General features: G+C 37.0%; 2 protein-coding genes and 1 pseudogene across 6 annotated transcripts; 2 read left to right on the plus strand and 1 right to left on the minus strand.

Moving 5' to 3' along the window:
- Window positions 1–3,973: 3,973 nt before the first annotated feature.
- On the plus strand, window positions 3,974–92,693 carry INTU (inturned planar cell polarity protein). 5 transcript variants are annotated; one of them, XM_004747942.3, is made up of 16 exons: window positions 3,974–4,224; window positions 25,783–26,321; window positions 36,273–36,358; window positions 46,390–46,593; window positions 51,231–51,349; window positions 57,203–57,292; window positions 63,521–63,598; window positions 67,144–67,333; window positions 68,862–68,915; window positions 75,126–75,188; window positions 76,050–76,271; window positions 76,897–77,379; window positions 79,083–79,180; window positions 82,153–82,342; window positions 86,253–86,410; window positions 90,850–92,693. In XM_004747942.3, exons 1-16 carry the CDS (start codon window positions 4,082–4,084, stop codon window positions 90,854–90,856), a joined length of 2,724 nt encoding a protein of 907 aa, XP_004747999.1. In that variant the 5' UTR covers window positions 3,974–4,081; the 3' UTR covers window positions 90,857–92,693. The 5 variants fall into 5 exon arrangements, with proteins under 5 accessions (XP_004747999.1, XP_004747996.1, XP_004747995.1 ...); XM_004747939.3 differs by lacking the exon at window positions 90,850–92,693 and adding an exon at window positions 89,362–90,659 and having other exon boundaries at window positions 67,192–67,333; XM_004747938.3 differs by lacking the exon at window positions 90,850–92,693 and adding an exon at window positions 89,362–90,659 and having other exon boundaries at window positions 3,975–4,224.
- Window positions 56,137–56,261, minus strand: LOC123387896 (annotated as a pseudogene).
- A 2,745-nt stretch (window positions 92,694–95,438) lies between the features above and the next one.
- Window positions 95,439–121,022, plus strand: SLC25A31 (solute carrier family 25 member 31). Its single transcript, XM_004747937.3, has 6 exons — window positions 95,439–95,822; window positions 104,268–104,395; window positions 110,313–110,430; window positions 113,262–113,416; window positions 114,873–114,998; window positions 119,462–121,022. The coding sequence occupies exons 1-6, from the start codon at window positions 95,579–95,581 to the stop codon at window positions 119,660–119,662; spliced, it is 972 nt and encodes a 323-aa protein (XP_004747994.1). The 5' UTR covers window positions 95,439–95,578; the 3' UTR covers window positions 119,663–121,022.
- Window positions 121,023–121,896: the final 874 nt, after the last annotated feature.

Here is a 121,896-nt window from a genome sequence, read left to right on the forward strand (position 1 = left end):
TAAAGCATTTTTTTTTAAAGATTTTATTTATTTATTTGACAGAGAGAGATCACAAGCAGGCAGAGAGGCAGGCAGAGAGAGAGGAAGGGAAGCAGGCCCCCTGCTGAGCAGAGAGCCCCATGCGGGACTTGATTCCAGGACCCCGAGATCATGACCCAAGCCGAAGGCAGTGGCTTAACCCACTGAGACACCCAGGCACCCCGCTAAAGCATTTTTTTAAAGTTTATTTACTTAAGTAATCTCTACACCTAATGTGGGGTTTGAACCAGAACTGAGATAAAAAATTACATGCTCTTCCAACTGAGCCAGCCAGGCATCCCAAACATTTTTTATTTTGGAATGAAATCTTAAGTAATTTTTAACATTTGAGATTGTGGTGAGAATAATATGTATGTGTTGACCAACATAGCTCTTATAGTGGTTCCAGCTTTTTTCTCATAATGTTTCTCTGATTTTATTTATTTATTTTTTTAAAGATTTTATTTATTTATTTGACAGACAGAGATCACAAGTAGGCAGAGAGGCAGGCAGAGAGAGAGAGAGGAAGGGAAGCAGACTCCCTGCTGAGCAGAGAGCCCTATGCAGGGCTTGATCCCAGTACCCTGAGACCATGACCGGAGTCAAAAACAGAGGCTTAACCCACTGAGCCACCCAGGCGCCCCTGTTTCTCTGATTTTAAAAGTAATACATTTTTTTGGACCTCATTGCTGATGGAAATACTTGTTTCCCTTCCTTCCTGGATCCTATCTCTTCAAAGTTCTAATACCATTACATCCTTCATCATTTTCAGCCAGCAAGGTTGCCTTCTACTTATCTGAGAATATAAACACCATCACGTAAAGGATATTTCAGCTCCCTGACTAACCCTGACAAGTCAGCATCCATACCTGCACCCTCCTTAAGGAACCAGTTTGTGTATGTGTGTGTGTGTGTGTGTGTGTGTGTGTGTGTATTCCACCTCTGCTCCTTACCGATGCAGGAGTCGATCCCAGGATCCTGGGATCATGACCTGAGTTGAAGGTAGCTGCTTAACCAACTGAGCTACCCAGGAGTCCCTAGGAACCAGTTTTAAGAAAGACATGTCAGCAAGGTCATATCCCTCCATCTGTACCTCAGATGCTATTTTCTCCTGCTACCTCAAGAACCTCCTCTGTCCCATTATCCCTTTATGAACTGGTCCCCTGTTTCCCAATCTGAGTGATGTAGAGACCTCTTTTGAGGAAAAACTGTTGTGGATTTCCAGGAATGACCTAAACTTTTTTAAAATTATAATTTTAAATAAATAAGTATAAGCTCTGTGCTCTAGCTCTTACAAAGATAAAAAGTTCTATAAATTAATTCAAAGCAAACTGTAAAACAATATTCAATAGCTGGTATACAACTCTGAAAAAACACATTTAGAAATCATACAACAGGGGCTCCTGGGTGGCTCAGAGGGTTAAGCTTCTGCCTTTGGCTCTGGTCATGGTCTCAGGGTCCTGGGATGGAGCCCTGCATAGAGCTCTCTGCTCGGCGGGGAGCCTGCTTCCCTCTCTCTCTCTGCCTGCTGCTCTGCCTACTTGTGATCTCTCTCTGTGCCAAATAAATAAATAAAATCTTAAAACAAAAAAAGAAATTATACAACAAAAAAACTTTTAGGATATTGAAATGTACATAGTTTAATGTAACAAATGAAACTAAACCGCATCTTGAAAGTTTAAATACTTTTAGCCTGCTACTGCTTAGGTTCTTTTCTGTTCTTTTCCTTTTTAAGAGTTTATTTATTTATTCAAGAGAGGGAGCAAGAGTGAAGGGGGAGGGTCAGAGGGAGAGAGAGAAGCAGGCTCCTTGCTGAGCAGGAAGCCTAACTGGGGGCTGGATCCGAGGACCCAGGGATTATGACCTGAGCCAAAGGCAGAGATTTAGCAGACTGATCCAACCACTGGCCCCCACCACTCAGGTTTTTTTTTAATTCTCCATGCATATAACCACTTTGTGCCATGGGAAGCACTCATTTCCCACTACTCTTTTCTTTTTGGATTGTAACACTCCATAATAACAGAAGTTTAGACTTCCTCTGTGGCCCTCCACACCCCAGTCTATCTTCCCTTGGGTATTCCTTGGAACTCTGCAATTATCATGATACTTACCACTGTGTATTATAAATTGCCTATTTGTCTTTCAGTATCTACCATCTATCTGTCCATGTAGTTTAACTTGAATCTCGAGCACCCATCCATTGAGATCATGAAATATTTTATCCTTTTTTTACTTGCTATTGTAAGAGTGGGTTAGCATAAGAACGGCCATCCTGAAAGCCGGGAAGCCATTTTACTGAGCGTCCCTAACCGGCCAACCACTGCGTAGGTGACTTGAGATAAGAGAAACTAGCTAAAACCTAAAACACAACTTAATCATATACCACCAGGGCGCCACAGGGACCAGATGTTAATAAAAAACAAATAGTTAACTTGCAGAGATCACAATCCTGCAAGACAGGAGTCTCCCTTGGTTTACGAATGTCCTAGTGATTTACAACAAAGAAGCTGTCTTCTCAAGAGCCCAATTTCCAGGGACAAATGGTTCAGTTCCTTGAGGCCTGATGTTGCCCTCCCCACCATAAAACTGAAGGAGGCTGAGGTGGAGGGAAATGTAAATAAAGTTAAATTTCTTCTAAACCTAAATCTCACTTAACCGCCAGGGTGACACCGGGGTGGCAAAAAGTTAAACAAAGTTAAAACTCTCAAAGTGGGGCGCAAGATATGTATGAAAAATAGCCTTGAAAATGCTATATAAACCCCTGGCTGTGAGTGCTCTGGGTCCTTGTTGAAACCCGCTGCATGGGGCAGATACTTGGACCCCAGCTAGCTGGAAATAAACCTCCCTGTGTGACTTGCATTATCAAGAGTGTTCTCTAATTGAAGGGTGGTCGATTCCGTACCCTAACACTATAACATGACTATTTCCCCATGCATTACTCCTTGAAAACGTTTACTATTCTCATATTCATATTCCATACATATTATTTAGTTTTCGCCTGCTGTTGAACACTTAGATTGCTTTCAACTTTACACTTCCACAAATTTTATAAATTTTTTGCATCCTTTATTTTCTTAGAATAGATCTGCAATAGTTGAATTACTGAGTCCTGAGGGGGAAATATAATCTAGTAATGACTTAGGTTCAATTTTTGTTTGACTTTGTTGCCTTCTAGCCAGTTGACGATTAAGATGAATAACCCAAGCTTCAGTTTCTTTAGTATAAGATATTTACTTCATAATAATACTTAGCATAGTAGACGAATAGAACAAGTAACTTGAGAATATTACTGATTCTCAATAAATGCTATTATTTTGTACTTAGAGAAAATACTTGGAGGTATTCGTAAATTACCGATAAAATTTGTCAATTTACACTTCCAACTCAGTGATGAGAAGAAATTGTAAGTTTGCGTTACAGAATGAACATGCAGTTGATTTCACAACACTGCCACCCATTTGAAGCACTTCATGGCATCTGCCGGGAAAACTAAAAATACGTTTGCAATTGGGAAACAAAATGAAAACCGAGGAGACAATGGAGCGTATTTACATTAGCACCTCTTTGAGGGCGTTGTTTAAAAGCTTTCCTTCCTAGTCCAGGAGGCAGAGGCCCTGAGGAAGGGTAAAGAGGAGTTTCCTTCACCTCAAGGAAACCCCAGGCTATGTGCCTCTAAGGCTTTGGGCAGCCGTTCCGCGTAGAAACACAGGGCAAAGTGCAAACTGGAAGAAAAGGGAAAGACAGTGGGTCTTCTCTGTTAACAAATTCTGCGGCTCCAAAAGAGTGCATTTAGGAGAGTCTAAGCGGTGAAATTTTTACTACTTAATTCCTCCAACTGAGACGCCCTCCTGGACATTTCACCTCATTGGCTTCTTTCAGTAGTTCTCGCGCTCTCGGGTAAAGCTTCCTCGTCTCCCTGGCAACCCAAACCGCCACCAATTGCAGCCAAGCGTTGGCGGTCACGTGGCGTCTCCTCTTTCCCAGTGGAGACAACATGGCGGATACAGCGAGCTGTACTTTCGACATTTGAATTACGCGACTTGCCGCTATTGCATTCCTGATTATGGCGTTTCCGGTTTCGTGTGCCTCGCCTCATAGCCCCGATGAGCTCCCTGGAGACCCGTCTTCACAAGAAGATGAGGATTGCGATTATGAAGATCGGGTCAGCTACTCGGGTTCATACTCCTCAGAGAGTAGCGATTATGAGTAAGAGTCTTGAAGAGGGGCAGTTAAATCCATCCGTTCAATCCAGAGAGTGTACACGTGGGCTGGGGGGACTGCCAGAATGTTGGCGTGGTTGGGATTGAGGAGAGTTCTATAATCAATGGGATTTACTTGAGCCACGTTCCACTTCTGCGGTATTGTGAGCCGCAATGACGTGCCATTCTTCGCTCGTGTGGGCTTTTTATGATGGTCAGGTGAGGAGGTTTTCCTCTTTGTGGCGGGTTCTGTAGTATGTAAGGGTATACCTGTGAGGATGTTCCCAACATTCTTTGAGCTTGTCGCCGTGCCTTCTCTGCTGTTACGGTCTTTGTGATTTTAGTGGAAGGATACCCTACACGTTTTTTCTTGTTTTAAAAATGGGTAGGTATAGAAAAAAAAATTCACCCTTCCTCTTCACCTTCAAGAACAACTTCTCAGCATTTGGGGGGTATTTCTGCTCTATTTCCCTATACATTTTCACGGTTTTCTTGTTTTCTACTTAGTATGATACGTAATTTTTTTTTTTTAAAAAGATTGTTATTTATCTATTTGTCAGAGAGAGCACAAGCAGGGGGAGCGGTAGACAGAGGAGGCAGAGGGAGAAGCAGACTTCCCTTGAGGAAGGAGCCTGATGTGGGACTGGATTCCAGGACCACTGGGTTCATGACCAAGAGTTGAGGGCAGATGCTTAACCTGCTGAGCCACCCAGGCATCCCAATAATGTGATTTTTAAAATATAGAATATCTAAGTGTTATTTTCCACTTTTTAATCCATAATAATATCGAAAAGGTTATTTTGATCCATAGGACCCAATGCTATTTCAATTTTGCAGGAATCTATTTCTTACTACTATGAATTAAGACCTTTTTTGAAAAGTAAATTAGTCCTAGTTTGAAAGCTATGGATAACAGTGAGAAGGTGTAGGTGCCAAACCCTGGACCAATCCCTTAACAGACTCCCATGCATAGTCAGTTTTAGGATGACATTTTAAGTGTATTATTTAGGAATAATGATTGCAAGTATTTAATGTGTATTTAGGAGTAAAAATTACTTGGCAATTATTTCCACCTTTGGGTATGTAAAAAGGATTTACCATTATCTTTTTTAAAGATAAGGGTAAGGGAAAACTAATGACTGCTTAATATACTCTAGAGGCTCAATAAAGACAGATTACATTCTTGAGGAGACTGTCAAGTATTTTGTGTAATCTTCTGGGGTCATTTAAAAAGTAGTTAAAAAATGATGGTTATCAAGTGAGGCACTGGATGAAGGATGGGTTACAGGAAACCTGATTTGGTCTTGCTGTGGAAGTCATGGATCTTGTGAGACTAGAGCTCCTGGTTTCTCTGCATCTTAGAAACACACTTTTAGCTTAGAGAGAATCTGTAATTCATCCATAGTCACACAACTGAGTGTTTCAGCATAGAAATTTAGGAGGCCTGATTGCAAATGGAACGAAGGCAAATGAACTAGCCCTGTTTCCTAGGAAATGAGCAATCTGATGACCCTGTGTTAGGAAAACTTGTTAACTCAAAACATTCTGTGATTCAAAATACATGTAAATATGGATTTTATATATAAATACATAAACATTTGTATATATATATTGTGTGTATATATATATGTATATATTTTTTAAAGGGCATTAAGTTTTCCTCATTAGTTATTCACTCGTTACTCCAGATGTTCCAGTGTCTTTATCCTCCTAATAATAAAAGTACAGTAAATCAGGGCGCCCGAGTGGCTCAGTAGTTTAAAGCCTCTGCCTTCGGCTCAGGTCATGATTCCAGGGTCTTGGGATCGAGCCCCACATCAGGCTCTCTGCTCAGCAGGGAGCCTGCTTCCCCTTCTCTCTCTCTCTCTTCCTACCTCTCTGCCTACTCGTGATCTCTGTCAAAAAAAAAAAAAAAAAAAACTTTAAAAAGTACAGTAAACCTCTGTTGCAAAATGTTCAGGTGATCTATATTTTCAAGTCCTGTCAAGATTCAGATTTAATGTTTATCGCTTCTTCATGTGTAGGACATGAGAATTGATTTGCTGATCTGACCAGGTAGGTTTCTGGTCTGTTCTTACTTCTCTAACCTGCAGAGTCACCACTGTAGAAGTAGTCTTCCCAGTTTGGACATTACTTTTTTTTTTTTTTTTTAAGATTTTATGTATTTATTTAAAGGGGGCATGTGAGTGGGGTTAGGGAGGGGCAGAGGGAGAGGGAAAATTTCAAGCACACTCTGCCCTCCGAGTGAAACTTGACATGGAATCTCACGACCCTGAGATCATGACCTGAGTCAAAACCAGCCGTGGGACACTTAACCAGCTGAGCCACCCAGGCAGGCACCTCTGAACCAGATCACTTCTTTTTTTTTTTTTTTTTAAAGATTTTATTTATTTATTAATAAATGAGAGAGAGAGAGAGCGATCACAAATAGGCAGAGGGAGAGGGGGAAGCAGGCTCCCTGCCGAGCAGAGAGCCCAACTCGGGGCCGATCCCAGGACCTGGGACCATGACCCCAGCCAAAGGCAGAGGCTTAACCCACTGAGCCACCCAGGTGCCCCAGACCAGATCACTTCTTAATCAAATACACAGGGACATGTGAACATGTGAACATAATTTTTCTCATCAAAGCTAAGAGATAGGCATTGTCCATGTTGTTGCCCATATGTAGTTCATTCTTTTTTAACTTCTGAATAGGATTCCACTATATGACAATACCACAGGTTATTCTTTTCTTGGGTTTTAACATAAGGATGTTTTACTTGAAGAATCAAAATATTTTGAAGTCGTGATGCCATATACCGTATTAACATCCCATTTAGGATAATTCCCTTTTTCTTCTGCTCTGATCCCTGACTTCTTTTTCCTTTTAATTTAATTTCTCTTTTATCAAATTACATATATTAGAAATTCAAACAGTGTATGTCTAAGTTTTTTATGAGAATGGCAATTCTTTGCTACCCTTTCTGCTTCCAACTCAGGATGTTTGAAGATAATTCATTATCTTCCCTGTTTCTCCCCTGGTGTTGCCCATCTTACCTACTGACATCACTCTCTCCTTGCTCATGTCTTCAGATCTAGTAAGTCTGCAGTCTTGTTGACTTCCTTTTTTGATATCCACCCATCCTCCCCCCACCCCACCCCAGAGGCACTGCCTGACTTAAAGCACTGGCCTCTCCCAGGTAAGAGTGGAGTAGCCTTCTAACTGATCTGGATGCCTCTTCTTTCATCTCCAGCCTTTTTTCTATACAGCTGCCAGAATTTGCTTTCTAGAACACAGTTCTGAATCATTTTTCTCTTAGAGAACTGACTACAAAAAATATATTGTGGCAGTTTGGATCAAAAATAGAATTAGGGGCACCTGGGTGGCTCAGTGGGTTAAGCTGCTGCCTTCGGCTCAGGTCATGATCTCAGGGTCCTGGGATCGAGTCCCGCATCGGGCTCTCTGCTCAGCAGGGAGCCTGCTTCCCTCTCTCTCTCTCTCTCTCTCTCTGCCTGCCTCTCTGTCTACTGTGATCTCTCTCTGTCAAATAAATAAATAAAATCTTTAAAAAAAAATAGAATTAAACACATACTTGAAGCTAAATAAAATGAAGCAAATATGCATATGCTTAACTAGGTCATCCCCGTGATCCTGAAGAGAAGGCTGAGATTTAAGGAACAGCTAATATGTCAGGCTTGGTCACTGATGGTTGTATTGCAAAGAATTTAGCCACTTCAATTACAGTGGAATTTCTTGTTGCCTGAATGTAGTCATCCTGTGCAAGGTAATGAATATTCGATTAAGGGTAAGGGTCAGAAAACCTGTGTTCTCTGCCACTAACCATATGGCCTTACATGGGTCACATGACTTCTATAAGGATCAGTTTTCACGTGTTAAAATGGGAATGAGAATATTTACTTAACTTTGAATTTTGTTGACTGTGAGAAGGTTTGTTAAATCCTAGGAAAGGGAAGTTTGTGAACTGTTGATGGTAAGGAATTGACAAGAGGCAAGGAGGAGTTGATGGTAGAGGTGACATTTTTGATTTGAAAGAAGGTTAATCCAAGCTGAGTTTTATTTCCTCATATTTCCCCCAGCTTTATGGAGTATAATTGTCAACTAAAAATTGTATGTATTTAGGGACGTCTGGGTGGCTCAGTTGGTTAAGCAGCTGCCTTCGACTCAGGTCATGATCCCAGCGTCCTGGGATCGAGTCCCACATCAGGCTCCTTGCTTGGCAGGGAGCCTGCTTCTCCCTCTGCCTCTGCCTGCCATTCTGTCTGCCTGTGCTCGCTCGCTCTCCCTCTCTCTCTCTGATAAATAAATAAAATCTTAAAAAAAAATTGTATGTATTTAAGGTGTACAATGTAGTGATTTGATAGGATTCTATCAAATAGAGGATTCTCTAAGAGGAATGCGGATGCCCTTTACAAGTGTATTTTGCTTGCCTAAAAGTGTTAACATTTTAATTTCTTCAAATTTTCCCTGGTCTTGAGGGGTTCAGAATCAGAAGAATTCTTGGTTATAAATTATCATTTTATGAGATGACTCTTATAACAAGTTTTCTCATCTTTGTCAGAGGTTTCACAACTTCTTCCATATATTCAGGAGGGAGAACACTTCATATTTTAAGGGGCAGAGTGGTTAAAGAGAAAACTGTAGGCTGAATGTGCAAGCATTTCTATGAAATCTTTGTTAGATGGCCAAATAAAGACACGCTTTTCTTTTTTCTTAATTCAAAATTATTTTCTCCGAAAAATTTGAAATATGCACAAAAGAAGAAAGAAAGCCCTTATATACTTCTCACCAAAGATGTGGTTTTCTTTACATGAAAACTATCTTCCTGGTATTGAATGAGAAGCTTTACGGGCCTTCATTTATTCTGACTTTTATTTTAAAATTTGAAGTAATAAGATAATTGTGTTAGGGCAGTGAAACTACTCTGTGTAATACTATAATGGTGGATGATGCATGTCATTATGCATTTACCTAAGCCTATAAAATGTACACCACCAAGAGTGAACTGTAATGTAAACTATGGATTTGGGGTGGTTATAATATATGACTATAGGTTTGTCCATTGTAACAAATGTATCATTCAGGTGGGAGATATAGATAATGGAAGAGGTTATGCATGTGAGAGGAAGGAGTATGTTGGAAATCTCTGTACCTTCAGCTCAACTTTTCTTTGAACCTAAAATTGTTCCAAAAAAAAAAAAAAAAAAAGGTAGTATAATTTTTCTATAGTACTCAAAAGCTCAGTGGCCGCCAAAATAAATTCCAGATTATTAGGGGTTTCAGATCTGTCCCTAGACTCTCTGATCTCATCTTTGATGATCTTCCTTCTTTAAAGCCTTTTTTGTTCCCACTTGTCTTACCTCGGACTGTTATTTAAAAAATAATATAGGGTGCCTGGGTGGCTAAGTCAATTAAGCATCTGACACTTGATTTCTGCTCAGGTCATGATCTCAGGGTCATAGGATCAAGCCCCACATCAGGCTCTGCACTAGGTAAGGAGCATGGTTAAGATTCTCTCTCTCGGGGCACCTGGGTGGCTCAGTGGGTTAAAGCCTCTGCCTTTGACTCAGGTCATGGTCCCAGAGTCCTGGGATCAAGCCCCGCATTGGGCTCTCTGCTTGGCAAGGAGCTTGCTTCCCTCTCTCTTTGCCTGCCTCTCTACCTACATGTGATCTTTGTCTGTCAAATAAATAAATAAAATCTTAAGAAAAAAAAAAGAAAAAAAAGATTCTCTCTCTCCCTCTCCACCCCCACCCCTGATCCCGCTCACATACACACTCTCTCTCTCTCAAAAAAATAAATTAAATTAAATTTAAGAAAATAGCATAGACTGAGTAGCTTATAAACAACAGAGATTTTTTTCTCACAATTCTGAAGGCTGGTTGTTCAAGATCACTGTACCAGCATGGTCAGGTTCTGTTGACACCCTTCCCCCAAGTTATGGATTGCTGACTTCTCTTTGTATCCTCACATGGCAGAAAGCAGAGAGAACAAGCAAGCTTTTTCATGACCCTTATGAGGATGCTAATCCCATTCACCAGGGCTCCATCCTCATGGCCTCATCTAATCCTAATTGCTTCCCAAAGGTCCCACCTCCTAATAGCATCACATTGAGTGATAGGGTTTCAACATATGCATTTTGGGGAGACACATTCAGTTCCTAACATTACTACTTGGAAATATACACTCACGCTCATACCTCTTGTGTACTTTCACACCTACACTTGTATGTCCTTTGTTCTCTCTGAAACATCCTTTCTTGCTATCTTATCAAAATCATTCAATGTCCCACTTATGTGCTACCTTCTCCTATAGACTTTTTTGATACTTCTTACACTTAATTTCCCTAAACTTGGCTCTCCTGTAGCAGTTTTGGTTCTTCACTTTCGGGCCTTGCATTTTAGCTAGGTGATGAACCCTCTGTCCATCTTACATCTTTAAAAGCACAAAAATGCCCTATCACAAAATGTTTTGCTGGTCTGTGATTTCAGTTTTTCCAGGGTCAGATCTTACGCTCAACTCAGTGATTTGTAAGCATGCTCCATTTAACTGAAGGGTGTGGATGTAGGGAATGTGGTCCTGGGAATGGGGTCATTATTAGCTTAGTTCCAATGGAGATGTGTTCCTGATGTAAAAATTTATTTCATGCTGAGAGTACACAGTAGTTTACTGGCTGATCCGTTCCTTTTCTCTAACATGCTTCACATTTGTTCCAGTGGTAACTCTGGCTGGGCTAGAAAGACCACCAGCCCATCCCAGGTTCCCCACCCCTCAAGCTGCCATAACATCTAGCACAGATTTTAACTATTAAAACTATGGCTTTCTTCTAGAAAACAATCGAAAGACTTCAAGGATAAAAATTAGATATTGCTGGTAGAGCACAGAAAAACGTTAGATCAGCGCTGAACAAACATCAGATAGACTCGATATTTAGTTGTTATGTTTTTATTGTGTGTGGGTTTTCTCTGTCCCTAGAATTGTCCTGCTGTACATATTAGGACCATGTAACTATGTGTTTTGGCCACTTTGGTACTTTTGCCCACTAACAAGGAAAACAAAGTATACTGTAACAGGTTTGGAGTAGTAGCAAAAGCCTGTTTTCCTTAAGGAAATGAACCAGTAGCTCTGGCTATTCATAACTTTTCTTGTGGTAGCCAAGAAAATCCTAATACCATTTCAGTTGATAAAAAATGTTGACAATGTAAATAATGACCTAAGGGATTCAATAATTTAGAAGAAAAAAAATAGTATCAGTGTAGAATTCTTTTTTTTTAAGATTTTATTAGGGGCTCTTGGGTGGCTCAGTCATTAAGGATCCTGGGATCAAGCCCTGCATCAGGCTCCCTGCTCAGCGGGAAGCCTGCTTCTCCCTCTCCCCCTGCTTCTATTCCCTCTCTTGTGGTGTTTCTGTCAAATAAATAAATACAAATCTTTTAAAAGATTTATTCATTTATTTATTAGAGAGAGAGAGCGCTCACAAGCAGGGGAGTGGGAGAGGGAGAAGCAGGCTCCCCACTGAGCACGGGTTCCCATACAGGGTCAATCCCAGGACCCTGGATCATGACCTGAGCCTAAGCAGATGTTTAACCGACTGAACTACCCAGGTACCCTTCAACATAGGATTCTTGAATATGAATTGAGAAATTTATTAGCATTATCTGAAGTTCATTTTCTTTAATATAGTTATATTACCCTATATGTAAGTGAACTTGGTTATTTGTAAATTAGCAAATCTTTCTTTTGGGAAGAAGGACTCTGCTCATGTTTACTACATCAGAGCCTTGAAAACCACTTAAAGTGTCCTCAAACTTTGCAAGCAGACAATGAATATACAATTATTTCTGTTCAGAGAAAGTGGAATAAACAAAATAATCTCATTGCAAGACATTTACACAATGACAAGTTTGCAATTTGTACCATAGGATCTCAGAAAAGAGATTAAAGAACACTTATAAAAATGTGAATTAAATCTGCTTGAGTTGATTTCCTTTTTAAAAACAAACATTTTCTTGTGGAATAAGTTTAGATCTTACAGAGGAATTGCAAACATAGTACAGAATGTTCCTGTATGTCCTTCACCCAATTTCCCCTGATGTTAACATCTTACACAACTACGATATGTTTGCCAGAACTAAGAAATTAGTACATTAGTACATTAGTACAGTACTTTTAAATAACTCTACACTTTATTTGAATTTTACCATTATCTACTTATGTCCTTTTTCTTTTCTAGGATCTAATCCAGGGTATCATAATGCATTTAGTCATTAAGTCTCCCTAGTTTCCTGTGGTCTGTGACAGTTTTTTAGTTGTTTCTTGTTTTTCATAACCTGGATCACTTGGTTAAGGTAAAGTCTGCAAGGTTTCTTCACTGTGAAGTTACTATTTATCTCTTTCCATATTCTGTTGTTTGGGAGCACATCACTGAATCCAGTTCACATTAAAGGGGAGGAAGGGTTAAGCTCCATCTCTTGGAGTAGGACGTATCAACATACAATATTTATTTAATTTTGTTATTAATAATAGTTGCACTGAAAGGTTGTTTTTTTCCTAATTGTTGTCTTTAATACACCCTCTTCTAGTAGAACTAGTTTGAGAATACAGTCTTTACAACTTTCTCAAACTTTCTAACACATTAATCAGTTATGCTCTTATTGCTTATCCAAACAGGAATTAATCATCTGGAGTAGGAGTTAGGAATCTTCCAGGAATAATGAACTATGGGAGCAATACAGGCTACATCTGCTTCACTTCTTTTGCCAGTAGTACTTAGCCTGGAACCTAGCAAATAGAGGTCATTAAAGACATCTTCGTTTATTGCCAGGAGTTGGAAGAATACAGAAGTATGAGTGCTATATCCAATAAAGTTAGAAGTTACTCTACATTTTTAACTCTTTTGGGCAAGAGGAAAGGAACTGACATTTGACACTTATACCATGTCTAGCAGATTTTTTAATTTACTATTGATAACAGCCATGTGAAGTAGCTATAACCTATTTTCTAGAAGAGAAAAACTAAAGCTTAGAAAAGTAAAAATGTCAATAGAACAGAATTTGAACCCAAGTCTTTGTGACTTCTCAGTTCATTTTTTTTAACTATATATGTTTCCTTCTTTCATGAGTCTTATACATTCATTTCTCTGTCTTTATTCCTGTTCCTCTTATCTCCCTTTTAATTTCTTCTTCCTCTTAAAGTGAAGCATCTTTTAAATTTAGAGGTGATGAAAATGGATCTTATTCATTGCTAGTGGAAATGTGAATTGGTGTAGTCTTTGGGTAAAAATGTATATGTACGAGGCACCTGGGTGGCTCAGTGGGTTAAGCCTCTGCCTTGGGCTCAGGTCATTGGGTTCTCTGCTCAGCAGGGAGCCTGCTTCCCCACCCCCCACCGCCTGCTTGTGATCTCTCTGTCAAATAAAAAAATATATATATGTACATACATACATATAAGGATGGTTACTGTATCATTGTCCATAAGGGTAAAACAAATATGGAACACAAAGATAGATTTTTAAGGAGGTGAATGACCAAATGTGCTACATCCTTGATAGGAACCATTAATACAGCCATTGGGATTTCTAAATTGTGATAAATGACAAAGGTTTGTGTATATATACGTATGTAGGTACACTTTTGAAAGATGATTCCACATTATATATAATAGAATATGTAATAATTCTAGTTTTTCAAAAACAATGACAGCATAATCCTATATATGATTTTAGGATTTTAAGAACATGAATATTTAACATTTATGTCAGTGAAAAGTAGGAGGGGAAGACAACATGTATTATAGTTCTGTTTCCATTTATATAAAATGAGCCTGTGCATGTGTTTGCATAAAAGGATGCGTGAAGGGCGCCTTGGTGGCTCAGTGGGTTAAGCCGCTGCCTTCGGCTCAGGTCATGTTCTCAGGGTCCTGGGATCGAGGCCCGAGTCGGGCTCTCTGCTCAGCGGGGAGCCTGCTTCCTCCTCTCTCTGCCTGCCTCTCTGCCTGCTTGTGATCTCTGTCTATCAAATAAATAAATAAAAATCTTTAAAAATTAAAAAAAAAAAAAAAGGATGCGTGAAAGTATAGTCACCAACCAGGAATCTAGTCGACAGTAATTCCTTCTGTGTCATCATCTCATGTAATCAGTCTCAAATTCCAGTGATTTTCAAGCATTTCTTAAATGTTTTTCTTACTTTCCATGTTTTCTGCCATTGCTTTAGATACCATCTTTGCCTGGTAGCTAAACATCCCATAGCCAGACTCTTGACTTGAATCTTGCCTCACTCAAATCCTTCCAATTTCTTGTTAAAGTAGATCTATCCAGAGATATCTGACACATAAAAATTTCTTTTTTTTTTTAATTTTTTATTTTTTATAAACATATATTTTTATCCCCAGGGGTACAGGTCTGTGAATCACCAGGTTTACACACTTCACAGCACTCACCAAAGCACATACCCTCCCCAATGTCCATAATCCGACCCCCAGCAACCCTCAGTTTGTTTTGTGAGATTAAGAGTCACTTATGGTTTGTCTCCCTCCCAATCCCATCTTGTTTCATTGATTCTTCTCCTACCCACTTAAGCCCCCATGTTGCATCACCACTTCCTCATATCAGGGAGATCATATGATAGTTGTCTTTCTCTGCTTGACTTATTTCGCTAAGCATGATATGCTCTAGTTCCATCCATGTTGTCGCAAATGGCAAGATTTCATTTCTTTTGATGGCTGCATAGTATTCCATTGTGTATATATACCACATCTTGATCCATTCATCTGTTGATGGACATCTAGGTTCTTTCCATAGTTTGGCTATTGTGGACATTGCTGCTATAAACATTCGGGTGCACGTGCCCCTTTGGATCACTACGTTTGTATCTTTAGGGTAAATACCCAATAGTGCAATTGCTGGGTCATAGGGCAGTTCTATTTTCAACATTTTGAGGAACCTCCATGCTGTTTTCCAGAGTGGCTGCACCAGCTTGCATTCCCACCAACAGTGTAGGAGGGTTCCCCTTTCTCCGCATCCTTGCCAGCATCTGTCATTTCCTGACTTGTTTATTTTAGCCATTCTGACTGGTGTGAGGTGATATCTCATTGTGGTTTTGATTTGTATTTCCCTGATGCCGAGTGATATGGAGCACTTTTTCATGGAATTGCATTAAATGTGTAAATTGCTTTAGGTAGCATAGACATTTTCACAATATTTATTCTTCCAATCCAGGAGCATGGAACATTTTTCCATTTCTTTGTGTCTTCCTCAATTTCTTTCATGAGTACTTTATAGTTTTCTGAGTATAGATTCTGTGCCTCTTTGGTTAGGTTTATTCCTAGGTATCTTATGGTTTGGGGTGAAATTGTAAATGGGATTGACTCCTTAATTTCTCTTTCTTCTGTTTTGCTGTTGGTGTAGAGAAATGCAACTGATTTCTGTGCATTGATTTTATATCCTGACACTTTACTGAATTCCTGTATAAGTTCTAGCAGTTTTGGAGTGGAGTCTTTTGGGTTTTCCACATAATAGTATCATATCATCTGCGAAGAGTGATAATTTGACTTCTTCTTTGCCAATTTGGATGCCTTTAATTTCCTTTTGTTGTCTGATTGCTGAGGCTAGGACCTTTAGTACTATGTTGAATAGCAGTGGTGATAATGGACATCCCTGCCGTGTTCCTGACCTTAGTGGAAAAGCTTTCAGTTTTTCTCCATTGAGAATGATATTTGCGGTGGGTTTTTCATAGATGGCTTTGATGATATTGAGGTATGTGCCCTCTATCCCTACACTTTTAAGAGTTTTGATCAGGAAGGGATGCTGTACTTTGTCAAATGCCTTTTCAGCATCTATTGAGAGTATCATATGGTTCTTGTTCTTTCTTTTATTGATGTGTTGTATCACATTGACTGATTTGCGGATGTTGAACCAACCTTGCAGCCCTGGAATAAATCCCACTTGGTCGTGGTGAATAATCCTTTTAATGTACTGTTGGATCCTATTGGCTAGTATTTTGTTGAGTATTTTCGCATCTGTGTTCATCAAGGATATTGGTCTATATCTCTCTTTTTTGATGGGATCCTTGTCTGGTTTGGGATCAAGGTGATGCTGGCCTCATAAAATGAGTTTGGAAGTTTTCCTTCCATTTCTATTTTTTGGAACAGTTTCAGGAGAATAGGAATTAGTTCTTCTTTAAATGTTTGGTAGAATTCCCCTGGGAAGCCGTCTGGCCCTGGACTTTTGTTTGTTTGGAGATTTTTGATGACTATTTCAATCTCCTTACTGGTTATGGGTCTGTTCAGGCTTTCTACTTCTTCCTTTTCCTCTCAGGACTGCCTTTGTTGTGTCCCACAGATTTTGAACCGTTGTATTTTCATTATCATTTGTTTCCATGATTTTTTTCAATTCTTCTTTAATTTCCCGGTTGACCCATTCATTCTTTAGAAGGATGCTATTTAGTCTCCATGTATTTGGGTTCTTTCCAAACTTCCTCTTGTGGTTGAGTTCTAGCTTCAGAGCATTGTGGTCTGAAAATATGCAGAGAATGATCCCAATCTTTTGATACCGGTTGAGTCCTGATTTAGGACCGAGGATGTGATCTATTCTGGAGAATGTTCCATGTGCACTAGAGAAGAATGTGTATTCTGTTGCTTTGGGATGAAATGTTCTGAATATATCTGTGATGTCCATCTGGTCCAGTGTGTCGTATAAGGCCTTTATTTCCTTGCTGATCTTTTGCTGGGATGATCTGTCCATTTCAGTGAGGGGAGTGTTAAAGTCCCCTACTATTATTGTATTATTGTTGATGTGTTTCTTTGATTTTGTTATTAATTGGTTTATATAGTTGGCTGCTCACACGTTGGGGGCATAGATATTTAAAATTGTTAAATCTTCTAGTTGGACAGACGCTTTGAGTATGATATAGTGTCCTTCCTCATCTTTTATTATAGTCTTTGGCTTAAAATCTAATTGATCTGATATAAGGATTGCCACTCCTGCTTTCTTCTGATGTCCATTAGCATGGTAAATTCTTCTCCACCCCCTCACTTTAAATCTGGAGGTGTCTTCGAGCTTAAAATGAGTATCTTGGAGGCAACATATAGATGGGTTTTGCTTTTTTATCCATTCTGATACCCTGTGTCTTTTGACAGGGGCATTTAGCCCATTAACATTCAGGGTAACTATTGAGAGATATGAATTTAGTGCCATTGTATTGCCTGTAAGGTGACTGTTACTGTATATGGTCTCTGTTCCTTTCTGATCTACCACTTGTAGGCTCTCTCTTTGCTTAGAGGACCCCTTTCAATATTTCCTGTAGAGCTGGTTTGATGTTTGCAAATTCTTTCAGTTTTTGTTTGTCCTGGAAGCTTTTAATCTCTCCTTCTATTTTCAATGATAGCCTAGCTGGATCTAGAATTCTTGGCTGCATGTTTTTCTCATTTAGTTCTCTGAAAATATCATGCCAGCTCTTTCTGGCCTGCCAGGTCTCTGTGGATAAGTCAGCTGCCAATCTAATATTTTTACCATTGTATGTTACAGACTTCTTTTCCCGGTCTGCTTTCAGGATTTTCTCTTTGTCACTGAGACTTGTAAATTTTACTATTAGGTGACGGGGTGTGGGCCTATTCTTATTGATTTTGAGGGGCGTTCTCTGAACCTCCTGAATTTTGATGCTCGTTCCCTTTGCCATATTGGGGAAATTCTCCCCAATAATTCTCTCCAGTATACCTTCTGCTCCCCTCTCACTTTCTTCTTCTTCTGGAATCCCAATTATTCTAATGTTGTTTCGTCTTATGGTGTCACTTATCTCTCGAATTCTCCCCTCGTGGTCCAGTAGCTGTTTGTCCCTCTTTTGCTCAGCTTCTTTATTCTCTGTCATTTGGTCTTCTACATCACTAATTCTTTCTTCTGCCTCATTTATCCTAGCAGAGAGAGCCTCCATTTTTGATTGCACCTCATTAATAGCTTTTTTGATTTCAACTTGGTTAGATTTTAGTTCTTTTATTTCTCCAGAAAGGGCTTTTATATCTCTCGAGAGGGTTTCTCTCATATCTTCCATGCCTTTTTCGAGCCCGGCTAGAACCTTGAAAATTGTCATTCTGAACTCTAGATCTGACATATTACCAATGTCTGTATTGATTAGGTCCCTAGCCTTTGGTACTGCCTCTTGTTCTTTTTTTTGTGTTGAATTTTTCCGTCTTGTCATTTTGTCCAGATAAGAGTATATGAAGGAGCAAGGAAAATACTAAAAGGATGGCAACAACCCCAGGAAAATATGCTTTAACCAAATCAGAAGAGATCCCAAATCGTGAGGGGGGAGAAAGGGGATAAAAAGAGGTTCAAAAAGGAAGAAAGAAAAGAAAAGAATTAAAAAAAAGAAAACAAATAAGAAAAATATAAAAAAGAAAAAATATATATATTGGATAAACTAGTTAAAAAACGTTAAAAAAGAAAAAGGTAAAAGTTAAAAAAAATTTTACCAGAAGGCGAGAAAAAAAAATAAAAGAAAAAGAAAAAAATCAAATTAACTGCAAGACTAAAAAAAATCACACGAAAAAAGCCATGAGTTCCGTGCTTGGCTTTCTCCTCCTCTGGAATTCTGCTGCTCTCCTTGGTATTGAAACCGCACTCCTTGGTAGGTGAACTTGGTCTCAGCTCAATTTCTTGTTCATCTTCTGGGGGAGGGGCCTGTTGTAGTGATTCTCAAGTGTCTTTGCCCCAGGCGGAATTGCACCGCCCTTACCGGGGGCTGGGCTGAGTACTCCGCTCCGGTTTGCTTTCAAGAGCTTTTGTTCTCTGAGCGCTTTCCGTAGAGTTCCGGAGGATGGGAATACAAATGGCAGCCTCCTGGTCTCTGGCCCGGAGGAGCCGAGAGCTCAGGGCCCCACTCCTCAGTGCGCCCTCAGAGAACAGTGCCCAGTTACTCCCGTCTGCCTGACCTCCGGCCGCGCTCCGAGCTCACGGAGCCTGCGACCGGTTCAAGGTAACCCCGAGCTGTGAGCTTACTGTCGGCTCTGTCTCTGTAGCCGGCTTTCCCGTTCCAATACTCGCAAGCTCTGCGACACTCAGACACCCCGGATCCTTCTGTGACCCTGGGGGACCCGAGGCCACGCTCACCCCGCGTGGGCTTCACCCCAGTTTAGCCTCTGGAGCGATGCCCCTCAGCGGAACAGACTTTTAAAAGTCCTGATTTTGTGCACGGTTGCTCCGCCGCTTGCCCGGAGCCGGCCCCTCCCCCCGGGGTCTATCTTCCCGTTGCTTTGGATTCACTTCTCCGCTGGTCCTACCTTTCAGAAAGTGGTTGTTTTTCTGTTTCCAGAATTGCTGTTCTTGTCTTCAATCTGCCGATGGATTTTCAGGTGTTTGCAATCTTTAGATAAGCTATCTAGCTGATCTCTGGCTAGCTGAAGCAGTCTCAGCCTGCTACTTCTCCGCCATCTTGACCCCCAAGTCCACATAAAAATTTCTATCTAATACTCTTCATTACTGGGGCGCCTGGGTGGCTCAGTCGTTAAGCGTCTGCCTTTGGCTTGGGTTGTGATCCCAGGGTCCTGGGATCAAGCCTCAAATCAGGCTCCCTGCTCAGTGGGGAGCCTGCTTCTCCCTCTCCCACTTCCCTGCTTGTGTTCCCTCTCTCGCTATCTTTGTCAGATAAATAGATAAGTCTTTAAAATTCTTCATTACTTATACCATCAAATCCAAACCTCTTGCCAAAAGGCCTTGTAAAATTAGGACTTGAGTACTTTTCCTCTATGCCCCACTTTTGGTGACCATAGACTATCTTTGTTTTGTTTTATTTACAATTTTATTAAAATTCCAGTTTATTAAAATACAATAATATTAGTTTCAGGAAAATAATTTTGTGATTCATTACTTACATACCACACCCAGTGCACATCACAACAAATGCCCTCCTTAATGCCCATCACCTATTTAGCCCCTCCCCACCCACTCCACCCCCAACATGTCTGTCTGTTCTCTGTAATTAAGAGTCTGTTTTTGGGGCACCAGGGCGGCTCAGTTGGTTATACGTCTCCCTTCAGCTCAGGTCATGATCTCGGGGTCCTGGGATCAAGCCCCACATTGTGCTCCCTGCTCAGCGGGGAGCCTGCTTCTACTTCTGCTCCCCCCTCTTGTGCTCTCTTTCTGTGTCAAGTAAATAAATAAAATTTTAAAAAAGAGTCCGTTTTATGGTTTGTCTCTCTTTCTCCCCCCAACATTCATCTGTTTGTTTCTTAAATCACACCTACGAATGAAATCACATGGCATTTGTCTTTCTCTGACTGACTTATTTCCCTTAGCACAATACTCTCTAGCTCCATCCACAAGACTCTCTAGCTCCATCCACAAGACTCTCTAGCTCCATCCACATCACTCTCTAGCTCCATCCACATCATTGTAAATGGCAAGATTTCATTCTTTTTTATGGCTGAATAATATTCGTGTGTGTGTGTGTGTGTGACCTCTTTATCCATTCATCAGTTGATGAATACTTGGCTGCTTCCATATTTTGGCTATAATTGATAATGCTGCTGTAAACATCAGGGTGCATTATCCCTTCGAATCAGTGTTTTTGTATCCTTTATACCTAAAGGATATACCTGCAATTGGATTATATGGTAGTTCTATTTTTTTTTTTAAGATTTTATTTATTTATTTGACAGAGCGATCACAAGTAGGCAGAGAGGCAGGCACAGAGAGAGAGGGAGGAAACAGGCTCCCCACTGAGCAGAGGGCCCAATTTGGGGCTTGATCCCAGGACCCTGGGATCATGACCTGAGCCGAAGGCAGAGGCTTTAAACCACTGAGCCATCCAGGCGCCCCAGTAGTTTTATTTTTAAATTTTTGAGGGACCTCCATACTTTTTCTATAGTGGCTACCCCAGTTTGCATTCCAACCAGCAGTATAAGAGGGTTCTCCTTTCTCCACATCACCAACATCTGTTGTTTCCTGTGTTAATTTTAGCCACTCTGACAGTTGTGAGGTGGTATCTCATGTGGTTTGGATTTGTATTTCTCTGATGATGAGTGATGTTGAGTGATGTTGAGCATCTTTTTATATGTCTGTTGGCCATCTGTATGTCTTATTTGGGAAAATGTCTGGTCTTGTCTTCTGCCCATTTCTCAACTGGATTATTAGTTTTTGGGTGTTGAATTTGATAAGTTCTTTAAGATTTTGGGTACTAATCCTTTATTAGATGTGTCATTTAAAAATATATTCTCCCGGGGCGCCTGGGTGGCTCAGTGGGTTAAAGCCTCTGCCTTCAGCTCGGGTCATGATCTTAGGGTCCTGGGATCGAGCCCCTTATCGGGCTCTCTGCTCAGCGGGGGCCTGCTTACTCCTGTCTCTCTGCCTGCCTCTATGCCTACTTGTGACCTGTCTATCAAATAAATAAATAAAATCTTTTAAAATATATATATGTATATTTTTTCTCCCATTCTGAAGGTTGTCTTTTAGCTTTATTGATGGTTTTCTTTGCTGTAAAGAATCCTTTTATTTTGACCTTGTCCCAATAGTTCATTTTTGCTTTTATTTCCCTTGCCTCAGAAGACCTATCTAGAAAAAAATATCTACAGCCAACGTCAGAGAAGTTACTGCCTGTGTTCTAGGATTTTTAAGATTTCAGATCTGATTTAGGTCTTTCATCCATTAGGTCTTTCATCCATTTTGAATTTATTTTTAAGTGTGGTGTAAGAAAGTGGTTTAGTTTCTTTCTTCTGCTCATAGCTGTCCAGTTTTCCCATCACCATTTGTTGAAGAGACTGTCTTTTTTCCATTGGATATTCTTTCCTGCTTTGTTGAAGATAAGTTGACCTTATAGTTGTGAGTCCATTTCTGGGTTTTCTGCTCTTTCCATTGATCTGTGTGTCTATTTTTCCACCAGTACCATACTGTCTGGATCACTATCGCTTTGCAATATAACTCAAAGTCTGGAATTGTGATGTCACCAGCTTTGCCTTTCTTTTTCAAGATTGCTCTGGCTATTTGGGGTCTTTTGTGGTTTCATACAATTTTAGGATTGATTGTTCTAGCTCTGTGAAAAATGCTGGTCGTATTTTGATTGGGATTGCATTAAATGTGTAGATTGCTTTGGGTAGCATGGACATTTTAACAATATCTGTTTTTCCATCCATGAGCATGGAATGTTTTTCCATTTCTTTGTGTCATCTTTAATTTCTTTCATCATTGTTTATTGGTTTTCAGAGTATAGATCTTTTACCTCTGTGGTTAGGTTTATTCCTAATTATCTTTGGTTTTTGGTATAATTGTAAATGGGATCAATTCCTTAATTTCTTCTGCTGCTGCTTCATTATTGGTGTAGAAAATTCAACAGATTTCTGTAGGTTGATCTTTGTATCCTGTAACCTTACTGAATTTGTATATCAGTTGTAGCAATATTTTGGTGGAGTCTTCAGGGTTTTCTACATAGAGTAATATGTTGTCTGCAAATGGTGTTAAGTTTCACTTCTTTGCCAATTGCCTTTTATTTCTTTTTATGTCTGATTGCTGAGGCTAGGACATCCATACTGTGTTAAATAACAGTGGTGGGAGTAGACTCCCCTGTCTTGTTCCTGACCTTAGAAGAAAAACTCTGTTTTCCTCCTAAAGGATAATATTAGCTGTGGGTTTTTCATATATGGCCTGTATGATGTTGAGGTTTGTTCTTTCTTTAGTTGTTCACATAGGCCAGATGGTTTTAGTTGTCCACATCGTCATAGAGACAGTCCCTCAAGGCCTCTGCTTATGCTGTTGTTTCGGCTTGGAATTGTCTTTTCTTCTTCCCCTTAAGCCCCCCATATCCCATCACCAACCACTTACTCTCTTAAAACTTACTTCTGTGTATCCTCTACCAGAAATTTCCCTGCCCTCGCTCTCAATCCCAGGCTAAACTAGGGGACCTCTTTTGCATACAGTGTGTATTGTTGTGAATTGTTTCTCACTTTCTCTTCCCCATTAGACAAGGGAAGGTATAATTCTAGTACCTTCCAAGGACCTGGCACTGTTCATTTGCTCCATGATTGAATATCCTGTGTCCTCCTCTTACCTGCAGAGATCTTCCGTCATAGCCAAAAGATGTTTTCTCTTTTAGATTTTAGAGATTAAGATGAAACATCTTCATGTTTAGCATAGGAGAAAAAGTATTTCTTTTTTTTTTTTTAAAGATTTTATTTATTTATTTGACAGACAAGAGATCACAAGTAGACAGAGCAGCAGGCAGAGAGAGAGGAGTAAGCAGGCTCCCTGCTGAGCAGAGAGCCCGATGTGGGGCTCTATCCCAGGCTCATGACCTGAGCCGAAGGCAGAGGCTTTAACCCACTGAGCCACCCAGGTGCCCCAGAAAAAGTATTTCTTTGGGGTCACATTTCTAATACAAGTAAAGAGATTATAAAGCAAATAGTTTCATTCATTGTTTACATTGATACTTATCTTTGTAAGTAGTTGTGTATAATCATGATATATACATTGTGACATTTTAAACTATGATACATAATTATCTAAATTTTTTATGATTGGAGGCAGTTACTTAGATTCTTCAGAGTAGAATTACAGAGTTTTGTTTTTTTTTTTTAAGATTTTATTTATTTATTTGACAGAGAGAAATCACAAGTAGACAGAGAGGCAGGCAGAGAGAGAGAGAGGGAAGCAGGCTCCCTGCTGAGCAGAGAGCCCGATGCGGGACTCAATCCCAGGACCCTGAGATCATGACCTGAGCCGAAGGCAGTGGCTTAACCCACTGAGCCACCCAGAGGCCCCCAGAGTTATTAAATACTGATTTCTGTGGGTACAGATGAGTATGGTTGCAACATCTGATAAAGGGTTAATACCTGTTGCTTAATGGTTCTAAAATGATGCCCCACTTTGGGACCCAACAAGTGCCAAAGAAATACTAGTTTTGATATTTGGGGCTAGGTATGCCTTTTTTAACTATTAATATATTGTTGAAAATTCTGTGTTAATTGCCAATGACAGATGAGATTGGTGGTTAATTTCAGAGTTGAGTAATAAAATGGTGCATTTTTTTTTTATAATTAACTTTCACAGTTTTTGGAGAGACAGATGCCTTTTTTTTTTTTTTTTTTTTTGAGATGGCGAGAGAGAGAGAGAGAGAGAGAGAGAACGAGCGTTTGTGCTCATGAGGTGGAGGGGATGGACAGAGGAGGGAGAGGGGAAGAGAGAATTTAAGCAGGCTCTAAGCCTGGTGCAGAGCCAGCACCAGCACAGAGCCCGACATGGGGCTGGATCTCATGACCCTGAGATCATGACCTGAGCCAAATTTATGCATCAGACGCTTAACTGACTGAGTCATCCAAGCACCCCTAGAGAGACAGTTGACTTTTAAGTTAAAAGAGCCAGAGTTGCTAATAAACACTGTAGAAAACAGAATTGTCTTCTATTTCATGGAATGATTAGAACACAAATTATACCCTTTTACATAAGAATACTGCAGTTGATGTTTCTGACTCTCTCAACATATTTTCTCCACTGTAACCAGTTTTGCTTTAAAAAAATAACAGTTTGAAAGGTACAGCATTCGTAACATTAAATAGGGAGGGTAAGGGTAGAGTTTTTGATAGGTTTGTTACCTTAAGATGGGCATGTTTTTTTTTAATGCTGTTTCAGTCCTTTTAATAGCAGAACTTTTATTTTTTTCAATGGCCTATTTCCCAGTTAAAAGTTTTTTTTAAAACAATCACATGATGAATTATGTAATATGCGGTTTATTTTTCTTACTATAATTATTCATAAAAAGAAGTTTTATGGAAATTATAAGTTATAGAAGCAATCATTATTAACTGTGATTATAAACTAGCTGTTTTAAATGAAGATTTTAGTTTACGGTAAGGTGAATGTTTCTCTTTTGAAAAGTTATTGTATAAACAAATCTTACTAATAATGGTAGGCTTTAGCTTTCATTTTAACGTGACAGCCATGCTGAATAGTTTTATGCAAATAGGTTGTTTGATGTCCAGTTTCCAAATGGCTTATGTCTGGATATAATTGCACAATCAACTATTAATGTGAATTATTGTCCAATGAAATTGTCTGAAGTCAGCAATAACCTTACAGGTGCTGAATTAAAATTTAAAAAAAAAAACAGCTACCCTTAGATTCTAGAAGAAGGCTATCTTCTTTTTTATTTGTTTTCTTTTCTATCACTATACTTTTTTAACCCTCTCCTCCAACTCCATTTCTTGAAGACTCTTTAAAAGTGTCCTAGGGGCGCCTGGGTGGCTCAGTGGGTTAGGCCGCTGCCTTCGGCTCAGGTCATGATCTCAGGGTCCTGGGATTGAGTCCCGCATCGGGCTCTCTGCTCAGCAGGGAGCCTGCTTCCCTCTCTCTCTCTCTGCCTGCCTCTCCGACTACTTGTGATTTCTCTCTGTCAAATAAATAAATAAAATCTTTAAAAAAAAAAAAGTGTCCTAGAAAATAATGTTGATGCTTATAATAAATCAGAAATAGTAAGGAAACTTGAACAAGAACTTCCACCTCCTCCCACTTCTCTACACACCTGGTGCCTGAAAGACATAACTATTTTTCTTTTGTTTGGCTCCTATTCAGAGTATCTTTTCTATTTTTCACAGTGATGTTGAACCTGAATGGCTGGACAGTGTGCAGAAAAATGGAGAATTATTTTATTTGGAATTGAGTGAGGGTGAAGAAGAAAGCCTCCTTCCTGAGACTCCTACTGTGAATCATGTCAGATTCAGTGAAAATGAGATTATAATTGAAGAGGATGATTACAAAGAAGGAAAAAAGTATGAACCTAAACTCAAGCGGTTTACCAAAATTTTAAAAAGTAAAAGTCTTTTACCCAAGCGCCACAGTAAAAAAAGTAGTAATGGCAATGAGCCAGTGTCCATTCTAAAGCATCAGTCTAACCAGAAAACAGGAGTTGTTGTCCAACAGCGGTACAAGGATGTGACTATTTATGTAAACCCCAAAAAGTTAACTGTGACCAAAGCCAAAGAGCAACTTAAGCTTCTGGAAGTCCTGGTTGGGATTATCCATCAGACCAAGTGGAGCTGGAAAAAAAGTGGAAAACAGAGCAGTGGAGAAAGGCTTGTGGTCCATGGCCTGCTGCCAGGAGGCTCTGCTATGAAGAGTGGTCAGATATTAATTGGTAAGTGTTGCTGGTAAACATCATTTCTTGTTTGCAGAGATTCATGATTAGTGATGCCTTCTGAGATGTGATCAAAACAGAATTATATCCAAAGTCTCAACAGATTAAGGACTGCATGATGGTATTTGGGACAGTAGCGACATTGTTAGGCATGGTGTACTACAAGGCATAACGCTCTTAGACTAAGTACTTTAGGGATTGAATATGTGTGTGCCTCATTTAGGTCAAGGAATAGCTTAACTAATTGTTGAGTTTTGAATTATATCATTTTATTTCATCTTGCTTATATTTGCTGACAAGAAAAAGAAAATCAGTTAATTTTACAGTGATAATATCGATTTGAATGACGTATATCCAATAGCGTGATATAAAAATATGTAATTTATGAACAAAAATATTTTTACATTTGTGTTTGTACTTGAGTACACTAAGTTCTTGAGAGTGGTTTTTAAACTGTTTTGTTTGGCATATTTAGCAACATTGATGTTATACATAAATTTCATTTTAAGGGTGGTTGTCATAAAATATCTTACCAATTTAAAGGTTAAAAAATGCATCTGAAAGTTATTCTGAATATATGTTAAGTTGAGCATTTTGTATTGCTGATACATTTTCAGCTGTTGGATATAATGCTTGAGTTACTAGTAATTTTATTACAAAGGTAAAAGCTATGTCAAATGTGAGAATATATTATTAATGAAACTTAAAATCAATGAACAAATCTAAAAGCTGACAGTCTTTTAAGTTGACTCAGCCTATAAGATTTAGATATAGGAACTTTTTTTTTAAACATTTTATTTATTTGACAGAGATCACAAGTAGGCAGACAGGCAGGCCGAGGTAGAGAGGAAGGGAAGCAGGCTCCCCACTGAGCAGAGAGCCTGATTTGGGGCTCGATCCCAGGACCCTGGGATCATGACCTGAGCCAAAGGCAGAGACTTTAACCCATTGAGCCACCCAGGCACCCCTAGATATAGGAACATTTATAGCTACCTTAGAAACATTTAAAAATATTTCTTTAAGTCTAAATTGTATTTGTTTGTTCATTGATTCCACAAAACTTTTGAGTGTCTGCTGTCAGGAATACAAATATTATTCTAAGGATCCATTTACTCCTCCTAAGAGGCTCATACTGCAGTGCAAGAGGTGGGTCAGAAATAGGCAGTTTCACATAGTGTGATTAGTGTCGTGATAGGGTTTTACATAGTATGATAGTTTCATATAGTATGATAAGTTTCTTATCGTTTGATAAGTGTCATGATAGGGTTTACAAGAATGAATCACATAGGAAGAGCATCTATGCAATCTATCCTAATGATTGCAGCAACATCTCCACATTCTCTTCTTACAGTTTAATGTTGGTACTCCTCCTACTTTTTTTTTTTTTTAAGATTTTATTTATTTATTTGACAGAGAGATTGAGATCACAAGTAGGCAGAGAGGCAGGCAGAGAGAGGGGGGGAAGCAGACTCCCCACTCATCAGAGAGCCCGATGTGGGGCCCGATCCCAGGACCCTGAGATCATGACCTGAGCTGAAGGCAGAGGCTTAATCCACTGAGCCACCCAGGCGCCCCTCCTCCCAAGTTTTAAGTTAAGTTTTTGTGTCCTCCCTTCCCTACTCCTGTGGGCCTGAACCACAGCTTAAGTAGTACTATGTGATTTCAGAGGTGGGATCATAAAAGGTGATACAGCTTCTGCCTAGTATTCTTGGAATTCAGTTGCCGTTGTGTGGGCAAGGCCGGTCCACATGAAGAGGCCACAAGTACTATTCTGGCTAATCAGCCCCAGCTGAGGCCTCAGCTACCCTGCAGCATCAGCCAGCACACATGAGTGAAGAAGCCTTACAGAAAATTCCAGCCCCAACCACCATCTAGGTGCAACCACATGGGGAACCCTGAGTTTGAACCTCAGCTAAGCCCAGTCAACCCCAGAACCAGGAAGGATAACAAATTGTGCTTGCTGTTTTAAACTCTAAATTTTAGGGTCATTCATTATGCAGCAACAAATAGCTGGAACAGAAGCTAATGCATGCTTACGTTCTCTCAGGTGCTCAACTTCCTTTTGGTAAAATGTCTCTAAGGTTTCTTCTTTTTGTTCTGTCAGAATGCCATAATTCATGCTTATGAATTCTTCTCTGGTTGTTGCAAAACACCATAGCTTTAAGATAGCACATGATGGGAAACTCCTATATTTGTCTGGGACCTCTGCTCAGGACCTAAATGGACTGATTTGTAGACAAATCTCTGAAATGCTTCTTAGCCATTCCACTTGAAACCTAATAGAGAGTTGGTTATTGTCAGTGAGCATCCCATTCCATGTTTCATTTCCCCGATCCTCCAGTCTACTGAACCTTCTAGGGAATACTACTTACCTAGACCTGATCTTTTTGCACCATCTCTATGGGAGGAAAGAAAATGAACTATAGAGAGGAAGAACATGCTACGTCGTCCTGTTGTTTATCGTGAAAATAATTTAAAGATACACAGGATGTTGGTAGTATACTTTTTAACCTGAGTGTGGTTATGTAGGTATGTTCACTTTTTGATAATTTATTGTTGTAGTAGTACTTCGTGTGCACTTTTCTGCATGTGTATGAATAGCAATGAAAAGGCAGAAAAATGAAGTTCATGATTTCAGTTTCAAAATGGAAGAGTTTATGATTTACCAATAAGTAAAAAAAAAAAAAAAGATACGATATTTCATCCTCGGTGCATAGCAAAATGCTTGGTTGATAAATAAGCCCTAAAAAAAGTTTATTGAATAAATGCACAAACTATGTAGAAAAATACTGTGGAGGGAAAACAATTGGAAGTAAATATAAAGACACCAAAATGCTGGTAGGGTTTCTGTGAAGATGTTACAGATGGTTTGTTTTCTCTTTTTTCAGAGTTTTAATTTTATGGTGATATTGTATATTTTTAAAGTTGTATACTTAGGGATAAATAATGAACAATTTTTAAAAAGATTTTACTTATTTACTTTATTTACTTATTGAGAGAGAGAAAGAGTGCACATGTGCAGGTGCAAGAGCTGGGGGGGGGTGGCAGGCAGAGGGATAAGCAGGCTCGTGCTGAACAGGGAGCCCGACTAGGGACTCAGTCCCAGGACCCCAAGATCACAACCTGAGCCAATGGCAGACGCTTAACCAACTGAGCCACCCAGACACCCTAATGGACATTTTTGATGTCATTGTGACTTTAATTTTTGATGTCATTGTGACTTTAATAATTCCACAGCATGGAACTTTGTTATTTGTTTCTTTCATAGTTTCATTTTATACTGAAATCTGTGGTTGAACTGTGATGTAATCCCATAGGCAAGAGAGTCTTAAAAACTTTGTCCTGGTAATGCAGTTTGCTGGCCATTGTCTAGCTGGAGAATGATCCTCCTTTGACTTAAGTGCATTGGCCAACCCAACTCTATTCTATTTTGATTCTTCTTTGTTGGGATTTTGGAGGGTTTGCTGCATATTCTGGTGCCATTTTTGTTCTTACTGCTGACCTGTGTCTTTATTTTTTTATTTCTGAGTTTTTCTTAAAGTTTGACGACTAGGGTGTCCACGGTGGCTCAGTCATTTAAGTGGTGGACTCTTGATTTGGGCTCCGGTCATGATCTCAAAGTGGGGAGTTCAAGTCCAGTGTTGGGCTCCCTGCTGGGCCTGGAGCCAGCTTAAGATTCTCGCCTCCTCACTCTGACACTCCTTGCTCCTCCCCACCACCATGCATGTGAGCACATGTGCTTTCTCTCTCTCAAATAAATAAATCTTAAAAAAAAATAAAAGGGGTGCCTGGATGGCTCAGTGGGTTAAGCCTCTACCTTCGGCTCAGGTCATGATCCCAGGGTCTTGGGATCGAGCCCCACATCCGGCTCCTTGCTCAGCAGGGAGCCTGCTTCCCCCTCTCTCTCTGTCTGCTTCTCTGGCCTCTACTGATCTCTCTCTGTCAAATAAATAAATAAAATCTTAAAAAAAAAAAAAAAGCCACAGTTCTTTGCTCCCTGACTACCTGTAGCCAGCCTCCATCCGTAGACCAAAGCAAATCCTCTTCTGACCTGCATCCTAGAAACTGCATATCACCTTGGTGATTGGTTTTTTTTTATCAAGATGACCCATTTTTGCTCATTTTAACCAGGTGTATTATAAGGATGGAAAGGATAGGGTTAAAGAAATCACACATTAATGTTCTCAACACGCATACCCCTGTAGAAAGTTTCTGCTCAACAATAAAACAAAGTGTTTTTTTTTATTTTTTATTTTTTATAAACATATAATATATTTTTATCCCCAGGGGTACAGATATGTGAATCACCAGGTTTACACACTTCACAGCACTCACCATAACACATAACCCTCCCCAATGTCCATAATCCCACCCCCTTCTCCCCACCGCCCCCCAGCAACCCTCAGTTTGTAAAACAAAGTTTTTATTTTAAGTACTTTTTGTGTGACTTCTAATGTTCTCACCTGTGATCATTGAATAACTTTGTTTTATATGACACACTTGTGCTATTTCTCTTTTAAATTTTTTGAAGTTGTTTTTTAATCTTTTTAAAAATCTTTTTGAGGTATATCATACATTGATAACATAGACAAATCTTAAGTGTGCACTCAGCGAATTTTGACGTATGTATATAGTTGTGTAACTACCACCCAGATCAAGATAAAGAACATTTCCAGTACCCAGAAGGCTCCATGATGCCTCCTCCCAGTTAATACCCTCTCCCTTCTGAAAATCCACTTTTCTATCAACAGAGCTGACTTTTTCTCCTCCTCTTCCTCCTTCTTTTTAATTTTACCACTTCTCAAACTTCATTTAATAGAAGTCTATAGTGTATATTCTCTTGCATTTATTTTCTTTATTTTATAGTATGTGAGAAATATATAGGTTATTGCTATGTAGTATTCCATTGTATATTCATTTTTCCATTTCACTGTTGATGGATATTTCCAGTAAAAACATTTTAAGTGCTGGGACGCCTGGGTGGCTCAGTTGGTTGGACGACTGCCTTCGGCTCAGGTCATGATCCCGAATTCCAGGATCAAGTCCCGCATAGGGCTCCCAACTCCATGGGGAGTCTGCTTCTCCATCTGACCTTCTCCTCGCTCATGCTCTCTCTCACTGTCTCTCTCTCAAATAAATAAATAAAATCTTTATAAAAAAATTTTTTTAAGTGCTCTTTTTAAAAGATAGGTTTGGGTTTTTTTTGTGAACACATAATGGTTTTATTCTTTAGTATTTTATATGTTGTTATTTGATACACATTTTTATTTTCACTTTCTGTAATACTTGAAACATTTCAATTTCTCCCCACTTTTTTTTTTTTAAGATTTATTTGTTTATTTTAGAGAGAGAGAGTGAGCGCAAGCTGAGGGAGGGTCTGAGGAAAATCTCAAGCTGACTCTGAGCTGAGCATGGAGCCTGACATGGGGTTCAATCTCACAACCCCAAGATTATGATCTGAGCTGAAACCAAGAGTCACACACTTAAACAACTGAGCCACCCAGGTGCCCCAGTTTTCAGTTTTGTTAACAAAAATAACTGCTGTGTTTGTCTGTCTCTCCTCCCTCACATCATTTCTTTCCCACGTTTTTACCTGTGGTACTGGACCCAGTAGTAAAGGAAAGAAACAAGCAGTGATTTCACTGGAAAAATAAAATTAGAGTTTTTAGGCCTTCCTAAAGAGTTTCTGGGGCAGTTACTTCCTTCTACAGCTGAGTACCAGAAGGATTATGTGATTTACCCAAGAACAGAGGGCAGTGATAAAGCTGGGAACTACAGGTTCTGATTTCTATTCACAAAACTCTCACTTGCTGTGGTGCTCACTTGAATGGGTGGGGGAAATGCTGAAGGATTTCTCTTTGGAGCCAAAAAGAAAAGAAATCATTTCATCCTTTCAAAGTGTAATTTGGAAATAAGGATTAAGCTACAACAATGTACCACCTAACCCATTTTATCCATTTTGAGACACTTATCCAAACGAAATAATCTAAAACAGATCTATAAACCATGACCTTTAGGTCATATCAGGCCTACCACTCATTTTTGTAGTCTGAAAACTGAGAATGGTTTTTACCTTTTCACTGATTAAAAAATAAAATCAAAAGAATAATATTTTATTATATATGAAAATTATGTGAAATTCATATGTTAGTGTTCATGAATAAAATTGTATAGAACACAGCCATATTCATGTGTTTTGTCTATTGCTGCTTTCAAGCTACAGTTGTGGAGTAGAGTAATTAGTTGCTGCAACAAAAACCATATGGCATGCAGAGCCTGAAATATTTACTTATCTGGTCCTTTACAGAAAGTTTGTTCATCCCAGATGTAAAAGAAGGAAAACTATGTGCATGAAGACATTTATTTAAGCATTTTTTAAGAATAAAAAATAAAAAGCATGAAAATGTCAAACTGGAGGATGATTATTTTAATTATAATTTAATAAATGTATGCATTATTTGACTATTAAAATAGTAATCTAAGCACTGTGTACCAACATAAAAATTCTTAATACTTGAGAGGTTTAAAAGGATGAAATTCCTTTGTACCTTGTTAGTGTCAATATAAGTAAAGAGTAAAAATAATCTGTGAAAATAATTATGGCTATGAGTGCTGGGGTCATCAATAATTTTTTCAGCATTTCTATAGTATTACTTCTATTTTAATGAGAAATAAAAACCTTGCACCAGTTTCTTATCAGGCAACATTAGGGAATATGATCTTTTCTTAATCAAATATTTTGAGTGATTATTACAATATATGAGACACCATTATTCAAGGATTTCTAGAATGATAGGTTAGGAGAAACCTTAATTTTCTGCTTATGCCTGCATATTATAAATGAGAGATTGATATTGGAGCTCAAAAAATACATAATGAAGGTAATTCTCCCAGAATTTAAGAATTTTTCGGTAAATGTCTTGACAGTAAATGCGTTAACTTGAATGTATAAAACGGCAGTACTTGGTAACTATGTTTCAGAAGCCAGATTTTCTTCCCCCAAAGTCAAATTCAGTTTAATTTAAAAGACCAATTGAAACTCACAATCGGATCCCACCCCATTGGTATATAACATATTTCCCAGTCCTTCTGTGCATAAATTCCTCCTTCTAACAAGACTGATTTTTTTTTTCTCCAATGACCTCTTTGTACTCTTTATATATTCTGATCTGTTCTTCTTCATTCATGGTCCCTGATTCTCATTTGGTGCTTAGTTAGCCAAGACTGCTTTATATTGTTAAGACAGGTGTATTCATTTTCTATTGCTGCTGTGACAAATTACCATAAAGTTAGTGGTTTAAAACAACACAAATTTATCATCTCGCAGTTCTGGAAGTTAGAAGTCTAAAATGTGTCCTTTTGCACTAAAGTCAAAGTATCCACAGGGGTGGATTCCTTATAGATTCTCTAAGGTAGAAATCCCTTTCCTTGGCCTGCTTTTCAGAGGCCACTTGAATGCCTTGTTTCACGGTCCCTTCCTGCATTTTCAGAGCCAGCAGCGTAGCATTTTCAAGTCTCTCTCTGACTCTGACCCTCCTGCCTCCTGCCTTATAAATACCCTATGATTACATTGGGCCACTTAGATAATCTCCCAATCTGAACATCCTCTTCATTATATCTGCCAAGTCCCTTTTGCCATGTAAGGTAACTTTCATAGATTTCAGTAAGTAGGGTGTGGACAACTTTAGGGGACCATTAATCTGCCTACCACCATGGGTTTTTATTTTTTAGTAAAATAATGAGTTTTCGGGTTCCTCAGTGCTCAGTCCGTTAAGTGTTTATCTTGGACTCAGGTCATGATCCCAGGATTCTGGAATCAAGGGCCCCACATCAGGCTCCCTGTTTGTTGAGAGCCTGCTTCTCCCTCTCGCATTGCTGCTCCCCCTGCTTGTGCTCTCTCTCTCTTGCTGTCTCTCTTTGTCAAATAAATAAATAAAATATTTTTTAAATATAGGGATTTAATTTGTTTTTATAATAGTAATATTTGTTTAATATAGACAGTTGAGAAAATGAAACAAAAAAAGAAAAAGCCCGTACACCCAAAGGCAATATTTTACATAAAAATTTTTTCTTTTTTCTATATTTATGTGTAATAGTTTTAAAAATAATTTCTTAAACTGTATTCATTTTGTATATAGTATAAATACAGTAGTAAACAAATGTTGACATATATATTTTCATAGCCCTTGGTGCCCTTCAGTACACACTTGATATTAAGTAGATGCTGAGGAATGCATTGATGGATTTTCTCAAGTGATTAATTTTACATTGAAGAATTGATTTAAGTGCAGTGCTAAACTGATTTCACCACTTTCTATTTCTTTGACTTTTGAATGTATCTTGATAAAACTTTCCATCAGTAATTCACATTTCTTATCTAACAGTTCAAACAATTTCATGCAGTTCATTTCCTTTCAGCCTTTGACAGGGTGTCCTAAGGACTCCTGTGTGCTTGCTGAGAAAGAACTTTGCCCACTGCAGTGATAGGATGTCCTGGAAGCCTGCCATTTCTGAGTCACAGAGTTGCTGACAAAAACTGGAGGGAAACAAATATGTGGGAGAGTGAGAAGTGGGTAGAATACTTCTGCTATAGAAAGAGAAAATGTTCCACTAAACATTAAAATATTATTTATACCACACTCACTCTAAAATTAATTTTCATATCTATCATGACAATACATGTATGTCTCCTACTTTTAGAGCTTTGTTAGACATGTTTTCAGATGGTTCTTTTCTACAACACTACCTCTGTTGTCCAAGGCTGTTCACTGCCCAAACATCCTTGAAAAAATAATCCAGAACAAGGACTTTCAGTGCCTTACCTTGCAAGATGTACAAAATATGAAACACTGGGGGAGAATCATCTACCAAGGGGCGCCTGGGTGGCTCAGTGGGTTAAGCCTCTACCCTTGGCTCAGGTCATGATTCCAGGGTCCTGGGATCGAGCCCCGCATTGGACTCTCTGCTCGGCAGGGAGCCTGCTTCCTCCTCTCTCTCTGCCTGCCTCTCTGCCTACTTGTGATTTCTTTCTCTGTCAAATAAATAAGTAAAATCATTAAAAAAAAATAATCTACCAACATTGTTATCTATATACACGTTTATAATCTGTCTTCCCCAGAGTATGAAGCTCCATGACAGTAGAGGTTTTTGTCTGTTTTGTTCCATTGTTTACCTATATTGCCTAGAACAGTACATGGCACACAGTAGGTGCTCAGTAAGTATCTGTTTGATTAATATTAATTATTTGGTCCATTTCCTAATGATATGTTTAGGAATGATAAAAAATAATCTTGGTATGTATATATTTCTATTAATAAAACTCACTGGAATTTTGATATTATCTCTATGTTATAAAAGTAAATTCCCATTTTAACACTGATCTTTATTTTATGAAAGCCACCAAATTTGATAACCATACCCACTTAAAGAAAAAGCCATGGAAAAGGAACTTTTACCAAAACATGCTGTGGTTTTGTTATAGTTGGGGCCTTTGAAACAAAGAGCTATATGTAGACACAGATCAGTAATAGCAGTGAAAGCCACAGCATATTGAATTATGATGTACCACATGGATTTAATTAAAATTAAAGCCAAATTTTTTTTACTGTGGGTTTAAGTGATTAGATTCAATTTTGCTAAGTGCAGTACTTGGTTTATGCTACAAATTTTGTATTTGCCCTTTGAGTTCTCTCAATTGTATCCAAAATGAGAATATTCATCTCTTTAAATGTCCATAGGTGGTATTTAGTTATGGTGTAACATTGGGCTATATTATAGTATAAGAAAAGAGTGGAGTGGGAGCTTAGCTCTGCTGCTATGAGCTGTATAATAATATATAATGAGTTCCACAGTACTTTGAAGAGGTTGGAATAGATGCTTTTTAATGGTCTAACTCTAGATCTTTTGGGGTTTTGAATATTTATACAATAACCTTTGTTATTCTGTTTTCAGGTGATGTCCTTGTTGCTGTGAATGATGTTGATGTGACTTCTGAGAACATAGAGAGAGTCCTGTCTTGTATTCCTGGACCTATGCAGGTATAAACAGTCTTTCTTTTGTATTTTATGATTAATTACAGAAAATAAAGATACCTTCTACTGTTTTCTTTTTTAAGATTGAAAATTATCATGTATAAAGTGAATTATACTTACATATTTGATGATTTAAAACATTTTAGCTTCTGTTAACATTTTTAGCTTTTGGATATTATTCTAAAAAGAGAGAAATATCTACAAATAAAACCCTCCTATGTAAAGCAGGAATAATAACGTAATTTAAAAACTATATAATGACCAACCTATCATTATAACTTCTATATATGTTGATGAAAATCCATTTCCTAGACAAGTCATTTTAAACAGTCATGGAATTTTTTTTTTCTCTGGTTTATTAAAATCACTGTTTCTTTAAAAAAATTTTAAGATTTTGTTTATTTATTTGTTAAAGAGAGAGAGAGCATAAGCAGAGGAAGAAGCAGGCAGAGGGAGAAGCTGTCTCTCTACTGAGGAAGGAGCCTGATGTGGGCCTTGGTCCCAGAACCCTGGGATCATGACCTGAGCCAAAGGCAGATGCTTAATGTACTGAGCCACCCAGGCATCCCTCCTATAAAGTTTTTTAAATGTGGTTTTGTTTATCTTAAAAACTAATTGTACTATTTTCTTGATTTGTGTGTGTGTGTGTGTTATCTTGTTTAGCCTTATTCCTGAGCTTTCATTTAGCTACTTAGTGTATTATTGCTCATTCCTTGTAAGTAAAAATAAATCTCTTTCATAATAGTTATTTTGATAGTCTAAGCATTGACATTTTGTATTGTAGATGACATTTTTAGGTCATTAGAGAGATGTATTTTGAAAGTGCTGTACTTTCTATTTAGGAATGTTCTGCTCTTGTTAGTATCAGGAATTCACTTTTTCTCTTTTGAGGGATAGGGAGGATGATCTGCTTTGAACAGGTAGATACTCCATCAGACTATGAGAGGATGAACCACTTTCTGGATTGATCAGGGTGAAGAATAGAATCCATGATAAAACAGAATCTTCCTGCATCTGATTTGAGATACTGAAATAATGGGACCCATGATGAAATTCTTTATTGTCTAAGAAAGAACATCTCCCTTATGTTCACTTCTTTCTCTTAACACACAAAGACACACATGGATGCTCTGTAAAATTAGCTATCTTTGGAAATGCAAAATGAAAGTGCTCGAAGAACTTTGGCAGCCAGTGACCAGCAGCGCCTAGGAATGGATAGAGATGGCGATGGAGACAAGGTGGTGTTTGAAATACTAACAATCAGGCAGACACCAGACGTAATGCTGAAATAGGGTATACTGTTGTCCCCTTTGGTCGTCAGGTGTGGAGAGGGCCTAGGGTGAGCCAGGGTACTAAGCACCTCAGGTTGCTCAGACAGCAATTACTTACCCATTAGTAATGAAGAATTGCAGTATTTTAACAACTGAATCAGCTTCTCCAGAGTAAACTGGCCGCATGTCAGCTCCCAGGTCTGGGCTCCTCCTTTCTTGCCTCTGTCAGTGGTGGGTATCTGCCAGTGTTGCCAGAGTTCAACCGCGGCTCTTCTATCTTCCAAAAAAAATTATGTTTACAGTGGAGTCACATTGTACTTATGTTTAATTAACATTTGCAGATTCAGCTATTCACACTCAGAAGTTAAAAAAAAAGAGAGAGGAAGAAATAATGATTTAAATATTTTTGTCCGGTTCCACCCACCATTTACATGCCCTTATTAAATATGTAGTAGGAGTTGTGTATCTGCTGTTGGCCCAGTTTGCCTTTTATGATGTGAGCATCTTGCTGCATTAAGTGTGGTTCTGTATTTAAATACACATACCCACACACACACACACATACACACACACACGCATGCACACGGCTTTTACATGCCAATATGTACATCTTGTGCCTAAATGAAGAAATAGCAGTTTGTTTTGAAAGTGGAAGAAAAACTGTTTTGAGTTGTTTGAATTTATCATATTGAGAGAGTATGTTCTACTCTAGCACATTCTTGCCTTCCTAATCTAAGTTCAGAGTGATTTTGACAGCATTTAATTTGAGGATATTACCCTGTCATAAGATGTATATTATTAAAATCTTTTTAAGGTTTTAAATCTTTTAAAATCTTTTCTACTTAAGAAAATAAACTTTCTTCTTATTATAAAGGTAGTACATGTTCATTGTAAAGAGGAAGATACGAAGAAGAAGTAAGGGACAAAATCTTTTAAAATCCCATTACCTGAAGATGTTCATGTTTAATGTTTTGGAATATTTTATTCTAGTTTAACCCTTTGAGTATAAACATATATGCATTTTTTGTTTTGCTAGCAGAATTGGTATTATAGCTGTGTCATGCTCAAAACCAAGCACCAGCTTTTAGCATGATGTATCTTTAATAATGATTTAAAACATAGTTAAAATTCCTTTAACTAGAAGTAATGTTTAATTAGTAAACCACATCTTTCTTATATCATTAGTGTTGAAAGGGGTGTGAAGTATAAGCTTCTCTCTACCAGCCGTATAAACTAGGAGTTCGTAGGAGGCTCAGGGAGGACAGGAGTGGAATTGGGAAGAGAACTAGTGTTTGTACATACCAGGCAGTTTGTTGGTGCTTTGCTAATCTCATTTTCTTTAGCGATTTAATTTATTCCTCACAATAGCCTGTAGGATACCAATAATTGTGTTTCTATTTTGTTTGTGAAGAAAAAGAATCAGAGAGATGTAACGGTTTCTCCAAGGTTGCAGAGTTAATAACTCAAGGAACTGAAACTGACTGCAGAGCATGATCCTTCCATCTCTCACACAACTTGGGTGGGTTTTCATTCCTGCTGGGCTAGAACAAACTGAGGTGGAATTGTCCCCGAAAAAGTTGTTTTACCTGATTTGTATCTATGGCAGCTGAAACAATCACTCAAGCAGTAAGAGAAGAGGAATATTCATTTATAAAGAATACCAAAGGAGACTTTTTAACATTTAAATTTGGAATTGTCTAACAGCAATATTTTATTTTATTTTTTTAAAGATTTGATTTATTTATTTGGCAGAGAGAGACACAGTGGGAGAGCGAACATAAGCAGGGGGAGTGGGAGAGGGAGGAGCAGGCTTCCCGCTGAGCAGGGAGCCTGATGGGGGGCTCGATCCCAGGATCCTGGGATCATGACCTGAACTGAAGGCAGATGCTTAACGACTGAGCCACCCAGGCACTCCTCTAACAGCAATATTTTAAACTTCTGCTTGATGTATAAATATGGTCTAAATGCTCTTGTCATCTGACAGAAGATGGCCTGGGAGCTATCTACAATGTGGTAATGTGGTAGAATGAGGTCAGAGCTCCATTTTAAACCTTGCTCTGAGCAAGTTGCCAGACTGTTCTGGGTTTCAGTTTTCTCATCTATAATCAGAGGAGATTTGAGCAAATATATCTGAACCCAATTCCAACTCTGCAGTTCTGTGCTTGATTTTTAAGTAAGTTCTGTTATAAATAGATTCAGAATACCAGAATGAAATCCGGAGGTGAAGCCTATATGCTAGGTGAGGTACAAAAAGACTAAATTATTTCTTTTAAAGCCAAGTTATAAAATTCTGCAAAAATAGTTATCTTAGATTTCTCTAAAAATGTTTTCTGTCTTGAAAGAAAAAGAAAGCTGGAGAATTGTTTTAGGCTAAAGCAGAATGAAATGACATAGAACTAAGTGCAGTGGCTAATCCTAAATTGATCTTGGATTGCAGTGGGTAGCAGCTATATTGGGACAATTGGGGAAATTTGGGCACAGACTTGAGAACAGTATTATATTTAATATTCAAATTCCTAAGTATGATAATTATATTTGGTTGTGTAGGAGAAAGCCCCTATCCTTAAGAGATATGTGCTCAGGTATTTAGCAGTAAAGCATTAAAATGTCACCAGATAATTCTGAAGTGATGCAGCCAAATTTTTTTTGAGTATATAAAGTAGGGGTGAGGATGGAAGGAAAGGGGAGTAAGACAGAGAAGACAAGGAGAAAGCAAATGTGACAAAATGTTAAAAATTGGTGAAACTGTGTGAGGAATAATGCATGGGTAATTATTATGTTATTGCAACTTTTCCATATGTTTGAAATTTTTTAAATAGGAAGTTGTGAGTTTGAAAAAAAGAGGTTTTCAGTATTTAAAATGACAAGAACAAAGGTACAAGTACCCTTGTGATTGCTGACTGTGACCTTTACTACTGCAGCTCTTATGCACTCATATTTATTCAACAAGTACATAATATATATTAAGTATATATCACTCATTCCTGGCTTCTTCAGGGAGCTTGGGTCCAAATTCTGCTGTTGACCAGGGTAGATTGCATTAAGCATTGGGCCATACCTCATTTTCCTGGAGCTTTGGAGGAAGCCACCAACTCCTTTCACAGATCAGCCTGTAAAACATTAGTCCTGGACTCTTACCTCTGAAGTATTTCTTAGGCCCAAAAGAGGGGGGAAAGTCTTTTTAAAGGAGATGATGGTTGGGTGGAATGTTTTAACTTTTATTATCTCCTTGTTAAACAAAAGTGATATATAAACCATGGAAAAATTAGGAAATAGACTGGCAAATTTTTTTTTTAAATGTAAATCTAATCTATTCTCAGAACCCAGAAGCATCATCTATGTGGATATTTTAACGTGGAGGACTGACTGATCAGATTTGCATTTTAGGAATATTTCATTCTGAATAGGCCTGGAGGTAGGAAAACCAGGTGATTGGCTTCACAGCAGTCCAGAAGAGAGCTGATAAAAGCCTATGGATATGGAGGAAGGAATAGATTAGATTCAAGATAATGTGAAGCATACGATAGTGCTTCCTGTGGGATAAAGAGAAGTCTAACATGCCTTCCAGGTTTCATCTTGAGTGAGATTGCCTTAAACAGAAGAGGATCAAGGATAGAGAATTTGCTAAGTCAGATACACTCCTGTTCTTCAGAATTGTGACTGAGGAATATTCAAAGCATCTGCCAGGAAAAGGAGAAAGGATCAGATGGGCAGATAGCAGTGTAGATGTTGTGAGAGAGATCCCAGGAGGGCTGTGAGCAGAGGGTGAGAGACTGGTCAGCTCTTGGAGCTGCTTCAGATTCTGACAACCTCCCTGGTTCCCATCTGTGAAGAGGATGGCTTGGTAGCTAAAAGAAAGAAAGAATTTGCTTGTTTGTTTGACAGAGGCTGAAGAGACATTGCTTGTTAAATGGATGGGTTGAAGAGAGAAGTAGAGAAAGGGTAATTAAACAAGATTTTGGCAATGATGAATTATGGAGAGCATGTCTTCTGACCCAAGGAAAGGTACATCATCTCCTGAACTGGAAGGAAAAGAAGAAAGGATGAGCAAATTGCACACCACACACACACACACACACACACACACACACATTTTGAGAGAGACAGGCAATGAGGAATGATGAAACATATCATAGATTAATGTTCATGGAGGAACAGAAAATCCTTTTGTAAGAGGTTTCATGTAAACTATTTTATATTAGATGGGTTTTTCCCCCTCAGATTTTATTTATTCATTTAGAGATGACAAGCTGGGGGAGGGGCAGAGGGAGAGAGAGACTCCATGCACTAAGCACAGAGCCCGATGTGGGACTCCATCCTATGATCCTTGAACCTTGAACCAAAAACAAGAGTCAGACACTCAACCGACTGAACTAACCAGGTGCTCCCTCCTAGATGTTTCTGAACAAAAGTTTTCTATAAAATATATCTTCAGTATTTATGTATATAGACCCCTTTTTTAAAAAAGCACATAACTCTTAATTTAGTTATTTGTCTCATCCATTATTTTATCAAGGCAACCAGATATCCTGAAATTTAAAGCTACTTAACATGTAAGCTTTTCAAAATGCCTTGCTAAAGTATAATTATCTTTGCGTAATGCTGCTAACTTTACTTAAATCAGAAGAATGGTGGCTAAAATAGTCCTTAAAAGAATTTTAATGGATGGTTCTGTGGTGTGTATATTTGAGTTTTTGACATGGTGAGGGGAAAATGCCCTTACACCACAGAAAAGAAGTGCAGTTGTCTGCCAAGTATAACATTAGTTAGTTTTCAAGTATGTCATTTTTCACTAAGCATAACAAACTAGTCTTAAATTTTAGGTTGTTTTTGCTGCCTAAAGTAAAATTAGTGAGCTTTTATTTTGAGTTTACCACCTCATTTCCTTTTGTCATTTTTGGAGAGTCACAGCCAGTCTCTTAACCTCTCTACCGACAAGAGTCTCAAACGGAAAAGATGCTCTCCCTGTTCTGAGGCACATTTCTTTCTCCGAAGACCACCTTTCTCCTTGTTTACTACTGGTATGCGCTACTCTCACAGACACTCCAACAAACCCAGCCAGCCTATCTCTGTGACATCTGCTTCCCTAGGATGCTAATGATCTCATGCTCCCTGTGGTCATATTTCTCCCTCCATTCATATATATTGCTCCTCACCAAAGCCCAAGCCTGGGGACAATCTCATAGCTTCCATCTCACCTGTCATAAGCTCTGGGTTCAGGATTTCCCCAAATTCTCAGATCTCTCACATTTTCAACACCATCACCAAGGAACACCACCCATATATTTTCTTCTGGAAACTCTTAAATTCTCATTCTTGGATAAAAGAATTTTATCTTTTATTTATTTTTTTATTTATCTTTTATTTATCTGATCTCAACCACCAAACCGTTCACTTCATAAGGTCATTCTTCAAGGATTTTATATGGGTTTTTTTTTTGCTTATATTTGTATTTCTATTTATATATACATATTTTGAACGTTGCCCTGTAGAATAGATGCAACTCTCAGAATATAGTCTTTTAGGCCATCTAATGCTTACCTGTTGCTTGTTTGGGTCAACACCTCACACCAAGAAATTCTTTTTCACATTCTTCTAAGACCGTTTCTAAAACAGTGTCTCTTCAGCAGTCTCTCACCTTAATTTTAAGTTTCATCAGAACTTGCTTGATTTTTCCCATATAGGGTCTCTAATTTTTTATATTTTTGTTGAGTTTGCTTATTATTTCCCCCTAAATACACTAATTTTCTATCCAGCCCTTTTGGATACAGTGTTGTAATATTAAGAACCCATTTTTCAATAGGTTTATAGCAAATATAAAAAATTTAGTAAAGGTTGGCTTTTCCATTTGGAATATTACATGTTTTGTACAGAAACATGATCATTAGGCCTCAGGAAAATTTTCTGAAGGATTTCTCCCCTCCTACTTTCTATATAGATTACTACTGATCTTGACCTAGTTTATCTTTCTCTGAATATATACATATTAATGAGTTTAAACCTCATGTTTCTTTTCTATTTGTTAATAAAATAAATCTGAGACTTATTTTAGAAAAGATGTTTAACTTAATTCACTTTAGGTATACAAAGATAATTTAGTGCCCTTTAGATGCCACGGATAGCTACAGATAAGCAAAATTGAACACAACTGTAAATAGTCCCTCCTTGTTGACAAAAAAGGATATTTAGATATTTGTCTTTTGGAAGGTTTTATTCTCAGGGCAGATTTATTTTATAGTATAACAGTTAGATGGTCTAGTGGGATTATGAATGAATTTTTTAAAAATAATATGCTTATTTTTTAAATAAGAGAGGGGCTTCCCACCCCCCTCTCTCTGCCTGCCTCTCTGCATACTTGTGATCTCTGTCTGTCAAATAAATAAAATCTTTAAAAATAAAATTTAATCTAATTTTAAAAGAGTCACTGTGTTTAAATTTGGAACTCTACGGATTATTATAGTTAGCATATCCTATTTTACTCCTCTGTATTGATGATAAAATATAAGTCCATAAAGCTCATTTTTTTAAAAAAGTGACTATATATGTTAATATTTATCACATTTAAAATTGGCCTTAAAAATTGTACCTCTTGAGTACCTGGGTAGTTCAGTCAGTTAATCGTCTGCCTTTGGCTCAGGTCATGGCTCCAGGGTCCTGGGATCGAGTCCTACATTGGTCTCCCTGCTCAGCCAAGGAGCCTGCCACTCCCCCTAATTGTGTGCTCTCTTTCTCTGTCAAATAAATAAAATCTTTAAAAAAAAATAATAACATTAAGAATGAGGGATTATTTATTACTATCTTGATAATAACTTTTTTTAAGATTTATTTATTTGAGAGAGAGAGAGTTAACGGGGGAGGGGCAAAGGGAGACAAGCAGACTCCTCACTGAGCATGGAGCCCAACATGGGGCTCAGTCCCAGGACGCTGAGATCGTGACCTGAGCCAGAATCAGGAGTTCGATGCTTAACAGACTGAACCACCCACGTGCCCCTATCTTGATAATAACTTCTAAATATTTTCCTCCCAAATGCAACTTAATGTGTACAATTTTATCTGCTTTTAAATATTGGCTAGATATTTCCCACCCCCGGCCTATTGAGGTATGATTAACAAATAAAAATTGTATATATTTTGGTTGTTCATGATTTTTTTTAAAGATTTTATTTATTTATTTGACAGAGATCACAAGTGGACAGAGGGGCAGGCAGAGAGGGGGGGGAAGCAAGCTCCCCGCCAAGCAGAGAGCCCAATGTGGGGCTCAATCCCAGGACACTGAGATCATGACCTGAGCTGAAGGCAGAGGCTTAACCCACTAAGCCACCCAGGTGCCCTGTTCATGATTTTTTAAAGTGTCCAGTGTGATGATTTAACAAACACATATTGAACAGACTTTTTATTCTTAATCAAACATGAATTTATTTTTTTACTTAAAATTTAATCTAATTTTAAGGGGCACCTGGGTGGCTCAGTGGGTTAAAGCCTCTGCCTTCAGCTCAGGTCATGATCCCAGGGTCCTGGGATCGAGCCCTGCATCGGGCTCTCTGCTCAGTGGAGAGCCTGCTTCCCACCCCCCTCTCTCTGCCTGCCTCTCTGCATACTTGTGATCTCTGTCAAATAAATAAAATCTTTGAAAATAAAATTTAATCTAATTTTAAAAGAGTCACTGTGTTTAAATTTGGAACTCTATGGATTATTATAGTTAGCATATCCTATTTTACTCCTCTGTATTCTGATAAGATTTTAAACATTAGGAATACTTTGTGGTTATATAGCTTATGATGATGTTTTTACTACACCAAATTAGCTATATCTGGTGAAAACTTCTTTTAGTCAAGATACACACTGGTGCTTCTTTAAAATGAACAAGTTATCTTTGGCCAGCTGGCATCTAGACACCTATCTCCTTTTCAAGTAAAAGTAATTGAGAAGTGGAAGCTAGCTTTCAACAATTGGAGAATGGTCACATTCTGTATTCTTACCAATCTTGTCTGACATCAGGCCGTGAAAATAAAACTATCTTGATAAAACTTATAATCTTCTCAGGCCCATGGTCCCAGATCTAGCATGTTGATAGTTTTTTCTCTCCTTGGTCTTTATTTTAAAGGACCAGAAAATGAGAGAAAAATATTTGAATATCGCCCCACTTGAAAGGACAGCTAACCTGGTTATATGCAGTTCCTTTTAATCCTATATTTCTTCTTTTTTCTTTCCCCAGATGAGCTATTAGCATTCATAATACTTTGCTCCTCTTTTTGAATTATGAGATTGTATGAATTTTTGTTTTTCTATTGTATTTCTTTGTTATTGGTATCTTAGAATACAGTGATTAAATTTAAATAAATAAAATTTTGTACAGAGAATTATAAATTCTTACTCAATAAATACATGTAATAATATGTACCAAAAACTAGGCTAGGAGCTGGATTACATAATCCTTAGGGTGCCTGGGTGGCTCAGTCATTAAGCCTCCACCTTCCTCTCCATTTGTGATCTGGATCCCCGCACAGCGGGAAGCCTGCTTCTCCCTCTGGGGGCTTGTGTTCCTTCTCTCACTGTCTCTCTCTCTGTCTGTCAAATAAATAAATAAAATTTTAACCAAGAAAAAAAAAAAAGAAGAAAGAAAAAGAAAAAAAAAGAATACATAGTCCTTGACACCAAAGAGCTCATATTCTAGGATGATTTTTAGATATACTCTGTGTACCTAAGTGTCTATATATGTACAGACCCTTCTTTGTGAAAACTGCAACTGACCTTTCCCTGTTAAAGGTAAAACTGACCTTTGAAAATGCATATGCTGTGAAGAAGGAAACAACTCAACCAAGACAGAAAAAGGCACAGTCGAACACAAATGATTTAGTCAAACTTCTGTGGGGAGAGGAGGTTGAAGGTATCCAGCAAAATATCCTAAACACTCCTCACATCGTTATGTATCTCACACTGCAGCTTGACTCAGAAACATCAAAAGAGGAGGTGAGTGCTTTCTCAAACGTGCAAAGGAAAAGAATAAGGTCCTTTTATAGTCTTTCAAGTGAATGACGAGCACTTTTTTTCAGTCATTCTGTGTCTTTAGGGTTGTGGTATGTCTCTTACACATAGCAATCTTCTAACTGATAAGCTTAATGAGTCCATTTATACAGATTATTGAAATATTTGAATTTTTTCTATCTTCTTTAAAGATTTCTATTTTAACTACTTTTTCTATAGTATTTTTCTTACCTGTCATTGCTTGCTATATACTATATTTTATGTGATTGCCTATAAAATTTTATCATATTTGTCTTAGCAGATTCTGTAACGCTGCTTTAACTCTTTTTCAAAATAATTCAGGGCCCTTAGTATACCTTAATTCAGATTATCCCCTCTTCACATACATGCTATTTTCCTGAGTATTTTAGTGCTATCATTTTTTAAAAATACTTATTTATTTATTTTAGAGAGAGAGCACACGTGCATGCACACAAGTAGGGGGGTAGGGACAAAGTGAAAGAGAGAGAGAGAATCTTAAGCAGGCTTCATGCACAGTGTGGAGCCTAATGTGGGGCTCAGGTCTCACGACCCTGAGATCATGACCTGAACCGAAATCAAGAGTCAGATGTTTAACCAACTGAGCCATCCAGGTGCCCTGTGCTGTCATGTTTTTAATTCCAGAAATTGGACATAATTATGCTAGTTCTACTACTATTAATTATTATTACATTTTATATATTATAAAACATATAATACATTATAAAAATCATTTTTTGCATTATGCTCCATACAAATGAATTTTTAAATTTGCATATATTCTTATCATTTTCTTTACTCACTATTCTTTCTTACATCTCAGACTGTCCTTACTTGATCATTTTTCTTCTTCTTAAGACATATATTTCAGGCATTTCTTTATAGTGAAAGTCTCTTGATGGTAAATTGTTTTTGTTGTTATTTCTCTGATGATGTTTTTTTCACCTCTTCTTGAAAGGTGCTTTATAATTCTACATAGTATTAGTCAGAATAGGCCAGGCCTATTCTGTAACAGCCCTGATGTCTTAGTGGCTTAACATAATAGAAGTTCATTTCTCATTTCAATATAAATGTTCCCGGTCATGTAGCCTAGTAGTTGGAGCCCTTCATCTAATGGTTCCATTGATTCCCAAAGACTTTGGAGTCCTCCATTGGGTCATTTGCATCTCATTCACCAATGAGAGAAGAGAGAAAGCATCTAATATCCCATGAGACAGTTCAGAGTTCTAACTTAAAAGTTAAGGAGGGCACATATTGCATGGAGCACTTGGTGTGGTGCATAAACAATGAATCTTGGAACATTGAAAAACAAAATAAAATTACCAAAAAAAAGAGAACTTACATTCAAGTAAAATAAACAGTATATCAAATGGTTAAAAAAAAAAAAAAGTTCTAACATCACTTCTGCCCGTGTTCCAGTGCCTCAACTAGTTATATGGTCTCTCCCAATTCAAAGAGGTAAGAAAATACAGTTTTCCTGTGTGGCGAGGGAGAAGATGAAGTCAACGCATGGTATTGCTTATGTCATTATGGTAGAAAGTTATTTTCTCTAATCTCTTTAAAGATAGTATTCCTGGGGCGCCTGGGTGGCTCAGTTGTTGGGCGGCTGCCTTGGGCTGGGTCATGATTCCAGGGTTCTGGGATCAAGCCCTGCATCAGGCTCTCTGCTAGGCAGGAAGCCTGTTTCTCCCTCTCCCACTTCCCCTGCTTGTGTTCCCTCTCTCGCTGTGTCTCTCTGTCAAATAAATAAAATCTTAAAAAAAATAGAAGATAGTATTCCTTTGTCTTCTGATTTCAGTAATTGCTGTTAAGTCTACTGTCAGTCATTCCTCTATAAGGATCTTTTATTTATTTTTTTGTTTAATTTCTTTCTTCTGCTATGTCCAAACTGTTTTTAATCTCACTCTTGTGTTTTCTATTTAAACAATCATTTTTATTTTCAGGATTTCCTGAAAAATCTTTAGTCTGCCTTTCAAATCTGTCATGATACTCCTGGTAGTCTCTTGCTGCTTGCTTGTCTTTGCGATTCTATACTTCATTTCTCCAAGTATTTCATATGTATTCTGTGTTCTCTATTCTGTATCTGCCCATTCCATCTTCTCTAACTCCTAACTGACATGTGGTAGTTTGCCTTCTTGTGCCCTTGGTGATCACTGACTAGGCTTACTACTTGATTTTACCTCTGGAAGTCCTGTGGTTAGAAGGTAGGAATGCCTTCCTCCAGAGAGAATTTGCTTCTGCTTCTGCTTCTGCCACTCACCTAAGGTACTCAGACTTTATCAAGAGTCCAGGTTTAACACAGTGGTCCTAGGTTCATCTTACCTACCTAGCCATTAGGAAAATACTCTGTACTGATTGACACTCTTGTAGGCATCAGCCCTCTGTCCCTCTGCCCACCACTCACCACTGCCCGCTAAAGCCCTCTTGCTTTGCAGTTCTGAGGAAGGCGATTGAAAGGGTATGGAGAAGACGTCCTTAGAAAACCTTTACATTTCTTACATATCCAGCATTTCAGCAAGTTATGTTCTAGCCATAGTTCCATAGTGCTTCAAGCAGAAGCGCCATCTAAAAGTTGTTAACCTAATTTACATTTCTTTGCTGTTGAAATCCTTGCAGGCCATTCTGATTGCCAAAGCCATTTTCTCCAAGGGGTGCATTTCTTTGTGTTGCATCTTTGTATATCAAAATTTAGTCAATAATTGAAATGGAAAAGAAGGGATTTTTTACTTCTATGTATTTTTTGTAATTTTCTGTATTCTGAAAACATAAGAGACCTAAGGTTAATTATTCTGATTTCTTGCATATATTTATTTTATACCTTAAAGCAAATGAGAAAATTAACTGTTTGTTATATAAAACGTACAACAAAATTCTGGGATGGTAGCACCCTGAAACTTTCTAGGTCATCTTGGAGTAGAATACCACCAAAGCCTTTTGTCATCTTTGGCTTTCTTTCCATGGGAAAATGTGTAGATGTTTCTCAAATGAACAGGTTTCTGTCTATTGAGAGCCCTATATCAATATTGTAATTAGAAGAGGCTTTTTATTCTTACTGAACAGAGTGGAAGCTGCTGCAAATGCATGCTACTAACAAGTGCCTAAAAATAAAAAATAAAAGCTAATTAAATTGGTTAGGAACTGTAGAGTTTGCCAGGTCCTTAATACTGAGGCTTTCTGGGCTGGTTGCTACAGGGTTTGGAAAAAAGAGACTTTCTCAAATGGCCTGTTTGGTCTTACTTTACAATAAAATGTCATAGGGTGTTTTGTTTTCATGTGAGTTACATATTTAATAAAACCTTGTCTTCTTCAACTTACAAGACTTAGAAATATCAAAAATCCAATCAAAGACGGTAAGGTTATTTGTTTAAAGTGGTGTTTGGTATTTGGCTAAATGCAATGTGTATTTACTAGTCGAGGTTTAAATTTATTAAGTAAGCATTAACAGAAGATCTTAACTGATGTTTGGCTTAATTTCTAAAGAAAAAATTTTTATAGCTTTTTATCCTAGAAATGTTGTAAGAAAATTTGAGTGTTAGGCAGCGTGTATTTGGCCAACATGTTCTATAGCAATTTGCATATACTGATGTGCTTATTAATATTTAAAAAGATGTGTCCAGTTTATCATTTTTTATATTTATCCTAATGTAAAAATTGCCAAGACATGGATACTAAGTCACGTAATTATTTATTGTAAAGAGGGACCAAAACAAGATATAGGGCACTCTTTAGAGAACTGAAGAAAGACATATTTTAGGAGTTTGGGCTTTCAATAGTTACTGTATGAATATTTAAGGATGTTAAATATTAAATAGCTACTCTGAATTCTCTGTGGTTTCTATCTAGAAATTTTTATTTTGCCAGCTTTTAGTTTGCCTTGTGAGAAAAATAACATGTTGCTTTAAGTCACAACAAAAAAAGTGAGATACAGAATGATTCATCCCTTTGTGTAAAAGTTCTAACCCAAAGCACATCCTGATTTTGAAATTTATTTTATTTTGTAAAACTGTTTCCTGGGAATATGCTCTTCTTGAAAAGAAAAAAATATTAAGCATTTTGTGAATTATATAGATCTAGCTTTTTCTATGATTTAAAATGTGGTTTCTTTTAAAGTTTGAATTCAGATTAACATGTGGTGGGAAAACCCTCTTAAATTTAAGACAGATAAGATAGTATAGCATCAGAAATACTGCTATCTGCACTACTATAATTTTGTGTTCTTTGTAAATTTAATTGCAGTATTGTCTCGGGTTAAAATGATGATTTCACCAAAGATGACGAAGGTTATCTATTAAATGTCAGTAATGAAAGTAATTAAACAGTGAAATTAATTATAATCATTCTAACTAATCAGTGTCCTACTCGGTGTATATTTTGATATTATGACCAGTTTTGACAGTCTGTAACTTACTTTCAAATGTAGTGTTTTAAATACTAGGTAATGTGTTAAAATTCCAGACATACTTCCCTCCTTGTGTTTGTTTGAATAATGCTTCCTTTGAAGCTGAAAAGATTGATTTTTTTGTTCTTTTCTTAATAGTGAATTCTGAACTTTCCATGACCAAAATATGGGAGGCTGATCATTTCTATTTCTTTTCATCTAACAGCAAGAAATTCTTTATCATTGTCCAGTATCTGATGCATCTCAGAAACTTAAAAGTGTGAGAGGGATATTTCTCACACTCTGTGACATGTTGGAAAATGTAACTGGGACACAAGTTACTAGGTAAGAATTGATTTTTCTTTAGCTTTAATTCTGTTTTTTTCAAGCGCTGTACCTCTTACAATATAGTGATATAAGTATCTATTATACAAATATATTTGTATCTGTAATATAGATAGCTATACAGCAGATATGATATCTGTAAGTATTTTGTTTCTCACCCAAATTATTTCTTGTAGTCACCTATATAAAAGTGTAGGTTCTAAATACAGCTATAAATCTGGGTGTTTTGGCACACTTTAAATCACAAAGGTGGACTAATGGACCTACATTTCAGAATTTATTCATGAAGGTAGTATCTCTTAAGCATGGCATTACATTGAGTCTGCTTTTTCATGCTTTTGTCTTGATTATTAACTCGCTAGGCAGTACTTCTGTGGTTGGCAAGAATGACTGAACACTGAATTTTTCATGTTCTACAAGTATGACAGAAAAATACAGAAAACACATACACTTTAAAAAGAAGAGTCAGAATGCAGTTATCATCTATGCAAATTCATTCAATGATGGATAAGCAAGAATTATGTGAAATAATTTCTTGGAAAAACAAAATATACCATATAGTCAGTTAGAGAGCCACATATCCCATTCCACATTCATTTATTAAGCCCTAACTTTGAAATGCCACAGTTAATTTATGGGAGAATGCTGAAAACTTTTGAGTTTTATTTATTTATTTTTTAAATAAAATTAAATAAATAAATGGGATTACTAACCATTTTTCTTCCTTAATTCAACAATTTTAGACTTTACAAAATAGGCATTTATCTCAAATTTTTTAAGAGCTCCATAATATATAAAATATAAAATTAGATTTTCTAAGACTTTAGCTTTTCCCATCTTCTGGTAAAAATGATACTTGTATGATTTTAAAAGATAAGGTTGGCAAGACAATAGGAAGGAGAATTTCTTTTTCTAAATGAAATTTATATTTAACCATGGGGTTCATTTTCAAGACAGTAACTGAGGCTACATTTCATGTATAAGTTTGCATTAAAAAGGGGCACCTGGGTGGCTCAATTGGTTGGGTGACTGCATTTTGCTCAGGTCATGACCCTGGAGTCCCAGGATTGAGTCCTGCATCCGGTTCCCTGCTTGGCAGGGAACCTGCTTCTCCCACTGACCTTTCTCCACTCATGCTCTCTCTCTCTCATTCTCTCTGTCTCTCTGTCAAATAGATAAATAAAATCTTTAAAAAACATTTTTTTGCATTAAAAAGAAGTGTTGAGTAAAATCATATGGTATGTGTCTTTCTCTAACTTATTTCACTTAGCATAATGCTCTCTAGCTCCATCCATCCACATCATTGCAAATGGCAAGATTTTATTTTATTGTTTTACAGCTGAGTAATATTCCATTATATATATACATACATTTATATTTATACACACACACAAACACACACACTACATCTTTTCTACCCATTCATCAGTCAATGGACTTTTGGGCTCTTTCAATAATTTAGCTATTATAGGGATGCTTGGGTGTCTCAGTGAGTTAAAGCCTCTGCCTTCAGCCCAGGTTGTGATCCCAGGGTCACCTGGGATCCCCTGGGATCCCCTGGGATCGAGCCCCGTGTTGGGCTCTCTACTCATCGGGGAGCCTTTTTCCTCCTCTCTCTCTGCCTGCCTCTCTGCCTACTTTTGATCTCTGTCCGTCAAATAAATAAATAAAATCTTTTTTAAAATTTAGCTATTATAGATAAGCTGCTTATAAATATCAAAGTATATGTAACCCTTTGAATTAGTGTTTTTGTATTCTTAGGGTAAATTCTTAGTAGTGCAATTCTCCTTTTAACTTTTTGAGGACATCCCATACTGTTTTCCAGAGTGGCTGCACCAGTTTGCATTCCCACCAACAGTGTAGGAGGGTTCCCCTTTGACCACTAGCGCTTCCTGTTTCTTGTATTGTTGATATTAACCATTCTGATAGGTATGAAGTGATACCTCATTGTAGTTCAGGTTTGCATTTCCCTAGTGGTGATTAATGTTGAGCATCTTTTCATGTGTCGGTTGGCCATTTGGATGTCTTCTTTGGGAAAATGTCTGTTCATGTCCTTTTTTTATTTGGATTATTCATTTGGGGGGCTTTGAATTTTTTTTTTAAGATTTTTTTTTTTTTATTTGACAGAGAGAAATTACAAGTACACTGAGAGGCAGGCAGAGAGAGAGAGAGAAGGAAGCAGGCTCCCTGCTGAGCAGAGAGCCCGATTCGGGACTCAATCCCAGGACCCTGAGATCATGACCCGAGCCGAAGGCAGTGGCTTAACCCACTGAGCCACCCAGGCGCCCCGGGGGCTTTGAATTTTTTAAGTTCTTTATAGATTTTGGATACCAATCCTTCATTAGATACGTCATTTGCAAATACCTTCTCCCATTCCATATGTTGTCTTTTACTTTTGTTGATGGTTTCCTTTGCTGTGCAGCTTTTAATTTTGATGATGTCCCAATAGTTTATTTTTGCTTTTGTTTCCCTTGCCTTAGGAGATATATCTGGAAGGAGGTTCCTATGGCCAATATCAAAGCAATTACTGCCTATGTTCTCCTCTAGGATTTTATTGGTTTCATGTCTCACATTTAGGTCTTAAATCCAGTTTGAATTTATTTTTGTGTATGGTGTAAGAAAATGGTCCAGTTTCATTCTTTTGCATGTAGCTGACCAGTTTTCCCAACACCACTTGTTGAAGAGATTGTCTTTTTCTTTTTGGATATTCTTTCCTGTTTGTAGAAGATTAATTGACCATGTAGGTCTGAGTTCATTTCTGGGTTTTCTTTTCAGTTCCCCTGATCTATGTGTCTGTTTTTATGCCAGTACCATACCGTCTTGATCTCTAAACAGCATTGTAGTATAGCTTGAAGTCCAGAATTATGATGGCTCCCACTTTGCCTTTCTTTTTCAAGATTGCTCTGGCAATTTGGGGTCTTTGTGGTTTCATACAATTTTAGGATTGGTTGTTCTAGCTTTGTGGTATTTTGATGCTGGTAGTATTTTGGTAGGTATTGCATTAAATGTATATATTGCTTTGGGTAGTATAGACTTTTTTTTTTTAAAGATTTTATTTATTTATTTGACAAATAGGTCACAAGTAGGCAGAGAGGGAAGCAAAGAGGTAGGGGGGAAGCAGGCTCTCCGCCGAGCAGAGAGCCTGATGTGGGGCTCTATCCCAGGACCCTGAGATCATGGCCCGAGCCAAAGGCAGAGGCTCTACCCACGGAGCTACCCAGACACCCCTGGTATAGACATTATTCTTTTAAGATTTTTTATTTATTTATCAGATAGAGATCACAAGTAGGCAGAGAGAGGTAGGGGGAAGCAGGCTCCCTGCTGAGCAGAGAGCCCGATGTGGGGCTCGATCCCAGGACACTGGGATCATGAGCTTAGCTGAAGGCAGAGGCTTTAACCCACTGAGCCACCCAGGCGCCCCCCTAGTATAGACATTTTAATAGTATTTGTTCTTTCTATCCATGAGCATGGAATAAGTCTTCCCACTTCTTGTGTCCTTCTTCAATTTCTTTCATCTGTGCTCTATAGTTTTCAGAGTACAGGTCTTTTACCTCTTTGGTTGGGTTTGTTCCTAGGTATCTTACAGTTTTTGGTATGATTGTAAATGGGATTGATTTTTTAATTTCTCCTGCTGCTGCTTCATTACTTGTGTAGAGAAATGCAATAGATTTCTGTATGTTGATTTTGTATCCTGGGACTTTGTATCCTGGGACTTTACTAGATTCATGCATCAGTTATAGTAGGTTTTTGGTGGAATTTTGGGGGCTTTCTAAACAGAGTATAATTTCATCTGCAAATAGTGAAAGTTTTACTTCTTCCTTGTCAATTTGCATGCCTTTTATTTCTTTTTGTTGTCTGATTGCTGAGGCTGGGATTTATTACTATGTTAAATAACCGTGGTGAAGGTGGACATCCCTGTTGTGTGCCGGACCATACAGGAAAAGCTTTTTTTCCTCATTGAGAATGATATTAGCTCTGGGTTTCTCATATATGGCCATTATTTTGTTGAAATATGTTCCCTCCAAACCTACTTTGTTGGGTGTCCGGGTGGCTCAGTCAGTTAGGCGTCTGCCTTTCGCTCAGGTCATGATCCCAGGGTCCTGGGATCGAGCCCCACATCAGTCTCCCTGCTCAGTGAGGAGTCTGCTTCTCCCTCTGCCCTTTGCCCCTGTTTGTAATCTCTCTCTTTCTCTCTTACTATCTCTCTTTCTCAAATAAGTAAATAAAATCTTTTAAAATAAATAAACCTACTTTGTTGAGAATCTTTTCATGAGTGAATGTTATATTTTGTCAAATATTTTTTCTGTATCTATAATTGAAATAATATGGTTCTTATCCTTTTATCAATATGACTTATAATGTTGATTGATTTGCAAATATTGAACCCACTCTTGCAACCCAGCAATAAATCCCACTTTAATCATGGGGAATGATTTTTTTAATATATTGTTGGATCTGGTTTGCCAGTAGTTTATTGAGAATATTTACATCCATGTTCATCAGGAATACTGGCCTGTATTTCTCTTTTTTAGTGAAGTCTTTATCTTTGCAATGACATGGGTGGAGCTAGAGAGTGTTATGCTAAGCGAAATAATTCAGAAAGACAAATACCAGGTGATTTCATTCATGTGAAATTTAAGGAAAAAAAAACAGTTGAGCAAAGGGAGGATAAAAAGAGAGAGGGAGGCAAAGAAACCAATTCTTAACTATAGAGAACTTCTAGTGTGGGGAGGAAGGTAGGTAGGGGAATGAGCTAAATAGGTGATGAGCAACCACCTGGTGTATGGAAGTGTTGAATCACTACATTGTATATCTGATACTATTATTACACTGTGTCTTAAATAACTGGAATCTAAATAAAAATTTAACAACGATTTTACACTTGATCTTAGCCAAAAGGCCAAGAAGCGATTTTTAACAACAATTTTAAAAACCAGTGATGGTAATGCCTGAAGAGGATGTTAGAAAGATGAAAAAATATCATGTCTCACAAATAGTATGCATTTGATTATAATAAAAATAATAATATCTACTGCAGTATAGAAGGTATATTAAATCCTAAGGACTCAGCAGATAGACTGATGTATGTATTCTAGCTTAAAGAAAAAAAAAATCACTGAGTGTATTTTCATTTTATTTTCTTTCTACTACCTACCCATACTCGGGATGGAATCATTATGCTCTCCATGTTTTCATAGTTCATTATATATCTCTTTTTAGATCACATATAGTTTTCCAACTAATTAAAGTATAGTAAACTGCATATATGTAAAATGTACAATCTGATCAGTTTCAACAGAGGCATATAGACCCTGAAGCCATCACCACAATGAATATATACATTATTCTAAACATTTCTTTGAGAACACATTTAAATCTGACTTATATTTTGGTTACTTGCTTATGTACCTATGTCCTATATTGAATTATTATCTTGTGAGCTGGGACTGTATCTTCCTATTTTTGTAATTTCTCATAATAAATCATGTTTATAAATAGGCAGTGAGAAAAGATTTGTTAAATTTGCATACTAATGGGAGCTTTCTTCTGAAAAAAGTAGCATATAGTCATTTAATGTTAATTAAAGAATTTCACTACTTTTGGCTGTAAGAAGTCTACCTTCATTTGACCTAGAGCTTTTTTATAGGTTTTAAAAAAATATTTCAGAATATATTTTTTGTTGTTACATAATTACTTGCCCTTTCTGTGTGACAATTAGGTATATGCCAAGAAATTTGCTCATTAAGCATGCATTTCTTAAATCATACTATATGTAATCTTTTATGAATGACTGTTTATAATTTTATGACATTTAAAGATATTCTAACTTATTTTCACTCTACTTTTTCCTAGCTCATCCCTTCTTTTAAATGGGAAACAAATCCATGTGGCTTATTGGAAAGAATCTGACAAGTTGTTGTTAATTGGCCTGCCTGCTGAAAAGTAAGTTGAGATCTTTTTTTTTTTTTTACCTTAAAATCATTTCTGAAATACTGCTAACAAAGTCTGTTTCATTAAAATTATGACATTTTTGGCGAAAGCAAAGTCTTTCAGTTTTACAGTTTAAAGATCTCTTGCACCACTACAATAGCTACCATGCTAATTTGGTATTTAAAAATACAGAAAAGGGGCACCTGGGTACCTGGGTGACTCAGGTAATTAAGCGTCCAACTCATTTTTTTTTTTAAGATTTTATTTATTTATTAGACAGACAGGGATCACAAGTAGGCAGAAAGGCAGGCAGAGAGAAAGGAAGGGAAGCAGGCTCCCTGCTCAGCAGAGAGCCCGATGCGGGGTGCTTGATCCCAGGACCCTGAGATCATGACTGAGCCGAAGGCAGAGGCTTTAAGCCACTGAGCCACCCAGGCACCCAGCGTCCAACTCTTGATTTTGATTTTGGCTCAGGTCATGATCTCAGTATCCTGGGATAGATCCATGTGTCATGCTCTACACTGACATGGAGCCTGCTTGAGATTCTCTCTCTCCCTCTGCCCTTCCCCCTCTTGCTCTCTCTTTTTCTCTCAAAATAAATAAATAATTACTTAATTGAAAACAAAACAGAAAAGTGCTAGAAAAATTTCTAGGGGCCCGGCTTTCAGTACACTTCTTTCTGAGATATGGCCAATATGGAGCTGAGAGATGACCTTCTCTACTTCAGTTGTCAAAAGAGGCAACTTTTGACAAGATTGTAGTATGGATTTTATGTGTTTGTAGTTTTTTACTGTTGGAGATTTTGGAGAATTAAAGGTCAAGTAGAAAGGTGTTTGGTCCTGATGTTGAGTGCCCTGGACAAAATAGAGTTGACCCTTGGAGAACATGGGTTCAAATTGCATTGATCCACTTATGCGTGGGTTTTTTTCAATAACTATATTGGAAATTTTTTTGGAGATTTGTGACAATATGAAAGAACTTGCAGATAAACTGCATAGCATAGAAATATTGAAAAAATTGAGAAAAAGGTATATCATGAATGCATAAAATATATGTAGATACTAGTCTGTCTCATCATCATTACCATGAAGTATACACAAGTCTATTATTAAAAGTTAAAATTTATCAAAACTCGTACAAACACTTGAATGGAGCAATTCATAGTGGAGAGAGATGTGAATAAAGTAAAGATGCAGTATTAAATCATAACTGCATAAAATTACTATAGTGCATATTGTACTACTGTAAGAATTTCATAGCCACCTCCAATTGCTGTTGCAGTGAGCTTGTGTTATGATTATCTGCTTAAAACTCCCTATGACACTAATCATCTCTGTGAATAGTTTGTCTTTCCAGTAAATTGTTTATTGCAATAAAAAGTGATTTCTCACAGTTCTTGCATATTTTTCATTGTGTTTAGTGCAATACTGTAAGCCTTGAATAACACCAGGAGACCCATATGAAGTGCTATTAGTAATGCTGGAAGTGCTCCCAAGAAGCAGAGGAAAGTTATGACATTACAAGAAAAAGTTGAATTGCTTGATATGTACTATACATTGAGGTCTGCACCTGCGGTTGCCCGCCATTTCAAGATAAATAAATCCAGTGCACAGGCCATTGTAAAAAGAGAAAAGAAATTCATGAAGTTATCACTGCAGTTATGCCAGCAGGTGCAAAAACACTGCACTTTCTGTGAAATATCTTTTTATGATGTATTGAAAATCCGGCTTTAAGTAGGTATAGGATTACTATAAGAAAGGCATACTTATAGACTCTAATGTGATTTGAGAAAAAGCAGTTATTATATGACAACTTGAGGCAAAAACAAAAAAAAATGTGGCTCTAAAGCAGGAGATTTTAATGCCAGCAAAGGGTGGCTTGACAATTTTACAAGGAGGTTTAGCTTTAAAAATGTCAAGATAACAGGAGAAGCAGATTCTGCTAAGAGACAGCAGATGAGTTCCCAGATGCCATTAAGAAAATCAGTGAGGAGAAAGAATATCTGCCTCAAGGTTTTTAATACAGACAAAATTGCCCTATTCTGGGGGAGAAAAATATTGCATAGGACATTATTAAAGAAGAAAAGTGAGCACCAGGATTTAAGACAGGAAGGAATAGGCTAACTCTACCCTCTTATGCCAACACATTTGGGTTTATGATCAGGACTGCCCTTATCTATAAAGCTCATTAACCCCAAACCTTGAAGGAAAAAGATACACCAGATAATATTAGCTTCCAGTCTTTTGGTTGTACCACTAGAAGTCTTGGACATTGAAAACCCTTTTTCTGGATTGGTTCCATTGATGCTTTGTCCCTAAAATCAGAAACTACTTTGCCTTTGAAAATTCTTTTGCTATTGGACAGTGCCCCTCGCCACCCAGAACCCCATGAGTTCAACACTGAAGATGTCAGTCTACTTGCCCCCCAAAACAGCAATCTCTAATTCAGCCTCTAAGGCTTGTTACACATGGTACCCTATGGAAAGGATTGTCAATGCTGTAGAAGAGAACCCTGATAGAACATGAAGTCTGGAAGTATTACACCACTGAGGATGCCATTGTTGTTATCGAAAAGGCCATTAAAGCCATCAAGCCAGAAACAATAAATTCCTGCTGAAGAAAATGGTGTCCAGATGTTGTGCATGACTTCACAGGATTTATGACAGAGCCAATCAAGGAAATCGTGAAAGAGCCAATCAAGGAAGTCATGCCAAGTATTGGATATGGCAACAAGGTGGCAAGACGGGGGGACTGCCAGAAAAAAACTGATACTAGATAGTCTGGCAGAAGGATTCTGATTATTCAGGACTGCTTTGACTTCTTTTATAACATGGACCCTTCTATGATATGGGCACTGATAATAAAGCAAACAGTGGAAGAAAGTTTGATGCCATATAGGAATGTTTTTAGAGAAATGAAAAAAAGAAATTACCATATATTTCTGTAAAGTTAAACTGAGTGTGCCTGCCTCTCTTGCTTCCCCTTTACCTCCACATCTTCTGCCTCTGCCACCCCTGAGACAGCAAGACCAACCTCTGCTCCTCCTCCTCAGCTTGCTCAACATGAAGATGATAGGGGTGAAGATCTTTATGATGACCCACTTCCACTGAATGAATAGTAGATAATCGTCATGCCATGTAGCTAATAAACTTATCTGTTGTGTATGTGTGTGTCTTCATGTGAAAATCTGATAATTGTACAGCAAGAGCTATGTCGTCGTCATCATCGTCTAAGTATTGATTATGTAGAACACCATGTGCAAAACTCGTGTGTAAGGTGATAGTGTGTCCTTACCTAGATAAGGTGATTGATATTTAACATAAAATTAATAATATGTTATTTTTCTATTTTATAACTTTCTTTCAAAAAAATTATACTACCATACAGTATGCCTCTCCTTCTTGTAATAGGGGAAAACTGCATATCAGTATACCATCACAGGTAACTGATTTAAGAAAAAAAGTAAAGTGTTTCCAGCATGCCCTGAAAATATTTTAATACTTCATTCTCTAGTGTTATGGGTTAGGCTGCCATGATGCTATGCTGTCAATTATATTAGGCTACCATAAAGAAATCATATTGCTGCTGCTTTGTTATGAATGCATGAATTGTTTGTAAATAAATATTTTATTTCTTTTTAGCATTATCTTTTCATTTTGGATCTTTAGTGTCAGTAACATGTGTAACATCTATAGTGTTTTGTATTATATAAGACAGTATTGTCACAGGTACTAACATATAGATGGATGATTTATCTTGTAAACAGATGATACAAACTTATGATATCAATTTCTCTTCTTATGGTTTTCTTAATAAAATTTTCTTTCCTCTAGCTTACTGTATTGTCAGAATACTGTATATAATACATGTAACATACAAAGTATGTGTTAAACAACTGTTTACTTTATCAGTAAGGCTTTTAGTCAACAGTAAGCTATTAGTATTTAAGTTTTGGGGGAGTTAAAAAGTTGTACTTGAATTTTCAACTGCCTGGAGTATTGGGACCCCTAGCCCCTGCATTGTTTAAGGGTCAACTGTAAGAAATATTTAACTTTAAAGTGATGTCTCTAATGATATGTCTTATATTATTGTTTTCTCCTTCTTAATTTTTTGCAAGTATTTTTAAATATATCTTATTTTTATAGTTGGAGGTAAGAGTTGGGTTGACATTTATAATGAGCACACTGTGAACCCACGGACTGCATTAGGTACTTTACATTCATTAATCTCACTTAATCTTCAAAATCAGCTCCAGATGTACTTCGTGATCTCTGGCCCCATTTTATAAATGAGGGAAGTAAAACCAAGAGAAGATTAAATAACTTGCCAAAGGTCACATAACTGGCAAAAAGCAGAATTACAAATTGAAGGAGAGTCTTTCTGAATTCTTCCTACCACATTGCTCCCCTGATGTCATTAGACATTAAAAGCTGTGGGGAAATGGGATAGGAATATGGACAACAGCCTCAAGGAGAGTATAAGTTAACTAATGTTAGATGAGTCTTACGTCCCTGTTCAGTGATTTTTTAAAAAAATTTGTAATTTAGATCCTTCCCCACTTTAAAAAAAAGAAATTGGACAACTTCTATTAAACTATAAGTGCATTTTAGTTTTAACTTCTGGTCCACAGAATCATACATTGTCTACCAAATACTAATCAAATATCAAAATAAGTACTATAGTATATGAGTGACACAACTTTAGAGAATAACTTTTCTTTTGGTGTTGCTTTTAAGCTTCCCAAGGAAGAAAAAAGTATTATAAAAATGCATTATCCAGAGGGACCTGGGTGGCTCAGTCATTAAGTGTCTGCCTTCAGCTCAGGTCATGATCCCAGGGTCCTGGGATCGAGCTTCGCATTGGGCTCTCTGCTCAGTGGAGAGCCTGCTTCTCCCTCTGCTACTCCCCCTGCTTGTGTTCCCTTTCTCACTGTCTCTCTCTTTCTGTCAAATAAATAAATAAGATCTTTTTTAAAAAATGCACTATACAGCCAATCTGAACATGAATATGACTATTCTCTATTATTGGTAATTTTGTTAACCAGATTTTTTTCATTATATAGCAGTGCATTCGTTATCTATTCTTGGATAACAAATTATTAAAAACTTGGGGACTTAAAACAGTAGACATTATTATCTCATAGGTGTTCTTGTGAGTGAGGATTCATGAGCAACTTAACTGGGTGATTCTGGCTCAGGATCTGCCTTAATGTTTCAGTCAAAATATTGGTCAAGGATACAGTTATCTGAAGGCTGAACTAGAGCTAGAGCATCTGCTTCCAACATGACTTACACACCTGGCCATTGTCAGGAGGCCTTAATTCCTTGCCACAAGGATCTCTCCCTAGAGTTGCTTGAGTGAAGTTCTCATAGCACATCAGCTGACTTCCCCCAAAGCAAGTGATAGAGAGATGGGTTTCTTCAAAATAGAGAAAATGGGGAAGTTGACTTAGTTTTAGAAATGATGCAGTCATTTCCCCCATTTACTATTTGTTAAAGTGAGTTAAATAAGTCCAGCCCACAGTCAAGGGGAGGGAAATTAAGTTCTACCTCTTGAGGGGAAGAGTGCTGAATTGTGGACATGTTTTTATACCACAAACAGGAACTCCAAAGGAGGCTGCAATGAAAAATAGCAAAACATTTGTGTTTTAAAGGTGCCTAATTTCAGTCGAAATTAGATCTATCATGAATGCGTGGCTAAAAATTTTTTTTAATTTTATTCTTTCTGTTCTCATCTTTATTATTTTTTTTTTCCTTCTATTGCCTTTGGGCTTTGTTCTTCTTCTAGCTCCTTTGGGGTAAGGTTTGGTTGTTTATTTGATACTTTTCAAAATTTATTGAGGTAGGCCTGTATTTCTATAAACTTTCCTCTTTGAACAGCTTTTGCTGCATCCCCAAGATTTAGACCATTGTGTTTTCATTTTCATTTTCATTTGTCTCCTGTGTTTCCTGTATGCTTCAAAACATTTAACGTGAGTGATAATGGTTCTGTGACATATACTAGGAACTAAACCCTAAAAAGGCTTAAATACTTTTTCTGTAGGTGGTGATATCAAAATGCCTACTAGACCCATGCTCAAATTTCAAATCTAGACAGTGGAGTCTTTAATGAACAACCAGCTATACTAGCATTTAACCCACAGACTTCTCACATTCTTTTCATGTAAAATGTAAAGATGTTCTGCTTCTCTTAAATATGTATTATTTGGTTATGTTATAAATGCATTTTTGCTTTTTTTTAGAGTTCCTCTTCCTCAGCTGAGGAATATGATAGAAGATGTTGTCCAAACCTTAAAATTTATGTATGGTTCTTTAGATAGGTAAGTACTTCTGTGAATTGAATCTCAAGTTTTTGTTTATTTGTTTAAAAAAAAAAAAAAACTTTTAGTCACAGAGAATAAACCAGAGGGGTGGTAGGTGAGGGGATAGGGGAAATGAGTGATGGGGATCAAGGAGTGTACTTGACATGATAAGCACTGGGTGATATATGGAATTGTTGAATCACTGTGTTGTACACCTGAAACTAACATAACACTGTATGCTAACTATACTGGAATTAAAAGTTAATAAGAAAATATTAAAAAAATGAAGATATCAATGCTTATGAAACATGAATCTCAAGTTTTAAGTATATAATTCTAAATCTCTTTTGCACTTAATACTTTTCCTTGATTGGCAAGTTAGTTATTTGTTTTTTTTCTTATTCCTCTGATTTTTTCCTTCTTTAATTAGTGGCTTTATTTTATAGTTCTAGGCAGTTTTTCACTTGATCCATTGCTTTTTCTTTTTTGGTCTTATGTTAGTTCAGTAAAATAATGTGAAATAGTGATAAAACCACAATTATATTCTGATTTGATATATTTCTATAGTAGCAAATGTAAGAGCATTTCAAAACAGATACAGAAAAGAGTAAGAAGGTTTTAAATAAGTTGTTTGTGTTTTTCTCTGGTTTTATAAGAGCATTGTCAAATTTACTATACTAAAATTTGATACTTCTTACTTAAAAAATGTTTAGTAAAAAACATGCACTCATAAATAAATGACACAGTAAAAAAGGTATTGGCTAGTTTCATGTGTATTATTTCATACATTTCCTATACAATATGAATACAGTCTACATACTCTTTTTTTTAATATATGTGGGCTCATATTATGCATATTTTCCTGCTTCTTGCTTTTTTAACCATGCAGTAAAATATGATACATCTTTCTTGATCTGAAGGAGGCAATTTGAGGTAACTTCGACATTTGAACCCATAAAATTATGGATAAAAAATACGATTTTTTTCTGTTGGTTGGATTTTTCTAAGTCCCAGTACTTCAGAAGGCTAAAATGATACCTTTGCTTTCAAAGCCTTAAGAAAATATCAATATAAAAATCCAGAAACAGTTTATATGTTTTCCCAAAGCATAGTGGTGTCAGCTCTCTGTTCTTTCTATTGTGGATCTTTGTTGTCACTGTTCTCAAAGCAGCCTTGAAAGGATTTTCTGTGGCTGTGGTATCAGTATTTTCTAGTTTGTAGAGTTCTCCTCCAAGAGCCTCTGAAGAGACAAATCCTCTCAAACCCAATTACTAATTAGCATTTCCCAAACATGTGAACTATGAAAGGCAAGGCAACCACAAACAGTGCTTTTACCTTCAGTTAAATAAGGAAATTTTTAATCAATAAAGAATAAAGATATGGTTGTAAACCACCTCCTTAAATTCACACTGGGTGAGCAAACCTTGCTTTGTTTTGCCTTAATTAAAGCTTTATATTTTTATAAAACCAGAGATAATTAAAAATTAAATTTCTGCAATGAATTCCATACTTTAAGACAATTAGTCAGGATTGTTCTGCAAGTTGCAGTGGACTAGGTTAGGGGCAGGGGACACTTAATTTCTGTGAATTTCATTTTGAAATTTAGCTTCCATTTACTTGGAAGTATCACCAAATTGGCAGTAAATTTTAGTTTTTCCTTGTTCTGTTGACAATTTGAAAGGCAAACTAAGAATATAAATGTGAAGATCCATTAGTTCTTAAGACCAAGAAGCAGTATGGATCCAAGATGCTGTTAGTAGTCATTTTTGTAGCATTTTTAATAAGCTTTTCTCTAATTATGAAAGATATTAAAAGCACATTATGAAAAATTATAAGACTAAAAAGTCCAAAGACTTAATTTTTTTTAAGTTGTAAGCTAGTTAGTTCCCTATAAGGCACGGAAGATTGATTATATATTCGCAGAATTTAGTGTTTTGATCAAAGATATGTTTCCTTCACTATTCCTAGCCAAACTATCAGCAAATTCTAAACAGTCTGTCTTTAAAACATATCTCAAATCCATTCATTTCTTTACATCTTCACTGTTAACCCTGTCCAGCCACCAGCATCTCTCACTACTACAGTAATCTAAATGGTTTCCTTGCCACTTTAATAAATTTCCAACTGCAGTTAAAATGATCTTTTTACATTATAATCTGGCTCCTACATACCTTTCTGATTCAGATCTCAAACCGCACCCACCCCTCTGTGCTCTTCTGTGGGTACCCTGCCCAAGTTTGTCAGCATTTGTGCTTTTTCCTCTCACTGGATCTTCTTGACATTGGGATCTCAGCTTAAATGCCCATTCTCAAAGACTCTTCCCCAGCTTTTGATCTGTCACATCACCCATTCACATGATCCTATTCTCTGTATGGCCCTTTGTACGAGTTCATGTTTTTACTGTTTGTTCATTTGTTGTCTTTCTCCATTAAAATGTGAGCTCCACAGAAACAGAGACCATGTCTTTTGTCTTGATATTTTTACTACTGTACCTCCAGCAGTGAGAACAGTGCCTAGAACACAGTTGGCACTTAAGCGGTTTGTTGAATGAATCCATGAATATTATTCTGATGTATTAACAGCACATATAATAGTTATCGTATTATCCAGCGGGCTATTCCAATGAAAGGATGCAGGCAATGCTCTATTATTTTTGCATGGCTAAAAACAAATGTTTAGTCTGTCTCCCCTTCCTCCCTCTCTTTGAGTTCTTCAATAGTGTTGCCTTCATTAGTGAAGAGGGGAAAATTACTTAGGCTAATTATGTGCTTTCTGTATTCAATAAGTAATAAGTATAATAAGTACTTATTTACTAGGTACTTCACACGTGAATCAGGTTGTATTATCCCCATTTTTAGAGATGGGAACAAAAGTTCAGAGAAAGGTTAGATGATTTTCCTGAGATACCTACCTACTAAAAGCAATGAATGATAAGAGTCAAAGTCAGATATGTTCTATTACAAAACTCTAACTCTCTTTATTATTCCATCTTGCCTGAAAGGTATTGGGAGTTTAAATGGCTAAGAGATAAGGTAAAAGCAACTTACTTTTTTTTTCCCCCCACAAAGTGTACTTCAGCTCATTCTGTCGTAGATAGACCATTTGTGTTAGCCCTGTGGTTCTCCCATAATATCATCTACTCTGTACATTTGAAAGTAGGTTTTTGGGTAAAAAATATTGACAGGATGAACTTCTTTTTTTTTTTTAAAGATTTTATTTATTTATTTGAGAGAGAGACAGTGAGAGAGAGCATGAGCGAGGAGAAGGTCAGAGAGCGAAGCAGACTCCCCATGCAGCTGGGAGCCTGATGCGGGACTCGATCCCGGCACTCCAGGATCATGACCTGAGCCGAAGGCAGTCCTCCAACCAACTGAGCCACCCAGGCGTCCCTGACAGGATGAACTTCTTACATTCCATCGGTAACATTATAGCAGTAATTCTTCATAAGGGAGAGGAGTGAGGAAGAGAGCCTATGTAAGTTGGGAAAGATCTAGTCTTCTTAGGAGCATGTAGATAACCACCATTTCATATGTTGTTCTGACTTACAGCTCTTGTTTCTTCAGTGCCTTTTGCCAGGTTGAGAATGTTCCTCGTTTGGATCATTTTTTCAGCTTGTTCTTTCAAAGAGCACTTCACCCTGCTAAACTACATTCTGGTACCAGTCTGAGTGCACAACAATATGATGCTTCCAGCGCAGTGCTTTTAGACGGCCTCCCTGGAGTTCGATGGCTCACACTTCCACGGGAAATCAAGGTAATCTCGGGAGTCATAAATAAAAATCAGAACCAGTTGCCTTGTAATTTTTTATCTTCTCTCCTTTTTAGACTTTTTGTTATTTTCAGGATTGTGGGTAAGAGTTAAAAGAAGCCATTGGTTAATTAAATAGGAGATCTAGTACAGTGAACTTAGAAAGAGAAATACTTCTTTCTAGATAGAAATTAGTTCTCTTATCTTACTTTAACATTTAAGCATTTTCCAAACTTAAAATACTTTTCAGAAATCAATGTTATGTGGTGTGTTTTGCTTTTGTTTGTTCAGATGTTCTCTCTCTCTTTTTTGAATGTCATTTTTCCTACAGTACACTGGACTAATTTAAGAGAAAAGATAACTTTGCTTATTGTCTTAAGGAATGTGAAGGAACAATTTTAGTAACTTTGTGCATTAGCCTATAGAATTCAGTAGTGGAAATAGCAACCTGTAAACATTAACATTTGTGAGATCAAAATTCACAAGTGGATACTTTTCTTTTTGTCCTTTAGTTTTTCACAAGAGAAACCATAGCCCAAAAAAAGAGTACATGAAATATTTGCTAGATGCAGAAAAATGTAAGTCACAAATGAGTAATAAGTCACAGTGTGAGAAAAGTATTGAAAGGCATGACTAATGTTTCCAAAGCTTTAGTTATCTCAGTAAGACACAGTTTGAAATAGTCCTGCAGAGAGTACCCTGGCCTTTAAAGAAAAAGGAAAAGAAAAAAAAAAGGATATCTTTTTTTCCCCCACAAATCACGTATATGATGCAAGCTTTAATTACCAATAGTTTTCAATTTATATATACACATTACAAATTAAGCTACAGATTAAATTTATTCTGTTTTCAAATTTGGAATGCTTCATGGAGGAACAAATACATGAAAGAGTTCAGGCAATTTCCATAGAAACAAAAGCTAAATCCTAAGTAAGATTTTCCTAATAACTCTGTAGGGAAGCTAAACTGTGCCAGATTCCAGGGGAATGCTTGCCTTCATGTTTTAATCCATAAATAAAGATTAAGGGTCCTTTTATATGGGACATAGGAAAGACACAGGGAAGAATGTTGATATTTTCAAAGAATCTAACTGCTGAGAAATATATAGGAAATAGAGGGGAGAAAAAACCCTCAAAATAGTTTGAGCACATTAAGATTGATTATTTTCCTCTTAAGAATTTTAATAGTTTCAAGAATTTTCCAACTCAAAACTGGAAAGCAGTTTTTTAACCCCAGAAATTATTTTGCATTGAATACAGAATAAAGCTCATCTTAAAGCCCATAATAAATAAATAAATAAATCTCATAATAATCGAGATTTAACTGAAAAATGTATGTTAAATAAATATTTTTCTGTAATTCCAAAGCTTAATAGTAACATGTTCTATTGGGGGACATTTCTTAAATATCACAAAAGAGAAATATACTTACTCAATTCTTCAACTAATTATTAAGCACTTTTATGAGGCCATTACTAAATAATAACTGATACGAGTTAAATGGTTTGTGTTACTTTTTTTTTCTTTTCACATAGATGGAACTAGACACAGCATTGAATGACTTGGAGACTGCAGATTTTGCAGAACTGGTGAGAGAACTGATGAATTTTAGGAAAGGCTCAATGTTGATTTGATATTTTATAAATCAGCCATTATTCTAAATATTTTTCAAATGAGCATGTAATAATCTTGAAATACGTATCATTGGGTCTCTATTTTGACATGAACAGAATCTATTTTGCTTGCCTTAAAATTTTTCACTCAGTTGAAAGTATTTGTTCATAAGGTATACATGATGATTAATTGCACTTAGAATCTTTAAGAACTGGGCTTTGAGAGAAAGGACACACATTAATGTTAAAGTAAAGTATATAACTGAATTGTAATACTAAAGTTAGTAAAAACCCTATTGATATAATTTTCAGTTGGGAGTACCAGTATGTTTTTTAATCTTTTATATATATATTTAATATAGATAGATAGGTAGGTAGATAGATTGATCTCCTAGCTCTGTCCAGTAAAAAGGCCTAGAAATAGTGATCATCCCAGTGATGATGAATGCCATTAGCACCCAGGCTATGGTACATAAATAATACTTCTTACTAAAAGAAACCAAGACTCCTAAGAGAAATGGCTGATTGCGGATTTGGGGCTAAAAATATACTAGATAAACCTGGCAACATCTTATTGTTTCAGAAATCCAGAAAGCTTTAAAAAATGCTGCTATGGGGTCCCTGGGTGGCTTGGTCTTTAAACGCCTGCCTTTGGCTCAATTCATGATCCCAGGGTCCTAGCCCCGCATCAGGCTCCCTGCTGGGCGAGAAGCCTGCTTCTCCCTCTCCCACTCCCCCTGCTAGTGTTCCCTGTCTCGCTGTCTCTCTCTCTCTCTCTGTCAAATAAATAAATAAATAAAATATTTTTTTTAAAAATATGCTGGAGTTAATAATAGGGTTCAAGTAATTAAGAGACAACTTGAAGAGGCTCCCACTTGAGCATTTGTAAATGTACTAACTGCAGTAGATTGAAACCCATCAGATATGTTGAAGTCCATGAATTCATAATTGTACTCAAGAAAAAAAGAAACTTCTTGGTCAACTTTGGAAGATGCAAGGGAACCAATTCATTACTGTGAAAACTGTTAACAAAGAGAAAGAAACAAACATTTATCTGCCCTTCCTATCTGAACCATACCTCAAGGTTACCAAAAAGAGATGAGAGGGAGTTCTCTTTACAGAAGTATTCTATTTAACATACCAAGAAAGGATGACAGAACTGGAATATTACCATATTGCAATCTTCCCAATGAATTAATAGGTCTAAGCAAAGATCATCAGGTTTGTTTTTTTTTTTTTTAAGATTTTATTTATTTATTTATTTGTCAGAGACAGAGGGAGAGAGAGCGAGCGAGCGAGCACAGGCAGACAGAGAGGCAGGCAGAGGCAGAGGGAGAAGCAGGCTCCCTGTCCAGCAAGGAAACCGATGTGGGACTCGATCCCAGGATCCTGGGATCATGACCTGAGCCAAAGGCAGCTGCTTAACCAACTGAGCCACCCAGGCATCCCAGATCATCTGTTTTCTAAAGATTTTGTTTATTTATCTGACAGACAGAGATCACAGGTAGATAGAGAGGCAGGCAGAGAGAGAGAGGGAAGCAGGCTCCCTGCTGAGCAGAAAGCCTGACGTGGGGCTCGATCCCAGGACCCTAATATCATGACCTGAGCCGAAGGCGGAGGCTTTAATTCACTGAGCCACCCAAGCGCCGCTCATAAGTAGTTTTTAACATCATGAAAAGAAAGACAGCCAGGTAGTATGTGGCTCATGGTGGAAGCACAAATTTTCTATCAAATATACTTGATGAGGTCTCAAGATCTAACTACCACTATATAGGAAATACTAGGGACAAAGGGACTTGTTAAATGACCCCACTTGGGGGAGGGAGATTATAATCATCAAAATCCAGACTATAAAACACAGTAAGACAATTTCTTCAACAAATAAAAGGGAACAGGGAGAAAAGGAGAGAGCCTATCAGTTACAAGAGACTTAAGAAACATATCAACCAATTTTAATATATGGGTCCTTACTTGGGTCCTGATTCAAACAGATAAATTTTTTCAAAACTTCTTTGAAACAATCAAGGAAATATAACATTGATAACTGGATATAAGGTGAGAATAATTCTTTTGATGTGGTAATAGTATTATATATATATATATATTTTTTTTTTCTAAACCCTTCTGTTTTAGAGATATATACTCTGAAGTTTATAGGTGAAATCATATAACATCTATTACTGGTTTTGAAATAATTCATCAGGGAAAGGGAAGAAAGAGAGGGATATTGATGAGACAGGATTAGCCATGTGTTGGTCTTGAAGCTGGGTGATGGTAGGCACATAAGGCCTAATTATACAATTCTGTTTTTGTATGTGCTGAAATTTTCAGTAAGGAAAGTTCTTTTACCAGGGACCTGGGTGGCTCAGTCAGTTAGCGTCCAACTCTTGATCTCAGCTCAGGTGTTATCTCAGGGTCTTGAGTTCAAGCCCCACATTGGGCTCCATGTGGGGCATGGAGTGTACTTTAAAGAAAGAAGAAAAGTTCTTTTTGTTTTTGTTTTTTTTAAGATTGTATTTATTTATTTGACAGAGATTACAAGTAGCAGAAAGGCAGGAAGAGAGAGAGAGGAGGAAGCAATCTCCCTGCTGAGCAGAGAGCCCAATGTGGGGCTCAATCCCAGGACCCCGAGACCATGACCTGAGCTGAAGGCAGAGGCTCTAACCCACTGAGCCACTGAGCCACCCAGGCGCCCCATTTACTTTTAAAAGTAAATGGTGGGGGCAGTGGGTGGCTAAGTTGGTTAAGTGACCTGATTTCAGCTCAGGTCGTGATCTTAGGGTGCTGGGATGGAGCCCTACTTTGGACTCCACTCAGCAGGGAGTCTGCTTGAGGATTCTCTTTCCCTGTGCCCCTCACCTCCGTTTGTATGCTTACTTGCTCTCTCTCAAATAAATAAATAAATCCTTAAAAAAAAAAAGTAAATGGGAAATTAGATGTAGAAGCAGTGAGGGCTGGATCATAAGCTTGCTGGTGAAATCTTGATTGCTTCAAAGAGTAGCTTAGTTTTTTCTGTTTTTTTGTTTGTTTGTTTGTTTGCGTCAATCAGTAGTTTTTTATTTGACAGGAAGAGAGAGTGAGAGAACACAAACAGGGGGAGCAGCAGAGGGAGAAGGAAAAGCAAGCTCCCCGGGACTCCATCCTAGGATGCCAGTATCACAATCTGAGCCGAAGGCAGACCCTTAACCCACTAAGCCACCCAGGTGCCCCAAGAATAGTTTAGTCTTAACTAAGATCCTGAGCAAATGGAAGCATATTTTGTTTGTAAAAATAATGGAAACTTAAACATGGTGAACTCTTCATATCTTCATAGGTCATAAATCTTTTCACTGATGGAGAATGTTTAGATAGACACGAAGCATTAGGAACAGCTTAAAGTATTAAAAATTCCAGGTTTTAGGAACTTAAATCTAATAGGTTTCATTAAAAGTCTAATTCCTGGTTTATGTAACATCATAATGAACATTGGAACTAACAGTATTTTCTGTGGTTAGAAAAAGTTCTATTGGGATTCCTTGGATACAACATCAAGACACAACATATATAAAGAAAGAAGAAAACTGATAAATTGAGAATGTCAGATGGTACAACTACTTTGGAAAACAGTTTGCAGTTTCTTAATAACTTAAATATACAACGACCATATGATTCAGCCATTCTGTTCTTCTAATTACCCCAGAGTAATGAAAGCCTATGTCAATACAAGACCTCTACACAAACATTCATAACAGCTTCATTTGTGATAGCCAAAAACTGGAAAAAATTCAAGTAACTCAAGTGTCCCTCAGTGTCTTGATAGGCAAATTGTGCTATGTTCATGCAAGGAAATACTACCCAGTGAAAAATTTGGCAAGAGTGTTGATGGAATTGTTATATATCTTGATGTTGATGACACTTAACATAACTATGCACATTTGTCAAAATTGGCAGAACGGGGGCACCTGGGTGGCTCAGTTGGTTAAGTGGCCAGCTCTGGGTTTTGGCTCAGGTCATGATCCCAAGGCCCTGAGATCAAGCCCCGCATTGGGCTCCTTGCTCATGGTGGAGTCAGCCTGAGGATTCTCTCCTCTCTCTCTACCCTTCCCCCAAGCCCAACTATCAATTAAATAAAAATATCTTTTTTTAAAGCTTGCAGAACAATTCACAATGAATTTTACCTTAAAAAATGAAAATAAGGATTTATTCTAAACTTTTTGTGAAATTAGATTTAAGATTTAATCTTACATCCTAATTTTGTTTTCTTTAGTTTTTAAAATTATTATTAGGGTATAATTTATATTTGGTAAATAATTCTGTGCCCCTTTATAGTCAGTCCCTCTCCCTACCTACCTCCAGCCCTTGGCAACTACTGATTTGTTCTTGTCCCCATGGGTTTTACCTCTTCTGGAATGCCCTATAAACTGAATTAGATAATAGATAATTTTGAGGGGCCTGACTTAGTTCAATTAGCATAGTTCATTTGAGATTCATTCACGCCTCTGTATGCATCTATAGTTTAGTCCCTTTTACTCCTCAGTAGTATTCCATTGTATGAATGTTTCACATTGTTTATCCATTTTCCAACTGAGAAAGATTTAGGTTTTTTCTCGTTTTTTAGTTTTTTTGTTTTTTTTTTTAATATTTTATTTATTTATTTGACAGACAGAGATCACAAGTAGGCAAAGAGGCAGGCAGAGAGAGAGGAAGAAGCAGACTCCCCGCTGAGTAGAGAGCCCGATGTGGGGCTCAATCCCAGGACTCTGGGATCATGACCCAAGCCGAAAGCAGAGGCTTTAACCCACTGAGCCACCCAGGCACCCCTCGTTTTTTAGGTTTTTTTAGGTTTCGTTGTTTTGGGGTTTTTTTAGATTATTAAAGTAATACATGCATAATTGGGTAAAATGTAAGCATGGTTATTAAAAACAAATGTCCTCCCTCTTCATCCCCCCCCCATCTATCTCTAATTTAACTTTTCTTACAGTTTGAAACATATTCTTCCATAAGAAACATACTCTTTTTTCTATACTCATAGGTACACACAAACCAGCACATGTGTATACACGTACATGTATATCATTGAGAATGCTGTTCTTTTTAAAAAATTAGATCATAGCGGCACCTGGGTGGCTCAGTGGGTTAAGCCACTTCCTTCTCCTTAGGTCATGATCTCAGGGTCCTGGGATCGAGCCCCACATCGGGCTCTCTGCTCAGCGGGGAGCCTGCTTCCCTCTCTCTCTCTATCTCTGCCTGCCTCTCTGCCTACTTGGGATCTCTCTCTGTCAAATAAATAAATAAAATCTTTTAAAAAAATTAGATCATAATGAATATTTTGTTCTGTAGCTTGCAGTCTTTGCTCAACAGTAGACCCTAAAACCTTTTGTGCCTGCTCATATAGATCAACCTTATTTTTTTAACAGACCTATGATAGTCTATAGTGTGAACGTACCTAATTTTGTTAACCATTCTCCATTGTGGCACTCTCCAGTTTTTGCCTTTTACAAATGGTTCTGCTACTAACTTTTTATACAAAAGTCTTGATTATCCTGTTTGAGCATTTCTGTAGATTTTTGGAACTGAAACTATTCAAAGGCTTTGTATATTTTATTTATTTATACTAATCAGTTGTTCCCAAATAGGTTTTATCAAATTATACCTTTAAAAATATTATTTGGGGGCACCTGAGTGGCTCAGTGGGTTAAAGCCTCTGCCTTCTGCTCAGGTGGTGATCTCAGGGTCCTGGGATCGAGCCCCGCGTTGGGCTCTCTGCTCAGCAGGGCCCCTGCTTCCCTTCCTCTCTCTCTGCCTGCCTCTCTGCCTACCTGTGATCTCTGTCTGTCAAATAAATAAATAAATAATCTTTAAAAAAATTATTTGGTAATATGGGATATTTTAGATGATATATAGTAGAAGCTTTTTGCCTTGATAGACTTGTTTCAATCCCTCCTGTAGTAACTAACCATATGTTCTATTCTTAGATATCTCTAATCAACAGTATCGTAAAAGATTAAAAAATAAAATTGTTTTCCACCACAAATTCATGCACATTATCTTTCTTTCTAATACCCTTGTATATTCATTTCTAAAAAAGGCAGTATGAAAAGTTCAGTTACTAAACAATGTAATTGCCATTTTAACCATTGTAGCTTAACTAAGATCTTTTTTATCATGAAAAAACAATATAAATCCACTGTGGTTTTTCTTCCCCAGTCTGAGGATTACTATGACATGAGGCGGCTGTATACAATTTTAGGGTCTTCTCTATTTTACAAGGTAGGTTGAAACTTGAAATTTTTATAAATGTCCAACTGCTATATGAACAGATCTAAAACAAATTTTCTCAAACATGAAAATACATTTCTTACTTTTCCTTTGAAACTTGTTACTATTAGATTAAGGTCTTTAAAAAAAACCAACAACAACAACAAAAACCAAGACACTGGTACCTACATATTTACAAATACAATAAATATTTCTGATGTAAATGATCTAAAGCAAACTGATCTAACCTGATCTAAAGCATTTGTGGATGTGTAAAGGAGAAACAATACTCAAGGAACCAAATGTGTAAGAGAGAAAAGCAATATTTTAATGATTTCTTTTTGCAGCAGTGAGTGTACTTTTTTCTTATCTTCAACATAACCCTGTATCTTTTTAGTAAATCTAACAATTAGTTGACTTCCATATACAGCAAATTAAGCATCAAATGAATTTAAGTATTTTCATATTTCAAGATTTTTAAACACAATTTAAAACCTTTCTAAAAAAGAATCTGACAAAACAGAATGGTACACAGTGAAAACTAGGTCTCTCCTCACCTTACCTCTTGCTTTTGCTTCTCTTCTCCACTTTCCATCCTCAGAATTCAGTTCTTTTCTAATGTTGCCAAACACTCGGGCTTATGTTACTCAGGTGATCTGGTTTGCTCTAAAATCTATCTGTTGTAGACTTGACTTTTCATAAATCTTGGATCTCTAATTGACTTCAGGAAAAAAAAAATTTATCTTTACTGTATCTATTCCATTTGAAACTGGAATATTTTAAGCCAACTGGAGTACCTATGAAACCCTTAGAAATATGGCATTATTGCTTTATATCACTAGTTGACTTTTGTTCTTTGTGGTTAAATTCAAGGGTTATTTGATATGCAGTCATTTGCCTAAAGATGATCTTATTGATATTGCTGTATACTGTCGCCACTACTGCCTACTGCCTTTAGCAGCAAAACAAAGAATTGGTCAGTTGGTTATATGGAGAGAGGTGTTTCCTCGACATCACCTCCAACCTTCTACAGACTCAAACACTGAAGTCTTTCAGGAACCTGAAGGGAGATATTTTTTGCTAATAGTTGGCTTGGTAAGTTTACCTTGGTTTCTGTGTGTTTGTGTGTGTGTGTGTGTTTTGGCCATTTGAGGGTTTTTTTGGCCATTTACTATCTAAATATATACTCAAACAAACATAATAATTTAAAATTATGAGCATTTCAGATACCAGTATTCAAGAAAATGTTATTTGTCCCTTATTCCTTTTCTTTTGCATCCCTTTAATGCTTGTGGAGAAATTAATTAATGAAACCCAGAATAAGATTTTATCAGGTCCTTAAGATCTTTTGTTCATATTTCTATAGTGGTTTTATCCTCTTGTTTGTCTTGGGAAATAGAGACATGAAAAGGATATAGAGTGAGAATAAACATGGGATTGTAAATAAAAGGACTTCCAATAATTGTGGCTCTTTGAAAGCTACCTTGTGACATGTGCCAAAAAGTAGTAGTTGATGGTATACCAGGAGAAGGCAATCTGATTGAAGATTTGTGTTCAAGGACAGTCAAGCAGCACTGAAAATAACTAACAAAGGGAGGGAGGAGTTTTTAAAAATCATATGATTATGCCATATGTTGTTAGTATTCATAAATGTATACATGCATGCTACATATAAACATTTTCATGTAGCTAAAGCTCTATTAATATTCTTTTCTTATAGAAGCACTATATGTTATGTGTGCTATTAGAATCTGGAGGCTGTGCATCCAAAGCTATTGGGAATCCTGGACCCGACTGTATTTATGTGGATCAGGTCAAAACAACCCTTCACCAACTGGGAGGAATAGATTGTCGCATCAGTGAACAGCTAACAGCTTCTCCCAGCCCCTGTTTGTCTTGTGCTGACTGGTTCCTTACTGGATCACATGAAAAATTAGATAGTTTGACGACCTCACCTATCCTCAGTAGGCTACCAGGTACTTCCAAGGTAGCAACCTCTCCAACATGCAGAAGAATTCTTTTTGGTGACTATTCCTTAAAAGCACGTAAGCCCAGCCCTTCTCGAAGCAGTGGAGGATCTGACAATGGCTGTGAAGGTGGAGAAGGCATTGGCCTGAGCCCCCATACTACACCAGATGCCATATGGAAGCAAAGAGAATCTCGGGGCTCTGATGGTTCGGAGGAAAGTGGGGCCTTGCTTAAGGTGTGTGTTCATTCAAGTGTGTACATTGAGCTAAGCTGTCTTGCCAGTTCTTATTTTATTTTATTTAAGATGTTATTTATTTATTTGATGGAGAGAGAGAAATCACAAGTAGGCAGGGAGGCAGGCAGAGAGAGAGAAGGGGAAGCAGGCTCCCTGCTGAGCAGAGAGCCCAATGTGGGACTCAATCCCAGGACCCTGAGATCATGACCCGAGCCGAAGGCAGAGGCTTAACCCACTGAGCCACCCAGGCACCCTCCAGTTCTTATTTTAAAAATGCAAGAAAATTTTTAATTTAATGTTGGGATCATTCTTCATTTGAACTACTGGTTGTTTGGGTTACTGTTGGCAAACCAGTGATTTGGAACCAAAAAGAGGAAAAAATATCAAGTAATAAAATAGTAGCATCCAGGACAGCTGCTTGACACTACTTACAAGTAGGAAAATTGCTTAATCCTGCTTTCCCTGTTCATCTTCCTTCCGTATTCACAGTGTTAAGTGAAAACATCCTAGTTGTGGGGGATTTTACTATAAGCAAATTTGACTTTAATAGGAAAACTACTGCATTATCTTTTTCCTAGTTGTGGGGGATTTTAGAGGGCTGGTCTGGCTAAATAACCAATAAAATATTCAGAAACAAAAAGAAAATCAGAAACTTATATATAAGTATATAATTGTAAAAAATACATGTAAGTGTATACTTGTAAATATTTGTGTGTATATGTTATTCTACAGATTTTTATAGGAGATTTTTGTTTTATTTTGTTTTGTTTTTACCTGCCTCTGTGAAGGTCTGGTCTCCATAGTCAAGAATTTAAAATGTGATTATAAAATAAAGAGAATGTTCAGTTTTCAGGTTGTTTATTTTGATCATTTTTCCATTTTTTTCTCCACAAAAATACCATAATATATCCAAATGATCATCAAAGTAACCACACTGGGGGATGTTATGCTTATTCTAATGATGCTTCTCTTTCAGAACATTTTTGAAACTCTCATTTGGGTTGTTGGAGGCAATGCCAAACAAAGCATAAAAAAGGAGGAATCTGAGAAGGGGCACAAATAAGATCTGAGATTCTGAGTGTCATGGTATAAATAGCCATAGATTCCATCTTCTAGTTCCAAACAATGCAGAACTCTTGGGAGCTTAGGTAGATGTATTTAGGAAATAAATTCTTACTATATTCATTATCCGGTCAGTGAAATTGGTAGGAAACATAATTTAGGAGGTAATAGATTTAAAGAACCATGAATAGTTCCTAAGAGAGATTGAATTAATCCCTAGGATTGAGCCATTCAACAAACTTGATTGAACACCTACTATGTGCCAAGGGCCATGCTAAACAGAGGAGATACAAAGATGGATAAGACACAGCCCATGCCTGTGAGAAGTACAAGTCTAGAGAAAGAGATAAGTACATATACATATAAAACATAACAAAACTTGATAATGGCTCTGGTAAGTTTTCAGGAAGAACTATCTTGTCCTAAGACATGGTCCCGAGGTCACTGTTAGCAAAGGAGGTACAAGTACAAAGGATGTATAAGGTACAAAGCAAGAGGTACAAGTTAGCATCAAAAATATTTAAAGGAAACTTTGCAAAATAATAAGTAGTTCTCTTAGAAGGATTATCAGTTTTTACACTATTTCTGCTGTTTGATTCCATTCTTAGATACAAACTGATCTACTTAACTGTATTTTTCAGGTCACTAAAAAGAAGGTTAGTCTTCCAAATCCATTTCATTTGGGGAACTTGAAAAAGAACCTTTCAGAAAAAGACCTGGAAATATATAACACAATGAAGTAAGAAACTTCCTTATAATATTCTTTTTCACTTAAACATTGTGTCTTTAAGTTTTACAGTAAGAAAGTACAAATCCATACCATATAGAGATTTAATTCAAAAATGTAATTATGATATATCTTACATTATTAAAGGTAGTATCTATGCTAATTCACTAATGTTTTTCATTACACGTATAGGAAACATGTACTCCTATTACAAAAGATTAAAAAAACAGAGTAATGTTTCGAACTGTGAAAGCTCCTTTTATCTCCTTTCAATGGGTAACCTCCCTTTTGGGTGTGTATATTTTTAAATTATTGTATTTACATTTTTAGACCTTAGTGGATTCTGTGGTCTGCTCCCCAGATACTCCGTAGCCCAGGGTACTCCTGCCCAGTGTTGGTGGTTGGCGGGGGTGGGGGTAATGAGTGTTAACTACACACAGTTTTCCCTCCCTGGCCTTGCTGTGTTTGGAAGTTTATTGACTCATCCAAGATTATAGTATCTCCCTGGGAATAGCCCACATCCAGTGGCTAATAGATAAGTGAATACAAAGACTTGGCCCTTTGCCTAAATTCAAGACAACTCTAAAAGGCCATCCAAGCTTCAGAGTTGCAAGAGGTATCTGCGGAGACCTTTGTTTTGATTGCGGCTTCTCCTTGGCTCAGTCCTGCTTCCTGCACACTTTGTGCCACAGGTGGTATTCCCCAAGTTTCTCCCTAATAAACTTGCTTGCTGCATATCTCTGAGAGTCTCTCACTTTCTAAAAGAGATGAAACCTCAAACTTACATTAAGTAGAGAATTCTGAAGAAAAAGGAACTGAGTAAGAGGAGCATTTTCAGCAATTTAAATTGTCTAATTATTAAAATATGAAATGTTACATATTCACTTCTTGTGCAGCTATTAGGTGATGACAAGCAGATCTGTCAGGATCAATTAGTATGTAACAAACTCAACTGCACACTTTTATCTGGACAAGCAAACATGTACAAATAAAAATTATACAAAAAATTTCAACACGGGGCGCCTGGGTGGCTCAGTGGGTTAAGCCTCTGCCTTCGGCTCAGGTCATGATCCCAGGGGCCTGGGATCGAGTCCCGCATAGGGCTCTCTGCTCAGCAGGGAGCCTGCTTCTCCTCATCTCTCTCTCTCTCTGTCTCTCTACCTATTTGTGATCTCTCTCTCTGTCAAATAAATAAATAAAATCTTTAAAAAAAAAAAATTTCAACACTATGACCTTAATCTTTGAAATGTCTTATATTATAGTAAGTTCAGATTTATAGATGAGAAAAATTTATAGATGATCTCCTTCTCTGTCTGTCCCTGGTTTTAAAAGAGAACCAAGGCCATAAGTCAATAATAAGAAGGAGAAATTATTCTGATCATGCAGCCTAATTAACAGTTTAATAGAAGTAGAACTAACATGGGTGATCAGGGCAGGCTCTAGGCTGGTAAGAGCTGAAATATGCCTTTTCTTTGTCCTGTGCTTGAGACTGGGGGAAAAGGAAAATAAAAACTGGAGGGATTTCTTTCAAATAGATATTAGAATTAGAATGGGGGCAGCTGGAGTGTTTGAGATGCAAATACAGAATTGCAGTCCATATGCTTAAAGATTGCTAATCAGGGGGCGTCTGGGTGGGTGGCTCAGCAGGTTAAACCTCTGCCTTCCACTCAGGTCATGATCTCAGGTTCCTGCGATAAGTCCCACACTGGGCTCTCTGCTGAGCAGGGAGCCTGCTTCCCCCTCTCTCTCTGCCTGCCTGTCTGCTTACTTGTGATCTCTCTCTCTCTCTCTCTCTCTCTAATGAATAAATAAAATCTTAAAAAAAAAAAAAGTTATGGATGAAGAGGAAAAAGGCAAGGTTTAGTGGAGGAAGCTTCAGAGTTAACTAAACTCAGCCACTTAGCTTTGTGACCTCAGGCAAGCCAGGTAATCTGGGATCCCTGAAGATTGATTCCCTCATAGTTAAAATGAGGGTAGTAGGGGCACCTGGGTGGCTCAGTGGGTTAAAATCTCTGCCTTCAGCTCAGGTCATGATCCCAGGGTCCTGGGATCGAGCCCCATATGGGGCTCTCTGCTAGGCAGGGAGCCTGCTTCCCTTCCTCTCTCTGCCTACTTGTGATCTCTCTCTGTCAAATAAATAAATAAAATCTTTTAAAGAAAAATGAAGGTAGTAATACTATTGAACATCTCAAAGGGTCATTATGAACATTAAGACTAAGGTATGTTGTAGCACTTCCCTGGCACAGAGAGGGCACTGAATATATGATAGCTATTATGATGTTGTTGTTGCTGTTATTGTTTTTCTTTAGCTCTTCTTACCACTGGTAGAAATAAGCAGTATATGTAGATTCTGCTGGCAGGTCTGAGACCTAAAGATGGAAAAGAAGAATAGAGAGATGAAAATAGTAAGAGAACATGGAAGGGAAGGAAGACTCTAATGAGGAGTAGTATAATACAAGTAAATGCCATAGTGTTCCAGAATATTAACCCACTTTGCAGTTGGTAATAATAATTTTATTTTTCTTCAGGATCATCAGTTGGACTGTTAGGCTACTAATTTAAATATGTTTATTTTGTTGGAAGGTGTTCTTATACGTGGTCAACTCTAGACCGATACCTTATTTATGACTTGTAGGTATCTGAACCAGAAAGGAGCTGATAATTTATTACCAACTATGGAGAAAGAGGGGTTTAGCCAATTTGGGTTGTTTAGCAAAGGAACAATTGTTTGCAATTGTGTATTTATCCTCGCCTCCCATGTGATATTTGCCTCCATTAAGGAATTGATAATAGCCCTAGCCTGTATTCTAGTTAAGAAGAAAATGGGACTTAGATGTTTGGCCTAGTTTTCCTGCCCTGATTACATTGCCAATATTATACTGTAGATAACAGTTTGGAGTCTACAACGTTCAAAATGAAGCAATATTTTTTAAGTTTGTTTAAATATCTTCTCTCTTTTTTCTTATTTTTTTCTTCTTTTCAAGATTAACATCTGGTCCTGAGAACACACTTTTCCACTATGTTGCCTTAGAAACTGTGCAAGGGATCTTTATTACTCCGACCCATGAAGAGGTGGCACAGCTAAGTGGTTCTATCCACCCTCAACTAATAAAGAATTTCCATCAGTGTTGTCTCTCCATTCGTGCAATTTTCCAAAAGACATTGGTAGAAGAGGTATAAATATAGTTTTGTCAATTTTGTTTACAGATCTCTAAATATTCTCTCTAAAAGCTCTTTAATCAGTATGTCCAACAATGACAGTTTTTATTTTAATTTTTTTTAGCAGTCACCCAGTCTAATTAGAGAATACAATCTAACTTGAGGGCCAAAAGGATTATACTCACAATATTTAACTTAAAAGCTTTGTTTCATAATAACTGATTTTAATGCCCTGGAATACTATTCCAAAAAATGGTGGACCTGTGTTTTTTTCTATGGCAAAGTAGAATGTGGTAGTTTATAATTTAAATTGGCCTCTATATTTATTATCTGCGAGTCAGCCATGGCTCGGACAGTAGTATCTACCAGTTGTTAAGTCTGATAATTCTTTAAGTATTCTGTCAGTAGTATAAGGTGTTTTGTAACATAATAGGGTAAGGTACAGCGATAGACACAATACTGTTGCAAATCTTTTAGCCACTTGATTTATTTCTTGCTTGCTTTTTAATCCAGGATGAAGTTTCATTTAATATTTTACCTCTGCATAAGTAATAATGTTATATGTAATTAAAAAATCAACTAGATTATCTTAATGGCAAGGAAAAGTATGTGTTGATTTCTTGAAAGGGATAAACATACAGAAGTTTATTGGTCAGTGGTCAAACATCGCAGAGCCAAAACCAAAAAACAAAACACCCTTCTGAAGATGATTGAAACGTATATAGCAATATGTGTATTAGGAATGCTAAAATTGAAAAAAAAAATTAAAAAAGAAGAATGCTAAAATTGGGGGGACTTGGGTGGCTGGCTCAGTTAAGCATCTGCCTTCAGCTGAGGTCATGACCTCGGGGTCCTGGGATCGAGCCCCACATTGGGCTCCCTGCCCAGCAGGAAGTCTGCTTCTCTCTCTCCCTCTGCTGCTCCCCCTCCTTTTGCTCTCACTCTGTCTCTCTCTCTCTCTCTCTCAAAAGAAAAAAAAATGTTAAAATTGTGAAGAACTTGGGTTTAAACGTAGAAGAATATTGGGCTGGGAATGAGGAATTTTATACTGAGCCTGGATTCTTCCTATTTCCTCAGCTATAAAGTAAGTGGCCTGAATTATGTCTTATTAGAATTCATTCAGCAGGGACGCCTGGGTGGCTCAGTTGGTTAAGCAGCTGCCTTCGGCTCAGGTCATGATCCCAGCGTCCTGGGATCGAGTCCCACATCGGGCTCCTTGCTCAGCAGGGAGCCTGCTTCTCCCTCTGCCTCTGCCTGCCATTCTGTCTGCCTGTGCTCGCTCTCTCCCCTCTCTCTCTCTGATAAATAAATAAAATCTTTTAAAAAAAAAAAAAAGAATTCATTCAGCAATAAAATTCTGTGCTTTGTAGGATTTTTAAAAATTTTCTTTCTTTCTTTCTTGAGAGAGAGCACACAAACTGGGGGTGGAGTACCAGGAGAGGGAGAGAGAGAATCTTAAGCAGGCTCTGCACTGTGCCCACAAAACAGAGCTCAGTCTCACGACACTGAGATCATGACCTGAATTGAAATCAAGAGTCAGATGCTTAACCAACTGAGCCACCCAGGTGCCCCTTACAGGATTTCTCTCAGAAATTGGTATTCAGCAAAATGTTATATCCAACCATATCTATGTGCTTTGTGGTCTTATGCTCCTCCTTTCCTTTTAATATAACTGATAGAGTCTCTAAAGGAATCTTTCATTAATAATTCAGTAAGAGTAGTGTAATTATTCAGTAATAGTAATGCAAATTAGTCTTTCCCATAATACTGAACTATTGAGGTATCCACTATGCACCCGACACTACTCTGATGCTGGGGATATAGCAGTGAACAAAGTCCCTTTCCTCATGAAGCTATTACCAGTGTGTGAATGGAGGTCTGGGTTCTTGGATTCCCCCATGAAAGATTTACGTGAGGATCCATGCTTGAATAAAAATGGCCAGAAGGAAGATAGCAGACATAAAGCAGTTTATTGAGGACAGTACACTCTCAAGGTGAGAGAGCAGGCAGGCCCAGAGATGGCAACTGGACCAGGGTTAGGAGTATCTTTTCTTTTTATGTTTCCATAGTTTATGGGTCGTAGCTAGGGCAGTCTTCCACTGAAGTGGTTTCCAGTCATCTAAGGGACTCCTGTGGTTGGGCATAGGTCCTACTCCCAACTACTGGCCCTGCAGGGTTCTTGCCAGAACTATCATGGTCAACTAATAAAGATTTTTTAAAATTTTCTTTCTTTCTTTCTTGAGAGAGAGCACACAAACTGGGGATGGGGTACCAGGAGAGGGAGAGAGAGAATCTTAAGCAGGCTCTTAAGATCATGGTCATCTTCTTCCATGGAGAGGCATTGAAAGAACAATCTAAATATACCATAATGAAGCTATTTATTACCCTGGGGCAGTGGTTCTCCACACATGACTCTTGGTCTGTCAACCCAGGGCTATTGGAAGCCTTAATTTAGGCCAGGATGTTAAAAGCCGAAAAGTCAGGATGTTGTGTCCTCAGGTTCCTTTTTTTTTTTTAAATTAAAGATTTTATTTATTTGTCAGAGAGAGAGCGCACAAGCAGGGGGAGAGGCAGAAAGGGAAAGAGAAGCAGACTCCCTACTGAGCAAGGAGCCCAGTGTAGGACTTTATCCCAGAACCCTGGAATCATGACCTGAGCCAAAGGCAGACGCTTAACCGACTGAGCCACCCAGGTGTCCCTGTCCTCAGGCTTCTAAAGTGTCCCCTGTTTATCACCACCTTTTCCTCCAGCCCACATCTGACTAACTGCCTACTTTATCAAAGTCTATATTCTGAAGGGGAAGAATTATGAACTAGCAAGTAGTTACAATATGTCAGGTAGGTAAGTTTCAAGAGGAATAGTAAGATAGGATAATATTTGAACAAGGACCTGATGAAGTGAAGAAGGAAGCACGTTAAGTAGCTGGCTGAAGGCAGGGCTTCCAGACAGGGAAAACAGAGTGCAAAGCTGCAGAAGTAGGAGTGACTGAGAATGCTGGAGCTGGAGGGGAGGAGAGTGCTAGGAGTTGACATGGCAAAGGTTAGCAGGGCCAGATCGCGCATGGCCTGATAGATTGAAGAGCTTTGGGGTTTGTTCTGAAGGAGATGGGAAGCTCTTGGGACAGTTCTGGGTAGAGGAAGGACAGGATCCTACATTTTGGTAAGGATCACTCAGGCTACTACTGTATGAGGAACAAGCTCTGTAGGGTAGAGGGTGGAAGCAGAGACCAGTCAGGAGGCTATGGAACTTCTCAAAGCAAAGAATGATAGTGGTTTCTAGATTCTGGAGGGTGAGCAAAAATGATTTGTTGTCGGATTAGATAAGGGTTTTGAGAGAAAGAAAAGAATCCAGAGTCACTCCACTAAGTTTTAGCCTTATAAAAAGTCTTTTTAATCCAAATGACTCATTGTTTTGCTAATAATTTAATCAATGGGTAACTTAAAGGGGATGCATGAAAGGAAGAGACATACTGTTTTAAGTATAAGTGTTTTCATTTTATTACAGAATCATCTATGAATTTAGTAACCTACTCACTGTTAATCTATTTATTAAGCATCTCCTTATGTACTAGCCTCTGCTGCTTCAAAACACACAAAGATGAACACCATTTGGTCTCTGGCCTGGAAAAAGCATATAATCTACTGGGGAAGACAGACCTACAAACTACTAGTGTAATTAATGCAAATACTAATAATACAGGGCTACAAACAAATGTTTTCTGGGAGACTTTAAGGACACTGTATCCATGAAATCTCTTTTAGGAAACGGTATTTAAACTAAGTATGAGGAAGAATAGAAATTTTCCCACAGACCAGAACAATGTCATTCCAGGCACTTAAGTTGCCAATTCAAATCTGTATGGGAAAACATTTTAAAGTAACATTAGTAATACCAGTTAATATTAATAATACATATTAATTTACAGAAAAAGAAGGCACTAAATCGTGGAGATCATTCAGGTTCTACAAATTCTGTATCTTCTCTTAACCCTGTGAAAGAACATGGTGTGTTGTTTGAGTGCTCACCTGAAAAGTGGACGGATCAGAGAAAAGCACCACCAGTTATGGCCTACTGGGTAGTAGGGTAAGTGGGGGAAGAAAAGGATTTGAAAGGGAAGTAAAATGTTAAAAAATTGAAAGAAAAATGGTAAAAGAGAAAAGCATTTTAAAATGTAGGCATGGAATTATTAATCTAACTGTAATATATATTTTTAGGCAAGTATGTATGTATGTGTGTATGTATGTAATCTCTACACACAGTGTGGAACTCATGAATGACTCCAAGATCAAGTTTCATGCTCTTCTAACTGAGCCAGCCAGGTGCCCCTCTAACAACTATAATATTTTAATACATTTTAGAATTTTTATTTTATTTACTAAGTATCTCCTTTAAATTCCTCTCAAGTCTTTCTCTTCTTACTTTTTCATTTTTAAAATTTATTTTTAGATTCAAGAATAATTCACATACGGTGTTCTATTATTATATTGTACAGCCTCAGCTGTACAATATAATGATTCTGCAATTCTATAGATTACTCCTTAAGTGCATTCCTTAACCCCACCACATATTTCACCTATTCCCACCACCCACCTTCCCTCTAGTAACCACCAGTTTGTTCTCTGTATTTAAGAACCTGGCTTTGGGTTTGTCTTTTTCTTTGTTTTGCTTCTTAATGTCTACATGTGAGTAAAGTTGTGTGGTATTTGTCTTTCTCGGACTGCCAAGGCTTTTTTCTATTAAAATAAAAGGCTGATCCAGTAACCTTATAAAATTATCGTAGTAATACACTAAAAGATAATGACTCCACAATTTTAATGCTATTGCTTTCCTTCCGTCCCTCCTTCCCTCTTTTCTTCCCTGTCTCCTTGCTTTACCTCTTCCTCTCCTTCCCCCCACCCCAGTCCACCAACTACAAGAGGCTGCCTGACCGTAGCCCTTGCCCACCTCTTTTCCGCCTTTTGTCATTTCCGTCTCCATCCACTGTGCACAGCCACACTGGCATCCGTTGAATCTTATTCCTACAGTCCCTGTGTGAAATGTTCAGCTTCTTAACTTTGGGTGTCTGGTTCCTTGATATTCAGATCAGTGCTAGCCTCAAAAAGAGAATCCAGGATCTCTTTCCTGCATTAAAGTGGCTACTATTATTATTTTCTTGTTTGTTTATGGTCTTTCTCCCCTTCACTAGGAAGTTAGGCTTTATGAGGTCAGGAATTGGATCTGTCTTGTCCACCACTGGTAACTGCAACAGCACCTGGCACATAGTCACTTGATAAATACATCACAATTTAATAAATGGAGTTGTGCTTGGCAAAATATGGTGGTGGGAGGCATACATAAGGCAAACATAAAGTCATAGTGATTGCATTCATGGTCTTATACCCACCAGAAAAAATATGAAATATGCTCAGACATGTATGTATTTCTGGATAGAGTTTTTTTAGATAGATTGAATAAATGAGTTGATACAACCAAATGCTATGGGAGTTCTGAGGAAGGGATAAAAATCTACATTGGAATTATGTAGGAAGGCTTATAGATTCCATTTGATCTGGTTTGAAAATGAATTAGATTTGGATAGAACATTCTAGGAAAAGGAGGGGATGAACAAAGACTGAAACAAGGGAAATCATAAGGCAGGGCAGTTAAGTAGACTGATTTGCCAGGATGGTAGGGGAGTGACCAGAGGCAAAGATAAAATGGAAGATCAGGTAGGAAAGCTAAGTTAGGGCCACTGTAGAGAGCCTTCAATTCCTTACTAAGGAATTTAATTTTGAGGGAGATGTTGAGGCACTGAAGGTTCTTTGAATTGGGTTAAAGAATTGGTGGAGGAAAGGACAGAGAGTTAGGTGAGACCAGTGTTACTAGATACCTACCATGCAGTACTGAACTATATAACAAACATTATCCAAAGCAGTAATCCTGTGTGTTGGTCCATGAGATTTAGAATCATCAGAGTCACTTATTAAAATCAAGAGATGCCTTTGGCCCACCCCAGACCTGCCAACAGAATCTAAGGTAGTGGTAAGCTCTTTGTGATTGTGATGTGTACCCAACCAAGCTTGGAAGGAACATCAGCATAAGTTCAAGTCTGTGTAGTGTGATCAGAGCTGTGCTATTGGAAGATTGAGCTGGGAGCAGCAAAGTGTCCCTGGTGTGGACAGAGAGAAAATAGAGATAAAAACAGTTTGGCATACATACAGGTGTATAGCAGAGCCTTAACTACATTCACAATTGGACTAGGAAGAATCAAGAGGTATTGAATTATAATGCAGATCTATATAGAATACAGGAATTTAAGGAAGTCAGACAAAATATACCTGATTTAAACTGTCTGATTTATCTATACTATTACTGACTAAATATATAAAAATTTTAACTCTTTAAAAAAATTAAATAAAGTCTTAGTGGTATTTCCAGTTATATTATCTACAAAAAGAACAATCACAAAATGTTTTGTTGTTGTTGTTTTGTTTTAAGATTTTATTTATTTGTTTGAGAGAGAGGTAGTGACAGAGAGCACAAAGCGAGGAGGAGTGGGAGAAGCAGGCGCCCGGCTCAGCAGGGAGCTCAGTGAAGGACTCGATCCCAGGACCCTGGGAGTGTGGCCTGTGAGCCAAAGGCAGACACTTAACTGACTGGGCCCTCATATAATGTTTTAATAATAATTAACATTTAGAAAGTAAATGACCATGTTTAATAGCTATTGTACTTAATGATGGTAACACATTTGGCTTTATTTTAATAATAATGACTAAATTTAATATTTTAAAACTAAGGTATATGGTAATATGTATATTGATAAAATAGGCTATTTTACTCTGGAAAAATAAAAACAATTGACCTAAGGCATTATTTATTTAAAAATAAATCTAACTGTATTTCCCCTTACTATAGATTTAGATTAGTGGCTTTTATTTCACTATGAATTCTGTCAGAAAGTAAAATAAAATAAAATAAATTGAAAGGTTGGAGTTTTTCCCCTTTGATATTTGTTTTTTGAATTTCTGAAATGAGCGTGTTCTTTTCCTCTACAGGAGACTCTTTCTTCATCCCAAACTTCAAGAACTTTATGTCTGTTTTCATGATTCAGTCACAGAAATTGCCATAGAAATGGCTTTTAAATTGTTCTTTGGATTAACCTTGTAGCTGTGTTTTCTTGATGCATGGCAACTGTGCACGGAACATTGAACGGTGTTAGAATTGCTGACACACATATACAAGAAGATATGAGTTAGCCTCTCTTAACTGTTCAGTTTTGAAGATAATATTGTTAAATATTGAGATGATATGCTCTTGGATTTGATGCACTAATCTTATGTCATATTGTGAGACTTGAAGAGATTGTTATTTCCATTTTGGTATATAATGTTAATTTATTGACCAGTTTGAAATAATGTGAAGTGTTTTATATAAAATTAATAGAGGACATATTTATCTTGAAAGAATATGCAATTCATAAGTTGCATATTATTTCCAAGACTAATAATGATATCTGGTATAAGAATCACAAAATCGGGAGGATGTGACCACGTCCTCTAACTAATTAGTGCTGGGACCGTGAGCAAGTTTTTGTACCTCTCTGAGTTCAGAATTTTCATTACAAATGAGATGACTGTATTGAGAACTCTGAAGTCCCTCTTAAGTAAAATGTGCAGTTTTTTTTTCTTCTTGCTCTACTGCTCAGTACCTAAATTTGTCATGTCCAAGTACTGATTCCTTATTACATCAAATACTTTGCTTTAGTTCAACTGTTTTAATAGATACCTCACCATGGGGTAAAAGAACTGAGGACTGAAAATTAAACTTATTTTTCTATTTATTTGATTTTGTGTACTCTTTCAGGTCAGCTCTATTTTGGCTAGGATATAGTTTTCAAACTATTTGTACATAAAATTTTATTATTTTTTCTTTTTATTGAGATATATTCAGGTATGCACACACATTTTATATAGTTCTTGAATTTCAGGACAGCTATATGTAAATCTTTTTTAAAAACCTGATCATGTTAAAAACACTGAAAAAGTTGGGTGAAAGAAATCCTATGGTGACTTCTGTTAAATACTAATTTTTGCCTTATAAATATGGTTTGTTATGTAGTGGGTTTTCCCAAAGGAAATTAGGTTAATGAACAATAGTTTACTTGACCCTTAGTAGAGAATCAAAACTAATAGGATAAGAATTTTCTTTGGCTATGAGAATTTGGTGGATTGAGAAAGAAGGAAAAACATAACAAATACTGTATTTTTTAAAATTTTATTTACTTATTTGACACAGAGAGAGAGGTCACAAGTAGGCAGAGCAGCAGGCAGAGATAGAGGGGGAAGCAGGCTCCCCGCTGAGCAGAGAGCCCAATTCGGGCCTGGATCCCAGGACGCTGAGATCATGACCCGAGCCGAGGGCAGAGGCTTAACCCACTGAGCCATCCAGGCACCCCTGTATTTTAAATTAACATTTACCTCGTGGATCGTCCTGAAGTCTCAGATGCCCCCAAGACTACAATACTGGGTTTTTTTCTTTTTCAGGACTTAAGCTTTAGAAGGGGAATTATGCCAACACATCTAAAGTTAGTCTCTACTGCCTCCTCAGACACCTGGAACATGAGCCCTCGGGGTTAGAACTAACTGTAAAACGCAGTGATTGCACCCTTTGAAGCATTTGGTCTTCGAAGAAACACTGTTACCTCTGTATAATCATCTTAAGAGATTTTCACCCAGGTATTTAAAATGCAAACCACTGTATTTGTCCTGTTAGTGATTTGTGGGCCTTAACTCTAGCATTTAAATCAGAGAAACAAACTTCGGTTCTTGAAATGTACAAAACAGCTTGAAATATCCTCAGTTTAAGATCACAATATTGGTCAGAATGGTAGATAGACTCTCAACACTGCCTTAGCTCTGCTTGCTACATATATGGGCAATAAGGCACTTTGTTTAAAAGTATTTATTAAATGTCTTAAATTTCTTAACATGTCCCCCGAAACACCATTAGCTATTTTCAGTATGAAGATTTATTAATAAATGTAACTTTTAGTTACCTCAGATTTTCAAACAGACTGAATGAAAACTGGGGTTTTTATTACAAGGGACTTTTTTTGTTTCAGTTAATGAAATTTTGGTCTTTTGAACCACTTTCCTGGTGTCAAAACATCTTGAGACCACCACTCAATAACAAAAATAAAAAGACAAAATAGACTACTTGTCTTAATAATAGAAAATCATTTGCTATACCGTAGATACATACTTTAATGTCCATGTTGCAGAGATGTTGCATTTTTTTGAGACATTGAATTTTTAAGAAATAAAACCAAACATTGTGGTTATCTCTAAATGGATATTGAAGTAAGCATTGTAGTTAAACCTAGCTGCCCATTTTTCCAAATATGTTCAGATTCACCTCTGAAAGATCAATTTAATTTTTAGCCAATGAGTGCCTATCTGCCACTTTATTAAATAAAAGGGGACAACATGACAGTGTAAATACCCCAGAGGTGTGCTTTAGCTTATATAGAAATATTAAGTTGAATTTTATTAGCATTCTGTAAATGTTCCCTTTTACCAGACTATAAATGCAAAAGATTATAGAACTATCATTTTTTGAAATACCAAATACTGTTTTATCACCATCATACATCTTTTAGCCGCCCCCCCCAAAATTACATTTTAGATTCTGCACCTTCCACCCTTCCCCCCTCCCTCTCCTTTCTTTAGTGTTCTTTAGTTTGTTTGTTTGTTTGTTTGTTTGTTTTTTTGTCAGGTTAGAGAACTGTACTTAGCAAGGGAGAGTTTCTTATTTGTGCCAAGGAACTGTTGATGGTGATGCATACTGGCAAGATAGTAAATTTGCAGTGCCTGATTTTTATATTTCTGACACAAATGAGAAAAGTCATAAAACCAATTTACTAGGTTTGTCTGCTTTGAACATTCTTCACAATAATATTGTGAATAATTATTTGTTTTCTGTATAAGTTCCCTCTAAATTGTGCACATATCATGTGCTATGAAAGTGTTATTTACTCCTACTACCACCTACTACTACCATTTATTATTATTATATATCCATTGGTTAAAAACCAAGGTATCAGCTAAATCATACTTGCTACTGTACAAAATGTTGGAAAGAAGCTGAGAAAAATATTCAACACTAAACACTTTTGAGAAAGGATGTATACTTTGGATATTTTAAAATACATTATTAAATGTTACTAAAACTTTATACACTAAACTATGTGAAAATAATTTAATTTTATAGAGTTGTATTTCTATATTCTATATAATTGAAGCTATTTTTATATTGATAGTCTTTAATAAAGATGGTTTGGAGGTTTACTTGCAGTTGTGTTGTCTTTTCATGCATTCATCCAACAAATAATTGACTTTCTACTCTGTGCCAAGCTCTGTTCTGGATGCACGGATAAAGCAGTGAACAAAACAGCTAAAAATTCTGGCCTTCGTGGACCTGATGTTCCCATGGGAAAGGCAGGCCACAAATAAGACAAAAAAGTAAAATATATTGATAAAAGCTAAAGAAAAAAAGTGAAGGAAGAAAATAGGATATGAAGTGTGAGAAATAGGGTGGCCAGGGAGCAAGTTGCTAAGATGACCCTAGACCTGAACAGAGAGAGAAAACTAACCATGCTGATTTCTAAGGAAACCAGAATGAACAACTCAAAGGTTCTGAGACTCTCTATTTTAATATCAACATATAAATCACCAGAATTTATTTTTGTTTCCTAAATCAGTAAATAAAATGCAAATACAGCTAGTTAAATAATTTTAGCTCCATGTATCAAAAAGAGCTGGTCCATAGCTTTTAAGCCTAAAAAAGAAAATCTACATTTTTAAGTACTTTCACTTTTTTCACATTTGCTGTCTTCTATGGAAGAATAGATGTCAGAAATAAGCTTGAGAATATCATAAAGCAATATGCTATAAACACTGTCAATGATAAGAGTCAAAAACATCTCCCTGGAGAGCAACAGAACACTTGCTTGTTCTGTCTGAGATGCATATGATCCCTGTGACCAGAGATGTTCCTTTGACCTCTCTTGGCCCCTTAAAAAGAGTCTTGCCTGGAGTGTGACTCAAGTATTCCTTCTGCCCCCTTAAATTTCTCCCTGTATGTTTGTTAATACTTCAAATTCCCTTAGAGGAGACTGAAACCTTTCATTATTCATATTTCTTGCAGAAGAAAACATCACTTTTTGAATTTGCAATGTATTTCACAAAGGATTTTGAAGTCCGTACAATGAAAAGACTTTAAATCTTTTAAGCCTAGGAATAATGATTAATGCAATTGCTTCAGAAAGATTAACCTGTCAGCAGCATGTAAAATGGAGAGAGATTTGGCTGAAAACCCCGCTAAGAGTCAAATAAGCTGCTATGGACAGGAAGATAGCACTAAACATGTAGGACTTGCTAACTCGTTTTATATGAGGTAATCAAAATATAAACAGAATTTCCCACTCTGGAATCCTGGCCTTAATGTGTGGTTTTGTACTTGTGACAAGTTGTATCAAAAGTGTAAAAATGGGGGCACCTGGGCCACTTGGTGGGTTAAGCCTCTGCCTTCGGCTTGGGTCATGATCTCGGGGTCCTGGGATGGAGCCCCAAGTCCGGCTCTCTGCTCAGCAGGGAGCCTGCTTCCTCCTTCCCCTCTGCCTCTCTCTTCTGCCTACTTGTGATCGCTCTTTCAAATAAATAAAACCTCTTAAAAAAAAAAGTGTAAAAACACACTTAAGATTAATAAAGAAAAAACTAGAACCCTAAGTTCCAAAAAATAACTCAACATACAGTTTGTAGATGTGTTTCAAGAGTGCAGATCCTAAAGAGTAAGAGAGGATAAAATAGAATCTCTATTAGAAACCATCAAGCAAGATATAAATGAAATCAGGAATATATTATATGCTACCACTGAAGGATCTCCAGGATGTACAAACTGAAAAAAAGCAAGTTGAAAATAGAGCAAGACATTAGATGCAGGCTAGATGTACATCACATCTACTGTGGTTTGTTCTGTTTGTTTTGTTTGCCCAGAATCAGACCTGAATCTGATAAGCTTCCAGATTAGTTCTCAAACTGGTATGGGTATAGATATCAAGTACAGATGTCACCAAGACCTCTTCTGAAACACCATGGGATAAAAACTTTTCTTAATAATACTGAGATACTAATTGCCTATTTCACTCTCATTCTTTCACGGCACAGTAGAGTTTTCCAGCAGCTACATGATGTGTGGTATTGCAGTAGAGTGGGGACAAAAGCAGTCATGTAAATCCAGCTGTCTTCTATTAAGTTAGATATTAAATAGATTTTCAAAAACACACACACAAAAAGGCTATTCTCATTTTTTTGTTTTGAAAGATGGTTACTTTTTAAAATGCTATTTATATTATGGGTTATTTCAAGTAAACTGATATTTTAAAAAGTTTCCGTTTCAGTTTCTCAACAGTATCAATACTTTTAAAACAGAAACAGCTTCCTTGTGACCCTAGTTTTTTAAGAGTGAAAAGGGGTCTTAAAAAGGTTGTGAAGCACTGTTCTACAACAGGTCCTTGGTTCTCAGCCTTGCACATTAGAATCCGTAAGCCCAAGCACTAGTTAAAACAGCATATCCCTGTCCCCTTTGGTTAGTCTTGAAAACCTCCGTTCCAGATAAAACAATTTGAATAAAATACAGAAGAAAGAGCAACATGTTAAATTAAGCTACTGGGGTGCTATGAGCAAAGGCAGACTGTAAACATGACTGGATAAACAATCCCTGCCTAATTAAAGGAGCAGAAATCGAATGGATTTGTATGAGAAAATGGAAGGATAACCCTAGGAACTAAAGCTAAACTTGGCTAACCCACGTGGTTGGTTAACTACTCTATTACAGTTTTGGCTCCTAAATATCCTGTTTACTGGACTAGCTCTCGAGGCTCCTTCCTGCACCTCTGCGATTCAGTCCCCACCGCCCGCCTGCCTGTCGACCCTGCGGGCAGCAGGGAAAGCCCACATCGCTGTTTATCACGGCAGAAATCGGCGCGGAGGAGCCACGTGTCGGGAGTCACGTGGCTGGTGCCAGAGGCGGGAGGCGGTTGGAGGCGCCTGCGCAGCTCCGGGAACCCGGGCCCTGCACGCTGATATCCCGGCATCCTGAGCGCTGTTTTCCCGCCAGGAGGACGCCGAGGCGGTTTTCTGCTTGCTTTTCGTCGTCCTTCTCAGGCTTGTTTTGCCACAGCTGCTGCCCGTTTTTAGCCTCCATCACCCCACCATGCAGCGTGAACCTCCGAAGACGAAGCAAGAGAAGAAGTCGGAAAAGCGGCTCTTTGACCCCGCGTCCTTCGGGAAGGACCTGCTGGCAGGCGGGGTCGCAGCGGCTGTGTCCAAGACCGCGGTGGCCCCCATCGAGCGGGTGAAGCTGCTGCTGCAGGTGCAGGCGTCTTCCAAGCAGATCAGTGCCGAGACGCAGTACAAAGGCATGGTGGACTGCCTGGTGCGGATTCCCCGAGAGCAAGGTGCGTACCGGCGGCGATGGTGCCAGCCTTACCCGTTCTAGGTCGGCGTCCCAGAAGAGGGGATGGAGCGAGAGGGGATGGACTGCACCGCAGCCGCATCGGTCTGTGAGGAGTTTCTTTCTTCTCCGTTGAGAAGTCAGTGTCTTCACCGGTCTTAGGAGGCTACACTTCCCCGAGCCGAGGCCTGCCACGTGGTCAGTCCTGAGTAGGAGCGGGCCCCAGATTCTCTTGTTTCTCCTCAACATCAGGATTGACACCTTGGTGCAGTTGTGCCTGCCTCGGAAGGAAAGTGGTTGACCTCCCAGGATCGAGGGAGATGCCATTAGGTTAATTTGCTTTCTGTTAACAGGTGCTTTAAGGTGCTTAAGTTTTTGTTGAAATAGTACTTTTAAGAGAAGTACCCCAAATACGGAAGCCTCGGAGCCTCCCAGTACTCTAGTTCCTACTCAGTGAAAGAGGTTCTGTTTATTCTTGAGAACTACTGAAGACCAGGGCGGAAACTAAAGAGGGGCATTCACCCCTGCACAAATTTGTGGAGGACCCCCCCCGAAACTCAAAAAGACAAATGGTATAAATCAAAATGCGAAAAATCCAAAGTGAACAAAATATCAAAATTTTAAAGACAGTAGTATTTTGCATCAGCCCCGCATTAATTAAAATTTTCGTATGTTTTCATTGTGGAGAGTTTTTCCAGTATTATTGAAATGATGTCAAGGAAAAAATAATGAAAGTGCTTTGTTAGCCATTAAATACCCCTCCTGTTACAGAATGGCTCCTAAGTTAGCTAAGTAGGTAAGAGGATAAATTTACCAACAATTTTCTATAATTGACCCATGTAGTTGTATTCAGTTGAAAACTCTATATAAACTTTAAAAAGGAAATAGGTCTATTTATTGTGTATTCTGAATGAGAAGTGAAGTGGTTTCAACTCCAGTGCCATCCTTTTCTTCCACTCCTAAATCAATGGTTGCTCTTCCATGAGAAAAGCATTCTTTCCCTAGGGATGTACTTACAACTCCTCTTGAGCTGTTGAGTGTAGTATTTAGGGTGGAGTGTAAATTTTTTTTTAAGATTTTATTTATTTGAGAGCAAGAGCACAAGCAGGGGGAATGACAGGTGGAGGGAGAAGCAGGCTTCCTGCTGAGCAAGGAGCTGGATGTAGGACCCTATTCCAGGACCCTGGATATCATGACTTGAGCCAGAGGCAGACACTTAATGGACTTAGCCATCCAGGTGCCCCTGAGTGTGACTTTTAAGGCATCATCTAAGCCATAAATTGAGCATGCCCATCCGGGGAGCTGAGCTCAGATCTTTCATTGTGCTTCACATTTCTCCACTCCCGTTTATCAGAGTAAGCTTCCCATTTCCCTCAGGGTTTTTAAAGGAAAAATGGGAACCTATCTCTTCTTGGCTGACATTCTAAGACCTCTTCAGAGAAGTAAGGGACTCTATTATTAGCTAATCTGGTTTAAATATTTAGTAAGGTAAAGTTAAATATCCTGCTCAGATTGTGCTGATCAGCACTAACTTATTTTATATTTTGAGTGTTTTAAATGATATTTAAACCTATACATATTCAATATGGCTCTTGTAAATTGAGATCATTTTGAATAGTATTCCAGTCCCTGTTTTCTTTACTTTCCAGTGAGATGATTATAGCCAGAACTTTAAGATGTTTTCTTTTCTTCTAGACCAGGCTTTGTGCTAAGAGATTAGAATTCACAACAGGGATAATATTGCCATCTAGGGGTATATGTTACAATCTTGTAGGGAATTTTTTGTTTAGCACAAAGATAGAAGGTTGTAATCCCTAATTCCAATGATGTAAAAGGCAAAAGCCAAGGGTGATAAACATCCTGCTGCTGTACATGGCCATCTTACACAACAAACATTTATTCTACAACCTGAATGACTCAGTTCTCCACTGGACATTCTTGTAGCAGTAAAACCTGTTTATGATTTTCTAAGCCTAGAACCTAACTCTGATTTGCTTATAAACACAAACTATCTGGAACATTGTTTCCATGTTCACTGATTCCAGAAATGCAGTTGCCATGTGAGTAGAGGGAATATTGTACTTTGTTTTATTAAGAAGTGTACTAAGGGGCACCTGGGTGGCTCAGTTGGTGAAGTGTCTGACTCTTCATTTTGACTCCGGTCGTGATTTCAGGCTCTGTGTGGGGCTCTGTACCAGGTGGGCATGGAGCCTGCTTAAGATTCTCTCTCTCCCACTTCCTCTGCCCTCCTCTGCCCTCCTCCCCCCACCCAATAAAAAAATTATATTGAGAATTGTTCAGTATTGGGAAAACTCACCAATTCTTCTTTCACATTTGGTTACCACTTTACTCTTGAATTCATGATGGTTGCACATTTATATACACAAATATATTTATTAAGCACTCTAAAAGAAATGTAAATGTATCTTAAGTATAACATTCATTATTAAGTAGAAGCAAACATTTGCCTGTTTTGTCTATGGTGTGGTCATACTTCACCAATTTACTAATTAAAATACCTATTTTATTTAAAATGTCTATTTCTTCTTCCTATGTAGTAGAGAGGGCATTATATGGATTTGTAAAAAATTGTTGAAGAGGTCACAGTCTTTGAATTCTGTGCTAGATAGTAAAGGGAGTATTGTAAAATATGTATTCTATATAGAGAACTTGAGTCTGGTAAGTTTGAGAATCACTGTGGTAAATCACTGGAACTTTACTAGGCAATCAAGTTCTGAAACTGTTATTTTCTGGAATTTACTTTCTGTCGCTTTTTTGAAAATCAAGACACATCCTCATCTCAAAGGTTCTGAAGTTTCTTTTGTGTTTCATGTTTGCTCTAATTTTACTGATAAATTTTCTTCAGACAACATGAAATGAACCTGAGGGAATGAACTCATAAGGCACAAGTAGTTGCTCTCAAACTGTCTTCTTATCTTATCTCTGCTTTGTTTGTACCCCAAAGACAGATCTCTTCATTTTAAAGCTTTGAACTTTGCATTAAACATCTCTTTGGGTACTTTTCATACTTCTTATAAGATTTCTTTGGCTTATAAAAGCTTCTGGATTTAACTTGGCTGATGGTATTCTTTTTTTTTTTTTTAACTTTTTTAATTTTTTTTTAAGATTTATTTATTTATTTGACAGAGATAGATCACAAGTAGACAGAGAGGCAGGCAGAGAGAGAGGAAGGGAAGCAGGCTCCCCGCCAAGCAGAGAGCCCGATGTGGGACTCGATCCCAGGACCCTGAGATCATGACCTGAGCTGAAGGCAGCGGCTTAACCCACTGAGCCACCCAGGCGCCCCTGGCTGATGGTATTCTTAAAGATTTATTCTATTCTTTAGTTCGTTGTAGGACCTTCCAACTTTGTGTGCATTTAATTTCTATTTAAACCGTTATTATAGAAATAAAGCATGTTTATTATAGAAAGTTAGAAATATAAAGAAGTACAGAGTAAAACAAATGACTACTAAAATGACCACAGTTAACATTTTGGTGTCTATGCAATAATTTTTCACTGGGCACAATATGCATATATGAAAGCATATTCTAAATTAAAATAATTGTTTTACTTAATATATTGTAAACCTAATCTTTTAAAGATCTGATCTATGCAGTTCATTTTTAAGCACCTACCAGAACTCTTTTCTCTTTTAGGAGTTTCTGACCATCCATAAGGTTTTTATATCTTGAAAACAGTGTTTTGGGGTATGCAAAGAAAATATTAGGCATTCACTTTAAATAAAATGGGAAAATAAACTTTATGATACTTGGTATATGAGTTGGCACTGGCACGTGTGCTGGGCCAAATGTGAATTATATAGCCGTGGAAACTAAGGCATTCTGGAAAAAAATATGAATTATACACCGGAGAGGGGATGACAGGTATCCTTCCTCAATTATTATATAATAAACATAGTTTATGTTTGCTCAATTGGATTTATAGAGACAAGACTATTTGAATATTTGAAATTATCAAGAAGACTATTTGAAATATAGCTTTATGTATACTGTTGTTAAGAATGAACATTATCCTAAGGGTGCCTTGAGATATGTAATAAATGATGGTATGAAAACATCATGATTAGTAAGATAACTAAAAAGATTGTTTAATTGTTCTAATGAATGCTAAGTTAGGCTCTGATATCTCTTAGCCAGAAGTTTTTCCCAACCATCATGTCTAAATAGCTTTTCTTTCTTCTTCCATCTCCATATAGTATTTTTGTTCTTACAGCCACTTGACATATCTATTTACTCATTGTCTGTCTCCCTGGTCCTTCTCCCTCAAAATATAAGCTCCATAAGACCACAAAATTTATTCCTAATGCTATCCCCAGCAAGTCTGCTACATACTGGATACCAAATAAGAGGTTTTTAAGTGAAAAATCTTTATTTCATCCTTTAATTTCTCTTTTGGATATATTTTACAAATGTGCACAATAGAGTAGTGTATAGTGGAAAATGTATATAAGGATAAAATTAAAAGGTTTATTTTTTTAGGATTTTATTATTTGAGAGCAAGCATAAGCACTGGGGTGGGGAGAGGGCAGAGAAAGAGGGAGAAGCAGGCCTACCTACTGAGCAGGAAGCCCATCACAAGACTTGATCCCAGGACCTGAGCAGAAAGCAGAGGCTTAACCAACTGAGCCACCCAAGTCCCCTAAAAGAGTAGTTCGTAACCTAACACTGTAGCTTCAGGGAATCCATAAATTCTTTGAAATATATGCAAAAGTATTTTATGTATGTGAGATTATATTTTTTCAGATATAACCCATTAAGACAAATCAGTTTTCCTGTTATACTTCTAGGGATTTATTTGTTTCTAGATTTTCATTGAGACATTGACATTTGTTTTGATGAATTTTTTAGGGTTTTTTTTTTCCATGCAAATTTGCTAAAAAGAATATGTTCTTCAGCCAACTCTAGCAAACCCCTTGACTCATAAATCCAGCATCCTGTCATGGTCTTGTGTTAGTTTTCAGATGACTTTGTCATCAAAATCTTCCCTTGTATTTAATTCATTAGCCAAAGTTACAAATCTTTTTAATGCTTTATATATGACACTTGTTTCTTTTACAGATTTAGTTTACAGACACTTGTTTCTTTTACAGATTTAGTTATTTGAGAGACAGAAATAGAAAGTGAGCATGCTTGGTAGGGAGGAGCAGAGTGAGAAAGAAAATCTCAGACTCTGTGGAGCATGGAGCCTGATGTGGGGGCTGGATCTTACAACCATAACCCTAACATTATGACCTGATCTAAAATCAAGACTCAGATGCTTAACTGACAGAGCCACCCCTGTACCCCATATGGCACTATTTTTGTGAAATAAATACTAATTTAGACTGTAATCATAATTATAGAATTATTACTAATAACTCATAATCTAAAGCCCATAATATCTCAGCAACATTCAGCTGAGTGAGCCATTTCCAAAATGACTATAAATACTTAAAAGTCATGTATAAAATGGAAATTGTAATATCTTTTCATAACATGGCACTTTTTCTAAATTGTTTATATATTTTTTTAATTTTTTTATTTTTTATAAACATATATTTTTATCCCCAGGGGTACAGGTCTGTGAATCGCCAGGTTTACACACTTCACAGCACTCACCAAAGCACATACCCACCCCAGTGTCCATAAACCCACTCCCCTTCTCCCAACCCCCCTCCCGCCCAGCAACCCTCAGTTTGTTTTGTGAGATTAAGAGTCACTTATGGTTTGTCTCCCTCCCAATCCCATCTTGTTTCATTGATTCTTCTCCTACCCACTTAAGCCCCCATGTTGCATCACCACTTCCTCATATCAGGGAGATCATATGATAGTTGTCTTTCTCTGCTTGACTTATTTCGCTAAGCATGATACGCTCTAGTTCCATCCATGTTGTCGCAAATGGCAAGATTTCATTTCTTTTGATGGCTGCATAGTATTCCATTGTGTATATATACCACATCTTCTTGATCCATTCATCTGTTGATGGACATCTAGGTTCTTTCCATAGTTTGGCTGGAAAATTGCCAATATGATCAAATGGGATTTAAATTGAAGAAAAAAATCATTTGTTTAAAAAATATAAACAATTATGATTTTTTCTTCAATTTAAATCCCATTTGATCATATTGGCAGTTTTCCAGGCAATATGTTCTTTTTCATACTTTTAAAATTGACATTGTTCTCTGCCAGTAATCTGTCGTTGTGTTACTATAAACCATGGTCTAGAAAATCCTATCATTCTTCAGTATTTACACAGTCATATTTTATTCTCTGTATTTCTGTTTTGGAGGTCTAACCTGTTAGAAAATACAAATGTTTTCTTAAATGTTTTCATTAACAAGAAAGAACTTAAAAATCACTAAAAATACCTCCAAAAATTAGATTCACCAATCTCCCTCAATAATTCAATGTGGCCAAAACTAGCAAGAAATATTCTTCTATAATTAGCTTACATTTCTCATGTTTTTATTTTGCTTTCATTAAAGAAAAAGAGTTGACCTTTCTTAGTACAGAAAACATTCACTTGATTAAAGTATATATGGAAAAGTATTGTAGATAAGGGACTAAATTATTGAGCCAGATTGCTTGGGTTTGAATTCCAGAGCTACAATTTTCTAAGTGACCTTAGGCAAGTAACTTAACTTCTGTCTGCCTTAGAAATTCTGCTTTAACTCATTCCCCCATCTTTAAAATGGAGAGATGAATAATACCTTCCTCATAGGAGATTATGAAGATTAAATTAATAAGTTCCTAGAATTTAGTATTGTCATTTTTGTTAACATTGCCTCAAAAGTTTTATAATAATCCATTTCCTTTTTTTTAAAAGACCTTTATTTACCACGCTTTCATAATCTTAAAACTTTTTAGGATTTATTTCTTCAGAAACCCAAACCTGGAATAGAGTTTTGTTACTAGATACAAGACCTGACTAAATCCTGGTTGGCTATTTATTAACCATGTCTGTAGACAGTCTTTAAACTTCTAAAATTTCAGTTTGGCATGTATAATATGGGTAGTAGAGGAGAACCTACTTTGTAAGCCTAACGTAGTGATTAAATGAAATATACAACCTTTGGCCAGTGCCTGGCACATACTAAACACTCAGGAAATGGTAGCATCTAGCGTTACATGTTCCATGTCTTAGTAAAAACTGAATCAGTTGTGAGTACTGAGATTATTTCTTGGCTATTAACTATGCTCCTTAATTATCTTTGTGCAAGGGCACCTGGGTGGCTCAGTGGGTTAAAGCCTCTGTCTTTGGTTCAGGTCGTGATCCCAGGGTCCTGGATAGAGCCTCTCATTGGGCTCTCTGCTCAGCAGGGAGCCTGCTTGCCCTCTCTCTCTGTCTGCCTCTCTGCTTACTTGTGATCTCTGTCAAATAACAAATAAAATCTTTTAAAAAATTATTTTTTTCAATTGCTTTACATGCAGTTGGGATTCACAGAGATTCTGTGTTCTTCCCCCCAAAAATTATTTGTTAAATAAAACTTTCAGTTTCTGAGCATCAGCCCAGTCAACTGAGATTATTTTCCTTTGAATTTTTATCATCAGAAGACTGATTCTGGGTATTCTCCAAGTTGGGACTAGAGTAGCCAGATCAAACCATTGGATAATTTGCAATATAGTAGAAACAACTATGGCTGCTGAGGAGATAGTTTATTGTATTCTAGGGCAGCTCAATTATAAAGATTATAAAGGTAGCTCTGAATTATAGGGGTAACACAATGACTGAATTTTAAGGATTGGTCAATCCATGGAGATTTGAAGTGGGAAGATTATTGACCTGAAAAGTTTTCTTCAGTCTCTCCATCAGGCCTCTGGAGAATGCCTTGAATTGTAAATTGATCTCTTTTCTGGCTAGGTTCCAGAAGGTAAAGGTAAGTATACTTTAGACTCCATTTTGTGGGGTGGGGGGACAGGGGTAAAGGGAGAGAGAGAGGCTTAAGCAGGCTCTACACCCAACACAGAGCCCCATGCGCAGCTCAATCTTAGATCATAACCTGAGCCAAAATCAAGAATCAGATGCTGAACCGACTGAGCCACCCAGGCACCCCCACTTTAGATTCTTAATGCTTTCTCATTCTCCTAAGTATATATACAAACCAATTTTGTTTTAACCATATAAACTGCATATCCTGATTTGGAAATGAGAGTAAGGGTTACTAGCTTTAGCAAGCTGTTTTTCTACCTAGTAAAAAGCCTTATATTCAAATGATGAGTCCATAGACTCTAAGGTATTTAAGGCTTTTTACTGGAAATTAACAAAATTGAAATGGGGTACATGGAGTTAACACTGCCTTTTTTCTTCAGTGGATTCACATGTAGACTTAATTTTTTCTCATGAGAAAGAGTGTAAGTTTTAGATAGTTCAAATAACTAATTTGTTAAAACTATGGGAATTTTTAAAATGATAATACAAGTTTGTATTTAATGTGTTTTTTTGATAGGTTTCTTCAGTTTTTGGCGTGGCAATTTGGCCAATGTTATCCGATATTTTCCAACACAAGCTCTTAACTTTGCGTTTAAGGACAAATACAAACAACTTTTCATGTCTGGAGTTAATAAAGAAAAGCAGGTAAGTACATTTTAATATCTATTATTTTCTAAGGAATAGTTGAATTTGCCTTAGCCTATATTGTTTTATTTGGGAGGAGGTGCTGAGTGGTGGAAGGAATAATAATTAAAACATACATGTTATAATCACTATTCTTCTATACTAGGAGAGCTCCAAAAAAACAGTCAACAGATCTGTATTCCTATATATATGAGGTAATTAATTTCCTAAAGAAGTATATTGTTTCATTTTTATGACTAAGGCTCTATTTAGGTGAGATTAAAGTGCATAAGAATATCAAATCAAACAACAGAAAAGCAACAAATTGAAGTTAGAGGATTCTTTTTTTTTTTTATTGAAAAGGTATTTTCTTTTCAAGGTAGTCACTCCCTTGATTACAGAATTTCAATTTCAAAATTTCCTGTTTGTATGAACTATATAGCATTTGTTTAGATTTCTATTTGTTTTGTTGCTTCCATATACACTATACCACCTACTTTACTCTTAAGGTCGTCCTTTTACCCTTATAAAGTCTCTATTCCCCTTTTTCCTTTCTCTTTCCCCCAGCAAGCCAACCAAACAATTGAGCTTTCCTAGGAGGTTTTTTTTTTTATAAAAGCAGCTATTTGTGGAACATTCCTTTGTTGCTGCCTTTTAAAATTTCTTTTCATATCCCTTATTCCCATTTTTTCACAATTTATATTTCTTTTTTTGTTTTTTAAGATAGATCTGTTTATTCATTTATTTATTTATTTTGAGAGAGAGAAGACAACACAAGCAGAAGGAGCAGCAGGCAGAATGAGAGGGAGAAGCGGGCTTCCTGCTGAGCAAGGAGCCTGAGGATCCTTGGATCCCAGGATCCTAGGATCATGATGACCTGAACAGAAGGCAGACCCTTAACCAACTGAGTCACCCAGGTGTCCCTCACCATTTATATTTCATTAACAAATGTTTAATTAATAATTTGCACTGTCTATTTTGGAGTGGAATTCTCTGTGTCAAATAAATAAATAAAATCTTTAAAAAAAAAAAGTGATTGATCTACCACAATGAGATATCATTGCCCACACATCAGAATGGCTAAAATAGTGACAATACCAAATGTTGGTGAGGATGTAGAGAAACTAGATTATTCTCTCTCTTTCTTTCTTGTGTGTGTGTGTGATTTTATTTATTTTTTTATTTTTTTAACTGTTTCAAGATTCACTGTTTATATATTACTGGTGAAAATGTAAAATGATAATTGCCACTCTAGAAAAGAGGATGAGAGTTTCTTATAAACTAAATGTGTGCTTACTATACAGCCCAGCAGTTATACTTTTGGGCATTATCCCAGAGAATGAGAACTTACATTCACAGAAAAACCAGTGTGCACAGTGTTTGTAGAAGCTTATTTTATAATAGGCCAAAATCTGGAAATAACCCAGATATCTTCCAACAGGTGAATGGTTAAATTATGGTTCATTTTACCATGGAATACTTTTCAGCAATAAAGAAGAACAAACTTTTGATAAGACAAATATTGTATGATCCCACTTAGATGTCTAGAACAGGCAAATTCACAGAGACAAAAAGTAGAATAAGAGGCTAAGAGGAAGAAAGACTAGGAGTTTTATTTAATGGGTACAGGGTTTCTATTTGGGATGATGCGGTTTGGAATTAGAGAGTAGTGATGTGTTGGTTCTTTTTAAATTATTTTATTTTATTATTTGAGAGAGAGTACAAACGAGGGAGGAGCAGAGGGACAAGAAGACTTCCCATGAGTGGGCATCCCAACTCGGGGCTCCATCCCAGAGATCCAATATCATAACCTGAGCCAATGTCGGGTGCTTAACCGACTGAACCACCCAGGCACCCCAAGAAGAATAATATTTTTATGTTATTGTGAATGTACTTATTATCACTGACTTATACACTTAAAAATAGCTAAAGTCAGGGGCACTTGGGTGGCTCAGTGGGTTTAATGCCTGACTCCTGGTTTTGGCTCAGGTCCTGATTTCAGAGTCCTAAGGTAGAGTCCCAGGTTGGGCTCCATGTTCAGTGGGGAGTCTGCTTGAGATTTTCTCTCTTCCTCTCACCTTGCCCCTTGCCCTGCATGGTTTTTCTCTCAAATAAATAAATAATTTTTTTAAAGATTAAAATGCTACGTTTTATGTATATTTTATAATTTTTTAAAGAACAAACTTGATAACGTGTAGCAACTTTGGAAGCTAAGTGAAAAAAAACTCAATCTCAAAATTTACTTTCTTATTTCATTTATATAACATTCTTGAAGTGTTAAAATCATTAAGATAAAAATAATGTAGTGGTTGCCAGAAGAGAGGGAGGTGGTTATGGCTATAAAAGGGTAGCATCGAGAGATCTTTATCACGGAACTGTTGACTGTGGCAGTGGTCACATGAATCTGCATATGTGATAAAATTGCATATATTTTAACACACACAGAACAAATAGACGTAAAATTGGTGAAATCTGAATAAGTTTTTATCAGTGTTGATTTCCTCTACTATAGTTATGCTAGATATTAGGGGAAGTTAGTTGAAGGGTTTATAGACTCTCTCTGTATCACTTCTTAGGACACATGTGAATCTGCAATTATTTAAAAATAAGAAGTTTTTTAAAAATAACCATGGTGGGGGGGTGTCTGGTGGTTCAGTCAATTAAGCATCAGACTCTTAATCTTGGCTCAAGTCCTGATCTCAAAGTTGTAAATTCAAGCTCCATGTTGGGTTCCACGTCCAGCTCCATTATTAATTTAAATAATAATAACAACCACCACCATGATGGGAGCTATATGCCTACTATATACCGTTTCACTGAATTTTCACCTCATTCTTTGAGGTAGTTATTTTTATCTTAGATGTAAAGCGAAGGAAAACAAGACTCAGAGGTGAGAGCACTTGTCCAAACCATTTGTTCAGGTCTAACTCCCAGACTTAGATTCTTCAACTGGACTCTTTCTCTGTCAACTGAGGTGACTACACTGAGTGAAACTTAGCTGAGCCTGGGCACAAAATGTTTCTCTGCCCCCTTTTAGTAGCTTCCAATATAACCCTTGACAGGGAAGACTTGAACTTCTAGCTCTTTCCTGCCCAGACAAACTTTGTAAGAAACAATTTCGCTTCTAGAGCATTTGTTCTTCAGTGCATCATTGAGTCCATTAACATGATTATCTATTTGTCTACAAAATAAACAAGATTATTTTCCTCCAAAACCCTCAGATTCTTTCAACCTCCTCTCCCTGCCGACTCTTCTCTTTGCCCTCTCCTTTTATGATATAGTAATATCTGAAATTACTGACTTACAATAATTAAAACTCTCATTTCTACTGATGTACCACCTCCTTTGAGTCTGTTTTATTTTCAAGCGTAATTTTGAAGGGATAGATTTTTTTTGTTATACGAACACTTGCAAGATTATGATTCAACATAGATACTTCCTGTCTCCTCCTCCTTGTTCCCTTCAGTCTTTCCTCCTCCCCTCTTCCTTTCTTTGGTCAGAAAGTTGGCCATATTACTTACATATGTTCTGCCTGCCTGTGTCATTTTTTCCAAAGCCCCCCTTCCACTGTCAGAAGTGTCATAGTTTGAGTAATAAATTATATGATAATCTACCCAGAAAGTCATTGATCTGCCTTCCCAGGATCCATGAATTTTTAAAGAATACCTTAAACCATTAAAAGTGTGTTTATACATACGTGGTTTTTATTGGAAGAGGATCTATTGATTGCAACAGTCTCAAGACTGAGACCTAAAAATAGTTATTTAATACATTTTCCATTTCTGTCCATACTGCTAATTGGCATAGAATTTTAGAGTTAAATTCCCAAGAAACAGGCTTTGGTCCAACTCATTTTTTCTACCAGGTTACAGATTATCTACTAGATTATGGATTAGCTATCCTGGGGTCAGTTGTAATCTCCTGATCTAATTATCTCTGAGTGATTATGAAACATGTCTACCCATAAAAACCTATGAGTTTCACTGAAAAGAAGTCATGATAGTCTGAGGACAATATGTGAGATTATCAGTACCTCATTTATTGAACGCATTACCATTACTTTTGGGCAAGGCCCATAACTTGTTTTGTAAAATATACGGATGAATTAAGAATCTTGGCTTCAAAAAAGTGCAAACAACCAAAATGTCCAAGAACTGATGAATGGGCAAATAACATGTGGTAACTTCATATAATGGAATTTTATTTGGCAGTTAAAAAAGGGGGGTGCCTGGGTGGCTCAGTCAGTTAAGCGGCTGCCCTTGGGCTCAGGTCATGATCCTAGCGTCCTGGGAATCGAGCCCTGCATTGAAGAGCCTGCCTCTCTCTCTCCCTCTACCTCTGCCTGCCGCTCTGCCTACTTGAGCTCTCTCCCTATCTCTCTGTCAAATAAAAAAATAAAATCTTTTTTTAAAAATGAAATGCTAATACCTGCTGCCACATGGATGAACCTTGAAAATATTATGTTAAAAGAAAGAAGTCAGTCACAAAAGACTACATACTGTGTTATTCCATATGTACGAAATGTCCATAATAGGCAAATCTATAGGGACAGTAAGTTGCTTAATGGTTACCTCAGACTCAGGGGCATGGGGAGGATGTGGGGTGACTTCTGGTCACTCTGTTGGGTATAGGGCTTTTTGCGGGGAGCTAATGAAAATGTTTTGAAATTGATAATGGTTGAACAATATGAAAATGTTAACAATCCATTGGATTGTATGGCAAATTTACATTGGTAAATTGTATGGTGTATAAATACACCTCAGTAAAACAAATAATAATAATCCTGACTCTAAGAAATTTATGGTCTGCATGAGGTAAGATAAGACATGTATATAAATACTTGTAAATTGAAAGTAGGAAGTGATTGTAAATACTATTTAAATTGAGAATCTAGAACATGTTGACATATTTTACATATTGGTCAGAGGATTCACTTCTAATTCTCTTGAGAGCTGAAGTATTTATGGAAAGAGATGATTACATATAGATTTGGGTAGGTTTAGAGATCAGAGGTTTTATGGAAGAAGTTGAATTTGAATTAGAGTATAAATTAGTAATTTTTTGTTTAAAAAGTTAGGAAAGTCCTTCTAGACCAAGAGAAAATTGAGAGTTCCAAAGCTATCTGAGACTTAAAACTATTGTTAGAAATAAAGGTCAGAGCATAAAGCAAGAAACTGAACTTGATTAGAATATTATTCATTTTAAGGTATTTTAAATGGTTACAGTGGCCTTATACCCTAGATTTTCTATAACCACTCCAATTCAAATATTCTTCTCCAGTAAGCTCTAGATGTTGAAAAGCAGTTTATTGGACCAAGCAGGGCAGATTTAAAATATTTATGAAAAAGAACCTCAACAATCCATGTGAACCAGTAGATCCATAAGGCCTAAGTTACATGCTGCTCAACTATATTATAATTGATTTCTGCTAATTTTCATGTTAGCAGCTGAAAATATTATATTTTTTGAGCTGTTAAATTTTGAGCTGCTTAAATATCTAATAAAATTACAAAGTAAAATTATAGCATTATGAAGTATTATTGCCCCATACCAAAAAAAAAAAAGGTTCAACTAAAGCCTCCATAGATCCCTGACATTTTAACCATAATACGAGTATTAACAAAAAGTTTATATAGTCTAAAGAGATGATTATCATATGTGGCCTTATTTGCTAATTTGGGCTACTTTTGCTACAGACAATTAAAATATGTTGGAATTTCTTTATATCAGCACTTAAACTGTATCTCCCAGGCTGCCTGGAAAGAAACAAAGGCTTCATGGACATGAAGGGAAATATTTTGGATAATATGATATACATTATTACAGACGTTTACTTTAAAAGAACAGTTTATAAATCTGACTTTTTAACCTTCATAAAAATAAGAATTTTAAACAGATTCTACAGTTTAATAACCACTTTTTAATTAATGTGTTTCAGTTCTGGAGGTGGTTTTTGGCAAACCTGGCTTCTGGTGGAGCTGCTGGAGCAACATCCTTATGTGTAGTTTATCCGCTAGACTTTGCCCGAACCCGATTAGGTGCTGATATTGGAAAAGGTACAAGATTTTCAAAAATACTAACTCTCCCTTCTTTGTGTTTTGAGTGAAGCGTTATTTATTGTAGAGTTTGCTATGATGACAGCATGAAATACGTTTTAAAAATCTTACCTTCAACTAAATAGTAAAGTCTTGAGATTAAAGATTACTACTTTTTTCTTTTCCCTCGAAAGAAGGAAGGGGAAGGCCAGCACTGTGATTCAAGAGAGCAAATGCAAAGACTTCTTTTAACTCACTTCCAGTTTTTTCCCAGAGAGCCACCTGAACTTATTCCTGTTTCAACTATGGCTCTTCTCTAGGTTACATATACAGCTCTTATCCTAGAGATTCCCTTTGTCTCTCACCTTACTTATTTTATGTATCACATCTTTCTGTGTTGTTGTTATACTCTTGTTTTGGTAGATTATGCTCTTTAATAGCTTTCTGAGATTTTTGAGAAGAGTGCATAGGAGATACATTGAGATATTACATGTCTAAAAAATGTCTGTTTTACCCTTTTACTTAATGTTTGGCCATATGTAAAATTATACTTTAAAGTTACTTTGTTTCACAATTTTGAAAGCATTTCTCTGGATTCTTGTTTCTAATATTGCTCTTAAGAAACTGATCTCCTGGGGTACCTGGGTGGCTGAGAGGGTGGGTTAAGCCTCTGTCTTTGGCTCATATCATGGTCTCAAGGACCTGGGATCAAGCCGTGTTGGGCTCTCTGCTCAGTGGGGAATCTGTTTTGCCCTCCCTCTCTGCCTGCCTCGATGCCTACTTGTGATCTCTCTCTCTCTCTGTCAGATAAATAAAATCTTAAAAAAAAAAATGATCTTTTAATTGCTAATTCTTTTGTATGTGACTTTTTCCTTTTTAATTACCTTATGTCCCTGATGATCTTGACATTTCACAATGGTATATCTTGTGAGGCTTTTTCAGCAATTGTGGAAGTAGCTCAATTGGCCCCTTTCAGTCTGGAGCCTTGTGTTCAGTTCTGAGGATGGCAGAGGAGTAAGTCACTTGGCAGCTCAAGGATGAGGTTTTGAGCATCCAGATGCTACTTTGTTTTCACTGCAAGAGCAATACATTTTTTTTTTTTAAGATTTTATTTATTTATTTGACGACAGAGATCATAAGTAGGCAGAGGGGCAGGCAGAGAGAGAGGGGAAAGCAGGTACCTTGCTAAGCAGGGAGCCCAATGTGGGGCTTGATCCCAGGACCCTGAAATCATGACCTGAGCTGAAAGCAGAGGCTTAACCCACTGAGCCACCCGGGGGGCCTCGAAAGAGCAATACTTAGTTCTTCTAATTTTTAAGTCTTTCTGAGAGAGAAGCTTGCTTTTCTCTCTGCAAGAACATAGGTTTCAGCTTTTTCTAATCTGAGTGAGTTACTACTCCTCCTTCTCCTTTCCATTTTGCTAAAATTTGTGGTTTTCATTCTCTGCCATGTACTGTTCTTGCCTGTATGGCTTTAAACCTGTTTTGTTCTTTTATTACCATTTTAGTGGAATTTCCTAAGAAAGCAGAGGTTTATTCAACAAATACTTACTGAGTCCCTGCTGGGACCAAGGCCTGCCTCAGATATAAGATGAGAGACATACACATAGACACCCCATATAAAACATGAAGCTCGGGGCACCTGGGTGGCCCAGTGGATTAAACCTCTGCCTTTGGCTCAGGTCATGATCTCAGGGTCCTGGGATCGAGCTCCGCATTGGGCTCCCTGCTCGGCGAAGAGCCTGCTTTTCCCCTCTCTCTCTGCCTTCCTCTCTGCCTACTTGTGATCTTTCTATCTCTCTCTGTCAAATCAATAAGTAAATAAATCTTTAAAAATATTTTAAAAAAACATGGAGCTCATGGCTTGGGTACTTTATGATCTAGGGGAAGACACAAGTAATGAAAAAACGAATGAATGGCCAAAATATACTGTCATTTAGCAATAAATGACATACAAAAATATTTAGGAGCAGGGAGTGACATCAGTTTTAGATAAGTTGGTTAGAAAAAAATGCCTCAGAAGTCATAGCAGTTTGAGCAAAGATGAAAATAATGAGTTACATCTAACATGTTCAACTGGCTGTTCAAATTTTCTTGTTATTGTTAAGAAAGTGACAAAAATTCCTGTATCTTGTTTTTAGTTCGGTAGTTTTCTGTCAGAATTGGGAGAATTTAGTTTATTTTGAAGACTATCTTTTATATACAATATTTTTAAACTATTATCAAGGAGTTCTAGGTGAAGGGAAGATAAAATTAAAACCAGCAAACACTATTAAAATATAATAACTCATCTAAAATGTTAATGATTCTTAAAGTTGGTAGTTTTTTTTTAATTTTTAATATTTTATTAACATATAATGTATTATTAGCCCCAGGGGTACATGTCTGTGAATCGCCAGGTTTACACACTTAACAGCACTTACCATAGCAGATACCCTCCTCAATGTCCATAACTGGTAGTTTTTAACTTTGTTTTTTTACTGTGTCTGTCTTTTGCCTTTCAACTGAAGCAAGTCATAGAATTTTTCACTCCCAAGTATTTTCTGAATTCCAATCAGTAGCTTCTGGTAATTTTATTGAAATGTTTTAAGCCAGGCAAATTGCTTGAATTAGATTGTTTTTATAAGCGATTAATATTTTCAGTTAAAATCTTTTAAGATATTTTTGAAACCTTAATTCTCTTTAAAGAAATGGGAGGATTTTGATTTGTGTCCATTTTTATTAGAAAAATTTCTAAATGGCAGTTTAAGAAGATATTTTAAATCGGTAAGATTAATTTACTTTGATTAAAGTGTTTATCTGATATATAATGTATATAATGTTGCTAATACATTTCAAATGGCTTTATTTTAGGTCCTGAAGAGCGACAATTCAAGGGTTTAGGTGACTGTATTATAAAAATAGCAAAATCAGACGGAATTGTTGGTTTGTACCAAGGGTTTGGTGTTTCAGTTCAGGGTATCATTGTGTACCGAGCCTCCTATTTTGGAGCATATGACACAGTTAAGGTAATTTGGGGATTTAACTGGCATATACTAAATACATGGTTTGTTTCTTTTTATTGTCTTAACTAGTAGTTTGTTCAGCTATGAACTTTTGTTTTTAATTTTAGAAATCAAAATAAATTATGAAATAAGAAACATTATAGAATATCTTCAATTGTGACTTTGCCATAACCTTATTGAATTATAATTCCGTTATGGATCTGACTTTAGATATAAAGCATAAACACAAACATTAAGTTTTTGTGCTGTTTGCCACTGACAGACTCACTATACATCATGTTGCAAATAGGAAACGTGCTAATTAATTAGCCTTACATCATAATTAAATAAAATCTTTAGTATATAGAAAGGCATCTTCTAACAGTTTTTCTGATTTTACATTCACTTCATTATCACTTTCTTACATGAGGATAATCAGCTTACCATCTCATCATTTTAAAAAGTAGGCAAGGCATAACTAATTAGTTAAATGTAATAAATGCTTCTAGAGCTCAGTTATCAGTTGGGTTCTATTAGATTCTATATTGTATTCTCCAGGTTGTTCTGCAATTTGCCTTTTTATTTCAGATTTTAACATATTTCCATAAGGTAGGAAAGAAGAAAATTATAATAAAATTTATAGTTACTACTTAGTTCTACGAACTTTGTTAAATACTTCCTAGCAATATCCTAGGATAGCTTTTAATATCTCCATTTTAAAGATAACCTAGGAATAGTTAAGTAATTTGTGCTAAGTGGCAAACAAAAATCCCATGCTCACAGTCTCTTACAAAAGGAAGCAGGGAAATTAATATTAGTATTATTTACTAGATAAGATTAAAACTTGAGGGAAATTTATATGTTTTACATATTGTCTTAGCCTTCCCTCATTAGTAATTATAGATTATTTTTATTGTGGTCTCGGCATGTTATTTTCAGTTTCTTGTGTATTTTTTAGACAGATTAATGGAAATTAACAAGTTCTTATGTATGTTTATTTAGTCATGGAAAATTTTATGTATGCCCTTCCTCTGTTTTTCTTTATTATCACCTGTAGTAGTTATGAAATTTAGAAGTGTTTCTTCACTAGCTTAGGGCTTTAAAGATGTTTATTAAATACCTGTTAATGATAATATCAGGCATTATTTAATTATTTTTCAACTCTGAGGAAGAGCTAAGAACTTGTTTGGTCACTGGCAGCTATTTCCCTTACTGTTTGCCATTAATAGCAAATCTCTGGTAATAGCAAGTATGCTTTCTTTTTTCAGATGTGCTTTTAAAGTAAAGCCATGTGTGGCATATTTCTTTCTTATTGATCTCCTGATACTGTTTTAATCTTTCCATATTAAATCCAACTGTGTTTTATTGCATTTTAAGTATAATAGAACCCTCTTGCATTATAGGAGTTATCCTTTGACTTAAGAATTTAAGATATTTTGGAAATTTAGATGGTTACTTGACATGTTGATTTCTTTTCTAGGGCTTATTACCAAAACCAAAGGAAACCCCATTTCTTGTCTCCTTTTTCATTGCTCAAGTTGTGACCACATGCTCTGGAATTCTTTCTTATCCCTTTGACACAGTTAGAAGACGCATGATGATGCAGGTATTTTATATTATTTGTGAGTTTAATTGAATTTTCCAATATCCTTTATATTCAAGTATAATTTATTCAAATTTTAGAGAAATTCTGGCTGAAAGGCAGGTCATCTGTTTTATTTACTTAAATAAATGTGTGCTGTGCTCTGTCTTATATCCTTTCCTATCCCAAAACAGCCATCATCCAGCAAAACTTAATTCTTCTATTATCAGAATAGAAATGCCCTCCACTCCTGTAACATATTGTTTGAAAGGTGGAGGGGGGTGTCAGGGATGGGAAGAGTATGTCTATACTAAATGAATATTAGGCTAAATAGATCAAACCCTGTCACAAGCCACTGCCATATGTTGTTATTAGTTGTAACATATTTTAACAAAAGTAAATAATTTTTAATTCCAAGGATGAAAACTTGTTTAAAATTCTTAGTGTTCTGAATATAAATCTCTGGGGTGCCTGGGTGGTAGCTGGTTAAGTGTCCAACTCTTTGTTTCTGCTTAGTTATTGATCTCAGGGTCGTGAGCTTGAGCTCTGTGTTGAGCTTAAGATTCTCCCTCCCTCTTCCTCTGCCCCTCCTCCCTGCTCTTTCTCTCTCAAATAAATAAATAAAATCTTTAAAAATAAATACATATAAATCTCCAAATCAAAATTTTGATACATTCAGTCTTCATTGATGTTATTTGTTACATTCATTTATTCAGCAAATATTTAAGTGCCTAATATATGCTAAGTTATGACAACCCAAATAAAAATAAGGTGGAACCTGCTTCCAAATCAATAGCATAGCACTGAATGCATATGGTTAATGGTTTAAAAAGAAATGTGCAGGGGCACCTGCGTGGCTCAGTGGGTTAAACCTCTGCCTTCGGCTCGGGTCATGATCCCAGGGTCCTGGGATCGAGCCCCATGACGGGCTTTCTGCTCAGCAGGGAGCCTACTTCCCGCTCTCTCTGCCTGCCTCTCTGCCTACTTGTGATTTCTCTATCAAATAAATAAATAAAATCTTAAAAAAAATACGCATAAGTCCCAGGAACACAACAGAAGGATACCTAAATGCTTAAAGTGATCAGATGTAGCCCCTTGGAGAGCTAAATATCTATAAATAGATTTTTTTCTTTAGACAATGAGAGGATATTCTAAGTAGAGGGGAAAAAACATACGTAGATGTATAGTTTGAGTAGCAGATGATAGGGTTTGTGAGGGCAATTGAAAATAAAAATAATGAGGCCAGAAAGCTAGAATAGTAATATAATGCTTATTGTGTTCCAGATATTGTCCTAAGCATTTTGCACTTTAACTCATTTAATTCTCAAAACAATGCTATGAGGTGTAGTTACTATTATTATCCTCATCCTCATTTTATGTCTGCAAATTGGTCCTGGAGAACCCTGTAGGCCACATGAAAAGGTAAAGCATACCTATTATATTATTCACTTATAGACTGTTTTTAAAGTTACTCCTTTTATATGTGTGTTTCCTCTTGATCTATATCTAGCTCTAGTTTAATACATTGAAAAACCTTTTTAAATAGAAAATTAATTTGCATACAGACTGGATTAGGTGAATGGTATTGTATTGATGTTATATTTTCTGATTTTGTTAACTATACTTTGGGTTTGCAAGAAAATAATCTTAATTTTAGAAAATGCACACAGAAGTATTTAAAGGTAAGGAACATGATAGTCTGTAACTTACTATCAAAATAATTCAGAAAAAAATTGTGAGTGTATGGGGCTTTAGATACATGTGTATATTAGATACATGTGTATATTACAACAGAGACTGGGTGGCTTCAGCAACAGAAATTTTTTTTCTCACAGTTCTGGAGGCTAGAAGTCTGAGTCAAGGTGTCCAGCAGGGTTGATTTCTTCTGATGGCTTTTCTCCTTGGCTTGTAAATAGCTTTCTCCTTGTGTCTTCCATGGTCCTTTTTTTTGTTTCTCTTCTTATAAAGATAGCCAAATTGGATTAGGGCCTACCCTAACAAGATTATTTAATCTTAATTACTTTTATAAAGACCCTGTCTGATGAGTAGATAAAGAAGATACTATACACAGTGGAATATTACACAGCCATCAAAAATGAAATCTTGCAACAATGTGAATGGAACTAGAGGGTATTATGCTAAGTGAAATAAGTCAGAGAAAGACAATTTATCATATGATCTCTCTGATATTTATAAAAACTGAAACAAGACAGAGGATCATAGGGGAAGAGAGGGAAAAAATGAAACAAGACAAAACCAGAGAGGGAGACAAACCATAGGAGATTCTTAATCCTAGGAAACAAACTAAGGGTTTCTGGAGGGGAGAATGGGTGAGGGATGGGGTAACAGGGTGATGGACATTGGTCAGGGTATGTGTTGTAATGAGCACTGGGTATTATGTAAGGCTGATGAATCATAGACCTGTACCTCTGAAACAAATCATACACTGTAAATACTTACATATATACATACATATATGTATATATATATACATATATATATACCCTGTCTCCAAATATAGTAACATTCTGAGGTGCTGGGTATTGGGACTTCAATATATGAATTCTTGGGAGGATATAATGCAAACCCATAATGGTACTTTAATTTTTCTATTTTCATTTTTTTGTTAAACCCAAGTACAAAAGCTAATCTATATGTACATTCTGAAGTTGTGTGTTGTTGTTGTTGTTGTTTACACGCAGGTATATAATCTGTGAATAATACTAGGTTTTTTTTCTCTTTCTTATCAGTTCTTGTACCTTTTATTTCCTTTTCTTGCCTTTCTGCACTGGCTGAGACCTATGATTCAGTGTTACTGTATTAAAGAAGTAATAACTAACAACCTTTTTGCTAGTCTTAATAGGAATGCCTTCAAAGTTACATCATTTAATGTTAGCTGTCTGGTTTTTGTAGTTATCCTCTATCAGATTATGACTATTCCTTTCTGTTTTGGGTTACAACAGCTTTTAATCATGAATGGTGATTCTGTATATTTGTTGAGATAATTTTCTGTATCTTGAGATGATTTCATTTTTCTTTTTCCATATGTTAATAAATTACATTTATCTGTTTTCCAAAGCTAAACCAACCGTATATGTCTAATATAAACCCATCATTATGTATTGTATTTTTAGCTGGGTTTGATTGGCTAGTTTTTGTTTAGGAGTTTTGCATTGTTTCAGGGACTTTAGTTTGTAATTATTCTTTCCTGTATTGTCCTAGCCTAAAGCCTTATAAAATATATAGTGGAGTATTCCACTTTTTCTCTTCTCTAGAATAACTTCTGTAAGATTGGAATTAAATTGAATATTTAGTGAGCTCACATATAAAGCTATCTGGACACATGGTTTTCTATATGAGGATTTTCAACAACTGATTAGATTACTTAAGTGAATTTCATATATTATTCTAATGTTTTTTTTTATTCTGTTGGTAAATTATACTTTTTAAGGAACTTGTCCATTTCTTCTGAGTTTTCAAAATAGGCATCATGAAGTTGTTAATATCATCTTAACCTCTGGATCATCTACAGTAATGATACATTTGATGTTTCTAATAATTTTGGGACATTTTCTTGTTTTTCCTCAGTATTTCTAGAAATTTGTCAGTAAGGTATTTCAAATAACTAACTTTGACCTTGCATGCTTTCTGTTGTATTTATTTCCTATTTCATTAATTCCATAATTTCTGCTGGCTACTTTCTTTTTTTTCCTTCTTTTTTTTTTTTAAGATTTTATTTTATTTATTTGACAGACGAGATCACAAGTAGGCAGAGAAGCAGGCAAAGAGAGAGGGGGAAGCAGGCTCCCTGCTTGAGCAGGGAGCCCAATGCGGGGCTCCATCCCAGAACCCTGGGATCATGACCTGAGCTGAAGGCAGAGGCTTTAACCCACTGAGCCACCCAGGCGCCCCTGCTGTACTTTCTTATTTCTACTTTCTTTTGGTTTAAAAATGTTCAGGTTGCTCATTAATTTTTAGCTTTTCCTTTCTAATATTTCAAAGTCATTAATTTTCTTATAATTTACCACTCAAGCTGCATCTTGCAAATTTATTAAGGAGTTTTATGGTTATTATTAGGTTTTAAATATCTTCTAAGATGTGTTTTACTTAGTATCTAAACAGTTGATAGTTAACTAGTTATCTTTTTTGCTGTCAGTTTCTCATTTAACTGCAATGTTGTGAGAGGGTAAATAATAGTATGTGATAACCATCTTTTGAAGTTTGTTAAGCCTAATATATGATAAGTTTTTAGGTGAAATATGAGTATATCATGAAATATTCTCATATTTCATGAGAATACTCATATTTCATATCAGAGAAATATGAGTATTCTTCAACCACTGGGTACTATATTCTATATATGCCCATTAGTGCAGCATACTTATTCAACACAGTGTTAATTTTATGTGTCCTTAGTGCTGAAAAAAATCTACCTTAAGATGAAAGATAGTAAAATAATGACAAACTATTTGTCCTCTTTTGTATAGAGTGGTGAGGTGGAACGGCAATACAAAGGAACATTAGACTGCTTTGTGAAGATATACCAACATGAGGGAATCAGTGCATTTTTTCGTGGTGCCTTCTCCAATATCCTTCGTGGTACAGGGGGTGCTTTGGTATTGGTACTATATGATAAAATTAAAGAATTCCTTAATATTGATATTGGAGGTAGTTCATCAGGAGATTAAGAAACACATGTATTTAACTTGTTAAACATACAAATTATATAGCTGCCATTTGTGTACGATTTGATAGAGTGTTATTACTGTCAGTATTTTTTAGAATGCTAATTCTACAAAAAAGCATATGCTTTTTCAAGGATTTTATATACTAAAAATCAGATAAATGTGGGTTTCCTTCCTACTTAGACTCAAACCTTAATGAGATATTTGACTTTAAGTAGTATGTGTTATTTCTATTAGTTTAAAATCCTTTGCTTTTGTAATGAAAAATTAAAATGTATAATACTAAAATCTAAGAAATGGAAGTATACTCTTTTTAAATGCTCTTCTCTTAATATAACTGCCTTCTCATCTTTTAAAATCATATGATATGACAAATATTTCTTAAAAGCTTATCAGGAGATGTCATCATATTTATGGGCAGAAGTAAACTTTCTTCTACAACATCTCTATTAAGACAGCTCAGGTATTACTATGTATAGTTTATGTTACCATATACCTGTTATAGATTCTAGATCTGATCATAAAAAATTAATGACTTTTTGACACTATAAACATGTTGGTGGAAAACAAAAGATATAAAATGGTGTGTCTGTTTTTATCTTTAAAATCAAAAAATCTGACTAATGTGAATGTATCTTGGAACAAAAAATATACCTATTAGTTTGTGTGCTGTGTATTGATAATAAAGTTTAAAACTATTATAGATGAGCTTTTTTCCTTGATTCTAGCTTCATTAATAAGCAGAGAGTAACAAAATTTTTGCCAGAATTCAGAATTGACTTAAAGACAAAAAACAGTGTTTCCAAGGCTTTATACAAGAGTTTGTCTTGTTTTTTCAGAAATGTTGTAGAAGATAGTACATTTGAAATCCCTAAGATTTTAACATTTTAGTGGGTAAAGGAATGTTAAACTAGAGGGGATAAACTATAGAGAGATTTTTGGAGGCTGTGAATGAACAGAAATGGAGCCAGCTGAACTTCTGGTGCACAGTGGCAAAAGTATAAATATTCATCTGTTTTGGTGAGTTTAACATTGTGTTCTCACAGCAAGGTTTGCTAGGGGGGAAAAAAGACAAAACAAAAATAATATATATCCAATAATTACAATATGGTATGAAAATACCTGATTTCTATTGGTAGGAAAAATCACATACTATTAATACTACTGTAATTTGTGGGGTGCCTGGGTGGCTCAGTCAGTTAAGTGTACAGCTCTTGATTTTGGCACAGGTCATGATCTCGGTTCTAGGATTGAGCCTAGTGTCAGTCTTTACACTGAGGCTGCTTGAGATAGTCTCTCTCTCTCTGCTCCTCCCCCCACTCACAATGTCTCTCAAAATAAATAAAATCTTTTTAAAAATACGACTGTGGGGACGCCTGGGTGGCTCAGTTGGTTAAGCAGCTGCCTTCGGCTCAGGTCATGATCCCAGCGTCCTGGGATCGAGTCCCACATCGGGCTCCTTGCTCCGCAGGGAGCCTGCTTCTCCATCTGACTCTGCCTTCCACTCTGTCTGCCTATGCTCGCTCTCGCTCGCTGTCTCTCTGACAAATAAATAAATAAAATCTTTAAAAAAAAAATACGACTGTGTTTATTTGTGTTTATATTCAAAATTGAAAGAAATGTTAAATTTTAGTTAAAGGTTAATTCAAAACAATCCCCGTTTAATTCTACCTATGGATCCTTTGGAGATATGCCTCCCTGCTCCAAGGTAAAGAACACTTGTCCTAGAACATTGTACTCATTTGTAGAATCAAAGTTGGGTCTCTGGCTAATCTGTGTTCCCACTGACAGGAAAAGGGAAAAATCACAGGAGGTGGAAGAAATTTTAACCAGGCAAGGTGTGGAAGTTGCACATATTGAATATACACATTGATGACTTCAGTCACATGGCCATACTTAGTTATAAAGAGGGTGGGAAATATAGTCTGCAGTTCAGCAGCCATGTGTACAAGACAAAATATTAGATTTTGAAAGACTGCTAGTAGTCTTCCACAGTCTCTTAACATTTTGTATCCATTCTCACCATCCTCTAATCCATTCTAATCCACTGCCACCAGAGTAGTTTTTTAAACTCTCAATCTGATCATGTCAGTCTCCATATATTTCAGTGTTTTTGAGTAAGTTATAGCACTACTTCCTGGCTTGGAGGTCATCAGCATTGGGCAAGGTTGGGGGGCAGTTTTTGCAAGTAACTTAGGAGTCCATATGCCAATTAAGAATGAAAATAGAATTTTAAA

The sequence above is a fragment of the Mustela putorius genome, unplaced genomic scaffold, assembly GCF_011764305.1.
Source record: "Mustela putorius furo isolate JIRA1106 unplaced genomic scaffold, ASM1176430v1.1 tig00003866_pilon_pilon_pilon, whole genome shotgun sequence".
NCBI classification, from domain to species: domain Eukaryota; kingdom Metazoa; phylum Chordata; class Mammalia; order Carnivora; family Mustelidae; genus Mustela; species Mustela putorius.

Excerpts from the sequence above, each read along its gene's own strand:
- INTU (XM_004747938.3), top strand. The coding sequence starts at position 4,082 with ATGGCGTTTCCGGTTTCGTGTGCCTCGCCTCATAGCCCCGATGAGCTC. Across the intron at positions 57,293-63,520 it reads ATTGGCCTGCCTGCTGAAAA|AGTTCCTCTTCCTCAGCTGA; the intron begins GTAAGTTGAGAT and ends GCTTTTTTTTAG. Across the intron at positions 63,599-67,143 it reads ATGTATGGTTCTTTAGATAG|TGCCTTTTGCCAGGTTGAGA; the intron begins GTAAGTACTTCT and ends TTGTTTCTTCAG.
- SLC25A31 (XM_004747937.3), top strand. The coding sequence starts at position 95,579 with ATGCAGCGTGAACCTCCGAAGACGAAGCAAGAGAAGAAGTCGGAAAAG. Across the intron at positions 95,823-104,267 it reads GCGGATTCCCCGAGAGCAAG|GTTTCTTCAGTTTTTGGCGT; the intron begins GTGCGTACCGGC and ends TTTTTTTGATAG. Across the intron at positions 113,417-114,872 it reads GAGCATATGACACAGTTAAG|GGCTTATTACCAAAACCAAA; the intron begins GTAATTTGGGGA and ends TTTCTTTTCTAG.